Genomic DNA, 144,179 nt, shown 5'->3' on the forward strand with positions numbered 1-144,179 from the left:
CAGCCGAAGTTGGTTGCACTCTTCAACCCAGGCCAGTTCCAATCTCTAAATCCCCGTCCGCGCGCCCCGCTGAAGTTGCCTTAGACACAGCTTCCCAGGCAACCCCCTGGGGCAATTCCAGGCCCCCTGCCGAGAACTGGGGGCGGAGTCAGAATCGCTGCTTCCTTCTCTGGGTCCGGTTGGCGCGCATGCGCGGGGGCTTGCCTGCCGGGTGCTCTGAGACCGAGCCCACTGGAGTGAGGAAAACCGGGTCCCTCTATGGCTCATCACCCGAAACACGAACTCACAGGCTAATATCCCAGTTTTTAGTTCTCTGCCTTCCCTCTCAAGTTCCAGCCAGCCAGGGGCGCGGATGCCCGGTGTCCGCGTGGCCCTTTCAGGGTCCCCAGCCGCCCGGGAGCTACAATGGCGGCAGGCGCGCCACCACTCTGAAGTCCTGCCTCCAGGAACCAGCACAAAGAAGCAGTCTGTGCGCTCAGCCCCCTCCAGGACCAGTTGGCGCGAGGGGACCTGGTGTGCAGGTATTTGGCAAGTACGGTCTTTCTAACGGAGGTTTTTCTCCCCCGTGCGGAGGTTTTTCTGTTTCGGACTCTCTCCTTTTCCCCTCTCACTCCCCGTAGAGGGTAGAGGGGGATCGCCTCCCACCCTGGAGTCTCCGATCTCGGCCGGATTTTATCTTCCCCGTTTCGCACTCACGTTAGAAGGCTCTCTCAGTGGATTCTGTGTCTTTTTTCTCCCAATCTCTCAGGTTTTGTAAGGTTTCCAATGGCTTCAGATCTTTTCTGTGTGATGTATGGGCGCGAGTGCAAGTACGGAGCTCCTTACTTCTCCGCCATCTTGCCCCGGACCTATCTCGATCCAGATGTTTCTTACTATTTTGAGTGAATAGTTATTTTTAAAGACTTTCCAAGTAGCTACTTATAGGAAGGAATAATAGAAGCTTCCCAAATAGGGTGAAGGATGAGAAAATTAGATAAGAGGAGGAAGGAAAACAGCACCAAATGGCTCAGTTGTAGATGAATATATGTGCACTGGACTAGACTTGGTGTCAGAAGTTTGGGATGAGTCTCAGCTCAGTTGTCATGTTCTAGATGATGTTATCTTGGTATACCTTTCAGAATCTTAGTTTCTTCAAGATTATGGATTTTAAAATAAATTTGCATGTACTGTGCTTATAAACATAAAGTTATTATTATTTTTTTAATTTCCTAAAGAATCTTTGTTATTTTCTTCTTTTTCTTTTTTTGTTTGTTGCCCCTTGGATACAAAAACCTGTGAGGAGATAGTCTAAAATCTTGGTGGTATTATTTAGTTTAATGAAATTGAAATCTAAAAAACAGGACCACTTTAATTTATTTATAGGAATCATAGTTGTTCTTGAAAAGCAAATGAATCACTTTCTTCTTTGGTTCCCGGTTAAAACTCCAGAAGATCATTATTTTTAATCAACACATTTCTATACTTGGCAACGCAAAAGATCATAAAAAGTTAAGCAAGGCAGGTTCTACTCAGTTCCTTAAATGTCTGTAGTCATTTTGGTATCCTATTTGCCATCACGTTTCAGTTAAATGCCCCATGCTAATATAGGAATCAACTGACTTTTCCTTTTAGTTTTCTATATTACCTGCAACAAGCACTGAGTAAGTTAGTAATACTTTGGTTCTCTTTGGTTTATTCTGTTGGGTATTTGTTTAACATGCATACTGATCAAAGATGATATATTCAAAATAATTTTATCAACATTTAATATGTATATAGATTCAGATATATAATTATTATTGTAGTATAGCATTCTGAAAACAAAGAACTGTTTTGTTTCCTGTTTATTCTATGAGTCATCCAAAATATACCCCCTTCTATCTCTCTTGTTATCTCTTATGAAGTTCAGGAGTCTCCAAGACGACCCTCATTTCTGAAATCACCTGTGAGTTGGGCATCCCAAGACAGCGCTAAGGTTTGCTAATTTGTTAGAAGAACTAGTAGAACTCAGCAAAGACATTTTACTCATGGTTACAGTTTATTACAGTAAAAAAAAAAAAGATTAAGATTAACCATGGAAAAGGTACATAAGGCAGAGTCCAAGACAATTCCAAGAACAGAGCTATCCATTGTCTTCTCCCAGTGGGGTTGTGCAGACATCATTTACTTCTTCTAGTAATGACGCAGGACAACTTGCATAGATGATTGTCAACTATGGAAGGTCATCAAGCTTTGGTATTCAAAATTTTTACGGGGACTCATTCACATGCACATGGCTGACCCTGGTGTCTGGCCCTTCCAGAGGCCAAATTGATATCATGGCCTAAGGCTCCCAGGTAAACAAAAACATTCTTATCAGACAGGACATTCTAATGCCTAAGAGTCAGGCAATGGTAAAGGCCAGCTCTTTCTTTGGACATCGTTTATTCTTAACTGTACAACTGCCAAGTCTGTGTACTCATCACTTTGCTTCTAGACTACTGCAAAAACCAAAAGTCTCCCTGTTTTCCTTGTACTCCCTAGAACCCATTTTCCATCAAGAAACCCAAAATATTTTTAAAACTTAAAGCAAGTTCGTTTGTTTAAAATGCTCTGTTAACTTTTTATTGTACTAAGAGTAAGTTCCAAACTCCTTTCCATGGCTTACAAATTGACCTTGATCATTCAGAGGGTGCCTCTGCACCCACAGATGCTGCATTTTTTCCAGCTCCTTGGATGGTTAACTGTTTAAAAATGCATCAGATCTTATCTTGAATACTGTGTCTTCATGGTGGTCTTTCTCTCATTGTGTCTATAGTTTTCTTCGCTTGTCACTCTTGAACACATTAACACCTTCTTTTATTTTCCTTACACTCATTTTGAACTGATACTGTTCTGTTTACTTTTTTAGTGTCTGTCTTTCTCTACTAGAATTAAGTGTCCTGAGAGCAGTTACATTGTCTTTTTCTCTGGCACATTAGAACAGCAGTTGGCACATAGCATTGACTCAGTAAATATTTGTTAAATGCCTGGCTTGCTGACTGGTTCTTATCCATTGGTTTCTTGGCATTGATCTAGTTGTTTTCCCTTATATAGCGTTTCACAAAGACGATGTTTTAAACTACATCTTACCATTCAGGTTACCTTTTAGTGATACATTTGATTCTGCCAGATTATATTTCTCAAAAGTTTAAAGGCTGTATTCATTTATAGTCATTCTTTTTTTTTTTTTTTTAATATTTTTACTTATTTCTAGGAGAGAGAGAGAGAGAGACAGCGTGAGCAGGGGAGGGTCAGAGAGAGAGGGAGATACAGACTCTGAAATAGGCTCNTTACTTATTTCTAGGAGAGAGAGAGAGAGAGACAGCGTGAGCAGGGGAGGGTCAGAGAGAGAGGGAGATACAGACTCTGAAATAGGCTCCAAGCTCTGAGCTGGCAGTCAGCACAGAGCCTGATGCGGGGCTCGAACCCACGAACTGCGAGATCATGACCTAAGCGAAAGTCGGACGCTCAACCGACTAAGCCACCCAGGCGCCCCCATTTATAGTCATTCTTATGAGTGGAAATACTCATATTCCACATTCACTGAATTTGTGAAATCTAAATATCTAGACTGGCAATTAAGGCTTCCTTGGAGTTCAAAACACTAAAATAAAGCATTGCTACAAAGAAAGGATCATAATACTGATTTTCAAACAGCATAGTTTCTTAATAAGTTTTCAAGATTTATTAAGAATTTTGTTTTGCTTCAGCTTTGTTATTTCCTTGGATACTGTCTGCTTAGCTGCAGACAGATACGTTTTCTCTCAGTATATTTAAAGGGACATCTTTGATAGCTGTCACAGGGCCACTCAATGCAGGAGAGAAGAGTGCCATATTCTTTAGCTTGGTCCCTGGATGAGGTGTTTCATAGCAGGCATGCTTCTTATCAAATGTCAAGGCGTGCATATTGAACTGCATTTTACCTTTTATGACAGTTGTAACACATCTCATCTGTCTTTATAAGGTTTTTTTTTTAAATTAACTGTCAGTGAATTGAATGTAATAGATTTCCCCTACAAATATTATTCATAAGCAATACTTCACTGTAGTTTTTTTTTAAAGTTTATTTATCTATCTATTTACTTATTTAGAGAACAAGCAGGGGAGGGGCAGAGAGAGAAGGGAACAGAGGATCCAAAGTGGGCTCTGTACTGATAACAAAAAACTTGATTGATAAAAGGCTCAAACTCACAAACCATGAGATCATGACCTGAGCCAAAGTTGGACACTTAACTGACTGAGAAACCCAGGCTCCCCATTTCACTGTAGTTTAAGTCAACAGCCCAAGAGCTCATTTTGAAAATCAACAACAGTATTTTAAAAATTCAGTGAGTTTTGAGAATTCAGTTACCAAAATACATTTTATGAGTTCATCACTGGTCTTGTGGATTCTATCATCTATCTATCTATCTATCTATCTATCTATCTATCATCTATCTATCTATCTATCTATCATCTATCTATCTTCTATATATCTATATTTTTAGAGACAAAAAGAGAACACACACAAGTAGCGGAGGCATAGAGGGAGAAGTGGGGAGAGAGAGATATTTAAGGAGTCTCTGTACTCAGCATGGAGCCCAATACTGGCTCAGTCATGACTGTGGGATCAGGACCTGAGCCAAAGTCAAGAGTTGGATGCTTAACTGACTATAACTTCTATAATTGATAATTTAAAATATATGAAGATGGCTTATATGTACTTTTATCATTCTTATTAATGTAAAGAATTTGGGAGTCTTTAAACAAGTATATAGATAGGTTAAAATTTACACTATGTTTTTTTATCATATTGTTCACAACTGCTTTATTTTTGAAGTTTTAATTTTGAGTATTTTGTGAATTGAGGTTCACAACTCCAGAATCATTAATTTAAAACTCATAATTGTTTTGTTGCTCTTAATGACTTAAAAACTTGCTTTTCTGCTAGATTCACAAATCCATAATTTCACTTTTGCTATTTCACTTAAATTTTAGCTATATTTTTACAACAAACTATAGGCCTCTGAAAATTAGATTCCCCTCACTCTCTACCATGCAACACCTTCCAAATATTATTTTGTCTTATTTCTCTCTATATTGGCTCTGCTACAATAATTTCTTTTCTGCAAGTGATTTCATTATTGTTCCAGGTTTTAACTTAAATATGTACTTTTCCTCTTCACTTCGTGTTTTTCTCCTCCTAAGCTAAGAAGTCTTATTAGATCTTCTCCATGTCTTAAGTTTTTCCTTTACTTTCCAATCTCCTGCTGCTTATGACAATAAAGACCTAAATTATCTTATAAACCTCCCACACTGGCTTCCCAGTTTATTGCTTGAATAGACATAACATGTCATTGAACATATAAAACCTTACTCTTTTGCTCAAATATCTACCACTTAATCTGTTCCCATTTATCTTTAGTTATTTTACTTTATCCATTTCTTTTTTTAAGTAGATTCTATATCCAACTTGGGGCTCTAACTCATTGCCCCAAGATTGAGAGTTGCCTGCTCTACCAACAGAGCCAGCCAGGTGCCCCAACTTCTTTTTATATACCCAACATGGGGCTTGAATTCACAACTCCCAAATCAAGAGTTGCATATTCCACCAACTGAACCAGCCAGGCACCCCTTATCCATTTCTAATATGAGTTCTCTACCCCAGTTCAATTTGTGATCCTTACTATCATCCTTTACCCTCTCTCTTCTTATCAAGAGTTCTTATATGCAACTCTTGATTTTGGGGTTGTGAATTCTTATAGTTACCTCTCTACTAGGAGTCAGTGTGCCTGCTGCCAAAGGAATAAGTAGCCACAGATCCTGCTAGGTCCCTAAGGGGACAGGACCACCTCCAGGACCATGGTTGAGCAGGGTGGAAGTGTAGTTATGGAACCACTTCTGCATCTCCAGATGTTAGACCTGGTACCTGGGATGCATATAAATTTGGCTCCTGCCACATCCCTGAATACACTCCTGCCAGGGCCCATGGATGGGTTCCTGGGTCAGAAGAGCTGCCTCTGGATCATGGTAGAGTGAGCCTGGAGCTAGGTCACAGAGCTGCCTCAGGGCCAACAGACATTGGGCCTGTTACCAGAGGCACCAATAGGCATGGGTTTTCCTGTGTCCTTTGCTGGAGAAGACTGTGGATCAAAAGGGGTGGAGCCGAGTTCACAGGGTGGGCAAGGATGTTTCCAGTTCCATGGCTGGGACCACATAACTGCCAACCGATGTGCCACCTGGGCTGGGACTGCCTCCTCAGTCTTGCGTTCCACGGGAGTTTCACAACCTCCTACCTGGATCCCAAGGTCCTGAGAAAGGCACTTTTGTTTATGGATGGCTGCCAGATTGTTGTTTCTATGAGGGGATTGTTGTTTCTATGTGCTGGGGACGTCCTATTCTACCATCTTGCTGATATCAATTCATATGTAGAATTTCAAATATGGCAGCATACTAATTTTAACTTGTAAAATTTTTATGGGGAGAATTACATTTTCAAAAGAATTGGCTACTTAACTGTAGTTTAAACTCTTCCAAAGTATCAATAGAAAGGATAAATGTTTCCTTAAGTTTGGAAGCTGGACATTTGCTTTCCTTCTCCCACTTTGAAAATGTATACATACTTGCCATTCTGCCTCCTCTTTCTACTTTGTAGTCTCTTGGTTTCCTGTGAATGGAATAGAAGGAAGGCAACCACTTGTCTGAATTGGAGAGTCTGTGTTGCATGGCTTAAGATTAGATTCCCCTTTACTTGGCTCTGTCACTCATCATCTGTGTCATGCTAGGGGATTTCCTTTTTTTTAAAAAAATGTTTTATTATTTATTTTTGAGAGAGAGAGATAGAGAGGGCATGATTGCGAGAGGTGCAGAGAGAGAGAGGGAAACAGAGGATCCAAAATGGACTCTGTGCTGACAACACAGAGCTCCATGTGGGGCTTGAACTCACAAACCATGAGATCATGACTTAAGCTGAAGTCAGATGCTCAACTGACTAAGCCATCCAGGTGCCCCTACTAGGGGGCTTTCTAACTTGAATTGAAGGTCATATGTTCCTTCTGTTATGCTAAGTATAATACAGTCTTCATAGCAGGATTGTAGTGGGAACTAGAATAAGGGCACATAGAAGTAGGAATGCCCAAGTTTTCTAGTTATAACTATAATAATAGTAATAATTGTTATGTAGCCTGGATTATAAAAATCTAGACTGAATTAGGAAAAGTTGAGGATTGTGACTTTTTCATATTGTGCTTATATCTTTATTCAAGAAGAGAAGTGATGAGTTCCAGTGTCACACAGGCTGTCATCAGGATTTGGAATACAGGACAATATAGAATTTAATCGACGCTAAAGCCCTTCCATCTCCTCTCCTGAACCTTCTCTTCCTCTTGTTCTTCTGACTTGCTTCACATATACTCACTACTCTCATATTCCTCTTTAACTAACTTCAGTTCATATCCCCTTTGAGACCTGCTGTATTATTTCATTCTCCAAATTTATCCCGTCTCTACCTAAATTAGAATTCTCTTTTCCTGAATAGTATTGTATGGCAATATACCACTGAGGTAAGAAATAATTAAGATAAAGGGTAAAGAGAAACTTCTTCCCCCTTTCTATATGGGAGAAGTGTATTTTAAAAGTGGACCTTGATAATTTAGATAAATTACTAATTGGTATATAAGTTTTAGAAAGAAGAGTGTCAGACTTTTAAAAATCTCTTCTAGATTCATTGCTCCTTTTCCTCTGTTTCAATTGATTTATTATTTAAAAAAATAAATTCATCTATTATTAAAAAATTTTTTTAATGTTTTATTTATTTCTGAGAAAGAGAGAGAGACAGTGTGAGCAGGGGAGGGTCAGAGAGAGAGGGAGATACAGAATCTGAAACAGGCTTCAGGCTCTGAGCTGGCTGTCAGCACAGAGCCCGGCATGGGGCTTGAACCCACAAACCATGAGATCATGACCTGACCCGAAGTCAGACACTTAACTGACTGAGCTACCTGGGTGCCCAATTTACGTCTCTATTATTTTTTAAATGTTTTTTATTTATTTCTGAGAGAGAGAGAGAGAGAGAGAGAGAGAGAAACAGCATGAGCAGGGGATGGTCAGAGAGAGAGGGAGACACAGAATCCGAAACAGGCTACAGGCTTCGAGCTGGCTGTCTGCACAGAGCCCGACACGGGGCTCGATCCCACAAACTGAAATCATGACCTGAGCCGAAGTCGGACGCTTAACCGACTGAGCCACCCAGGCCCCCCTTTATGTCTCTATTATTAAAACAAACAAACAACAAAAAAAAAACCCTACAGCCTATAATTATATTGGCAATTTTTGTCTGCTTTTCACGTTATTTTCAAGGCTTTCTTCTTGGTTCGGATCCTGTGTTTCATAGAGCTTGATCATTTTTATAACAGGCAGTGATTTTTCTCCTATTCTCTAATTCATTATAAAAATTCACTATGATGCTGTAAAAGTTCATATTGCCTTGAAAAAATTCCTCCTTCCTTGAATTCCAATGTTTTTAAAAAATATATAGTTCCTATTTCACCTGTCCAATTTTTAAATGTATGGGGTATGATAATTGTTAGGTGCAGAGCTTTTCTTATGACTAGATATTTTAAAATAAGCTGTGATCTTTTAAAATTAAAGGAGTAGGAGCTGTGAAGAATAAAACAAATTCCAAAGCTCAGAACTTCAGACTTTAAAATACTGTATTAGTAAAATGACGTTTCTTCTTTTTCACAAAATTATGTATTACTAAGATGAATAAAATGATGCCTTCCCAAAGAATATATCTTTTTCAACAGGTGATCAAGTCATATGGATTGGATACTATGGCTTAGTGTATAACCTGGTGAAAATGTCATGGGAACTTCAGGGAGATGATGGGCAGGATGGATTTAGAAACAAAATATGGCAAACACTGCAGAAAACAAAGGAGCATGAGAAAGACAGTCGAATCCATAATGCAGTTACCATCGCTCAGGTAAGATAAAAGCCAAGGCAGTACATTGGTACCTCCATTGTCAAGAAGCATTTGTCCTTTCTCTCTAAGGAAAAGAAAATGTCCATTCCCAGTAAGTGTGAGTGACTCTCAGCTGGGAAAACCATTTTTAAAATTGAATACTGATCTATGTTTAGTTAAAGATAGGAGTGTTGGTATTCTCCTGACTAAGAAGCTTGAAGAGAGGAGGTGATTTAGGGGAAAAGTAACTGTTCTGCCTTGGGTTTGTGTTTGTGAGACATTTTAAGTACACTGACCATGCATTCCGGTTTGCCCAGGTTAGCCTGGCCTATGCCCAATTTTCTAGCTTTCTTATTACTAGTGAATGAATTCACTCTCAAAAGTGTCTCAGTTTGGATAATAAGTTATTTTTAGTTATCTTCTTTGTAAGTTTTTCTTTCCAGCTTAGATAATATAAATTGCAAATCTGGATTCACTAACACTAGTCTTTTTTTAAAGTTAAAAATGTATTTTACAAATTCTTGGATTTTCTAGTTCTATTTGAGTGACTACATAATTTTTTTTCACATTCAAAGAAAATCATTATGAAATTAGCTATCCATTCTTCATGAAATGCAAATGTGATTTTCCAGTGATGCTTTATCCATATGGTATCCTATGATATTTTTAAACTTCCACCAGTTTTTCATTTTCTATGTCTTATTTTGAGCTAGGTTAATTTGTTTATTATCCTAAAGTATACTTACCCCCCCTCCCCCCATCATCGAAAGTTTCTGATTCTTTCTAGGTTTTACAGATGCAATTATCTAAACACTCTTAATATCTTGTTTTCTAATAATAATTTGGGATGTGAATTAATGTTAACAAATTAGAAGAAAAAATAATGAATTCACTCTGCCTAATTGTCAAAGTGTATGGGTGGTCATTATTGCAACACAGAGTATCTGCCCTCTAGATTCTTAGTAGAAAACAAAACTCCTTGCTTTTTAAACATAAATGTGATTTGGAGTAAGAATCTTTATGGAGGACTATCTAAAAATATGCATTCCTTTTCTCTAGATTTCTAATATTTTTTCATATAGAAAGACAGTCAAGAACTGCCCACTAGAAGAACTACATTGTTTAGGATCCCATGGGCTTGCTTTTATGCAACCATGCTTCAGTTTTATCCTTGATTGTGGACAGAACTTAGAAAGAAAAATTTAAAAATAATCACTATTGGATGTATTATAGTGACAACCACTGTATCATCCAGTATCCTCATTGCTGAGATTTACGGAATAAATACTCCTTTGTTTCTTGTGCTGTCTGAACTTTATTACTATTTTGTATAAGCTGCTCAATAGAGTTTAAAAAAATGAGAGTCAAATTTGGGCTAGTTTCAAAATAGAAATAGAGGGCAACATGTAGTCATCTCACCCAGTCTTATTATTTTGTCTTTGTTTTTTCATTTTCCATGAATTTTCAATTATTCATATTATTCTGGGGTTTTGTATCTATTTTTATATGCCACTTCACATCTCAAATGGATTCTTTTTTTAATGTCTTTCTTTAATTTATTTCTGAGAGAGAGAGAGAGAGAGACAGCATGAACAGGGAAGGGTCAGAGAGATAGGGAGATACAGAATCTGAAACAGACTCCAGGCTCTGAGCTAGCTGTCAGCACAGAGCCCGATGTGGGGCTCGAACTCATGAACCGTGAGATCATGACCTGAGCTGAAGTTGGATGCTTAACCAACTGAGGCACCCAGGTGTTCCAAATGGATTCTATATTGTAACCAAAAAAGCCAATTCAAATTTGTCATTTCTATAATTAGAATTCTATTTACATGCCTGCTAATAGGGCCAATCATTTGGTATAGCATAGTCTTTCATCTTCAAAATTTTACTAAATATCTATGGATAATTGCATTTGACATTCATAAGTCGGTTAATCGGACATAGCAAATATTTTTTATTCGCTAGGTTTGAGGAAAGATGTTTACTCAAGCAGTCAGCTCTGAGAATAAAAGAACAAACAAAAGCATAACTGCTAGATGTGCTAATTAGTTTTTAATGTTTAGTGAGCAGACTTCTAAGGGATACTTTCATTCATTTTAAATAGTAAATGTGTGGGAAAGCAAGTTTTCTTCAGGGGAAAAGCTAAATTAGAAATTTCTAAAGGCAATTATATTAATTTAGGTATAGTACATATTTAGCATAAGAAATACATTTAATTTGCAATATATAGATTAACTAAAATGTACAATTCCCTCTAGATCTATATTATGTAAAAGTTAGGTAGAGAGAGAGACATGTGGATTATTGAATAACAACATATATGATTTATGGTTATAAATACTAGAGTGTCTACTCAGTGTCTTTGAAATATCAATTTAGTTTGAATTCCCTTATTTAATATTAAGATACTACAAGTATATACACTAATAAATTTATATAAAAATTTTTTACCAAATTCAGTAAAAATACAAAATAAATATGTACATATTGGGTCCTAAATTTATTTTGTCATGCTGAATTCTATGGAAGACACAAGGAAGTCCAAAAACTTACCTTTATATAATAATTTTTACTGTCTTATTCAGAAGACAGAAGATTCCAAATATGGAATATTATACGTACGGCTAGTCCCATCAAAGTTCATGGTACACAAGGGAGTTCAGATGTTTGGTTTCTAATTTTTTTCTTATATTAATAAGGAATGCGTTATGGTCACCTTTAAGTAGTACTTGAGCTGGAAACTTAAATGATGAGCTACTTTAAATGACTCAGGGGAGCATCATCAAAGAATGAAAATCTTTTAGATAAGGAAATGTCATGAGCCAAGAGGAAACAAGAACACCATGTAAGAAAAAGCCATTGGTTTACTTGCCTAGTTGGAGAAAAAGTTTTGGATTGGGCAGTAGTAGGCACTGTATTTGAAAGGTATGTTTGGGTTACCAAGCTAAAGTCTTAGAGACTTAGAAATGGTTTCATAAAAATAGGAATGCTAAGTAAAACAATTAGTTTTGGGAGAAAATTGTTCCTACTTAATTTTAATAGGTGAGTAATTTATGTTGGGTAAAATAATGTATACAATTTCTTATATCTTTTTAAAATGATGAATTCTTGCTTAGAACTTTTGGGACATTGTTAGAGTAATTGTCCTCAATTTATTCAAGACTACTTACATTTACATCCTTGACACGATTCCTTCTATACTCAAAGTTTTGGCTTGACCACATGACTTGATTTAGAAAATAAGGCAATACCAATGTTAGACAAATGGAAATTTCATTTATTTATTAAATTTTTTTTCAATGTTTATTTATTTTTGAGAGACAGAGACAGAGTGTGAGCAGGGGAGGGACAGAGAGAGAGAGAGAGAGAGAGAGAGAATCCAAAGCAGGCTCTAGGCTCTGTGAACCCATGAACCGTGAGCTCATGATCTGAGCCTAAGTCAGATGCTTAACCAACTAAGCCACCCAGGTGCCCCCAAATGGAAATTTTAAAAAACACTTATGTACTGGGGCCTGCCCTCTCGTTCTCTTAGAATGCTGTAACTGCCATGTGAGTAAACCCAGGTTACCCATTTGGAAAATGAGAGACAGCATGGTACAGAGATTAGTCATCCTAACTGATCCAGTGCCCCCTCCCAAGACTAGCCAGTTCCTAACTGACCAAACAGCTGACTACAGACACATGAATGAGTCCAGCTAAGACCAGAAGAACAATTCTTCTATCTCCACCTTAATTTGTTGACCTGTGGAACCGGGGGCTAAATAAATAGCTATGCTAAACCTCAAAGTTTTGGTGTGATTTTTTTGCATAGTAAGAGCTTTCTGAGAGTTGCATAAATGTGATTTTAGTCTGCTAAATTGTTCAATGTAAATTTTGCTTTTTTCTTTCATATTTATAAGTTTTTAAAGGCACTGATAATAGATTTGTTGTTTTAAAAGGCACATGTTAATAGGCATGTACTGTGTGCCATGTGCCAAGCACTTTACATTCATTAATTATGTAATCCTCATACAAACCACATGATATTTGTATTTTCATGCTCTTAATTTTACACATGAGGAAATTGACACTTTAAGGAGGTTAAAACTTTTTGAGAGGTGAAGTAACTTGCTCATGGATACTGTGGTAAATTACATTGCTTGGCCTTTCTAATGTTGAAGAGTCATTGCATTCCTGGAATAAAAACACTTGATTTAATAACCTTTTTAATATTATTCTATTTGCTTTGATAATATTTTGCTTAACATTTTGCATCCATGTTAATAGGTGCCAACTATTCTATAATTTTATTCCTTCAATGCTTTCTTATAAGGTTTTGTATCAAAGTTATACTGGATTTATAGAATGAATTGGGAAGTGTTTATCTTTTTTTTCCAATCTTCTGGAAGGATTTTGTAATATGTCATTTCTTCCTTAAAAATTCTGTAATATTTAGAATGAAGCCATTTCATCATGGATATTCACAGAAAGGTTTTAATTGTAGAATAATTTTTTATAGTTTTATACCTTCCTATACTTTAATTTTTCTTGCATCAGTTTTTTTTTTAGGAAAAAAATTTCATCTGCATTTTAAAAGATTTCTAAAGGTTTTCACATTATCTTTCTGTGATATCTTAAGGTCATTAGGATATGACATGATATTCTCTCCTTCATTCTTTATCCTTGTTATTTTTGCTTTTGTTCTCTTTTTAATCTATCATGCAAAGGGTTTAATCAACTTCTTTGTCTTTTAAAAAGCAACTTTTGATTTCTTGATATTGATGCTCTATATTATGTTTTCTCTAATTTCTTTAATATCTGATATTAGATATATATTTTCTTCTGCTAATTTCCTTGCATTTAATGTGTTGCTCCTTTTCCAAGATTATTGAACTGTATTTGCCACTGACTTGCATTTTTCAAATATATGATTGTAATACTATTAGTTTCCCTCTTCATGTTAATTTAGATGTATCCTGAAAGTTGTGATAAATAATATTTTAATTATCATCCAATTAAAAAGAGTTTCTAATTTCTACTATTATTTCTGTTGAGAGCCATAGATTATTCAGGTTCATCACTTAATTTTCACATGTAGAGAGATTTTGCTGTTATGCTTAGGATTTTGATTTTTGTTGAATTCTATTATACCCAGCGACAATGCTCTTATTATTATAAATTGTTCTTTATAATGAACCTTCTTTTTGGTTATAAAAATAATCATAATGGCTTTCTTTTATCAGGGGTCTTTTGATTAGTTTTTACATATCTATTTTCATCTTTTTGTTTCAAGCTCTCTGAATCCTTATATCTTTAGCACTTTGGAAGAGCAGTATATATCTATATATTTAACCTGAAGATTATGGTTTTTACATTTGAGCCTTATTCTATTTACATTTAATATTATTACATTACAATATAGCTATGTTTATTACGGCATATTGTTATTTGCCATTCTATTTGTACTTCCTTTCTTTTTTTAGATCCCATTTTGTGCCTTTTTGGGGACGATTTTTTAATGTATTACTTCATCCTACCCCCTTCATTTCTCTGGTGGGGTTATACCTTTTACTTGTTACCCAAGATGTGACAAAGTGAATCCTTGTGTTATTGAAGTCTAATATAAAAAATTTAATATGTTCCTAGACCTTAAAACAGCCTTAAAATATTTTAACTCCATTTATTTCTCTTTACTTATATATATCTTGCTGTTGAACATTTTCTTTGTGTGTGTGTGTGGGAGGGGTGTCGTTTGTGTGTATATATGTGTAGGTTTATAGATATCTATATATTATTAATATTTTTTATAATCAGTATTCTTTAGATTTACCCACGTATTTAGATGTTTCTTTTCTTACTCTTCCTTCTTGAATTTCTGGCCTTCTCAACAGGATTGTTTTTCTTCTGCCCAAAGAAAATCGTTTCATATTCTTTTAATAAGTGTCTCTTATTGGCTAATTCTGTCAGTTTTTCTTTACTTAAAAAGGTTTTTATTGAATTTAATTTTGAAGGATAGTTTTATTGGCTAAGAATTCTAGGTTGGTATTAGGTATGACATAAAGTTAAGTGTCTAATCAACTGCTCTGTTTATTTTCCCAGGCAGTGGTTTTCCTTGCATCAGTTTTATGACTTTGGTCATAAAGGTTTTTTTTTTTCTTTTTCAGTTTATTATTAGCTGGTATTTTTCTAAAGTCATATTGTATATTACCATGTCTCTAGTAGGTTTCAAGAACAATAATATCTAAACTAACTCCTTTAAATTCCCCACAAGTAATTATGACCAAGTAAAAGTGATTAGCATCTGTGCAGTTCTCAGTTTTTCTCTCCGCAGTCTCTGTGTTCTGTTCTTGAGTTACTCCTGTGTGATCTTATCTCCTAAATTCCACAACTGATATCCCTGCCCTTTTATACTTAATTTTTCTGAAAAAAAATTCATATTTATTTCAGATTTTAAAAACTGCCTTCTTAAGGAAGTTAATTGTGATACTGTAAAATAAGTTAAAAAACTCAACTTCTCATATCTGAATAAGACAAAAAGAAAATGATTTCAAAAGAGTGCACACATTGGGTCTATAGGTGTAATGTGTTACAGCAGATAGCTTGAATTTATTAATATTGTGCTTTCTTGTCTGGAATAATCTGAATACTTTCTATATAACTTATTTTTGCAAGTGTGTTTAATTTTACAGAAGATGAACATGGTAAAATCACGGTTTCCTTTTCTTTCTTTTTTGACACTGCATTGGGAACACTTATTTACAGTAATAAAACTACAAAGGTTATTAATGACTGAACACTTTTAGTTTTCCTTAATAGCTTACTAATTCCCCAATTCCACTGAACCACTTACATTATTAGCCTGTGACTCCTTTTTGGGTAAAAAGTTCTATGGTATAAAATGGGCAGAAACTTTCTTTTACAAGTCATAAAAAAACTGTCAGTTTTTAGGTTCTCCCTCACTGCTCAATGTGGATAGAGAACATATTTTTAAAAACACCTATGAAGGCTTGTGTTTCAGATGCTTCTTTTTAAAACAAATTTTTAAAATGTTTATTTATTTTTGAGAGAGAGAGACAGAGACAGAGCATGAGCAGGGGACGGTGGAGAGAGAGGGAGACATAGAATCTGAAACAGGCTCCAGGCTCTGAGCTACCAGCACAGAGCATGATGCAGGGCTCGAACCCACGAACTGCAAGATAATGACCTAAGCGAAGTGAGACGCTTAACTGACTGAGCCATCGAGTTGCCCCTCAGATACTTCTATCTAAAATAAAATATGTTTTCCACTTTTATATCAGTTAATGCAAATAACTACGTTTATAGCACAACCTTTGTTTATTCTTTCCTTCCTAACACCTTGTTGCCAGAATCTTTCCTCATGTAAGGTAATCATTGTATTACCTACACAGAGTGAAACATAGCCGTAATTATAAACTATCATTCATTATAGTCAGAAAGATTTATTTTCAGAAGGATTGAATATGCCTCAATGTTAGTGGAATTAAGTAGAAATTTTCTCATTTTATACTTTAAAAATAAATATGCAATTTATATGACATACTATTGAAGTTAATGAATAAAATTTTGTACTTAATACCTCAACTTATCTGCATCCCTGGTAAACCTTTTACTAACTATATTATGTACTCTCATGTCTTACATGTTTTTAAATCCATAATAGCATTCTAACATCTATATTCTTGTTCTATCTATTCATGAAATCTGATGCTTAATGGAGGTTAGAGGAGAGGTGAAATATTTAATAGCATATTTGAAATGAAAAATGATTCTAAATAGATCCTTAAACATGAGCCCTTCATCTGACAAATTCAGTATAAACCCAACTGTTGCCTGAGTATTTGGAAAGAAATAAAAAACTGCCATATACTCACAGCGGCATAATAAACAAATGTTAATTGATGTGCTTTGTTTGAAATACTTCCAGGGAGACTTGCAATGAGCAAGACTCTTCTGTATAGGCAATTCGACAGCATATGCTGGCACATGTAGGAAAAGTCATCATGTATAAATGGTTTCTGCCATCTGGTATATGACCTAAAATATCAAAAAGAAATATGTACAGCTAAAATGAATATGTGACTTTATTAAGAGGACCTTTGACTCATCAGGTAACATATTTTGTGGTTAATATTTCATGGTGAGGTCTTTAAACTAAAATTGATTTTTATTCTTAATGATATTCCCATACTCCTAATGTACTCAACAAAGCAGCAAAATAGAACAAACAACACTATTAGTCTCTTCTCTCTCAGTACCTACCTCTCTCCTCCTCCACATATGGCTCTTCTTTTGACATAAATAGGAAGTCTGAGTGTGGAAAGGGAGATGTATTTTTAGAAGAGTACAGTCTCTTTAAATACTTATCATTAGAATTTTAATGTAACAGATACATTGTTTTAAGAGAAAAAAAATATTTGTAGAACTTACAGTTAACCAAACACTGTGCTAAGTATCTTATACATATTAACTAGTCTACACCCCATAACTCTCCCACCACCACAATGATCCACCCAGATGGGAGCATCTGAATCTAAACATGATTAAAATAAGTGGCTGGTGGTGGATGCTTCTATGAGTCAACTTAATCCCAAGCCTCTGCTTTTTCCACTCTGTTGTGTCCTGTGTCTCCAAAATTAAATATAAACAAGGCACTAAATAAAATGAAGAATTTTTTTTACATCAGACACTGCTAGTAAATGTATTCAATTTTTGTGTTTCCACTTTATAATAACACTGTAAAGGGAGTAGTATCATCTTCCCATTTTAGAAACAAGGAAGCCATCTCAGAGACAGTTTGTGCAAGATCCCACAACTGGAAAGAGGGATATTCCCATCTTCATTCTTTTCTTTACTACATCATCCCTTCTCAGACTTCAAGATATATAGGAGGAGAACCTGACATTCTGTACCTATAACATGCTCCCAGGCAGTGACGGATAATGATGGTCCAAGGACCACCATTTTAATATGTTATGACTACTAATAGTAGTCACTCATGCCCTTCTCCCTTGTGAGATTTTATAACTTCCGTAGGAAATAATCTTTTGAAACTACCAATGAGTCATTTCTTTTTTTTTTTTATTTTTTTTTAATGTTTTATTTATTTCTAGGAGAGAGAGAGAGAGACAGCGTGAGCAGGGGAGGGTCAGAGAGAGAGGGAGTCACAGACTGAAACAGGCACCAGGCTCTGAGCTGGCAGTCAGCACAGAGCCCGACGCGGGGCCTGAACCCACGAACCGCGAGATCATGACCTAGGCGAAAGTCGGACGCTTAACCGACTAAGCCACCCAGGTGCCCCACCAATGAGTCATTTCTATTTAAAATTTGAAATTTGAAGAAAAAACTGCCATTTTTTCCTGCAAATTAGTTAAATATTTCCATATTACTTAAGGACACATGGAGACACAAAAGAGAGAGACAGCAATAGAACAGGATTTGCTATAAACTCTAATGCAATGGCTAACATCCTATTTCTTTCTCTTTTATTCTCTCATGTCAAGCAGAATGTAAGCTAGCTTACTTTTTGATGTGTTTGTTACATTTCCCTAATCATGGATAGAAAATGAAGAACTCTGGAGAGGCTTGCTTATCTATCTATCTATCTATCTATCTATCTATCTATCTTTCTATTTATTTTGCATTGCTACTACATCATGATTACTTAGATTACAAATTTCCCTTTGTGCTGATTTGTCTATCTTCTTGGATGATTTGTTTGTTTGTTTTTACCATGATTTGTTTGTTTGTTTGTTTGTTTTTACCACCATTATGACCAATACAAGACAAAATGGTAGGCATCTGCCCCTACACATGGCTAGAACATGTGTGTGAAAGAAATACTCTTCAAGTACATCATCTTTCCAATTTTAATACTAGATCAGTAAAATTAACATAGATATTCCAAAATTGCCATTTGTTTGTTAGTAAAAAATTTCATTTCAACAATACAACAAAGAAAATCCTGAATTTTAAAGCCTACGTGGACATTGCTAAAAAGTACAGACATTTGATAAAAATGTATGTAATGTATAAATGATGTTAACAGATGGAGTTTGAGGTAATGTTTGCTGGTAGGTAAGTAGTAGTAAATTGCAAGTTTGGAATCTATTGTAAGGAATGGTCATTAATATTTTGTGTTAGCCTACTTCTAAGAAGTATAGGTATGTATTTCTGCATAGCTGGCATTTAAGTTTCTGGATTACAACATTAGAATAATGGCTTTAAGGGAAGGAAGACTCTTAAAAAGAGATAACAATGGTAGTAAAACCATGATTCTATTTCACAGATTTGCTAATGTAAAAGTGACAATATAATAAAATTGTTTTCAGCCTGGCAGAGATTGTATCAAATCTTCTCTGGGGTGAAGTGCAAAGGCTGGCGGTTTAGTGCTCTGTCCCTGGGAATTCTAAAAGAAACAAATACTTGTTGAATTTCCCACTGCCTACTAAGTTAGCCCTCACAAAACTCAGAGAGTAGTTACTATTATCTCCATATCACATATGAAAAACAAGTCAGAACTAAACACAGAGTCCTAGAGGGGTAACATTTCCCAACATTTGCATTCTTTAACAAGTGGAAAAGTCAGGCCTGACTTCAGATCTAATTGCGAAGCCCCTATTATTTCCTGGTACTTCCTGCAGGAAAAGAAACAATCTTTTTAAAGATAAAGCAAATAGACATTTGACTGATATTTGAGACTATATTTTCATTAGTTGAATGCCTTGAACGTCAGTGGGGGAGAGAAGTTTACCTAGGCTTTCAATCAGTGAACCATATGAGAGATGTGGACATGACTTCATTTTGCTTCATGAAAGCACAACATCTGGATCTACAAGTGACCTGTTCTGGGAGGGGAGAAATCAAGGAGTAGTCAAATGAGACATGATAGAAAAATAACATCAACATTCCGTAATGCAGGATAATGTTATATCTGGAAACAATGTGTTTTACCAGAAAAATACTAAAAATTATTTTTGTTGGTTCATTCATTTACTCACACATTTATTTATCCATCCCTCTTAGTAATGGAAAAGCTCATAGTAATATAGTTACACAATACTACTTATTATTATTGATTTCGATGTTACTTTTCTTATAAAAAAAATTGAGCCAGGGAGATTAAGCAGAATACAATGAATTGTAACTGACCGCCTTGCCTGAGCCCACCCCAGCTGGAGGTTCTCATGCGCCTGGTATCCGATGAGGCGTGCAGCACGTGGTGTAAGAGGGGAACCTGGGAAGAGCTTTGGTAGCCAGGCTCAAACTGGGGCTGCTGTTTCTGGCGCTGCTCCCACCCATGCAGATTTATTCGCAGCAAGCAGCTGTTGTAATGCTTTTGTGTAACTCCTCCCAGAATAACCTGGCTGCCTCAAATCTAGCTAATTCCACCACCAAGATAAGTAGCAATGCTCTGCGGGCAACAGTTAGTCCCTTAATTAAGTGCTCTGCACGCAGTAGCCAGTCTCTTCATGATTTCGTTCTCCTATCTACTCGTAGGAGACTCAAGCCAAGAAACATTTATACTGTAGTCCTCCTTTATCAGCAGTTTTGCTTTCAAAGGTTTTAGTTACCTGTGGTCAGCCATGGTCAGGAAGCAGACGATCCATCTGACCAAGTGTCCAAAGATCTAGTAGTAAACTTAATGCTAAGTCACAACGCCTGCATCATTCATGTCCCATCTCATCACACAGGCATTTTAACATGTTATATCATCATAGGAAGAAGGGTGAGTACAAGATAATACGATACTTGGAAGACAGAGACCACATTAACTTACCTTTTATTATAGATTGTTGTCATAAGTGTCCTATTTTATTGTTGTTAATCTCTTGATGTGCCTAATTTATAAATTAATCTTTAGTGTAAGTATGTATGTATAGGGAAAAACTCAGTATACATAGGATTTAGTACTATCATGGTTTCAGGGATCCGCCGAAGGTTTTGGAACGCTTTCCTGATTGATAAAGGAGGTCTTCTGTGCTTCCCCATTTTCTAGATCCAACCCAGATAAAAACAGGTCTTCAACGAATCTGCTAATTCCATATCTTATTTTAGTGACACAGAAAACGTTAACGATCCCAAAATTGAATGGTTGGAAGAGTATGTCAAGCGTTTGACTAAATGATGAATCCCAGTATTAAATTTGCTGGATGTCAAGCATAAGATGAAAGGAAACAGCATTCTAAATTAGTGAAGAGATGATTTTCTTAAATGTTGTTTAAGAAGTATCGACACACTGGGGTGTCTGGGTGGCTCAGTTGGTTAAGTGCCAGACACTTGCTTTCTTTTCAGGTCATGTTCTCATGGTTTGGTTCATAAGTTCCAGACAGTGTGGAGCCTGCTTGAGGCTCTCTCTCTCTCTCTCTCTCTCTCTCTCAAAATAAACTTTTTGTTTAAATATAGATACATAAAGACCTACCTAAGAAAATGAGAATAGATTTTATCTTACCTAGAGATAAAGCATGAGATGTGGAAAAGAGATTTCAGGTTTCATTTGATTCATTGAGGCCATAAAATAGGTAATACAAAAAGCTACTATGATTCTCTTTATATGTATATTGGAAGATACTTCCAGGTGTTACTGTAATTCCTTAATATGTGTCAGGTGTTCTAATTTAAGGCCAGTGTGCTCTAGATAAAGCTTACATTGTTAAACTATCACTGTTCACTTGAGAACTGAACACTTTGTTTTGAGGCTTTGGATTTGACATTGCATTTGACTTTTTAGTACAGTAATTGACACGTACCAGGGCAATGATGGATTGAATCTACCCCAAGTCCAAGCATAAGGAGTAATTTTTGCTTGTATATTTATTTATCACCTGTTCCTATTCAACAAAAGTGCCAGGTGCATTTACTCAAATGATTCCAAAAAGTACATTGACCTCAACTAATTTCAAATTTCTTTTTCTTTCTGCATATGTTGAATACTTTTTACAATAAAAAATATGATCTGTTTTGAAGGTAAAATTGACAAGTCTTGAAGTTAAAAAGGTAAAGATGTGAAGGAACCAAAACTGTAAATCAAGTATTTGGAAAGTGAAGACTGGAAACTTACTTACAGTAAATTCATAAGAATTTTTGTACTCTTAGTACATACTTGTAAAAGAAACTCTATGAACCAGCCTCATTTGGACCACTTCGTGTTATCAGTCAATATTTTTAGATAGTTAAAACCTGGTCCTGAGCCTAAAGCGGGCTGAATTGTGGAAAGTAAATCTTTCACAGCTGCCTCAAGGCACAGAAACCTTTTTAAAAATAGATATTCCTTAAAGTCTTTTGCTCACATGGTCACACACTAATGCTTACATGTTCCGATATCTAATAGCTCCACAGTAGTCTTGATAGCTAAAGTCAATTTTTTTTAATCTTGAGAAATCTACCCTGGAACCCTATATTCAACAGAGCTCAAGCTACTGAGTGTGTGACCGAACATTACATTTTGTTTCATACCTGATTGCTGTGTTTATGTACTTAGGCTTTTATTCATGATTACTTCTCATGTTATGGAATTGATTTGTATTGGACACAAACTGTAAATAAAAGGAAATAGCTCAAAAAATGTGGTATTATAGTTGGCTTTTAACAGATGAACCTGTCGTCTTTGAGACATTAATTTCCTCAAAGTCAGAAAGCTATGAAGTGTCCTAGACACAGTGTCACTTCTTGTTTCAAACTGATGCTCCTTCTACGATTTCAGCCTAGTTAATAATCAAGATCTACAACAACTGAGAGTAGTATGAATATAATTATTTGTTCACCCTGGATACTATAAACATATGTCTTTTGATTTTTACTCTTTACCATTCTCCAGAGCTTTTACAGGAATCCCTATTTATTTCTTGCCTTTTGCTATTTTCTTCACTGCTTTAACCCTTTGTTTTTCAGTTTTACCATGAGATTGTTCTCATTTTTCCCCCACTATAATTTTGTCTAAGTAATGCAATAGGCAGTCTTCAAACAGTAATGTGATTGAGCCAAACTGATCTTGGAATCTTAGGGTTAAAGTTAGATGTTCATATGCAGAAAAATATTTTCTGTTCCTTAATTTTCTAACAGTACCAATAGCCATGTAAAATGAATCCTGAGTGACTGGTAGTAAACTGCCTGAAGATGGATAATATGGAATAAAAAACATAAAAATTTTAATGAAAGGAGGTGACATCCAATTTATTTGTAAGAAAGAATTCCTAACATGAACATATTGTGAACATTAAAAAAAAGTAACACATGAGATTTTGAAAGTTACATCTTCATTTATTATTACTAATTCTAGCTAAGGAAAATATGCCTCTAGCCATTTCAAGAGATGTTGTAATAAAAGTCAGTCACAGACAGTATTGAACATAAATTGGAAATTTGAGCAAATAGTTCTTTCATGACTAAAAATTGCTTAAATATTGTGGAATTTTTGTGTTAGATCTTTTTTAAATATTAGAACTTACTAAACTTAATTTAAATCTAAATCCTTGAACATCTTCAAAATGAGCTAAATACAAAGACCTTTTGTTTGTAACACAAATTTTGTTCAATAAACATTTTCTGTTAGTTTCAAAGAAAGTTTAGATTATGTACAAATGAAATTCTGATTTAATAAAACTTCAACTGCTTACCTTAAAAAAATGTTTAGTTATTTTGAGAGCAGGGCAGGGGCAGAGAAAGAGGGGGAGAGAGAGAATCCCAAGTAGGTTCCACCCTGTCAGCACAGAGCCTGATGTGGGATTCAAACTCCCCAACCATGAGATCATGACCTGAGCTGAAATCCAGTTAGTTGCTTAACCATCTGAGACACTCAGTCACCCTAGATTGCTTAATTTCTTCTTTTTTTTAAAAAATTTAAAAAAATATTTTATTTATTTCTGAGAGACAGCATGAACAGGGCAGGGTCAGAGAGAGAGGGAGACACAGAATCCGAAACAGGCTCCAGGCTCTGAGCTAGCTATAAGCACAGATTCCCATGCGGGGCTCGAACCCATGAACCGTGAGATCATGACCTGAGCTGAGGTCGGACGCTTAACCGACTGAGCCACCCAGGCACCCCGCTTAATTTCTTAATAAATATTATAAATGTGAAACTCTTGTGTGGGAAATGTACAAGTTGAAAATACAATTATATCATTCAAGTTTTGAAACTTTAAGACTGGTTTTGTTCATGCTTAATTGATTTCACTAAAAGCTGTTATAATTTTAAAAACCTTTTGAGAATCTGCTTTTATTCTTATAAAGGCTATTTTTATTTAATAGGAAGAATGTGACATTAGTCAAAGAAAATAAACATATACGCATCTTTTATTTAATAATACATCATTTTTCCTCTCATTTAATTCTATTTCAACAGATTGCTTTTTCTTTTCTTTCCACAGGCTGAGTTAAATGACCCAACTGATCCCTTCACTAATTATAGTGCAAAAGTCTCATCAAATGTAGGGGATGAAATTTTCTCCAAATACATAGGATGGAGAATTGCCACTGCACTTTCCAAACTATTCTTCCCCTCCACTGATGCCTATGTCCTTCCTTTGAAAAAACCACTGAAAAAACAGGATCAAATGAAATATCTGAACAAAAAGGATTCCATGAAGAGAAGAGTTGTACGTGTTACTCTAAGGTAAAGTAAAGCACTATTCAAAATAGTCCTGTTTTTCTGATATACTGTACTTCAAAGTCATATAGATTATACATAATCATGTGCCACATTATTTAATTCCACTTCTCTCTTTTTCTGGGCTCCAACAACTTCTAGGTATTCTGGCATATGCAAGTACTCTCTTCTTAGGAACTATTTCCTCATGTTTAAAATAGCTATTATTACATAAGTCAGTGTTTTAATACAGTGAAACCTCCCTCCCACTACTGATCTTCATTTGCCTCATTTACCCCTATCTCTCCCTATAGTTAATTGCTTGTGTATCCTTCAAAGATCTATAAAATAAAACAAAATAATTTACTTAAAATTTTCTCTGCATTGTTAAAAGAAAGCATACTAAATATACCATTTGGCATTTTTTTATTTAATTTCATTTCTTAGGGATTTTTTTTTCCTTCCAGTACATAGGGAAATTTCTCAATACATATATTTTTTTAATCTGTTACCATGTTTTCCTTAGTATGGATGTCCTTCAGTTTATTTAATCAATTTCCTGTTGGCATCTGGGTAGTTTTATATTTTATGCCACTATAGACTACCACAGAATTGAAACTTCCACATATGTCTTTTTATGAACATCGATAAATTCTAGGAGGTGTGATTTCTGAGTCAGAGGGTATATGCCTTTATAATTTTGGTAGATATCTCCTAATTGCCTTCTGGAGGAATTGTACAAATTTATATCCCCATCAGCAATATATGAGAGTACTCGTTTCTCTGGAGTCTTTCCAACAGAGGGTTTGACAAACACTTGGGTTTTGATAATCTGAAAAGTGAAATATGATTTCTAAATAAGTTTTTTTTTTGGTGTTTATATTTATTCCATGTGTACAAGGCTGGTTCAACATTTTTAGATTGTGTAATACACTGCATCAATAAACTAAAGATGATGTTATATGTTTACACAAGTAGAGCAGAACAGTTTAAGACTAATGCAAGTAGAAAATAACAAAGTCAAAATGAAAATAGAACAATAGCATTAAATTATGGTTTGACAAAATCCAACACGAATTCAGGATAAAACAGGAAACCACAAGTGTATGGGAGCCACTACAACACTATAAAGAAGATACATAAAAACCGATAGCTAGCAACAGACTTCATAAGAAACTTAATGCTTTTTTTTCAATTTATATAATTTAATTTATTTTTAAGTTATTTTTTAATTTTTTGATTTAACTTTAATTTTTTAATTTAAATACTGTTTTCGTAAGCTGAGTGATTTTAATAACTTTCATATTTCATATTTTGTTTCTTTAAATGGGAATTAACTATTTCTTTTGTCCATTTTCCACCGAGTTTCTATCTTTTTCACTTTGTTTCACAAGAACTATTTGTTAATTCATGTGTCCCTTTGTCTATGGTAAGAGCTACAAATGTTTATTTTTCCCTACAGTTTTTATTTATTTTAAAATTTTTCTCAGAGTAATTTTTTGCCATTGTCATTTTTCTATGTAATACAATTTATCAATTTTTCATTGTATATCTATTTAGGAATGCTTTTTTCATTTTAAGATGAAATGTTATCACATTGTTTTCTGGTACTTTTACAGATGTTTTTGGACATTTTTTTAAATGACTCTTTTCTTAGAATTTTTTCAAGATTATTTTTCTCTGAAAAAAAAAAATAGAGAGGAAGAGGGACAGAGAGAAAGGGAGAGAGAGAATTCCAAGCAGGCTCCATGCTATCAGCACAGAGCCCGACATGAGGCTTGAACTCACAAACCATGAGATCATGACCTGAGCTGAAATCAAGACTTAGACACTTAACTGACTGAGACACCCATGCACCCCTGTTTTGAACATTTTAATTGTTGATCCATTTGAAAATTTTGTTTGTGAGTTGTCAATCCATATGGCTACTCTGTAGTCTCAGCAATATTTATTGAGTCATCTATTTCCTTTCAACATTTATTCTGATTTTAAATGTTATGCTTATTAAATACTAAATTCTTTATTTTTCTATTTTTAAAGATTTTCAGCTAATTTGGAATTAGCTACTCTTGCAAGGTTTTGTTGAATTCCTTCTTCAGTATCTTAGGCCTCTTCTAACAGTAGATTTTGGTCAAAGTTTTCTATTTTATAGGTCTCTTGGCAAAGTTGATTCAGCCACATGTACAGGTACAGCTAAATTCAGTTCTTAATATTTGAGATCCATGCCATAAAGTATCTGAAGGATCAGTCCTGAATTTCAGTCTCTTTAGATCTTTCTTCTTTAGTCAATGTTAGCAGATTATTCTTCGTTCAAATACTATGTATTTAATCCTGTTTTTCAGAATTTATTTGGCCACATTTGACCAAAGGTGTGTATTAAGATTCCTGCTTCTGTGGTTATTTTATCCCTTAACCAATTCTCATTTTGTGTATTTGTGTTTTGTCCCTTTTGGTCTTCTTAATTTAGTGTTATGTTCTTTTTATATTATTTTTCTAGTGAGCCAGCTTTTAAATTCTAACTCACACACTTTTGTTCTTATGTCTATGAATCTGTTACTTTCCTTTGATCTGTTTTGTGGTTCATTTTTTAATTTCTTGAAGAAGGTGCTAAGTAATGTGGGTGATTTTCTTCCTTAGCCTTGTGTGAATCATTATTTGTGTTCCAAAATTATGAGGCTGTTGCTGCCCAAAGACAGACGTTATTGGAGGTATAATAATTGGGCCGAATAAGGCCAGCAAATAGGCTTTATTTTTGTGTATGCAAAAAGTCCACAGGAAAATAGACAAATGTTTAAGAAGAATTTTGAATTATCTTTGAACATTTTTTAAAAGAATATAAAATCAATGAGGAAGACCTGTACATTTGAATTTAAGGATCACACAGCCTGGATGTTAGTAATTCAGAAGAAATAAATATTACAATAATATTCCTTAGCAAATATTATAAATATTTGTAAGGTTGCAATATATCAAAGTACAATGAAAATGCTGGCTTTAAATATCAAGGGGATTGAGATTTACTTTAGAATCCGCAACTGTATTTTGTGTATTCTCAAGGACCAAAGGCATGGAAGAAAAAAATCAATCTGGGACCACAGGACATTGAACACGTGTACTTTGGTTTCTCATTATGGTCAGTTAAAGGAAAGGAGAAAGAAAACTAGAAAAATAGAAGAAACTGGATTTTGATAAGAGGAGATGAAGGAAATAAATAGGGGAAAGGGTCACTAGATGGTTAAAGGCAGATGGCAATGAATGGTGCCTGCTGGGACACAGAAAGGAAAAACAGGTAGAGAAGAGGAGACACATTAGCAATGCTTAAAATAGCAGAAAAGAGAGATAAATGTATGAGTGAGAGGAAAGGTTAAAGAGAACAACTGAGAAGATCTAGAGTGCTAGTGAAAGGTACACATGGATAGGTGTGCACAAGCTTTGGGGACAGGGGAAGAGAATATGCAAAGTCAGAGGGAAATGAGACAAAAGAGTAGCGGGGTGGGGTTATGACTCAAAAAGTCCACTAGGTTTTGAAGGATTAATAAATTAAACTTTTCATCAGTGTCTATAGTTCATTACACAATGACATTCATCATTGATCTTTCAAAAAATGTTGTCTCCTTATCCATTTTTCACAGCTCATTACAGGCTGTAGCAAGTTTGCTTACCTTGTCTCTGGCCTGAATGAGAGAACCCAGCAGCCCAAGCATCCCTCTGGCAGGAGAACCTCACGTGGCACAGCTTTCACATCACACCATTCATGCTGTAGTGTGTGTGAACAGTACCCCCTGGAATTGTGCACATTGCTGACTTTCTTTAGGGCTAGACGAATCTCTGGGTGCAGCAGAGGTGAATGGTGTAGGGCTGTAGCTCAGTGGCATGAAGACAAAGATTAAGTCAGGTCTGGCTGAATAGTCTCTACTGCCCATTAGGGGTATGGGAAATCCCTGGTTTATTTTCTTTTTCATTTTTTAAAAACGTTTATTTTTGTGAGAGACAAATGAAGCATGAGTGGAGGAAGGTCAGATACAGAATCTGAAGCAGGCTCCAGGCTCCATGCTGTCAGCACAGAGCCCGATGTAGGGATTGAACTCACAAACCAGGAAATCATGACCTGAGCTGAAGTTGGTCACTTAACCAACTGAGCCACACAGACACCCCCAGGAAATCCCGCTTTTTAAAACATAGTTGAAAAGCAAATTTCATTCTAAGCTATGCATTGGCAAAATGTCTCTGGCTCACTAAACATTAAGTGCGGGAAGTGTTGGCTCTTCCGTTTGCTCAATTCTGCATCCATTTGGCAGTGTCACAGCTAGCTCCTTTCGTTGCTTCTCCACCACCTTCTGCTTTCCAGGTCCACAAGTTGGAATTAGTGCAGTTAATGAATATCTGAGCATGTTGAAGTTTTGTAGCTAAAGCACAAGACATAATTCAAAGCCCACTAGGTGCTTAGCTCTTTTTCACCTCTGGAAGGTCTTTGGGTACAGTGTCATATCACCAGTCCCTCTTTGAGTACTCCTAGAAGCATCCGTTGTGTGCTTTCCACAAGTAGCAATGTGAAAGACAGTAAGAAGGCCAAACTTTAAGGACTCCTACAGAAGATGGGACACATTGAAGAGATGGGAGCAAAGGATATTTAAGAGAATATGTTTCTTCATTGCCTTGGAGCACTAAATCATACTTATTTCGATGTGAAAATCTGAAAATTTTCTAGTAAGGAGAAAACAGAGCTTCCTTATTGATGAAGCATCTGCTACATCTTATGACCTATAATTCTTTCCAAAAATACTTTGCTTGTGTTTTTAGCCTCTAAAATTCACTAAAAGCAGGAATTCTGTCTTTTGTATGTTTATAAACATAATTTACTCTGAATGATTTACAGATTTGACTTCTTTCTTTTATGAAAATTTTCAAAAGAAAATTTATTCTTTTGCTTCTGTATATTGATTTTTCTTTTTTGGTTGTACTTTAAGTTAGTGGGACATGCTACTGAATGCATGATCTTTTTGCCCCTCAGCATTTTTTTTAATAAAAAAATCTTTATGGTTCTTTACTGTATCATAAAACTGCAGCCAAAAACCTAGGCATATGATACTTGTACTTCAAAGCATAGTATTTTCCTTTTCTCTCTTTGTCAGTAAAAATATCATAAATTTACCTTAAGGCTGAGGATTGAGAACTCTGAAGACCAAATTTTCAAAAACCAGTTCCCACATCTATGGTTTTGCTTCTGAAGTTTCTTGAAAGTGTATTTTCTAAGCTTATGCCTTGAATCTCTACAAACTTACAGACAACTAATTTTTTCCATATAGGTAAAGACTCAGAGAATCCTAACTTAAAACTTGATCTCTGACTTAGTTGGCTCTCAGGTTTCATGTTAAAAGACTTCATTAGACCAGCACATGGAATAGAGTCCAGGTGAAACTAGCAAGGATGGGCTGAGAATACCTGTAGTCATTTAGGTATGAAATTTTACATGGCTGACTTCATAAAAGAGTGGTTGTACCCAAGGCTACTATTGCACCTTCTCTACAGCTTCCTTTATAAATGGAGCGAACTCTAAAGTAATAGAATGAGGAGTACAACATTTACTGAATGACAACAAGTTAGGAAAAGGTAAATACCACAATAGAAGAGACGCTATTGGAGGGACCAGTGGTCACAGGAGGCACATGGTTTTTATTATCCCATTGAGAGGTGTGCTGGAGTTGGGGAAGCAATTGGACATTCACTAGGTTTGTGTTTTAAGGGAAGAGACCCTGCCTGACTGCTACTCTCCCTTCTAATAATGAAAGTGTGAAAAATACCTTCTCAAGGAAGAAATAAACATTTTGTGCTCAGTTGTCACACCATCTGAGATTGGGTACCAGCTGGATAGGGGATGCTAGAAATGCCAGCTATCCAGAACCTGAAGCTCCTGGGAAGTTTTCTTAATGGATGTGAAATACATTGGGCTCCTTGTGAAGTTGGGCTTAGGAGAAATTCTACCAAATGAAGGATTTTTAGGATCCCGAGTTCTAGCCAGCAAGTTGCCAGGCAATTCAAGATGAATCTCTGAGATTCTAGTTGAACAAGTCTTTTTGCTACCCTTCTGAGTGCCTTTTATGAACAAGGCACTGTGCTCAGCAGTCAGATGTAAGACCCTTAGATGCAGATAGATATGATTATTTTATTCATTTTAGAGATTTAACATACCTATTAAAATCTTCATTTTGTACGTGGAATCTCAGAGGTTAAGTAATTTTCCCAAGGGTTCATAATCATTAAGTGTGGGAGTTGGAACTTAAATGCATTCTGACTTCTGAGTCTACTGTGCTGATTTCTTTCCCATCCTGTGAAATTCATCTGAAGGCAAAGCCTTGAGCAGTTTGTTAAAAACAAAAAACAAAAAACTTCAAATCATTAGAAAAAGGTTTTGATTCTTTTTTTTTTTTTCCAATTTCTATCTCTTGATTTTTCAGAACTTGATTTTGATTGAGGGACATTTGTTTCTGGGCTCTGCATCTCTCTAATTAATATTCAGAAATCTGTGCCAAGGTGGAAGCACTTTCAGTAAGTCAATGTGATATTTTCCCCCTCCCTTGGCTTTAGGGAAAATCGTACTTACTAGAAAGTGCCTCCTCCTTTATGTGCAGTGCATATAGATGAAGTGAAGGAGAGAGAGAGAAGGGAGGGAGAGAAAAAGAAAAAAAAAAAAAAAAGAGCTGCAAAGGATTCTTAAATGCCTTAAACAAATTTTTCTAGTTCTTTGATGAACGGGAAAAAAATCTGTGCCTTCTTCACAAAATATCAAATGTTTATTTATAGTTTCTTTTTGATTGGTTTAGATTAATTTAACTTCTCTGAGATTTAGGCTTCTAATCTTTGAAAAATGTAAAAGCTGTACATCCTCTCAGCTTGTCCTAAAGATAGAAGGAAAAACTGTAGCTAAAGAGCCTGAATATGTTAGTTCCTTTTTTCCTTTGTTCTATAATTTAGTATATTTTCTAAAATATTTTTTTCTGTAGAATATAATATTTAATAACTATAGTAAATAATGATAAAAAGTGGAAGATTTACATTTTTGTTCCTATACATATATTTAAGCTGTGAGTTTCTGTTAGCAACTTTTCAAAGAGAGCATACAGTTTCATGATGGATTTCCTTTTTGGTTGTTTTGTTTTCCTTCTTGTTTCTAGTGTTAGGATGAAAACACAATTCAGAACTGGTTCTATGTCATATATGCTTTCTGAGGGTATGATATCAAGATGCATTATGGAAGGGTAGAGTTTGGAATGTTAATAGCTAGTATGGCTGATCGTAATTTTCTGCTGAAGAGAGATAAAGACCATGCATGGGTTTTCAGAGATGAGCTCCTATTTTCTTTTTCTTTTTTTTTTTTTTTTAGTTTTGTATTCTTTCTTTTATTTATTTATTTATTTATTTATTTATTTATTTATTTATTTTACAAATAGTTTATTGTCAAATTAGTTTCCACATAACACCCAGTGCTCATCCCCACAAGTGCCCTCCTCCATGCCCATCCCCCCTCCCCCCCACATCCATCAGTCCTCAGTTTTTGTCAGCATTCAAGAGTCTCTCATGGTTTGCCTCTCTCCCTTTCCCCCAACATTTCCCCCCTTCTTCTCCCCCTTGTTCCTCCATCAAGTTCCTCCTAATCCTCCTATACGTGCAAACATATGATATTTGTCCTTCTCTGCCTGACTTATCTCGCTCAGCATAACACCCTCAAGGTCCATCCATGTTGCTACACATGGCCAGATTTCATTGTTTCTCATTGCCATGTAGTATTCCATCGTATAGATAAACCACATCTTCTTGATCCATTCGTCCGTTGATGGACACTTAGGATGAGCTCCTATTTTCTGAGCCTTTGTGATTTGATTATTACAAATCAATATTGGTTAGATCATCAGCTCAGATCATTTAAGTGTGAACTTCTAGAAATTGAAGTGGTATTAGTGAAGTCCAACTGCCAGTGACAGAGCCGTACTTCACACATCCATTTGCAGTACGTGGCTCAGTTTACCTGCAGCCTTGCCTGAGAGATAAATCAATCGCCATCTACCTTCTGTCCTTTCCTTTCTTGCCTTTCCACCGGATCTTTGGTCTGCACAGGAATTCTAGATGTCCTCAATGGAGCCATAGCTTTAGCTGACAATTTGACTGCAGTGGCTTTGAGCTTCTATAACAGGTGTCTAGCTTCAATATGGACATCAACCCCACGTTTCCATCCACAGTAACAGGATTGAATGTAGAATCTTAAAAATGGCAAAGGTATTAAAATGAAGTGGGTGAAATGTAAAAAATTCTATGTTTCAAATACAGGTCATCTAGAATCAAAATGGTAGCCCTATGGCAGGACAAAAGTTGTACAAAAGAAAACAAAATCTATTTTTTCTTTTGCATTTTGTTTGGTTTATCATGTGAACTTTGCTCTTCATTTTTTAAAATTTTAAAAATATTTTTAAAGTTGATTTTTTGAGAGGGAGAGAGAGGGGAGGAGGGGCATAGAGAGATGGAGAGAGAATTCCAAGCAGGTTCTGCACTGTTAGCACAGAGCCCAACATATGGCTCAAACCACAAACTGGGAGATCAGGATCTGAGCCAAAATCAATAGTCAGACACTTAACCGATTGAGCAACCCAAGCACCCCTATATACCACCTCTTCTTTATCCATTCATCTGTTGATGGACATTTGGGCTCTTTCTATATTTTGGCTTTTGCCATTAGTACTGCTATAAACATTGGGGTACATGTGCCCCTTTGAAACATCACCCCTATATCCTTTGGATAAATACCTAGTAGTACAATTGCTGGGTTGTATGGTGGTTCTATTTTTAATATTTTGAGGAACCTTCATATTGTTTTGCAGAGTGGCTGTACCAGTTTGCATTCCCACTAGCAGGAGGGGGATTGGTGTTCTTCAAATGTTGGGTAGAATTCTTTAGTAAAGCTATCTGGTCCTGGAGTTTTTGGTGTTGGGAGTTTTTTGATTACTATTAACTCTTTACTTTGTTGTTGATGTATTCAGATTTTCTTTTTCTTCCTAATTCCATCTTGGTAGGTTGTGTGACTATAGAAATGTATCTAATTCTTGTAGATTATGTAATTTGTTGGCATATAATTGTACATGGTGTAGTCTCTTATGCTCCCATGTATTTTTGTAACGTCAGTTGTAGTGTTTTACATTTCTAATTTTATTTGTGTCCTATCCCCTCCATCCCCTTTTAGGTTAGTCTAGATAAGGTTAGTTAGTTTTGTTCATCTTTTTTTGAAAACCAGTTCTTAGCTTTGCTTATCTTTTCGTGTGTGTGTGTGTGTGTGTGTGTGTGTGTGTGTGTTTCATTTACTTCTGCAATAATCCTTATTATTTAATTTTCTTTGGTAAGTTTGGGCTTGCTTTGCTCTTTGTACAGTTTCTCGTGTAAAGTTAGGTTGTTTATTTGACATCCTTTTTTTTAAAATTTTTTTTAAATGTTTTATTCATTTCTAGGAGAGAAAGAGAGAGACAGCATGAGCAGGGGAGGGTCAGAGAGAGAGGGAATCACAGACTCTGAAATAGGCTCCAGGCTCTGAGCTGGCAGTCAGCACAGAGCCCCACGCGGGGCTCGAACCCACGAACCGCGAGATCATGACCTAAGTGAAAGTCGGACGCTTAACTGACTAAGCCACCCAGGCGCCTCATTGACATCCTTATTTCTTAATATGTGTTATTACCATTAACTTTCAGAACTGTTTTTTCCAATATTTGTTATGTTGTGTTTTCATTTATTTTTAGATAATTTTTTGTTTTGCTGTTGACTTATTATTTGACCTAATGGTTGTTTATAAATGTGTTGATTAGGAGGCACCTGGGTGGCTCAGTAGGTTATGTGTCTGACATCAGCTCAGGTCATAATCTCGTGGTGTGGTAGTTTAATCCCTGCGTTGGGCTCTGTGCTGATAGTTCAGAGCCCAGAGCCTGCTTCAGATTCTGTGTCTCCCCATCTCTCTGCACCTTTCCTACTCTCCCTCTGTCTCTCAAAAATAAACATTAAAAAATGTATTCTTGGGGCGCCTGGGTGGCTTAGTCGGTTGAGCGTCCGACTTTCGCTTAGGTCATGATCTCGCGGTTCGTGGGTTCGAGCCCCGCGTCAGGGTCTGTGCTGACTGCCAGCTCAGAGCCTGGAGCCTATTTCAGAGTCTGTATCTCCCTCTCTCTCTGACCCTCCCCTGCTCACACTGTCTCTCTCTCCTAGAAATAAGTAAAAATATTTTAAAAAATGTATTCTTTAGTTTTCACATATTTTTAGATCTTAATGATTTCTAGTTTGATACCATTGTATTCAGAGAAGATGGTATGAGTTCAGTCTTCTTAAATTTGCTAATGTTTATTTTGTAGCCTTCATATGGTCTGTCCTGGAGAGTGTTTCATGTCCACTTGAGAAGAATGTGTATTCTGCTGCTGTTGGATGGAATGTTTTTATATGTCTATTAAGTCCATTTGTTCTGAAGTATGATTGAATTCCAACATTTTATTACTGATTATTTGTGTGTGTGTGGTCTGGTTGATCTATCCATTGCTGATAATGGGGTATTGAAGTCCCCTACAATTATTGTATTGTTGTCTATTTCATCCTTCAGATCTATTATTAATTGCTTAATATATTTTGGTGCTTGGGTGTTGGGAGCGTATATGTTTATTATACATGTTGTTGATGTGTTGACCCATTTATCATTATAGATGACTTTTTTTTTGTTTCCTGTTTCCTTTTTTGGCTTCAAGTCTATTTTCACTGATAAGAGTATCAGATTTTTTTTTGTTTTGTTTTTGTTTTCTGTTTGCTTGGAATATCATCTACCATCCTTTCATTTTGAGCCTGTTTGTTTGGAATATCATCTACCATCTTTTCATTTAGAGCTGAAACAAGTCTCTTGCAGGCAGCATATAGTTGGATTTGTCTTAAAACCCATGTAGCCACTCAGTGCTTTTTGATTGGTGAGTTCAATCTATATGTAGGGTGACTACTGATATGTGAGGGTTTACTATTGCCATTTTGTCTTTTTCCTTATGATTATTTTGTTTTTCCACTGTTTCTTTTTCCTTCTCTTTCCCCATTTTTAACATGGCAGTTATCTGTTATGTGGTGTGGTGATTTGCTCAGTATCTCCTCCTGCTTTTTTTATGTTTCATATATCTGTTACCATGAGGTTTATACAAAACATCTCAGATAAAATGGCCCTGTTTCTGCTGATAACCATTTATCTTCATTAATGAATAAAAGGTCCATCTTTTTCTCTTCCCCTTTTATATTTTTGGTGTAACAAATTATCTTTTTCTGCTGTGATTACCAAGTTGTAGTAACTAAAGTTATTTTTAATGCTCTTTTCCTTTAACCTGTATGCAATAGTTAAGCGTTTTAATAGAGTATTTAAAAAAGAGTTTCAATATTCTAATTCTGTTTATCGCATTAATCAGAGTTTTTCATACTTTGATCCTTTTGTTTCTGCTTGAAGAGCTTCTTTCAATATGTCTTGTAAGGCAGGTCTAAATGGTAGTAAACTCCCTCAGCTTTCCTTGTCTGGAAAAATCTTTCTTCTTTATATCTGAAGGATAACTGCTGGTAGAATATTCTTGGCTGGTAGTTTTTATCTTCAATATATTGAATATGTCATTCCACGCTCATTCTGTAGAGTTTCTGCTGAGAGATCTGGTGATAGCTTAATGGGGGTATCTTTGTATATTATGGTCTTTTTTTCTTGATTATCTCTAAAATTCTTTTTTGAATCATTAGCTTTTGATGGTTTCAATAAAATGTTTCTTGGAAAAGGTCTTTTGTGTTGACATAAGATGTTCTATTGGCTTCATGGACTTGTATATATAGTTGCTTCCTCAGGTTTGGGAAGTTCTCCCCTATTATTTCTTTAAATATTCTCTCTACTCCTTTCTTCTTCTCTCCTTCTTCTGGTATACCCATTATTCTTATGTTGACTTTTCTAATGGAGTCAGATAGTTTTTGTAGGGTTCACTTTTTAAAAATCTTCTCTTTTCCTCTTCCACTGGAACCATCTCTGTATTTCTATCCCTATCCTCGAGGTTGCTAATTCTCTCTTTCATATGGTCTGATCTATTCCCAGTGAACTTTAATGCATTCTTCATTTCACTTACAAAGTTCTTCAGTTTGAGAATTTCTGCTTGGTTCTTTTTTAGATTTTCAATTTCTTTGGTTAAGTACTCCTTCTGTTTGTTAATTTCATTCCTGAGATCATTGTGTTGCCTTTCTGAGTTTTCTTAGAGCTTGTTGAATTTCTTCAGAACAGCTGTTTTAAATTCTTTATCAGATAGATTGCAATATTCCAAGCATTTTGGGGTTCAGTTGCTGGAAAATAGTCATTTTCTTTCTGTGATACCATGTCACTGTGATTTTTCCTGGTGTTTGATGAGAAGTGCCTCTGTCCTTGAATTTGAAATAGTGAACACCTTTCTTAATTAATCAAGGTTTTGTTTACTTTGATTTTAATAGTTTAACAGGTTGGTAGTCATGAGCCTGCCTTTTGTTTTCCAGAAGATGGTGCTATAGCACAAGTTTTTGGTTTCTCTTACTAGCTAAGATTGGGAGCATACACATGGAAAAAAAAAACCTAAAAACAACAACAACAACAACAACAACAACAACAAACCCAAAAAACAAAACAAAAGGGTGGCAGGATCTAGGAGGAAGTTACACTTACCACTTGGGCCTGTGGGTTTGCCCACAGTCTGGTAGGGCGATCCTCAATTGAAGGGGTTCCTAAGGTTGGTGGATACACTTCTTGCCTCCCAGAGAAGACAGCAGAAGATGCTTTCCTTCAGTTATCTTTGTTTGCCTACTTCCCTTTCCTTTCCCTCCCTCTAGTCAATGCGTCTCTCTTAAAGATAGCAACCAGTCCCTCCAAGTGCAGTGTCTTTCAGCTAGGCAGACTCCCACTCACCACTTCCACCTGTCACCTCCTCTGTTAGGCAAGTCGAGTTGCCTCACTCCTGGGCCTCCACTGTTTTCTTTGCTATCACTGCCTCTGCTGTTGTGGGCAACCCTGCCACTTCCCTTACTCGGCTACCTCCTCCATGGTCCAGTCCACATTCTTTTGGGTTCACAATGGATGGATCTCTTAGGTGTCCTGGTAGGTTGCCAGAGGCACTCCCCCCACCCCAGATATGGATGTCTAATTAGTCATAAATCAAAAGGGAGAGAAAAGAGAACTCAGAGCACTTAACTCTTTTAAAGAAAAGGATAATTTTCAACTTGTGATGAAATGCATTTGTAGTGGTTGACAAATGTGTATTATCTCCTTAATTAGAATGTAAACTTGGATGTGACATTACTAAGATCAGGATAATATCCCTACTTTCTAATTGGGTTTTGTACTCAAAAAATTTTCTATTCATATATATATATATATATGTGTATATATATATATGAATACATTTATTCAATAATATTTATTGAGTGCCTAGTATCGGTCAAATACTATGAAAGAAAGTGTCTCAGACAAAAAAATAAGTCAAAATGGTTACAGTTCTTCCCAGTGGAACTTAAAAGCGTAAGAGACGTTAACTAAAATCACACATATGTGTGCTAAATCTCTATAATGGTAAGTACTGTGAGTACATGTTATAAATAACGAGCACCTTGAGGTAGAAGTACATGGTATTATGAAGACATGAAGTTGGAAGGGAAGGTCAGGGAAGGGAGGTGTTAGGGCAAACAATCACAAGATGCGGGAAGTGAAATGGGTTATCAAGCATCTAAAGAGCTAAGAGAACAGTAGTGTGGCTGGGTCACTGAGACCATGGAAGGCTGAGGCTGGAGAGGTCAGAGTTTTTAGTTTTATCTTAGAAGCCAAAGAAGTCATTAAATATGTTTTTGTGATGGGGTGAGTAATAGATGGTATAAGGGCATTTTTGTGTGTATATGCGTATGTATTTGAGTTATGGCATGATCATAGGTGTGAAGTACTATAGCTAAGTGACCTTGGGCAAGTCATTTAACTTGTTTAAACCTGAATATCTTTCTCTACAATGCAGGGTAATGATAGTACATTTCTCATTGGGTACTATGAGAAAGTCTATTTATTTATTTATTTATTTATTTAAAGTTTAAAAAAATTTTCTTATAGTTTGTTTATTTTTGAGACGGAGAGAGACAGAGCACGAGTGGGAGAGGGGCAGAGAGAGAGGGAGACCCAGAATCCAAAACAGGCTTCAGGCTCTGAGCTGTTATCACAGAGCCTGACACAGGGCTTGAACCCATGAATAGTGAGATCATGACCTGAGCCAAAGTCAGGCGCCCCTAGCAAGTCAATTTAAAGTGCTCATTAAAGTTCCTGGCACAAAGTAAGCACAAAAATGTTCACTATTATAGTATTAATAACTATATGAAAGTATAATTATAAATACAACATAATAAATATATATTATTGACCAATATGATTATATTTATTATATTATGATGTATATTACATACATCATACCCATTTTCCCTATTGCTGTTGATGAGTTCATTATGTGTGGAAAATGCATATGATGCTGTTGTATATAATATGCACTACTTTGGTGGCAATACAAACAGATATGAGGTAGATCGATCTGTGTATTTGGAAGAAAAAGCAGCAGAATTTGAGGATGACTAGAGATGAGAAAGTGACAGGAGACAAGAAAATGTCTTTTATAAAAGGCTGAGCAATTAGTCCAGTAATGGTGTCATTCACTAAAAGAAGGAATGATTGGGGAGAGCAAGGTGTAACTGAGGGTAGAGGAAGATTGTGGTTTGGTTCGGACATGTTGAATTTGAAATAATGCTTTTGAGTTCTTCAGGTAGAGATGTCAAGTAGACTGTGAATGTCACTTCTATAATTCAGAGAAATCTGAGGTGAGTCCTAGAATGAATGTGTTGACTGAGTTGTGGGCACAAACAACACTGCCTTGGTAAAAAAAAATATATATATATATATATATATATTTTTAAATTTATTTCTAGGAGAGAGAGAGAGAGAGAACGTGAACAGGGGAGGGTTAGAGAGAGAGAGGGAGACACAGACTCTGAAATAGGCTCCAGGCTCTGAGCTGGCAGTCAGCACAGAGCCCGACGCGGGGCTCGAACCCATGAACCGCGAGATCATGACCTAAGCAAAAGTCGGCCGCTTAACCGACTAAGCCACCCAGGTGCCCCTGCCTTGGTAAAATATATTTAATGAGAGGGGAGGCAAGGCTAGGGTGGAATTTTGAATATTTGAGAAAAATTTATGGATGGTTGTGATACCCATCAGTTATGCTTTTTGAAACTTTTAGGTGTATGGAGATGTTGATATCAAGGACAGATAAGGGATGGTTTCTTAAATCCTCTACTGAAATAGTGATAGAATCTCCTTCTTTGAGTATCTTTGAGCAGCACTTTCTGCTCACTGCCCAAAAAATATAAATGCAAAAAAATGCTAATATGAAGCATACTCTAAAAGTACTTGCAGTACCCATCTAATGAAAACAAATTAATTGCCTAACCAGTGTGTGAAGCTTTCCAAGTTTGTAGAAAAGATCCATTAGTCAGAAAGGGCAGTAATAGGCTATAATATTCATAAATATGTATATGTATGTGCACACAGCAGTAACAAATTTCTACTCTCTAATGAAATGTGCATGTATCAAGAAATAGCAATATTGGCACCAAAGTAAGAAGAAATTATTGAGATAGATTGTCACATACAAGCAAAACTTAATGGCCTTTCTGATTATTTCTCAGGCTTTTAGGCTTTTTAAGATTGTTACTAGTATTTCCAGTTATTTTAAAGATAAGATTTGTTAATGATATATTTATATCATTAACAATGACACAGCATGTCTCTTCTATCATTTTACCTAGTAAACAAGACAGAGAGACATGTATATAGGGCATTAATTTCTCCCCCTAAGTACTTTAGAATCAGTACTTCATGTCCTCTGTTTTCATTGGAGAAAGTAAAACTTTCTCAGCCCTCACAAGGTAACCAGACTGTGTAAAAATGTTTGTGGCAAGAACAGTGAAATGAGAAGTCTCAGAGCTGGTTCAAAACATCCTCCAAACAGGCTTCAGGTGTTCTGCATTGTGGAGCCCAGTGGAGAGTAGCAATGCCGAAGAAGAGAGTGATGGATGATACCAATCAGGAAAATGGGAAACGGTACTGTGAATGTATGAAAATTGCATGACTGTTGTTTCATGTGTATCTTCATTATCTCCAAACTATTCTCCTGCTGCATTGCTAGAATTTCTGCATTTGTTTATAAGTTTGTTGTGCGCTTCTGATAGAGCTTTCTTCCCCTTTTCATTTTTTTCTTTCATCTTCTACCTCCTTAAAAGGGTAGACCTACATCCAACACTAATCATGCTTTATATCTTTAATAAGTTGTCACATCCATTTATCATTCTGAATAGCTTCCACTTTCAGCGCCAACTCTGTCACTGCAATATAAGATCAGTAATTGCTAAGCATCCATCATATCTGAAGTGATATGTCACTAAATTCTTGGCTGTTCACAATAGTTCACTAACCTGAGCCTTGTCAAGCTAGAACTAATGTTGAGCAGTCCCCTTTCTGTTCTTTTCCCCTACATACAGCTCTTCAAAGAAAAAGCCCGTCTTGAGCATTATAATTTTACTAAACCATTTACACAAGCAAACCAGTATTGTCACACAGAAGTCTAAACACAGCTGGCTGACAAATCAACCACCTATTAGCATACTGATATCATGCAAGGAGAACTTGTGAAAAGTGAATTTTACCAACAAGAGTCCCATCTAATAATGGCACTCGATTTTTTTCTTGCTGAGCTATGAATAGCATGTATGGCAGCCAGCAGTGATTTTCAGGACTGTGTCTCTAAAGGCTAAGCATTAAAAAAGAATCTAACATACACCTCCTCACAAATTCCAAATGCTTATGGATCTTATTTCTATAATATTCACCTTCTGTCCATGGATAAGATATAGGAAGAAGGACAGTAAATGGTGAATTCTGTTTGGCACTCAGGACAACTTCCCTGACAGGCCATGTCTGGCTGGGGAGGGGAATCTGGAGGGGACACAGCCTGTGGGCTGAGACAGGGCAGTTAACCCCCGCCCCCCCAGCCCCGGGGCCAGCACCTCTTTGCCACTAGTCTGCATGTCAAGTATGAATTGGATTAGCCCAGACTGAAAGCTTGGCAAGTATGCTCAGCATATCAGTGTGTCACAGTAGTGTTGATGAAGGTGGAGGAGGTGAAGGAGCAGTGGAAGTGGCAAAAGCAGGGACAGAACAGTCAGCCAAGAGCCATGGCTCCCTAAATCCACCCACAAGTCCCTTTGCTTCATTTGGGAAGAGTTTCCATCATCTCTATATTCATCCCAATTGTCCTCAATCATCACACAGCACTTGCTGCCACAGAGTCCTAAACACAGCTGGCCAGAGAATCAAAGACATATTAAACATACTGATACCAAGCAGGGAGAGGTTATGGCAAGTGAATTTATATAAAAGAAAAAGTCATAAAAATAACTCACAAGCTCCCTTTCCCCCTGTCTTGTTCAATTCCTTATTCTACTCTATTAATCCCAATGTTATGAAATTCTCTAAATTCTGGATGCTAGAATATCCCAACTATCCACTGATACTGCAAATGAGTCCAGGTAGGTAATATTACTATAAATCCTCCCACTCCTGGCTCAGGAAGCAGTCATTTTAGCCTCGTGTTTCAAAGTTTTATTGCCAGTAGGTCACATATGTTGAGGAGTATGATAAAGTGATAGGCCCAAGGTGTTGGTAATTTGGCTGGAAATTATGAAAAAGAAAAATATAATTGTGTTTTGGGATGATATATATACAGAACACTATATATTTAGGAAGGAATGTACTTAAATAAATGGAAGCACTAACGTTCCTAGGAAAGCATTCTCTCCCTTTTCTTCCCATATTCAGGGATACATTCTAATCCAACCATAACTCAGTGGGGTTTCCAGTCATCAGAATTGGAAATTATCCAGTGTTCATATGCTCTGTTGCTGAGCAAGGCTCATTGTCAGAAAGCCATTCCATATCGTTCACCTTTAATTGTGGCTATATATTACTGCATGACTGAGAATGGGACAGGAGAGCAGTTAATTTGATTGATGTAAACGGCCAAAGTGGATATTTCAGACCTTTGAAATTTGCTTTAGGACTTCAATGATCCTTTTTGGCTGTCTGGGCACATCACAGCAGTGGGGTAATTGCCATATTTTCCCTCTGTTTTGTGTACAACCACCTCTGTTTTCTCAGCCTACTTGCATTTAGATTATTGGAGACTAAAATGATGAGGGGTAAAATCGACCATAATATATAGTATTATGTTTAAGTTTAAGTGAATTTAGAAAAATAACTAGCTTTAATCTCAAGGGAAACAGGCTTGCACCAAACAAACAAACAAAGCCACAAAAAACCATAAGCACAGAAGCAAACAAACAAACAAAAAACGAAAAACAACCCACCACCACAACAATGTAAAGTTGGTGGGGAAAAAAAAAACAACTAGATAAATTTAACACCCACTAGCATCTGTAAGGTGTGATAAAAGGTAAACTTCTAGTCTTTTTATATAGCTGGGACTGCAAAAGATTACTGTGGTTGGTACTGCCTTGATAAAAACGCGTACTATTACAAGAAAATTGTTGACTATACTAGAATTAAAAACAAAACCCCCAGGTTACTATTATGAAGTCATGGAGGGTGTGAAAGTAAGCCAAAACAGTAAACACTCTGTTTTAATGATAAGTAAATTCAAGGAATTAGATTTGCAAGTCTGACTTGGGCATGCAAGTGGGCAGTGCTGTGGCACCAACCAGGCCCCTCCCTATCCCAATCATTTTTCCTTCATTACTACTCTTCTTCCCTGGGTCAAGATACTTGAGTGAAATAACAACAAAAACAAATGCAGAAGATATTAAGAAAGGAGAATAATTATCTACAATTATGGGAATCTAAGCATGCCTGTTTGAGAACATCCAAAGGTACTGCAGACCTATTTCTTTCACCTACACTCAGTGTAAATAATTCAGGTTAGCAAGTCATGTAGTTTGGCCTCCTCTACTGGGCCATGATGACCACTGCAAGGATTTGTTTTAGGCTAGGAACTGGGCAGCTCACTTTTACCTTTGAAGAGACCAACCAGCCAAAGCTGTCATTGGTTTCAAGAGTCATTCCATGCGGTGCCTGGGTGGCTCAGTACATTAAGCATCTGACTCTTAATTTGGCTCAGGTCATGATCTACAGTTGGTGAGATTGAGCCCCACATGTGGCCCTGCACTAACAGAACGGAGATGCTTGGGATTCTGTCTCTCTCTCTGCCCCTTCCCCACTTGTGCACATGCATTCTCACAGTCTCTCTCAAAATAAGTAAAATTTAAAAAAAAGCGATTCCCATGGAAGAACCATATAAGTCATTTGATCCGGTGTTCTTCCTGTATTTGAGGCAACTAAGTTCACAAAGTTAACTGAATTTCCCAAAGTCACTCAGAAGATAAGGAACAAGGGAGCCGACTTGGGATAAGAACCCAAGATATCCTCTTTCCCAGTATGGATCTGGAAAACTCCCATAATTTTCATAGAGATTTAGCAACACTCTAATAGTTGAAAAGACCTTCTTCAAAGGGCATACGGATTGAATCAACTAAAATTTTGTTAACTTTCTTGAACTAAAATCTAGGAATTGTATGAAAATAAATGCCTAGTCATACTCGATGTGGCAATATTTATATTATCTTTGAGCTACAGCTATGCTCTCCTCTACCCCAGCACCAGCATCTCACGTTGAAAGCCCATCATTTAAAAGTTTCAAGGAACTACTTTGCTCAAGCAACTATATTAAAATATCTTCCATATTTTTTTTCTGATTCGTATTCTTTAAGCTATATATCTCAAAGGAGAGTTTTAGTAGAGGATAGAAAATATCTAAATTATAAGATGAAGACTAGTGCCAAAACTTAAAATAATTAAAATGACACTCTGACTGTTAAAACTAAAGATAGACAAATAACTGTTTTCATTTATAGCTGCACCTATACATCTTATTTAATGCTTATAAATGCCTGATTGATTTAGGTTTATAAGCTGCAAGATATTCAAAGGAATACATTGTATGGCTTCCAAACAACAAACAGGGAGAAGAAAGCAAAACAAAAATCAATTTCCAATGTTCTTATACAATTTTAAGACTCCTTTAGTATAGAAGTCAAGGGCATCACTTTCCTCTAAAATAAGAAAAAAGTCTCACAGCTCCATTTAATGCTTGGTCATTTGACAACCACACAGGTTAGTATTTTGAACGTAGAAGATGAGGTGAAGGAGAAACATTTGCTGTGGACTCAGTGGCAAAATTTAAGGTGTGCTTTGTATTTTTGTATGGAGCTAGAAGGAGGAGCTTAGAAGAACAAAGATCTTGGCCAAATTTATCCCGTAGAATTTCAACCTAAGCAAACTTGAATAAACAAGGATCTGGGTGCATGTAGCAGACACATCTGGATGAAAAGTGAAATCATTCAGTTAAGTTCATGAAGTTCAAAATGATGAGCAATTTTAATGTTAACCTTTTGGTCCCTTAGCTTGATTTTTCCCTTGTATTCTGTACTCAGGTATATAGTCACCGACATTTCTTTTCATTTAGATGGTCTTTTAAGCATCTCACAATTAACATGCCAAACTTGTACTCTTCCCTTTCTGACCCAAATCTGCCCATTCCTTTATTTTCTTAGTAAATGGAAAACTCATCCTTCTGTTAATTGAGACCTTGCAATCATCTTTGGCTTTTGATTCACTCACATTGTATGCTGTTTATCAGACAACCCTGTAGTATCTACCTTCAAAATATTTCCAAGATCTTTCACTACTTCCGCTGTTTCCACCTGATTCAAGAAAGAAGAAAACAAACTGACATTTTGAGACAGGCCAGTCTCACTGTCAAAGGGACTTTAGTTAAACCTTACAATCTAGGTGAAAATAGTAGGAAGCTGAACAGAGCTGAAATATTTTTAATAGACAAGTCACAGTGCTAAGCAATGGAGGTACAGTGGCAATCTTGACAAATAGGCCTTTCAGTTTCATGTAGTTTATAACCTAAGATAGTGGACCGATAAGTCAATAAACAAATGAGATAATTACAGATTATTTTAAGTCCTATGGGTGAAATTAACTAGGTGATAAGATCAGAAGAACTAGAGGACTAGGAAAATCTCTATGAGCAGAGATTTTTATGTTTCTTTTTGTTTTGGGTAGAGACCTGCTGGAAGAGAATGAGCATGCCTTGTAAGAGAGAGTGTAGGGAGAGGGAATATAGTGAGGGTGAATTGGAGGGACAGGCAAGGACTTACACAAGTGGTAACTGAAAAGGTGGTCAGTGTGGTTGCAGGGTAATGAGTGAGGGGAACAGGTGAAATTGTCACTGCAGCCAGATCTTACAAGCTGTCAGTCCAGACAAGGAATTCTGGTCTCATTCCAGTGTAAAAGGAAGTCACTAGAAGGTTTTAACCAGAGGCGTAACAGAGCCAATTTACCTTTTAAAGAGAACAGATTGTGGTCTGAAGGTGAAGGCTGAATTAAATTGACATTGTTCTTACTTCTTTTATCCTCTTTTCAAGATTTAAAGCTTGACTTGAAAATGACCTAGGTTTAAGCTAAATGTCTGTTGAAAATTTCTTTGATAGGACTCATCCTTCCCAATCACCGACTGAAATTTCCATTTGCATCTACAGCTGTATCAACCAGTCATAGTTTCAGCTCCTGGAAACCGCAGTAATTCGCTGGTAAACCATTGCTGGCCTGATGAGGGCAACATTTGATCAACTCATTCAATGGGATCAGCCTAATAAGAATAGAATAGTATTTATGAAATGATACTCCTATTTTTTAATTATGATAATCTTAAAGGTCAGGTCAGACTTTGAAGTTGGTCTTTAATTTTAGGTGTTTTGCTTTAATGTAGATATTTGCATGTACTTTATTTAAAAATCATACACCTACATACACACATACATACTTAGGGAGTTTATAGCAAAAACAAAACATACACACTCACAAATTTAGAAAGGAATTATGTGCTAGTAACCATTTATTTTTTTATACTCAAGATATTTGCTGGCCCAACAATGACAGTAACAGCATGCATTTCTCTGGTAGTCATCTCTTTTCCTGTTATCACAAAATTTCAAGCAGTAAACAAGGAGAGTTGCCATTTTGACAGTGATTTCAATTCTGAAGTTTGTTTCATACACTTTTTACACTGTAGGCCCTGAGATTATTCTACTAGCTATAGAATAATTCATTACAACCCTATAAAAAAACTAAACAAAACTTCCCTGTAATATATTCTCAGTATAGATTCAGCCTATGCAAATGAGCTAAATGTGCCAGAACTCTTCCTACTTCTTGACTGTGCTTGTTTTCCACAAATGCCTCTTGTGTACTTTGTTAGCTTCAGCCAATGAGTTTTGAGATGTTAGTTTACAGTGTCTTAAGGGGTTTTTCTTCCAACGCTTATTGAAAATTTCATAGAGATCTCTTGAAGGCCTGAAAGCCACTGACCCTACAGAATGAATTTTTAACGGGGGAAGTTTCAGGAACATAACCAAATCATGTGGGGGCTATTTGGGATCTGGAAGCCTTTCTTTCCTTAAATTACATCTACCATAAGGACCCTTAAGATGGTCACGTATGCGGCACTCATCTGAAGACTACACCTGCCTGAGATAAACTGGTCTCATGAAAAGCTATTCTCTAACTTTGTAATGTAGGCACTCAAAAGTTTTTGTCCTTGATTATACTTAAAATGTAATCATAACGTCCTCTTAAGGGTTATATAACATTGTCATGAGGATTAAGAAGTATAATGATTAATTATAGTAAGACTAATTAGTATTTACATTCTACTTTCCTCTTGCAATTCCTATATAAACAGAAGCTAATTAATAGATTAGATGCCAATATTTTGTCTTCAAAGAGTTTAATGCTTTAGATTATGATTTATCTTTAGCTCAAGTGCTCCTTCAGCATTTTTATTTGATGCAGTATAGTACAACAGAAGGCAGATACTTTTCTTCTCTCTTCCACTGTAAGCAGGTTAAAGGTGTTCAGACCACTTATTGACACCCATTTGTGCTTGCAAGAGCCCTAGAAACAATGAGAAGAAAGTCACTTTCTTCGGAGAAAAGATTAGTGGAATATAATGCATAACTTTATTCCAGAAATAAAATGCATATTGTTATAAAGTAGAGGAAGAATGATTTGCAAACAAGCCCACACCATTCAATTCTTGTTTTTTGTTTAATATAATTTATTGTCAAATTGGCTTGCATACAACCCAGTGCTCATCTCAACAAGTGCCCTTCTCAATGCCCATCACCCATTTTCCCTCTTTCCCACACCCCTCCCCCATCCACCCTCACTTTGTTATCCGTATTTACGAGTCTCTTGTGGTTTTCCTCCCTCCCTCTCTGCTGTATCTATTCCCCCTCCCCTTCCTCCATGGTCTTCTGTTAAGTTTCAATTCTTGTATTTTAACCAGTTTATAAGACTTTAGAAAAGTGGTCAGAATTCTTTGCATATTTAAAGAACTACTTAAATGTCTAGAAGGTCTTGTGATTTCAGAACACAATGTATGTGGAGATTTCATCTCCCTAAGTGTCCTTTTCAGCCCCACGATGCAGTAGTGAGTCTGCTGGCCCTTACGTGTAGGTTGTTCCCTTGCCTAGCCTTTATCCTTCAAAGCATTTCTGTCACTATTCAGTATCATTATCCCATAGAGTTTTGGTTTTGTTTTTCTTACATGATTGTCTATTTCCTTATTTATTTTTCCTTCTATTTACTTTGGCTATACATTGTCTCTTTTTTTAGCTTTTTAAATTAGAAGCCTAGGCATTCATTTAAAAATTCTTATTTTTTCTAAGGTATCTTCAAAGCCATGAATTTCCCTCTAAACTCTGCTTTGAGATGTATTTTCATTTTAACTCAGTGCAAAATAATTTCTTCTTGTTCTTGTGATTTGTTCTTTGAATCATGGCTATTTAGAATTATTTTTTAATTTCAAAGTATGTAGGAGTTTATAGATATCATATTTATTCATATACAATTTTGTTCCGTTGTTATCAGAGGTCATACTTAATGAAAGTTCAATTTTTAAAAATTTGATGAGATTTTTTTTACGCTCAAACATGTGATCTGTATTATTGAATGCGCCAGGTGCATTCTTGAAAATACTTGAAAATAGTATGCATTCTTCAGTTGTGTGTAATGTTCTATAAATGTCAGATCAGCTCCAAGTGGCTGATAGTACAATTAAAATCTCCTCTATTTTTACTAGTTTTTTTTACTATTTTTTATACCTGTATCTATTGGAGAGTAGTGTAAAAAATCTGCAATTATGACTATATCACATCTTTATCCTTTGGAGTTTGCTTTGTTTTTGTTGAATCTCTTCTATTAAGTACCCATACATTTATCATTTCAATGGTTCCTGAGGAATTGATCGAATGTCTCTCTTAACTTCTGGTTAATCTGCCTTGTTTGAAAATCTACATGATCTAGTATTAATATTTCCCACAGTTTTTTTAATGCTTGCCTTTTTATGATATGTATTTCTATATTTTTTCCACTCATTTTCTTTCACCTTATCTGTGTTTTTAAATTTAAAATCCCTATCTTGAAGACAGCATATGATTAGATTTTTAAATCTAGTTTGACATTTTTTGTCTTTTAATTGGAATCTTTAGTCCATTCAAATTTTTTAATTTTTTTAGTTTCCAGTTAATTTTTTTTCTTTCATTACAATATAAAAGATTTTTGTTTGAAATTTTATTTTGATTCCTGTATAGTTAACATACAGTGTTATATTGGCTTCAGTTATACAATATAGTGATTCAACAATTCCATACATCTCCCAATGCTCATCACACAAATGCACTCCTTAATCCCCAAGGCCTATTTCACCCATCCCCCCACCCAGCTCCCCTCTGGTAACCATTAGTTTGTTTTCTATAGTTGAGTCTGTTTCTTGTTTTGTCTCCCCCTGTCTCTCTCTGTTTCTATCTCTTTTTTTTCCCCTTTGCTCCTGTAAATTTAAAGTAAAGATTGCTATGGCTGGATTTACTTTTACCAATTTTTCTGTTTATTTCCCATATGTTTTATCTTTTCCTCCCTCTCTGTTCTTCCTTTCCTGCTGTGGAATATGTTTTACTATTCCATTTATGTAATCTATTGGCCTTTTTGGTCATACTTTTATGTTATTTGATGGTTGTTTAAGGTATTGTATTATGAATCCTTAACATATCAAAATCTTCTTAGTGTTGTACCATTTCATAAAATGTAAGAACATTGTAGAGACTCTGGATTCTGTTAACTTCCTGCGAAGAGTTTTGATTTTTGTTGGTGTTAGCAATTTAATTGTTGGCTGATCACACTGAACTTGTAGAGCTTTGGTTTTCACTTTATTAGGAGGGTCTGTTATAATGTAGCCCTTAGTCTAAGATGATATTCCTTAGTCCTGAAATGTTTTTACTCCTGAGGTATGGCCTTTCTGAAGTTTCATGGCCAGTTAACAGTTTTTGCCAACCTCTTCAGACTTAGCAGTATGTAAATTTCAAACTCTTTTCTGCAATGAGCCACTTATATTTCTGCTTAGCTTGTCAGTCTTCAGCTGCTACTTATCATTCTGCTCTTTAGAATCTCTTCCATATGTCTACAGTAAATGGTTTATCCAAGAATTGGAGGAGGTTTGCACACAGATTTTCAGGCTTCCATCCTTTACAGTGCCCTGCTTTCTGGGATTTCCTCTGTTAATTTATAGCCACAATGGCAGCCTCAACCTCCATCCTCTCACATCTAATGCAATACACCTGAAGATTTTGCTTAAGTATTAGCTATCTGAATTTCGAAAGACTTCAGTATGCCCTTAAGAGAAGTTACATAAATGTTCATATCACCCAGTTGCATTTTCTTACTTTCAAGAGTTCATCTCTCTTCTGTTTGCCCACTTTTGGTTGCTCTCCAATGCCTTTAAATAGTTGGTATTTATACATTATCCAGAGTTAATGATTGTCATTTCTGAGAGGGTAATTCAAATTAAACGACTTTGTTATGCCAAGAACTGGAATTGGAAAAATGATTTTTTTTTAAATTTCAAGGTTCCCTTATGAAAACAGCTGAGGAAGATTTCTGAGCCATACAGGGTTTAGCAAGTCATGTGATCTAGATATGTATAAACTGTGTACAGTGAGATTATCAATCCATTAGTTTTTTTTAAAGTCACTTCTGTCATTGGCTTCTTCATTCTTATATTGAATCAAATGATGCAGTTATAGGGACGTGGTTTATTGACAAAAACAGACATTATTGTTTTCTTTAATATAATATAAAATTCATTTTATTAGATTATGGAACATAAAACCTCTAAATTTGGTGATACCTTATTTTATATATATACTCTATATAATTTACGATACTTATTTCAAAAGTCTTTAACTTAGGTTTTATAAAATAGATGCATTTAAATTGTTATCAGACACTGAAAACACCCACTCTCTTTTCTAACTCTCCTCTCTTCTCATTCTCTTTACCTTGGTTTATGTGACTTTATATTCAGGGGTTGCATACTCAACAAATTAATGCCTGTAGGCCTAGCAAATAACATAAATATGTAAAGCAGGCTAGCATGGGGGAAATACTAGAGAGTTCTGGAATACAAGGCTGATTGGAAAAAACATGCATCATATAAAATTTAAACCTCACCAACTTTGGCATATAGGGATCTATGGGCCCATTTTGCCAGATATTCCACTTCTAAGAGAAGCTGAAAATAGAGATTTCTATGTGAAGTATCCCATTTATTAAAATGCCCTTCAGATGAGATCAAATATATTCGATTAATGTCTTATTCTATCTGGGCTGCTATAATAGAATACCATAGACTTGGTGGCTTAAACAACAAACATTTCTTTCTCATAGTTCTGGAATCTGGGAAGTTCAGATCAAGGTGCTGGCAGATTTGATATCTAGTGAATGCCTGTTTCCTGGTTAATAGCCAGACAGGTTCTTCAGGGCAAGGTTGTTCGCTGGGATATCTTTTATAAGGGCATGAATCTCATTCGTGAGAGCTTTGCTCTTATTACCTTCTCATGTCCCAAAGGTCCCATCTCCAAGTACCATAACATTGGGGATTAGATTTCAGTATGCGAATTTTGAAGGGAATACAAATATTCATTTTATAGCAGTTAGTGTACAGAACCCTTGTCTCTATTGTTTGTTTCCACTGTTGCCTTGTCTTCCTTTTGTTTATTCTCCCTTATTCATTTGGAATGCCCCCCCCATGCAAATCTACCTAAATCCTATTTTTCATGCTCCGTTCAAGTTTCACATCCTCATAAAGCTGCTCAGAGTCTTCCAGTCTTCATGTTCATTTTCTCCTTCTGTGAAATCTATAATATTTATAGTCTTAGAAAACATTTTATGACTTAATTTTACTGCCTTTGTACGCTGAATTGTGCTTCAGTTCCTAGCGTCTTTATTTTTCCCATTGGTTTTCAATTTTCTTTTATTAATTTATGGTTAATGTTGATACATAAAACTTTTTTAAAGTGTGAAGGAAGGTGAAACTGCAGAAGGATTATTGATTTGGAAATCATAGATACATTGACTCCAAACCTTTTATTTGACAAATGAGGAAACTAAGGCCTAGTAAGTTACATGATTTACCAATGAGCAATCAGAAAATTGATGGCCAGATCTCAGGACTCCAAACCTCCTGTTGGTTTTCCACCAAAGACACAGCACTCAGTATATTTAGCAGAAGGTATTTTATATTCAGGATCAAAAGATAGATTTATTCTGTTTCTTCTTGTATGTTCTTTATTCTTTGAAGGGTAGCTGAGTGACATAGAATCAGATCAGAGTCTTTAGAGCCAAAGAGATAAAGTAAAACATCTTTCCTGTGAAACTGAGAATATCTGACAGCCACATCCAATCACTTAAATTTGGTAATGGGGAAGATTATAGATCAGCCTTAATCTGTTGTTTATAAGATTTTGATTTTATAGTATCTATTTCTCCTTATGAGCCTGGTTGAGAAAGAACAGAATTTGTCCTCTAATCTAAACTACCTTTTCTCTCATAAATTATTTTTAAAAAAATTTTTAAAAATGTTTTTTACTTATTTCTGAGAGAGAGAGACAGTGTGAGCAGGCGAGGGTCAGAGAGAGAGGGAGACACAGAACCCGAAGCAGGCTCCAGGCTCTGAGCGGGCTGTCAGCACAGAGCCCGACGGGAGGCTTGAACCCACGAACCATGAGATCACGACTTGAGCCAAAGCCGGGCACTCAACCACCTGAGCCACCCAGGTGCCCTAGTCTCTCATAAATTCTTAAGTAGAATTAAATTTTATTAAGAAAAATGTAGCACTGTTATAATAGAACTATATTCTACTCATGTATGCATTTGCTTTTTGAACATAGTTATTAAACCACATGATGGCATCCTAAATCAATTTCTATAAATGCACCACCAAAGTCAAAATATAAGGCTTTGCATATATGAAACTTATGCTTTCTTAATCCAAAAATCTAGATGAATAACATTATTCGTGAGCTTCAATTCATTAAAATTATTTGCAGCTTCTTTATTCAGCTTGATATGAAAAAAGTAGCAATTGTTATTATGAAATAATACTGCATTCACTATCATTTTGAATTGTTAAAGAGCTTAAATATTCTACACTACAAGTAAATTTAATAAACTCACCTAATTTTTAGCATACAGAAAATTAAATTCTTCCTATAATAACTACAGAATGGAACTATCAAAATGACTGTAGAAGTTTTAAATAGACCCTCTAAATTTTCAATAGTAATTTGTAAGTAGAATTCTTTTTGTCATAATTTTGTACTTTGAATACAATTATACTAAGAAATCACAGTATTAAATTCCAAATAACCATATCTAACTTGAAAAATAATGCAGACAGGATAGTCTCCTTTTCATGAAATGTTTAAGTTCCGTACAGTCTTTACTGGTAATACACTTACAGCTCAGTGGTTCTTAACTGGCAAAGGGAGCATGCATTTGTTCTTGTTTTTATTTAACAAATATTTATTCCCTTCCACTGATACTTAGTAATTGAGTTATTACTCTTCCAAAAAGACCAGATCACTTTCATTTTGGTTCTAGCAAATATACAGGTTACAAATGTGGCATTAAGTTAATGACATCCATTCTAGAAGCTCAGCAATATCTATATTTATTTCCTAGAGCTATGTGGACTATTCAATTTTGTTTTACATTTATTACTAAGATATTTATACTAATATGTATTCTTGCCTCTATCTAGATTTTTGGATTAGAAAATTATGATTTTCATATCTTGTGCTTTTATTATTTAGCCTGATATTTTTATTCCATCATTACTTCATACAGGTTAGACATTTGACCTACATGGAAGTTTTTTTATTTAGACAGTATGTTCACTTTCATTTTGTTCTTTCAACCAAGTGAGATAGTCTCTGTGACATTGTTATTTGATGTATCATACTCTGTTACATACAGAATTGCCTGAGAGAATCTTTAAAAATCCTATGTCAAGACCCTGTCTCAGCCCAATGAAGTCAAACTCCCTAGAGGTGGAATCCAGATATCATTATTTAAAAAAAAAATCCTTTAGGTGATTCCAATACACATCCAAGTTTGAGAACCACTGGAATAGATGGTATGAGAATGTTGACGTTACATAAGGACAAAACTTCTCTAGTTTAAATCATAGATCTTTTACTTTGACAATGATCTTCTGTTTTACTTAACTTTTCTAAGCTTCAATTTATTGTATGCAATATTTGATATATGAAAAAAATATATGCAATTTTAAATATGTTACGAAGTTTAACTTAAATAATAAATACCCATGAACCTACCATATAACTAAAGTATTAAAAATTATAATGTGTGCCTCTGGAGCACCTTGGTAGCTCAGTGGGTTAAGTGTCCAACACTTGATCTTGGTTCAGGTCATGATCTCAGGGTTCTGCTGGATTGAGCCCTGTCACATTGAGCTCTCTGCTCAGTGTAGAGTCTGCTTGGGATTCTCTCTTTCCCTCTCTCTCTCCCCCTCCCCAGGTTTCTCTCTCTCTCTCTCTGTCACTCTCAAAATAAATAAACATAAAAAAGAATTAATTAAAAATTATAATGTGTTTCTTATTCAGTTTCATCTACATGCTTGACATCATAGATAGCCATTATCCTGAATTTTGTGTTTATCTTTCATTTGTTTTTGTGAAAGTGTTTATAACATGTGTATGTTTCTCTAACTAGTTTATTATCTAGTTGAGCTTGATTTTTAAGCTTTATAAAAAAATCCTTAATATATGTGACATTTAGGACTACTTACTGTTTTTGTTCAATTTACGTTATGGTTCAGAGACCCTCACTTGTTTTATGTAACTGCAGTAATTATTTTCACAGAGGTAAAATATTTCATTGTGGGAATGTGCAGTAATCTCTTTTTCAGTGCTTCTGTGAATGGACATTCAGAACAATTTCTAAATTTTAGATATTGCAAACAAGCTGCTATGAACATTTTTATACAGACTCCTGGTGTACCTATGGTACCGTTTTTCTAGGATATACATAGGACTGGGATTACTGGGTCATAAGATATGTTGATATATGGATAAAGCATTAAAGATACATATAGCATTAAAGATAATACTGGTTCTCTCTCTGCCCTGTGAGTTGGTAGTGTTAGTTTATACTCTCACCAGCAGTTTTAAGACTTTCCACTGCTGCACATTCTTATCAATACCTAATACTCTCAGACTTCTTTATTTTGGGAAATCTAGTGGGTAAACAATAGTTTGCCGTAGTGATTTATAATAGGTTGAATTTACTTTTATATATTTATTTCCCTATTGAGTATCTTCTTCTGAAATAGTTCTTAATCTCAGTGAGGTTGAATTTATTACTTATTTGAGTACTTCTGTCCAGTTTAAAAAATCCTTCCCCCTACCTGTATCATAAAAAACATTCTCCCAAAGTTGTAAAGTTTGCCTCTCAAATTTAAGTCATTAAAGAATTTGTGGTTATGGTGTAGGGTAGGAAACTAAGGGGTTTTCCCAAGATGGATAGCCAATAGTCATATACTATTTATTGAAAATAGCTTTGTTCACACTATCACCTATACTATATATGTTATATATCAATTTCCTACGTAGATAATGGACTTAATCTGGGCTTTCTGATATATTCCAATTATGAATTTATTCATCCTTCTGTGATACTTCATCATCCTTCATGATACTTTAGTTATTTCCTACAAATTCATAGCAAGTCGTCACATTTTGTGAGAGTATTTCTTCCACTTTATACTCCTTCAGCAATATTTTTACTGTTGGGCCTGTAGTCCTCTGTATAAATTTCAGAATCAGATTGGTATGTTTTTTGAAAAAGATTTTTTGTGGATTTTGCCTAAAATCACACTGTTTATCAAACAGTTTAGGGAAATTTACTCCTTTATGATGCTAGGTTTGTACTCTATGAACACAAAACTTTTCATTTAATTAGTGACTTTAAAATAATTTTTAACAAGTTTTAAGTTTCTTGTTAGATTTCCTAAAAGATTAGGAAATCATGTTTAGTTGGATTTACTTTTGGATTTATTTTTGCTATTATGATTGCTCTTTTTCAGACTTTCATTACAAAAAATTTAAAATATGTAGAAAAGTAGAGTAGTATAATTAACCTCTTTTTACACAACCTCTAGCTACAACAATGATGATTTATGTATCCTACCATCCATTCTCTCCCTCCAACCCCCGATTATTTTAAGGGAAATCCTTGACATTATATCATTTCATTTATAACTAGTAAATGGTGGTTTTAAAAAATTTTTAAGAAAAAGTGTGTCTCCTAATAGTTGCATATAAAGGAGTAAATGTTTTTCTATCATTATCTTGTATGTAGCCAATTTTCTAATATCTCTCAGTAAAATCTCTCTCTAGAGTATTCTCTGTAAAATTTGTGTCTAATGAGATTTTTTATAAATCTTCCTTTCAGATCCTTAGAGCTTTAATTTGTTTTTCTTGACTCATTGCACTTTTGAGTGCTACATTAGTTTTGAATAGAAGGAATATTAGTTGTCTTGTTCACAAATTTAATGGAAATGTTTCAATATTTGACATTGATATTTTCTGTACATTTTTGGTAGATACAATTTATTGGATTATGAGGTAATATTTAATTCATAGTTATGACCTCCTATCATAAATATTCAATTTTATCAAATTATTTTCTACACTATTAAGAAATAGTAACTTTTTTCTGTTTTGATTTGTTATATAATATTAAACTGTACTAACATTCCTGGGAAAAGTCCAATTTGGTCATGATATACTTTTCTAAATGTGCCCGTATTCAGTTTACTTATGTTTTCCTGGATTTGGTTTGCTAGTATTTTGCTTGGAATACTACATTATGAGGGATATTGGTCTGTCATTTTTTTTCTCTTAGAATGAGGAGGGAAGTGTTCGCCTCTATTTCTTTTTAAAATTTTTTAAATGTTTATTTATTTTTGAAAGAGAGAGTGTGTATGAGCAGGAGAGGGGCAGAGACAGAGAGACGCAGAATTTGAAGCAGGCTCTAGGCTATGGGCTGTCAGCACAGAGTCAAATGCGGGGCTTGAACTCATGTACTGCAAGATCATGACCTGAGCCAAAATCATATGCTTAACTGACTGAGCCACCCAGGTACGCGCCCCCTCTATTTCTTGTAAGAGTATGAAATATTGATATCATTTCTTCTTTAAATACCTAGTGGAATTCACCAGTAAAGCCATCTTGTGTCGGGTTTTTGTTTAGGAGATTTTGTTGCTGTTGTTTTTATTAATTCAATCTCTGTTTGTTAAGAGTGTTTTCAGATTTTCTATTTCTTCTTGAGTCCTTTCCAGTAGTTTGTGGTTTCTAGGTTTTTGTCAATTTCAACCATGTTATCTAATTTGTTAGCACATTATTGTTCACAGTGTTCCTCTGTAAATTTTTTAAAAACTTTTTGTGAGGTCAGTAGTAATGTTTCCTTTTTCATCTTGATTTTAGAACTTTCTTTACTCAAAGAACCAACTTTTGGTTCTGCCAATTCTCTCTTTTGTTTTTCCATTGTGTATTTCATTTATTTCCACTCTAATGTTACTTCCTTCATTTTGCTAGCTTTATGATTTTTTTCTCTACTTCTTCCATTTTTATATAATATGGAAGGTTATTGATTTGAGACCTGCCTTCTTTTTAAAATTTTTGGTATGTTGTGTTTTTTAAATTATCTCAAAGTATTTTCCATTTTTCTTTGTTATTTTATTTTTTGGCCCAAATGCTTATTTAGGAATATGATGTTTAATTCTATATACATGTGATTTTCCCAAATTTCTTCCTTTTACTGATATCTAATTTTATTCTGTTGTATGTGGAGAAGATACTTTGTTTGATTTTAGTCCTTTATGATGTCTTGAGACCTGTAGTATTATGGTCTACCATATGATTTATCTTGGACAACATTATATGTGCTCTTGAGAAAAAATGTGTATCTTGCTGTTCTTGATGTTATTATGACTATTTGGTTTAGTATCATTCAAGTCTTCTATTCCTTATTGATGTTTTGTCTAGTTGTTTTATGATATAGAAAGTAAGGTATTGAAGTTTCCTCTATTATTGCTGAATTACCTATTACTCCGTAAATTCTATCCATTTTTTCTTCATGCATTTTGAAACTCTGTTGTTAGGTTTATACATATTTGTAACTGTTCTATCTTCTTGATGAATTCACCCTTTTATGATTATTTTATTTTTTATTTTCATTTTAAGTAGGCTCCACACCCAGTGTGGGGCTTGAACTCATGATGCATACATGCTCCACCTACTGAACCAGCCAGCCAGCCCTGGCATTTTTATGATTATAGTGTCCTTTTTTCCCTCTCGAGTAAAAATTTTTGTTTTAAAATCTATTTGTTTCATGTTAGGATATTTTCATTACTGTTTGCACGATATATACTTTCACTTTAAACATATATTTGTCTTTGAATCTAAAGTGACTTACTGATAACAGATCAAAATTTTTAAAAAATGTTCTCCCAGTCTCTGACTTTAATTGGAGTGGTTAATCCATTTATATCTAATATAGTTACTGATATGGGAAGACTTAAATCTGTCATTCTTCAATTTTTTATTTGTTGTCTCTTTTTTTTAGTTCCTCTATTCCTGTCTTATTTTCATTAAATATTTTTCTAGTGAATTGTTTTAGTTCCCTTTTCATTTCTTTTTTTTTTTTTTTTAACAAATAGTTTATTGTCAAGTTGGTTTCCATATAACACCCAGTGCTCATCCCCGCAAGTGCCCTCCTCCATGCCCATCTCCCCTTTTCCCCCCACACCCATCAGTCCTCAGTTTGTTCTCGGCATTCAAGAGTCTCTCATGGTTTGCCTCTCTCCCTCTCCCTCACTATTTCCCCACTTCTTCTCCCCTGCGGTCCTCTGTTAAGTTCCTCCTAATCCTCCCAATAGTTTATTTTTGTTCTTGATTCCCTTGCTTTTGGGGATGTGTCAAGTAAGAAGTTGCTGCGGTGGAGGTCAAGGAGGCTGTTTCCTGCTTTCTCCTCTAGGGTATTGATAGTTTCCTGTCTCACGTTCAGGTCCTTTATCCATTTTGAGTTTATTTTTGTGCATGGTGTGAGAAAATGATCTAGTTTCATTCTTCTGCATGGTGCTGTCCAGTTCTCCCAACACCATCTGTTAAAAAAGCTGTCTTTTTTCCATTGGATATTCTTTCCTGCTTCGTCAAAGATCAGTTGGCTGTATACTTTTGGGTCCACTTCTGAGTTCTCAATTCTGTTCCATTGGTCTATGTGTCTGTTTTTGTGCCAATACCATACTGTCTTGATGATGACAGCTTTGTAGTAGAGGCTAAAGTCTGGGATGGTGATACCTCCCGTTTTGGTTTTATTCTTTAGTATTACTTTGGCTATTCGGGGTCTTTTGTGGTTCCATACAAATTTTAGGATAGTTTGTTCTAGTTTTGAGAAGTATGCTGGTGCAGTTTTGATTGGGATTGCATTGAATGTGTAGATTGCTTTGGGTAGTAATGACATCTTAACTATATTTGTTCTTCCTATCCATGACCAGAATTAATCAGGTCAGTGCTCCGATTAAAAAAAAAGGGGGTGGGAGGGGAGGAGGACAGCTCTCTGGCAGTGATGGGCATGGTTTGATCCAATGCAGCAGGCCAGGTGGGAGCTCTGCCTTGGCGGTTGTGGGGAGAAGAGTGACGGTGCTCCAGTCCCTTCTTGAACCAAGCACTGCACCTCACTTTTTTGGGTGTGTAAACTCCCCGCGCCAGGGGTGCAGCCAATGTGGCTCGCGCTTTATATCCCAGGCCAGGCCTCCTTTCCAAATCCCAGTCCCCGTGCCCCACTGAGATTGCCATAGACACAAACTCGCAGGCAACCCCTCAGGGCAGTTCCAAGCCTCTTGCCTAGCCCTGGAGATTGAGCCAGAATTGCTGCTCCCGTCTCCTCCAGGTCAGGTTGGCAAGCAAGGACAGGGGTTCTCCTGGGGGTGCCTCGGGTCCGCTGTAGAGCGGGAAACCGGGTCCCTCTGTGTCTCATCACCTGAAACACGAACTCGCTGGCAAATCTCCCAGTTTTAAGCCCTTCACCTCCCCTCTAGGGATCCAGCGGAGCCAGAAGCACAAAGGGGTGGTCGGCGCATGGCCCCTCCAGGACAGGTTGGCGCACAGGGATTTGGCGCGTAGGGATTCGGTGCGCACGCATATGTTTTCCCAGGGATTGTTTGAGTCAGCTGGAGACCTGGAGACCGGGTCCCTCTGTGCCCGGAGTGGAGGTTTTTCTGTTCCCCAGCGACAGGGACCGTGTCTTGAGCAGTTTTGGCCTCTCTTTTTCCCGTCTCACTCCCCGCAGAGGGGGATCGCCCCCCGTCCCTCTGCGTCTCTGGTCCCGGCCCGATTTTATCTTCCCCAGTTTGCACTCACGTTAGAAGCTTTTCTCAGTGGACTCTGTCTCCTGTTCCTCCCAATCTCCTGGATTCTGAAAGGGTTCCTATGGCTTCAGATCTTCTCTGCGCAAGATATGGGGGTGAGTGCAATGTACAGAGCTCTCTACTTCTCCGCCATCTTGCCCCCTCCTCCTCTTTTCATTTCTTTTACTATTTAATTAAGTTTGTTTTCTTTTGGGGTTGCCTGGGGATTATATTTAATATCACAATTTATGAAAATTTAGTTCATGTTGCTACCAACTTAATTTCAACAGTATAGAAACTTTGCCCCTCTAACTTCATTCTTTCCTCCCTTTTTGTGCTACTATTGTCATGCATTTGGATGTAAGAGACCAAGGGATCCCAGAGATGATTGCTTTAAAGTCCATTCTTCATATACACCAACTACAAATGCTATTTCCATATTCTGATAAAAGTATGCTGCTATAATTTGGAACTGTATTTTTCTACAATGTAATAACATTTACTTTCCATGGTTCAGAGATTGGTCAAAATGTGCCCCATCCTTGTTTTTGAGCTCTAATAGCACTTATTTCGTGTGTGTGTTTGTGTGTGTGTGTGTGTGTGTGTGTGTGTTGGGGTAGTGTTACATATTTTCAGGGATTTGGCAAGGCAAAACTGGGGTGGAGAGTGTTCCAAGTCTATTATGATGATCCAGTGGTCAGTCACTTCATTTTAAATATAAAATCTAGATCCCAATTGCAAGTTTTTTGTCTAAAGATATTCAACTCTTTGTCAGCAGGTCTAAGAATGGAAGTCGGTTTCTTGACTTGTGTTGATTTTCCCTCTATCATATTTGCTTTATCAATGAAATAATAGTCTGAAGTGTAATTGGATCATCCATACATAAAATAATGTAATTTAAAATTGAAAAACTTAGGGTACCTGGTGGCTTGGTCAGTTAAGTGTCCAACCCTTGGTTTCAGCTCAGGTCATAATTTCACGGTGCATGAGTTCAAGCCCTGCATCAGGCTCTGTGCTGACAGCATGGAGCCTGCTTGGGATTCTCTTTTCCCTCTCTTTTCTCTGCCTCTCTCCCGCTCACTCACTCTCTCTCAAAATAAATAAATAAACTTAAGTAAAATTGAAAAGGTTATGTTTTAAGTGAAATTAGAGACTCTTAATGAGTTTTAGAAACAGTAACATTATTTGTGAAAACTATCATTGAAGTTATATGAAAGAAGATTGCATAGAAATAAAGGTCTAAGATTCCATATTAACAACACTTCATTTGATTCTCAAGTGCCAACTTAGAACACATATTTTTATGAAATACTTTTGAGTTATTTATTGGTAACTAAAAGATAACAAATATCAACTGCATATTATTTATATAAGAAAAAATGATATACAGTAATCATCTAATTTAAAGTATAAAACAAGTATAAATTGAGAAGCGGACATTTGGATTCAAAATAAGCCATTCATTCACATGCTGATACTGACCAGTCTTCGGTACTGAAGGGAACACAATTATTAGTTTATATGCTGTTGTGAAATAGACTTATATTTATTTTTATTTTACAAAAACAATAGGAAATGGAATATTTTATTTCAATAGACACATTTTTAGATGATGATGAAGAGTTGACCTTCTTTACCCTTACTCTCCACATCTATTTCTTACATAGAACAAGAACTCTTTTTACGGTTCTCTGCCATTTTCTTTTTATCTTGTATCATGCTCCAGAGAGCCACTTCTAATAGAGTCTCCATCAATATCAAAGGAAATGAATGAGGAACAACTCCCATTATAATTAAAGTATTACAGGTTTTGGGGAAAAATGGTCATCCAGAAGAATCATTTCCCCTGTCTTCTCTTAGAAAACAGGTGAAAAACAATAACAAAAAAACTCCTCATATTTTCTACTTAGGTATGTGGCTTAATATGAACTCTCTAACTGTTCATCCTTTTTATTATCTCTCCCTTACTTCTTTGGAGGATAAATATCTCTAAATTCTCCTTCATACTGGTAGGTTGAGTTGCTCAGAGGCTAGCATTTGGATATAAATAAAGAATGATGAAAATACACTGTTAGACTATTCTAGTAAGAGCTGAGTGTAAAAAAGGAAATGGTAATTCATTTTTTAATCTCTGGAGATGATTTCTTTCATGTAGAATATAGAGGTTTTCCTTTTCTTCCATTGTTATTTATTTAAGGAACACTGAAGTAGACTGTGCTTACTTAACTTTAACTTCCAATTTTTATTTCTATAGGATGTAAAACAAGTTGTAAATGTCATTGAGAGCTAAAAGAAAAGAATATGGAAATAATGAATAGCTATTTTAACGATGAATGATTAAAGTAATATATGAAAAGGAACTAGTTTATTAATTGAACATATTAAAAGAAAGAAAAATTAGAATTATATATTTTTCCTCATGGTTGAAAAAAATCATACATTTTAAATATGTTGAATTTAATACATATATAATACATGCTTCATACATGTGGTTATGAATTTAAGGGAATCCTTTTTCAATAAAGAATTCGATTTTGAGGTAGAGCCCTTGACTATACACAAAAAGTAAACTGTATTCAGTAGTGCTTTGGCAGATACTGACTATAGCAACAGTATTTTGAAATGATATATTTAATGAACAACTATCACCAGAGACTATTAAAGGTAAAGACTAGTGGACAAATGGAAAAATCCAAATATGCACAGACAGTAGATCAGACAAATAAGCTGTAGTATAGTCATCAAATGTTACATAATGAAAATGAATGGACTATATTTATATGCAAAATAAGGATGAGCTAAAGAATCAAGATACAGGATTGTGTACTTTATAATGACACATAAAACTTAAAAAGAACCACAACTAATATATACTGTTACAATCTAGGATATTATGTTTGGGAAGGGACCAGTCACTTTAAGGAGGACATGAAAGGCCTTCTGTTACTTTAGTAATGTTTTACTTCTTGATATGGGTGTTGTTTAGTATAATGCATTAACTTAGTAACAATTCATAAAGTTGTATAATTATGCATCATTTTCTTTTTACTTCTTTTTTTTTCTTTCATGGTTTATTGTCACTTTGGTTTCCATATAACACCCAGATTATGCATCATTTTCTATATATGCTATAATTTAATTGGGTCTACATAGAGAAAAGTATCTAGGATATATGGTTAAAGGGATCTTTCTATCTCCAATTATGGTTTATATCTAAATGGTTTTTGAAAGAAGCAGCTGCACATACAGACATACAGACATACATAAACAAATACATAAGTGAAATTAATTCTCCAGGCCTTTAAGACATTAATTGCTGTGACTCCTGAGTTCTTTTTGAATATTTTGGGAGAAAAAGGAAGCAACAAAACTATATAGACTGGCCATGGTATATTACAACCAGCCAATAGCTTTTAAAAGAATTTCTAGTTTGATCATGATCATTTAAGCCTAACCATAAATTCATTGACACTTGAAGTCTCAACCAAGGATACCAATCCATGGCTTTTTACTACCTTATTCTTAAACCACATAGAAGGAGCCAAAAAAAATCGATGTCTCCATCTGCTCTTAATCAAAATACTACTTCTTCTATAACAATACATAGATGAAACACTGCTTAGCATTTAATTAGCTAGCTGAATTGTAATTGCAGCAGTGGTCTAACACAAACAAAGCAACTTTGGAACCTAAAAGCTCAATAAACTCAAAACATTGCCTTATGATATCAACATCTTGAAAATTGTGTTAATTCCCTTTGCTGTGCATACAGACGTTCAACATCGATGTCCACAAATGAATTTTCATAGTTTCTTATTTCATCTTCTATTTAACATATTTAACACTCTGAAGCTTATTTTGTATAATTTACCCTGTACATCCCTCTATATATACACATGCAAAATGTGGTAGAAAACTGAAGTCATTTCCTGGATAACCCAAGCCAAAAAATGGCCCCAAATGCTTAGATATTTCAGATGAAGTTGTGTTTCTCTTAGTCTGAGTTATAAGGATAATTATTGCAATTCTATATTTTACATGCATAGGCAAATCCTTAGAATTCAGAGTGTGGAAAAGTGCTGAGGGTAGTGATTTCAAAATGAAAGGAAGAAATCTATTTAAAGTATAGTGAGAATTTGAAGTTATCCTTTTTATTTTGACTCAATGCTAGAAAACTTGCTCTTTTTAATTATTTCATTAACATTTTAGTAATCAGATTGACTTTCATAGTATAAATTAAAGTGGGCACCAAACTGCACCAAAATTGGGTTGATGTTGATGATGGACACAGGAAAAAATCATAGTATGGGATATAGTCAGCTTTGGTGTGAATACATAAGAATAAAAGACGCCATGCTTGCTAGGAGATTCTTATGGCTGAGATATGTCACATGGTAATGCTATTCAGAATGTAATAATGAATGCCTTTCCACTATAATAACACCTATTCTAATCCTCTTATTCTAAACTGAACATAAATATAAAAGATATTAAGAATATTTGAGATGTCAATGAAATAAAATGTTGTTACAGGATAATGGTCTCCTGCTGCTTCATAAAATACCAAGCCAAAGGCAAGACTTACATTTTCAGAGTAGAAGACATTAATCCCATGACAGTGTTTTATTGCAGTGATTGTATTTCTGTTACACAAGATGAACATGTAGATTTCATCAATTCCTTTGATGTATGTTGATGTAGTAAATTGACAGTGGTTTATCATCATTATGAAATTGTCTTGTAGGAAATTTATTAAAGTAAATACAGAGATGTTTTAGGAAATTTTCTTTCAAGTTGAGAAATAGAGGTTTCTGACTAGCTGGAGGTTGATTTTCCTTAAGAAAGTAATGGTTAATAGAACAATTGAGGGACAGTATGATTGACATACTCAAAAAAGTTTATGTAATAGTCTTGTTAATACTAATAATATGTAATAGTCACAGTTCAGCTTCCATATTTCAACTTGCTGACAGGCAAAACATAATTAAATATAATTATTTTTTTAATGTTTTTATTTATTTCTGAGAGAGAGAGAGACAGCATGAGCAGGGGAGGGTCAGAGAGAGAGGGAGTCACAGACTCTGAAACAGGCTCCAGGCTCTGAGCTGACAGTCAGCACAGAGCCCGACGCGGGGCTCGAACCCACGAACTGGGAGATCATGACCTAAGCGAAAGTCGGACGCTTAACCGACTAAGCCACCCAGGCGCCCCTAATTAAATATAATTATTAAATAAAAAACCACAATGACACAAAGTTGAACTCCTCAGAGTGCTCTACTAAGGCATTTTCAAAACTAGTTTTGTTACTTTGAGTGATTGCTAAATAATAGTTTATGTCATTAGACTATAGCATCGTTCCATATTTCTAAATACTACTATAATTTAAAAATATGAAAAACTACAAAAAATAAATACAAAGACCCATTGTGCAAGATAGCTTTTTACTTCTAGTGGAAGCTCAACCATTTAAGCCAAACCAACCATTATTTATAATGGAAAATGGAGAATCTCTTGCTTTCGTTTTTAGAAAAGAAATTGTAAAAGTATTGTAGAAATACCTTAATGCCAAAATAGTTGGATGTAGTTCATTGAATGGGTTTAGAATATTATGTTTCATTTGTAAATACTTATTCTTTAACATTTGAAACAGGCCTAAGATTTGCTTTAAGAAGCTTTTGCAATTTTTAAGTGGAGCCCAACTAGTACAAAGGCAGGTCTGACCTCCCATACCTTTCTGTCCTGTTTGTTGACTAAAAATGTGAATTTTGTTTTTCTAAGGCTATCTATGTTATCATCCTTCATCTCTCGTTGCTATAAAGCTAAAAATCTGAAAATTAAAAGCTCAGTCTTCAAAATACAAAAGTAAGGTAACTGAAAAGCTACATTTTTTTAAAAAAATGCAAATCATCAAGCATATATATTCTTCAGGCCATTTGGGGGAAAAAATGAATGGCCACAAGTGCAGTAAGAATGACATCTGGAAAATGCTGGCAGAGCTGAGATAGTCTTTCATTACACTTGTCATACTCTTGCCATTAGGTTTAATTACAACCTGGGAAAAATCAATTTTTATGGTAATTTTGTTATGACTTTTTTTTATGATCACGTATTGTATTAGTTTGATGTGGCTTCCATAACAAAATACCACTGACTGGAGCACTTTCAGAGGCTAAAAGTATAAGAGCAGAGTATGGTTTCTCCTGAAATATCTGGTTTTGGCTTGTAGGTGGTTGCCTTCTCTTTGGGACTTACTTTTTCTTTGGGACCTCTCTGTGCTTGTACATTCCTGATGTCTTTTTGTAAATTTCAATTTCCTTTTTTAAATAAGGATACTGGTCATTATCAGATTAGGGCTTACCTATATGACCTCTTTTAAACTTAATTATCCATTTAAAGCCCTGATCTCCCAATTACAGTCACATTCTGAGGTACCAGGGGTTAAGACGTCAACATATGAATTTGGGGACACAGTTCAGCTTCTAATATTTTCCATTAAAGACAATGAGTGAAAATAGGTTGCCAACATCAGATAGAAAGTTAGCAAGAAAGCCATAATAATATATGGTCTTCAAAAAAACATAAAACAAAGATTCATTGTTGAAAGGACTATTTGTCATTTTTATTCTTACAGACTTTTGACCACAACCCCAATTATATCATTGTGCTATAATCTTACATTGATAAAGTATTTCTCTGTGTGTTGAATTCCTTCTATTCTATGTATTATTTTTCCTATAAGGAATAAGTTCTTTGAGATAAAAGACCATGATTTATATAAATATGTAATGCACCCACTTCATATCTAGCATAAGGCCTCACTCTATAAATATTAGGGAAATGGATAATTGGATGGATGGATATATGGATGAAAGGATGAATTAATTTGCAAGTCACTTATTAATTTAGAGCTGTAATTTAGATATTTTATACCTGAGCTTATTGCTGATGAGAAAAACTCTCAATTATTACAGAAGATATCTTAGGAATATCATCCTTTAGTAGCTCTTAAAACTAGCTCTTAAAATATGACCACCAAACAGATTTAAGAAAGATTTTATTGCATGGCTACCAGCCAAAAACATTGAGCAGAAAATAGAAAGGAAATAAAATTATACTGTCTTGAAATCCACGTAGGATTTTGTGCATACGTCCTTATTAAACATCCATCTAGTTTCCAGTCTGAGTTTCAGAGGCAAAGGTAGAGCTATGAACGTTTGACATACATATTTTCAATCAGACTGAAAATACAAGGTAGTTTGGGGGGCAAGCTAGGAAATGTGTTTACATTATTCATTTTCTGCATCATTGTTCTCTGAGCACAAATCTGTATTCAATATTTAGAGATTTTTTTTCCCATCACCAGAAAATACCTATATTTTAAACTTAACAAGAAAATTTTTAAAAAACATTTAAGTAGGGGCACCGTGGTGCTCAGCTGGTTGAGCATCTGACTTTGGCTCGGGTCATGAGGCTTGCTGCTGTCAGCCTGTCACCTCCAAGCCTGCTTCGATCCTCTGTCTTCCTCTTTCTGCCCCTCCTCACTCTCCCAAAAAAATAAAAGGTGAAGTCATATATGTGTGTTGTGGAAAAAGGAGAAAATAAAAATAAGAAGACACAAGAAAAGAAAGCAACAGTCATTATAATTCTAATTCTAGCGATAACTACTGATAACATTTGTTAAATAAACATTCCTAATGTTTATGTATCCTTAAATATGTGTATGTATATTAAATCTATATAAATGAGGAAATGAGTTTATTTCTGTTTCACATGGATCAAGGCACCAGAAGGATGCACAATGACAGCAAGCAGCCACATGCTAAAGTGAACTGCTTGGTTACCTATACAGGACTTCTTGAGGAATAGCTGAAGAACTGGTTTGATTAGGACTGTTGCCACCAATCATTGTTACTAAGGATGCATCATATAAGAGTGTTCCTTTCTGAAGAGTCCAAGGGAGAGAATTCTTTTGGAGTAGGTTGAGTTCTGTGTCTGCCTTCTCAGGAGAAGTCTTCTTCACATCTAGCCAAGGAAGATGCCATGTGTAGAAATCTGGCCTATGAGCTGCGTGTCCTAGGGAAATGGCTCTTTTGAAATACTCTGCACTCTTTGTCAGGCCAAAAGAGTATATGGGTGTTTTTTTCATGGTCAAGATATGAGCTCACTGGCAGTGAGAAACATTGGTAGCAAACAGAATGAAGGGGACTGCAGGAAATCAATAGCTGAGGGGAGCAGTGAGTGCCTGGATAGAAAAACATAGGTCACATTCCTGCTAGGGAAGCATATGTAAGGCTTGTGTACCAGAGAATGGTAATGCCATATCATTATAGTGCTAGGCAGTGGAAACCATTTCTGCCCTAAACATCTCCTCACTTCAACTTCCTTCTCTTGGTCCCCTGGCAAGATCAGAAGTCAGGGCTAGCAGGTGGAAGAGCTTTTAGAGTGAAAAGAAGTCACTCATGTTGTCTGTTGACAGCACTGTTTCGATACTGGAGGAGGATAGAAACATTAATCTAAAATGAAGTTTGTCCATTACCTATGACTGGTTTTAAGTATTGAAATTAAATTATAACAAAAGTAACTAAAGGAGTTTTTTTCTAAGTGATCATAAACTAGATCTGGCCTGATCTAGATTTTATCCAAGATATATGAAAAACTGGCTTTAGCTAAAAAGCAATTGGAAAAAGGCAGGCCAGGGGAGATTAAAGAGGTATTTGCCTGTACACTATACAATTCTGTTATTTCAACAGTATAACAGACATAAGCCATATATATATGAGACATGTATTAAACATATACAATTATACACATCATAAATCTGTATAATCCATACATATAGAAAATGGGACTGTATTCAGAATACTGTTTTAGAGTTTTGCAACTTGTTTTTCTCCTACTGATCTATAATATTTTTTTGCAGCACCATTTTTATTTCAAAGTATTCTATTGAATAGTTACCCACATTATTTCCCTGTTGTTGGACATTTATATTATTTTTAATTTATGTATGTTTAAACTAGCGTTGGCTGAAGTTAATACCCTTACAATGAATAGTTAGCCAACATCCTTCCTTATTACTTAATGTATAAGCATGAATGGGTAGAGCCAGAAGGTACAAATATTTTAATGGCTGCTGGTAAGTACTTCCAAACCGCCATTAAGAAGTCTTTACCAATTTATACTTCCCCCCAGTAATGAATTAGGTGCCCTTTCCCACATTCTCTGCAATTTTTAACTGTTTTTTCTTTATTATTTTATTTTAATTCCAGTGTAGTTAACATATGGTATTATATTTATTTCAGGTGTACCATATAATGATTTAACAATTCCATATATTACTCAGTGTCCATCAAGATTACTGCACTTTTTAAAGTTTATTTATTTACTTTGAGAGAGAAAGAGGGAAAGCTTGTGTGAGCATGTGGGAGGGACAGAGAGAGAGAGGGGAAATTCCCAAGCAGGCTCCATGCTATCAGCACATATCCTGATATGGGGCCCAAACTCATGAACTGTGAGATGATGACCTGAGCTGAAATCAAGAGTCAGACTCTCAACTGACTGAGCCCCAGATGCCCCAAGATATGTGTACTCTAAATCCCCTTCACCTATTTCACCCATTCCCTATCCACCTTCTCTCTGATAACAAGTTGTTTGTTCTTTCTAGTTAAGAGTCTGTCTTTTGGTTTGCCCCTTATGTTTTTCCTCTTTGTTCATTTGTTTTGTTTCTTAAATTCCAAATATGAGTTACGTCTTATGGTATTTACCTTTCTCTGACTGGCTTATTTCACTTAGCATTATACTCTCTAGGAATAGCAAGACTTCATTTTTTTGTGACTGAATAATATTCCATTGTGTGTGTATATGTACACCACACCTTCTTTATCCATTCATCTATTGATGGACACTTAGTTTGCTTCCATAATTTGGCTATTGTAAATAATTCCATAATAAAAATAGAGGAGCATGTTATAAGTTTGAATTAGTGTTTTTATATTCTTTGGGTAATTACCCAGTAGTGCCATTACTGAATCATAGGGTAGTTCTATTTTTAATTTTTTGAGGAACCTTCATACTGTCTTCCACAGTGGCTGGACACGTTTGTATTCCCATCAACAGTACAGGAGGGATCCTATTTCTCCACATCCTTGCCAACACGTCTTGCTCTTTTAGCCATTCTGACAGGTGTGAAGTGATATCTTGTATGGTTTTGACTTGCATTTCTCTGACAGTGATGTTGAGCATCTTTTCATGGATCTGATGACCATCTGTAGGTCATCTTTGGAGAAATGTCTGTTTATGTCTTCTGCCCATTTTCTCACTGGATTATTTGATTTTGGGGTGTTGAGTTGTATAAATTTTTTATATATTTTAGATACTAAATCTTTATTGCATATCTTTTCTCATTTAGCAATTTGCCTTTTAGTTTTGTTGACTGTTTCCTTTGCAATGCAAAAGCTTTTTATTTTGATGTAGTCCCAATAGTTTATTTTTGCTTTTGTTTCCCTTGCCTTGGGAGACATATCTTGCAGAAATGTTGCTATGGCCAATGTCAGAGAAATGGCTGCCTGTGCTCTCTTCTAGGATTTTTATGAACTCAGGTCTCACATTTAGGTCCTTAATCCATTTTGAGTTTATTTTGTGTAATAAAGTCGTCCAGTTTCTTTCTTTTACATATTGCTGTGCAGTTTTCCTGACACCATTTATTGAAGAGACTTTTCCTCATTATATATTCTTGCCTTCTTTGTCAAAGATTATTTGACCATATAATTGTGGGTTTATTTCTGTGCTCTCTGTTCTCTTTCACTTAACTGTGTGTCTGTGTTTGTGCCAGTACCATACTGTTTTGATTACTACAGCTTTGCAATATAACTTGAAGCCTGGAACTGTAACTCCACCAGTTTTGTTTTTCTTTGTCAAGATTGCTTTGGTTATTCACAGTCTTTTGTGGTTCCATACAAGTTGTATTATTAACTTTTAATGCATATGTTAATTTTTTGGGGTTTTTTCCAAAGTGAAAAATAATACATAATGTTAATTATAAATTGTTGTAATTTTCATGCCTCTGGTTACTGTTGAGTTGCAGGTGCAATGTTTTACTAATTTTATTAGTAAACATTTTCTAATTTTCTTGTACACAGCTTCCTTCTTTTGCCCATTTAAAAAAAATGCCTATATTTTTTCTCATTGAGTCACAACTCTTTTGATATATTAAGAATTTTAATACTTTGTCCTATATGCTGGTATTATATTCTCCTGATGATCATTTACCTTTAAATTTCTTTTGTTTTAACCATGGAAACATTTTATCTAATTTTCAGTTTTTCTCTAGTCAACTGAGTCAGTATTATCTTGTATGTTTTTCTGTCTTCGGTTTCAGAATTAGAATGGCCTTCTTACCTTCATATGGCTTATATTTTATACTTGTCTTATGTTTAAATATAATTGAAAATATAACAATTATCAAACATGACCCAAATAACAAAAATAATGGAACATACCTGGGTTTAAGAGAGGTGAGCTCTTTCCATATTTCCTTCACATTGCTCATATTCTTTTTCTCTGTTTTTTGATAGAACAATTATAGTTGCAAATACATTTTCACACCTCTTCCCATGTATCTTCATTCTCTTTTTGGAAGTAATCACTATTCTAAGACTTCAGGGTGTCATTTGTGTCCAGGTGCTGGCACATATTCTCGATATATCAGTAAGCAGTTGACTGGATTTTTTGTCAGTGTATACTAAAATTTTTCTAATATGTCTTTTATTTGCATGCCTTTTTACTCAAAATTGCATTTCTGAAGTTCACTAATGTGTCAATTTTTTCCCCACAACGATAAATATTTTAGAACTACCTATGCTGATAGTTGTATGTAATTCACTACTGTCTAGTATAGAAATGTAAGATTAAACCTCAGACCACCTATTCTGCTACAAATGGATAAATAGGTAATTCCAACTTTTTAAATTTTTCATTTAGAGTGTTAGAATGAATATTCTAGCTCATGTTTCCTTGGGAACATGAATAAGAGCTTCCAAGAGATTCATAGCCAGAAAAGGAATTGATGAGTCACACAAGTGTGCATATTAAACTTTGCTAGCTATTGTCAAATTGTTCTCCGAATGATTGTATAATTTACAGAGCTACGTGTAAGAATTCCTGATAATCCAAAATACTGCCAAAACTTAAAAAGATTCAAATTTCTTTATCAGTGTGTGAAATGGTGTCCCATTGTTGCTTTGATTTGCATTCTCTTCTCCTGCGGTTGTCCATCTCTTAATAATGTTGACTGGCTATTTTAAAATACCTGATCATACCCTGTGCCATTTTTTCCCCCACTACTGTATGAATTGTTCTCATTAATTTGATTTTTTAAATTTAAGTGTTCTTTAAACAAATTTTTTAAAAAATAGAGGTTTTGTTTTCATTTTCTTTAAATGTATTTTGATGTATGAAAATTGCTTAGTGTGTTCAATTTACAATTTCCTTTAAGTATTTTGCATTTTTGTATCTTATTAAAAAAATTCTTCCCTATCTTGATATATTAAAACTATTCTCCCTTATTTTCTTGAGAAACTTCTACCATTTTGTTTTTCTCAGTTTGTTCTTTAACCCACCTGGAATATTTTATTTTTGTTCATAGTAAAAGGTAGGGCTCTATTATTATCATTTTCCCTTCTGGAACACAAATTGTCTTGATGTCCTTTTGCTGAATAGTCCATTATTTGCAAGGTATTTGTAATGCTATGTCATATACCATACATATATAGTCTGTTTTCCTATTTGGTCCTTTGTCTTTCTGTTTCTGTCCCAATTGGTCACTGCTTTAATGAATTACAGCTTTACAATGAGACTTTGAGTGTAACAGGGCATATCTTCTTTTCTAGTTTTTATGTATGACATGGTTTTATCTATTCTTCTTCTTTTTTTTTTTTATAGATTATAGGTTGAATTTGGCCAATACTATATATAGCCTTGTTAAATTTTTATTTTAATTGTAATGGGTTTATAGATCAATTGAGAATATTGGTGATCTCCATGATAAGTTTCCATTTTATTTAGACCTGAAATTATGCAAATTTCTTGAAAAACTTCTCAGTGATACTGCATAAACTATTGATGATTCTACATGTTACTATACTTGCTAGTGTGTGGATTCACTTGCATTTCTATATATACATATCACATGCAAATATTATTATTACATGCTTTTTAAAAAGTTCCTTCTAGACAAGGATATCCGTGTAATCTTGAAAAGAAGTGATAATGAGCATCTTTACATTTTTCTCTGTATCAGGAAGAGATTTAGCTAAAATCTTAAGTGTACTTTTCTGCTGCAAGTTTTGGACAGGTATGTTTTTCTAAGTGAGAGAAGCACTCCCCTCAATTCACTGATTAGAGTTTTAAAATGCATTAATCTTGGAACTGAATAATTTGGTTTTCTTCATCTATTGTTACAAATTACATAGATAATATTTTTAAGTTTTTTTTTTGAGAGAGACAGACAGAGAGTGAGAGCGAGCGAGTGAGTGAGAATCCCAAGCAGACTCTACACTGTCAGCACAGAGCCTGTGATGTGGGACTCGAACTCACAAACCATGAGATCATGACCTGTGCTAAAACCAAGAGTCAGATGCTTAACAGACTGAGCCACCCATGGGCCCCTACATAGATAATTTTTTAATGTCAAACTATTCTTGCATTACTGGTATATTCTACCTCATTTTTGATCAATACTACCAACAGTACTTTTTAAATTATATACTGACATTTTTAGTGTAATTTTTACCTACTATTTTCTCAATATCTTTGTATTATTTTCTTTTTCAGTATGCCTAAATAAAACAGTCTGTTTTGGGATTTTATTTTATATTTTTCCAATGTTAGCATCTATTGCTTTTTAGTGTAAGTGAATATGTTCCCTTTCTCATTACTTACTTTTTGGAAACCATGGTTAAAAGCATGCTGTGATTTCTTTTAAGTTTTTAATATTCAAAATATTTTTTCTTTTTTGAACCTATTTAAAATTAGAGGTTTTTATTGCCAAGAGGATTAAATATTGAGAATAGTTTCTGCCCAACAATAAATGTTCAGTAAATGACAGCTATTTTAGATATCTATTACTTCTTCTATTTGCCTTTATATACATTTAAAAAATTAAATTCTTTTACTATTTTTCATCTTGAAACATTATTCTCCATAATTTTTTGAGTATAATCTGGGTGTTTAGATTCAGGGTCATGTTATTCATTTTTTTTTGAAATACACTTTTCTTAGAACAGTTTTAAATTCACAGCAAAATTGAGCAGAAATGTTAATTTTTTCTACATTATTTTTAACATTTTTGTATTGAGTTTTACAAATACATTAAAATTATTTAAAATTAACTCTAGGCTTTATGAACTTTATGTTTCACATTATTTCAGTTTGAAGGTGGGTGTTGCTCCTGGCCCAGTCTTTTCTCCAAATTTTTACATGGAAGTGATGTTCCAAATCATCACTTTTCTGTACCAGAGCTTCCTTAGCTACAAAATACTTAAAATTTTGTCTCTAGTTGCAATGCTAATAGAAACCAACTGTATTCTTGCCTCAGTTGTCCAAATGGAAGAACAATGAATAGAAAACCAATGGAAGATCTTTGCTACCTGGAGTTAACAAAGTTCTTTGCATTTCTCAAAGGGTAGAACTCAGTAAGGTACATTAATTTTCCTCTTCAGCTCTACTGCTCAGCACTATATTCCATTCACTACTACTCTTGAGAGGTCTGTTGACAAAAATATAATCGAATACACCGATGTCTCTCCTCTCCACTGTTAACCCCCAAGTCCAAGCCCCCATCATCTTTACCGTGATAATTATAGTAACCTCAATGCAATTTCTCCACTTCTAGTTTTGACCCTCTTGAAACTAGTCTGTACTTTCCTGTTGGACTAATATTTTACCTCACTGAATGAATGATTTACCTATGAGGTGCTCCTTCGATCTGAGTAGAGAAGTAGATGGGATCTTGACATATGATCGATCTCTAAGGGGATAATAAGAATCACTCCACCCAAGGATAAAATTGCCCTCATTTACCTTGTCTCCTAACTAATATCCGCTTCAGTAGTAATTTTTGGAGTTTGTGAAGTGTTCCTGTATATCCCAGCCCACATTATTTTCCCAACTCAGAAGCCTTACAGCACTTAGAGCATGCCCCAAAGTTTAGACCTAAAATTGTTATTTTACATGATTTGTATACTGATAATTTTATTACTGTATGTTTATTATCACTTCCCATTGTTTAAGGTTACTTTTCCTTCATTTTATCCTTACTCTTTAATTTAGTGTTTGCCTTTAGGTTATTTCCAACACTAGATTGTAAACCTCTTGAGAATTAGGATAATATATTTTATTCCTGTGTTTTCTGCATTGATCTGATAATAAATGTTCAACAAGTATTCTGATTTATTGATAAGGTTAAAGTGGAACTCCTAGATTAGATGAAATAATTCCTTTAAGGATATAAGTAATTATAATTTGAAGTACCTTATATTATTTTGAAAAGTAGAGGACATAGCACATTGGAGCAAATATGTTTGAAATAGTGAGCCACTGAATCATGATTTGAGTCTTTACAAGAATGAAAAATGTTTTCCCCAATGCTTTTGATTAAATTTAATGGATGGTATCAGAGCAACTCAATTAGGTTAACATGTCTGGAAAAATAAAATAGTCAATTTGATAGTTAAATATAGATCCTGGTTCTGACATTAAAATCAATACTAAATAAGGCAACATTTTTCACATTACTCTCTTTCAAACTTAAAGAGATTATAGTTTTAAAAATAATTTTCACTTTAAGGGTCAATTATTCAGGTTAAATTTATTAGTAACACATATTATGAGGTAGCTGTGACACAGCATTCTGAGACTTTAATTGTTATTGAAAAACTTTAGTTCCAGTTTTAGTTCAAACACTTGCTATGTGAATTGAAGCAGTGGATCTGTCAGAGCCTCAGTTTCTAAATATGAGATTGGAATAATTCTATCTTCCTCATGAATTTCATGTTATAGGGAGTAAATGAAATAATGCCTATGGAAAGTATTTCTGTACTTGACAGCACTTCTAGAGAAAAATAATTCTTTATCTCAAGAGATAAATTCATTTTAATAATTTCAAATTCTTATTTAGGCCATGAAAAAGGTCATGTCCTGATATGTATTTTCTAAATAAAAACACTTTTATGCTAACTAAGAAACTTGCTTTCCTGTATCCTTTGATCTGCTAACTAGGCCTTCTGCTGTTCAATAAGATAAAGTTATTTAATTACAACAACAGCTGTGACAATAACATCTCTCTTTGCTCCAGGTAAGGCTGTGAAAGAGCTTATGTTAGATTTTCTACATAGATTATATATAACCTGGTAAAAGTCAGTATCCTATTATATTTGGATAATTGTTTTTGCATAGCGTGGATTGAGTGCAGCCAGACTAGGTGTGATATGGAGACAGCGGCCTCTTGAACTTCTGTTCTAAGCCCCTGCCCCTCAGTGGTGAAAACTTTTTTTAAACAAGGGCCCTAATATAACGTTTGTTACAGCAAAAGAAACACAATAATTGCTTGCTGTAGTTCCAGTGAGGAAGACAGGAAAAGGAAGGAGAGAATGTGTAGTTGATGGGCTCACTTCACATCTGTCACCCTGTCTCACACTGGCCTCTGTCTAGATCACTCCCGATCATTGTGGCTTTCTGTGGCTTCTCCCACAAATGGCCATTTTTATGGCTACCATATCATTCTTTTAACGTTAGCTTGTTGTATTATTAGTGTTAGCATGGAATATGGTTTTCTGTTCTACATTTAACCTACTTGTGGTTAGGAGTGTGTTTCTTGTAGGCAGCTTTTTCTTCAGTATTCTTTAGCTAATCTGTCAATATTTACCATTGAATTGGGGTATTCAGACCATATGCGTTAAATGTAATTATCAAATGGGGCACACTGATTTTTCAGTTGGGTAAGTGTCTGACTCTTGATTTCAGCTCAGGTCATGATCTCACAATTTGTGAGATCAAGCCCTGCATGGGGCTCTGTGCTGATAGTGAGGAGCCTGGTTGGCATTCTCTCTCGCCCTGTCTGTCTACCCCTCCCCTGCTCACTCTCTCTTTCAAAATAAATAAATAAGCATTAAAAATAATAAATATAATTATTAATATGATTGGATTTAAGTATGGTATCTTTCTGTTTGTTTTCTATTTATCCTGCCTATTCTGTGCTGTCTTTTTGTTCTTTTTTGTGCTTAGTTTTGAATTAATTGGGAGTTAATTGAGCATTTTATGATTCATTTTATCTCCTTTGTTGGCTTATTAATTATAACCCTTTGTTATTTATGTAGTTGCTCATATGGGGCATGGTATACATCTTTAGCTTATCAGAGTCAGCTTCCTAGTGCTATTTAGAATACTTCACCTATCAACACTATACTTTTATTTCTTCCCTCCTGGCCTCTGTGTTATTCTTGTCATGACTTTTACTTCTGCACCGGTTGCAAATCATGCAATAGATACTATAATTTTTACTGGAAACAATAAGTACAGTAAAAGATAGAAATAGAATAACCATTTTCTGCAATTCCAGCCACTAAGGTGGGATACTGAAGGGAAGGAGAAAAAGTGATTGGAAATGGACTATTTCTGGTCCTATATGAGCACCAAGGACTGTTTTCTCTTTTGCAATTTTTCTAGTCCCTGGTGGTTCCCTCACATGCATAGGTTGACCACCACTCAGCTGAGTGTGGTCTTCCAGAGTTCTCGATTAAGCTCCTCTCGGGCATGTTGCCTTGAAAACTCTGGCTGTTTTGGCTTCCTTGTCCAATCAGCTCCATCTCTTCAATTCAGGAAACCACTGAGTTCTGCCTGGATTCTCGCGCTCTACACCATGCTTTGATGATTTTGCCTGGGCAGTATGTTAGGAAGATGGGACCTCATCTGTTGAGGATTGTTGTCTATCATTGTTTGATGTCCAGTGTTGACAATAGGTTTTAAATTTGAAAAGTAAATTTAAACATTTTACTTTTTTTAAAAAGCAATTTTTCAAACAGGAGCATACATAAAATTCCATTCCTTCCTTTTGCCTGGAAGCTGTCATTCATATTAAAAACTACAATCCATAAGGGAAGGAATTTTATATATGGTATCATAGATATAAAAATGTTTCTTCTCTTTGGATATCCAATGGATCTAGCACCAGTTACTGAAAAAGAGAAAAAGTCTTTCCTCACTGCATTGCAGGAATACCTTAGTCATAAAGCAAATAACTGTACGTGAGTGGTCTTTTCCTAGACTGTGTTTTGTGCCACTGGTCTACTTCCATATCCTTAACTAATATCATCTTCTGAATTTCTGTGACTGTATAATCTTTCTTTTAATATAATCTTTAAAAATTTTTTAAGTTTATTTATTTTTTTGAGAGACAGAAAGAGAGCGTGAGCAGGTGAGGGGCACAGAGAGAGGGAAATACAGAATCTGAGAGGCAGGTTCTAGTTTCCAAGCTGTCAGCACAGAGCCTGATGCAGGGCTTGAATCCATCAATTGTGAGATCATGACCTGAGCTGAAGTCAGATGCTTAACCAACTGAGCCACACAGGCATCACCTGTATAATAAATCTCGATTAAAATATTTGTTCTTCTACTTGAGGGTTGCTCTAAGACTCTTCAGGCCCTTTTAGTTTTCACATAGACTTTAGCAGTAGCTAATGAATGTTGCATATAGAAATTAATCTGGGGGAAAACACTATCTTTAGAGTATTGAGCCTTTCAGTTCATAATCATTGTGTATTCCTAAATTTACTGAGCTATTCTTTAATTTCTGATGACATTCAGCATATGTCTTAAATATTTTTGTTAGCACTGTTTCTAGATATTTGACTTTTTGATGTTATATAAATAGTGTGTTAAAATTTTTACTTACTATTTATTTGTTATAAAGAAATGGCAGTGCTTTTGTGCATTTTGTATATAGTAGCCTTGTTAAATAGACATTGTCTAAAAATTTATCTATGGATATCTTTATCTTCTATGTACAACAGTCACTGAGGATAATAATACAGTTTTATTCTTTTCTTTTCTCCATCCCAACACTTACGTGTTTTGTATACTTAACTCTCCTCACTATACTGGCTTTCAATTTATAGTTGAATAGAAGTGATAACAATGTGCATTTCCTGAATAATTCTTAGTCTCATGGATAAAAGTTTCAATGAATCACCAGTGACTGTAGTATTAGCTGTGGATTTAAAAAAATCATCTTTATCAAGTTAATAAGTAATTCCTATTCCCATTTTACTAAGATATTTTTTATTATGGAAGAATCTTGGATTTTATCAAATATATTCATGCATCTCTTAAAATGATCATGTTTTTTTTTTTATTCTGTTAAACTGATAAATTACATCACTTGATTTTTGATTGATAAACTGAACTTGTATTCCTGGAATTATACCCATATGATCATGATATATTACGGCTTTTATATACCACTCAAATAGATTTGCTAATGTTTCATTTGCATTATCACATTGCTGTTCACAAGGAATATCATTGATTATTAGTCTTTTCTACATTTATATTTAAAGTTATGCATTTATTTAAAGCAATAATTTATTATGGCTTCAAACGGTGTTGCCCCAAAATTATTACATTGAAGTCCTAACTCTCAGTACCTTAAAATGTGACCTTATTTAAAAATAGAGATATTGCATATGAAATTAGTTGAGATGAGGTCATACTGGAGTGGAGTGGACCCCTGATTCAGTATGACTAATGTTCTTATGAAAAGGGAGAATCTGGACACAGATACACATACAGGAAAAACGCCATGTGAAGATAAAGGCCGATATCAGGGTGATGTAGTCAAATCCAAGGAATGCCAAGATTGTCAGAAAACCACCAGAAGCATAGATAGAAACATGAAACATATTTCTCCCTCACAGTCCTCCAAGGAAAACAGCCTTGCCGACACCTTGATCTTGTTGTCTAATAGCCTCCAAAACAGTGAGACAATAAAAATCTATTGTTGAAGCCCCTTAGTTTGTGACCCCCTTTTTTTTTATTTGACAACAGCCCTAGGAAGCTAATACAGATCTCATTGGAAGATTTTTATATTTTGTTTTCAGTAGTTTTAAATATACCTAGGTGTTATTTTCTTTGTATTTACATTATTTTTTAGTTGGAAACGTTTTGAAATATTTCATGAGTTTTGGAGCTGATAGCTCCCATAGTTTGGAAACTATGTTGCAAATGCTCCTTTGATTTTCAGAGGTGTTCTGCTAGTGTGTTAGTGCATAGTTTTAGAATTTGGCAATACTTGTAAAGAAAAACTGGCAGGATTTTGAAGCATATCAATTATTCAGTTTTATCTCTCCAGCCTTAGAAGACCACCAGAAATTCTCCTCGTTTTACGTCCCCCACCAGTATGCCTCTACCAAGGCAAACCCCAGATTTTTTAGTGTCTTACTCTGCACTCACAGTTGACAAGTTACATGGAGAAATAGTATCTAGGAGGGATTTGCTGATCTCTTTGGTTGTCTTCCCTTGAAAACCTTTCTTATTTGGTCTTCAGTGTTTCAGCAGCACTATGCCTTTAGCAAAGTGAATGACTTAAGCTTGTTTTCCTCATTTTCTTGGAAGGAGTATTGGTCTGTCACCATTTTCTTTAATTGCTTCTCTGGTTATAAACATACATATTTTTCATTAAAAAATGAGAAAAAGAAATAAGCCCTCACATCGCTTTTCCTATCAACTTCAGGTAATCATCATTACTATTTCAATGTGTTCCCTTCCAGATCTACTTTTTGGAGGTGACTTACCAAGTAAGCGCGCACGGGCACACGCGCATGCGCACACACACACACACACACACACACACAGAGTACATATTTTGGCTAACCACTGATATCACTGTGGCCTATGAACTTCAAAACCTAAAAATAAGTACACACTAATGGATAAGGGGAGAGAATATACTTACCAAAAGATCCTCATTCAATCAAGTAACTTTATTCTTTTGAGTGAATAAACTCATCTAAAGAAAGAATGGGTAAATTTGGGAGGCTTGTCAGCAGTGGAAGCAGAGAAAAGTGAGCATCGTAGAAAGCAACCCTAATCTATCTAATTTCCTTTGCTCTGATCTTTTGCTCAATATGCAAACTTAAAAAACCCCACAAAATTGCTTTCCTGTGTGGAATTGACTATAGGGAGAGATTATGCTGCTAAATTAGTTCTTTTTGGAAATCAATATCTGGCATTCTGTTTTTGTGAATCTAGTTGTTAAAATTTAGTTTATATGAATGTCATTAGAGAGTGATCTACTTTCCTGCATAGATATAACTTGCACCTGTCTCAGAAGTACTGAGGTAATAAAATGGTGGGGATCTGTCACCAGTAACTATTCACTATTCTCAGGCAACACCCAATTTCTCCACAGATGTCTTTCTAATCAAATAGCAGTATTCACTTAATAATAAGTAGCTTATTTATTTTGCATAATTGTGAGTATTTTGTATATAGAATTTTGTAATCTATTTTCAGTTATTCTTAGAATGTGAAGGTTTTTCCAACCCATTAAATCTCTCTAGAATGAAAATGTCATGAGGGATTTTTCTGTCTTGTTCACTGCTGTATCTTATTGCTAACATAGAAGCTGATACATGTGGTAGATACTCAGTAAATATTTGGAGAATCAATCAATAAACTATTATTTTCTAGCCAATTAGTAGTATTAGTACCATATTGCCAGTAGGAGTTTTTAGTTAAAAGAGAATATAATTTATTGTTGCATTTTGTTTGTAATACATATGCCTAGAAGACTGTTAGGAGAAAATAGAGAATTTTGATAATGTTGAATTTAGGGGAGCCAAAGAAATCACAAGGATTTGTTGGCTAATCTTTTTCCCTTTCAGAAAGTTGCTATTAGTCATTAGAAATAGAAGCTGTTTCAGATTGGAAGTGGTGCCATCCCACTAAAGTTTGGCTCTGTAAGAGCCTATTGCATTCTCCTGCCCCCTGCCAGTTCTGCTTGAGAAATAATTGTAGGTCTCAAAGTACAACACAGTGGTTTGATTTACATATTTGGTGACACGATTACCACAATAGAGGTTCAATTAACAGCCATCTTCTCATATAGAGAAAGTAAAAAGAAAGGAGAAGAGAAGAAAGAAAAAAATTTCTCCTTGTGATCAGAACTCTTAGGGATATTTTCCCAGCGACTTTCCTGTTTCATATAGCGGTGTTAACTATAGTCATCATGTTGTACATTACTTCCTATCTTACTTTTACCAATGATGTACTGATGAGTGAATATGTAGATAAATGGTTGGGCACATTTTATTATTTATTTAGCTTAAGTTACTAAATTAGTAGTTGTGCATACGTGTTGGATTTGTGGAATTGCTGGATTGTTAAAGCAACCTTTAAAATGTTTATTAATACACCAAAATGCTGATAAGGCAGTTGACTTAAATAGCAAATTGAAATGGAAATTTTCTTTAAACAAGAGGTACTCTAAGGAGAATAAGAAAGTAATATTCTGGTACATTCAGGTCCCTTTACTGAAATTGGACCAGATAAAATACTAGGCAGCCTAACTTGAGGTCTGGTTAAGGGTCTGGGCTCTAGACTACCCTTTCATGGACACTGCCTTGTCATATGATGTTAACTACCAATCATAGATGACACTGATGGAATGGCTTAAGAAGTTGAATATGACAGCTTTGTCAGGTAGAGGACCCAGTGACAAATAGAGAGCTAGACATAACCACAGCTCTAAGGAACTTTCAGTTTGATGCCTCACTGATATAATATTTTATCAAGACAGCTTTCCAACCAGGCTGATCTTCTTGACCTGAATTTCCTTGTCTTTGTCTATCAGCATATTCATTTGACAGTGTGCTAATGCGGTGTTAGAAAGTAAAGACAGATTTTCCACTCTGTATCTACCTTGAAAATCTTTGCCTTTTGGTAGTGCTTTTCTTGGTGTGATTTGTTAGTTTTCTTCAGGAAAATTGTCTTCTGATAAGGATGGTACTGACTTAGGGAAGCCTGTCCCAACTTTGGCTGATTTCCTCTGAAAGTATTATCAGGACAGGCACTAGCATGTTTTGCTTTTAATTTTCTGCCTCAGAGTCCTTGGAAAACACTTGGAGCTAGTGAATTGAAAGCATGGACTTTTATAGTACTTTGACAATATATAATATACACTAGTTTCATGGTACATATAAGTTTAGCTCTCAGGTCTTTCCAAATGCTATGGTAAATCATTTTATCACAGTTATGTCTCTTGTTCAAAATGTAAAGTTCCTCTTCATTTATATTCTATATGGAATGATTTCTCTTGTTACATAAAGATGTTTTTGAATATGAGACCTGTATATCCTCTGACATGCTGTGTGGTACACCTGAATAAATATGAACTTAAAGGTCATACCATACGTCAGCAGGGCTGGACTCCTAGGTATCATTTACATATATGCCATTCTTCCAGGTGCAACCACCTACCCATTAATGGCATTTTCAGAAGACTGGCAGCACAAATCTAGATCCCAGACTAAATCTGGCCCCATGATGGCTTATCAAGCCTTGCAGTTTTTCCCCTTGTTCTCCGCCCAGATTTTCTCCTCTTCAGCCTCCATCAACATAGTCCCAAGTTGCTGACTCAGGCATTGAGCAGTGAAATATTTCTGTCCTGTAGCAATAACATTACAAGTCAGTATTTCTTGTGTAGCTTTTGTCCATTTTCAGTCATTTGATATTTATCGAGCATCAACAATTTACCAGGTACTCTACGCTGCTGATAAAAGACTGAAGAGGCGATTTTCTCCTCTATGGCTCTTTTAATGTGGAATAAAAATAACTATATTAAAAAGTAACTATTATCATAAGTTCAGTGTGTGGGAAAGTTCAAGTAATGGAATGAAAAATTAGGCAGAATATGGCTTCTTTATACAAGATAGTCAGGAAGTTTCTCTAAGAAGAGGTGACATTTGAGCAAAGACCTGGATGATGAAAAGATAGTCATGTGAATCCCTGGAGAATGAGTATGTCAGAGGCAAAGGCTTTCGGATGAGAACTGTCAGGCTGGCCTGTGGCAGGGGCAGAAGGAAGGCCAGTGTGATGGAGAACACAGAGGCCAGAGGAGCTACAGGGACCTCAAATGGGAGGGGGGGGGTACTGGAGGGCAGATGAGATACAGTCGTCTATAGTAGGGAAGAAATGGTGGAGTCAGAGAAGGGTGTTTAAAGGTAGACCTAACGGTAAATACTAATGAATTGGAGATGGAGAAGAGGAGGGGCAATGAGGTCTTGGGAATAAAACCCATGTGTTTGAACTTAGCAAGAGGGAGGGTTTTGCCATTTAACTGAAATAAGAATGGCCTGGAATGAGATCAAGGGAAAGGACAGGACTAAATGGGCAAAAATAACATGTTTGGGACATATAAAGTTTAAGATATCTAATAAACCTCTAACTATGATATATATAGTAGCATTTGTGTGTGTATGTATTTGTGTGTGAGAAGTAGCAAAGTATCCTTACAGATGACTTAAAAATTTTTTAATGTTTTATTTATTTCAGAGAGAGAGAGAGAGAGAGAGAGCACGAGCGCGAGCGAGCAGGGGAGGGTCAGAGAGAGAGGGAGACACAGAATCTGAAGCAGGTTCCAAGCTTGCTGTCAGCACAAAGCCTGACACGGGGCTCAAACCCAGAAACCGTGAGATCACGACCTGAGCTGAAGTCGGATGCTTGACTGAGCCCCCCAGATTTCCCCTTACAGATGATTTTTTAAAAAGTACTTCAAAAATGATTTGACTAAAATAATATTTGTAATATTTGGGGAATGAATGTTTAGCATTCTAATGCAAATATTTAGGGGGATAGATTTTTATTGATACAATATCAAACAAAAGAAAATTTGCAAGAGAAGTACAAAGGGTATCCATATGTATTTTTTACTAGAATCATAGATTGTTAGCATTTTGCTGCATTTACTTTATCATGCAATGCCTATTATCTGTCCATACATCTATTCACACAGACACATAAACATATATATGATGTACGTATGTCATACACACACATACATTTTAACCAAACCATTTGAAAGTAAATTGCAGACAGGATGCCCCTTTATCCCTAAATATTAGAGTGTATTTCCCCAGAACCAAGGACATTGTCTTGTATAAACACAGAACAATTATCAAAATGAGGATATTAAAATTGATACAGTACTAACCCATAATTCCCAGTCCATAATCAAATGTTTCCAATTTTTTTGAAAGTTCTTTTGTAGCTACTTTTTTCACTAGCTCTAGGATGTAGTCCAGAATTACACATTGCATTTGACTGTCATGTCTCTCTTAGTCTGGAACTGTTCGTCAACCTTTCTTTATGTTTTGTTTTTTTTAATCTTGACATTTTTACAGATGACAGAAAACTACATTGTAGAACAAAAAGTGATATGAGTTAAATTTTTCTTCATAATTAGATTCAGGTTATCCATCTGCAGCAACAAAAGCACAGAAAGGATATGTCCTTCTCAGTGTATCATATCAAGGATATTAGTCCATTTGATTATTGGTGATTTTAATTTTCATCTCTTGGTTAAGGTGGTATCTAATAGATTTTTCCACCATAGGCTTACTCTATATTCTATCAGTAATTTATAAGAAACTATTTTGATACTACCTTAATATCTTGTTTCCGATTAAACCTTTACCTACTAGTTTCAGTATTCATTGATATTTTTTGTTTGATATTTGCACAGCAATCATAGTTGCAAAATGTTCTATCTCTATTGTTTCTACTGCATTTAGGAGTCAGCTTTCTTCCAAAAGAGCTTTCCCTTTCTCCTTCTTTACTTATTTATACAATTATTTAGTTGCTCATTTACTTATTTATAACCCTATCATTTTATTGATCCTTGTTTTTCTCAATGAGTTTTAATCTTTTATTCTCATTTACTTGGTCTTGTATAATGCCTAAGGGATCCCTTCAGTCAGGTTCCTGTGTCATTTTGAAATGTCTCAGTCTTTTTTTAAAAGTGATTCCAGACCTTTTAGGACAAGATATGTTTTACCTTCTTTCCCGCCCAGTTCTGAAGTTAGCCATTTCTTCAAGGAGCCTTGGTTCCCTTTAGTGGGGAATGGTATTTAGAAACCATTAAGAAACCAAGTCTGTTGTTGTCTCACCAAGGCAAATACCTTGAAGAATATTTGGAAGTCTTATTTCACAGCTGCTTATTTGTAATGTCAATGGCCAGTAAGGCATGAACTGGTAATATTTTTAATTCACTAGCATAAGGGGAAAGGCAGGACTTATTCCTAAGATTAAAAAAAAACAAACCCTTTGATTTTGTATTTTTAATATCAAACTCAGTGCTATGTGTCTTTGAAGATTTGTGCATCTTTTGACATTAAGAGAAATCAACCTGCTAATGGATCAGAGAATAAAAGCTTTAGTGCAAATAAGAGTTGGACCTTTCAGTCTAAAGGGAGTTCTACTTTGCCTAGCATCAGGAGACAAGGAATGCTACTGATAGAGTTGAGAATAACAGCAAGTTGGAGTTTCCAAGGCAATAGCATAAAATGTGATTCTTAATATCTATATTTGCTGCAGGGACGTATGTAAACAAAATAATAAGGCTGAAAAAGAAATGTGGTTAGGTCAATTTCTACATATGCCATCAAATGGTCTTGTGTCCTCAAAGATGCCTGATAATCATCCCAAAGGATTAATTCCTATTAACCTCAAAGAGAGGTTCATTTTGATTTGATATAATACACAATGCTGGAAGTAAAGGGAAAAAATAATTCAGTATAACATACCTACAATATTTCATATTAGGTGAAATTTATATAAGGCACTTTAGCAAATATTCGGAGTGTTTCACATACAAGACTTCTAACCAAGCTAGCACAGCAAGTACGTACTTGAAGCCCCAGAGCATTTCATCCCTTCTAACTGTTCCAAACACATAGGGGGCATATAAAAATGGTTTTAAAAGTAAAAATCCATGGTCATACAAAAAATTGGGAAAACACATCCTTATATAAAGAACATAAAAGAAATGGAGAGTAGTAAGTCGGGCTCAGCATGGTGGCCCAAAGCTGGTAGAGACTTCTTTGGATTCCATTGCTATGGGGTATCAGGCAATAAAAGCACCCCAACAGAAGATGGGGAGCTATAGACAGGCTTACTACTATAATTTCAGTCTGCTCCCTTCTCTCTTGAAAGGGGCCAACAATAGTTGCTATTAATCCTGCCTGAGCCTACAGCTTTTATCAGGCTGCATTCCCAGGAAATTAGGAGGACACAGTTAAAACCTCTAAACTAGGAACAGACCTAAGACTCTGTTGGCTCAATGATTTACAATATCTTCCTATCACTAGAGAAGGAAAGCTTCACAAAGGCAACATGTGACCTTATTTTGTATTAGAGGGCCAGAACACAGGGACAACCTGAAGAAAATGGTTGTAAAGCTAAGACACAGGAAAGATTTAGCAAAGAAAGAAGGAAGACGAGTGAGGGGTGAAGAAGAGATAAATTAAAACAACAATTTAAAATTAGCGTATAGCCAGCCAAAATTCCTACAAATGAATACTACCAAGACAACTAGGTAAAGAAAATCAATAGTTGAAAGATGAATTAAGATGAAACCTAAATAACAAAAACATTAAAAACAATTATAATAAACATACATAGAATTTTTAAGATATAACTGATGGGAGAACTTTATTTATAAGAAGTTATGATAAACAATGGGAGGAAAACACAATTCCCATCTTCAAGGAGTTTATGATAAAGATTCTGTCTCTGGATAGATGACAGATAAGGATATACTACCTTTATCATCATAAGCTGTGTGTGTGTGTGTGTGTGTGTGTGTGTGTGTGTACTGACTGCTTTGCCACCACGTCTATGTATTTTGATTGTATGTATGTGTGTGTATATATACATGCATACAAGCATATACATATATATACACACGTATATATACACACGTGTGTATATATATGTATATGTTTGTCCTTTGCAAATATGTGCAAAATACATAAAAATTTTAGAATGCATTATAATATTATTATCTAACTGTGGCATTTGTAGTTTTTTCCTTCTTAAGCAAAATGGTAATCGTGCTGATTGATTTTTCAGTGTTGAAATGGCATTCCTGAAATAAAACATACTGGCTCATCATATATTATCTTTTTTATATATTGATTTGCCAAACTTGATTTGCTAACATTTTGTTAAAAATTTTATGTCTATGTTCATGAAAAACATTTATCCACTGATTTTTGTTCTTGTAACACATTTTCTGCTTTTAGTATCACAGCAGTGCTGCCTCCTAATATGAATTAGAAAGTGTTAACTTCATGAAGAGTTATTGTAGAATAGATATGATTTCTTCCTTAAAGTTTCAGGAGAAATAATGAATCTAGTGGGCTCAGTATTTTCTTTCATTTAAGAGTTTTAACTATGAATTCAATTCCTTTGTATATATGAGAGTAGTAATGTTAAATTGGTTTCTTCTTGAATGAACTTTGATAGTTTTGCCTTCCAAGGAATTTGCCCATTGCATCTAAGCTACTGAATTTATGGAAATTAAATAGTTTGTAATATTATCATTACAGTGTCTACAGGATCTATAATAATGTTTCCTTTTTAATTTGATATTGGTAATCTGTAGTTCCATTTCTGTGTTCTTTTGCATGGTAAGTCTGGCTAGAGGTTTATAATTTTTATTGATCTTTGCAAGGAACAAGCATTTGATTTCCCTTTGCTCTATTGGTTTTTCCACTTTCAATTTCATTGATTATTGCACCCATATTTATTTATACTTTCTTCTACTTAGAGTTTAATTTGGTGTTCTTTTCCCAGTTTCTTAAAGTACAAGCTTAGATCACCAGTTTGGGGCCTTTTTCCCCCTGAGGTAAACAGTTACCTTCAAACATTGTTTTAAATGCATTTTATAAATTAAAAATTTTTTGTTTCTTTCAATTTAAAATATTTTCTCATGACTTCCTCTTTGACTCACGGGTCAAAGTTCCAAGTATTTGGGGATTTTTCAGATACCTTTCTGTTAATGTTTTCTAACTTAAGTTTTTTAATAGTCTTAGAATAGACTTGTGATTTTTATTAAATGTATTTATTATGGTTTGATTTATGGCTCAGAATATTGTGTCTTGGTGACTCTTCCATGCATACATGAAGATATATTCTGCTGTTTAGTTGGAATGTTCTATAATGTTAATTACATAAAGTTAGTTGATAGTGTTGTTTCAGGTTTTAATATCCTTATTGATGTTCTGTCTACTTGTTATATTAATTGCTGTGAGAGAATTGTTGAAGTATCCAAGTATTATGGATACTTGAAATCCAAAGTATGGATTTGTCTATCTGTTTTCACTTTATTTGCTTCATGTATTCATAAGCACAACTTTTAGGCCCATGCACATTTTGGATTGTTTTTTATTCTTAGTGAATTGATTAGCACTCCCTCCTCCCCACTCATCATTTCATAATGTCCTTTTTTTTTTTTTTTGCTCTGGTAATGTTTTTTGTTCTGAAGTCTAGTTACTGCTTAAGGTGTTTGTTTTATAAATTTGCCTTTATTTCTTGCCTTATGGTATTAAAACTGAGTCTTGGTTGTTATAAAATGAAACAGTGAAAGAACTAAACAGGTTGACTAAGGCTCAGGGGGTTCAGACAAGGTAATAGGGGCTCAAATGAGAGGATGAGATGAGGAGATTCAAGTGCTGAGAGGCCGACGGCTGTGTTACACCCAGCTATTTCATTGCAGAGCCAGGGCTAAGATCCTTAAACTGGGTGATCTATGGTTTCACCCAAACTAAACCATGTTTGCCAATGAATTTGCTCTTAGGGAACACCTTATTATCCAATAGTTCTAAAGATAAACAACAGAGATTTAACATCAAGTATCTTCTACCTGGGGTTCTCAGAATGGGGACTCTACTCTGGGAATAAACTGAAACAGCTCATTGTGCTACAGGGAAGTACACCAAAAGAAACTGTAAAGTCATTTCTACTTTGCATATTCTGATCTCATGACATCAGTGATACAATCTGTGTGTGATAGCAAGGTGACCCTCAAATAAAATCAGCTCCAGTTTTTGGTGCAGAGGCTATATGAATTAGCTACTAGCTTCTTTGTAAAGCACATGGAAGACCAAAGTGTCTGTTAAGCACCTTATACATGGGAAAAGAATATATGCATGCATATGCAGTGTTTTCTGTTGTATTTGGAACTGTCCTTTAGCACTTTTGCAGGAGAAATTTATAATTGACAAGTGCAGTTGGTCTAAAATCATTAGTAGACTGCTTTCTTATTTTTTTGTCCAATGGTGTCTTCCTCCTAAACTGATTAAATAGAAAATAAAATCAGGGGCACCTGGGTGGCTCAGTCGCTTGAGTGTCTGACTTTGACTCAGGTCGTGAGCTCATGGTTTGTGGGTTGGCATTGGGCTCTGTCCTGACAGCTAGCTCAGAGCCTGGAGCCTGCTTCAGATTCTGTGTCTCCCTCTTTCTCTGACCCTCCCCTGCTCAAACTCTCTCTCTCTCTCTCTCAGAAATAAATAAAACATTAAAAAAATTTAAAAAAAAAGAAAAAAATCACCAGGTTTATATTGGGAAAATTTTTTGTTGAAATCTTTTTATTTCCTGCCCTGTCTTCCATGTGCTCTTGTTCAAATTGCTACAGTAATCTTGGAATTTTTATAGCTGTCCCTTTTAAGATACATTTTCAGAATCTGCTCAGAGAAGACATGATGGAATCTATTTTCAGTCTCAGTAGGAGAATCCTAATTTGCATCTCCTCATGGGTCGCTGTGGCCTAAATTGATCTATGCTGACCTGGTTCATTTTAAATCAATTCAAAGTTATGTGTGTGTGTGCGCGTGCACACAGAACCAACTACTACCTGTACTTAGAGGCTGCAAAAATCAATCCCAAGGAAATTTAAGCGGTCTGGATGGGTCCTTCAAATAAAAATGTACTGTGTTACACTGTTAAGAATTGAGAAGGGCACTGAGGTGAAACTAAGATTCTAGGAGTTTAATCAACCAACTAGTCAAAATTTTATCAGTTGTCTGATAAAAAATATATTTTGTTCCTCCTAGTGTCTAATTATTTATCATCTGACATGATTGCTATAAAATCAATTCACATACCATGTAATTATATTTAAGTATACTTAATATTTTTGTGGCAAGAGGGACAACTATTATTCTCCCTGAGTTGTAAAGATTGTACTAGGTTATTTCCTTAAGCCAAGATTCTATAGCTACTTTAGAAGTGAGAGGTTAAAAAAAATCTAAACAGAACAAAGGATCTTTGGTAGTTTACTTTGTTAGAATATGCTGTGCTATTGAGCCAGAGTAAACAAAAAATAATCGTTGGAACGTCTTTCAGTATTTTAGCACCTGCTTGTAACAAATTTTCTCTTAAGTAAGCTTCTGAACTTTAAGGAGATAACAATTTTAATTCTTGTTTTTAGAAAAGGATCTCATACTGGAAATATATCACACTATTGAGCTTTAAAAATACCAAGTGTGCAATAAATGCTATTTTAAATGCACATAATATTAAGTATGAATAATAAGTGCTATAAGGAAGGTAGGGCTATAGAAATTCCTGGAAGGAAATAGGAAATGTTTAATTGATAAGTTACTGCCACAATTTACTTGCACTTTTGCTAAACCTGGAAGAGTGAGGGTGAATCCAAGAGTTATGTACTTTAGCAATATTGAATGGGCAATAGATAAGATGAATCAAAAGTACAGAGATTTGGAGGTAATAAGATAATTTACAAGGCTATTTCAAAAATACAGGTGAGGCTTGTGAAATATGAATAGAGAGTAGCCAGTAGTGATGAAGACCATGTAGAAAAATGAGCACATAACTTAGGCCACTATTTGGATTTGAAAAACAGGAGAGGGAGAAGAGTAAACTGACCAACTGACTGACTAGCTTAATTAACTACTAACTTACTAAAGCAAGCCAGAGATGTTGAGCCTGGATAGTTCAGAGGTTGATAGTCCTTTTTTACCAAAATCGAGAAGAAGAAAGAGGGCCAGATTTTAGAAGGCTGTATTAAATTCTTAGCCTTTTGAAGTCAAGAATTTACTTTGTAGTCCCCAAATTTGATGCCCCAATAGTTGTTCTATAGTCATTTAATTAATGAGGAATGACACTAAATGACTTCAGTTTTAGATACACTGTACTGAGTGAGTTTTTGATGTCACTAAGATGTTCAAGTAGAAGTGCCCACCAAGTAGTTGCAAAGGCAGAGGCAGGGTAAGGAGGTAATAAAAACTTCCTGGGGAGAGACAGTAGTTATATCCACATGATTATAAGGAAAGATGTGACAGCAAGGAGAGAAATCTTTGGAATAATCCCTATAGTTAGAGGGAAGAAAATCCAGAGAAGACACAACCACAAGTGGAAAAGGAAAACTAGAAAAAATATCTTATAAAATTGCTTCTCTGTTTTTTAAGGGGATAGTTAGGTATATTCAGTAATATGGATATAATATGTTGAGAATGAAGATGAAAGGTTAAAATTGATTACATGTATTTTATTTTGTCGAAGGTTTTCTGTCTTTGATTCACTTTTTTTCCTTTCTAAATGTTTATGGGCATGAATATATAACACTATGTATCATGAAAGAGCAAATTAAGATCATACCTCCTTGAGATAATTGCTGTTTAATTTGGCATATCTCCTTTCAGTAATTTTCAGTGTATATGCATGGTCAATGGATAATGCATTAGTTGTCAAATGTGCCATTGTCAGTTTAACATTATGGTCTTTGAACTGTTTAATGATTTCTGCCTAAAATTCAATTTTGTCTGGAAATAGTGTTACAATGCTTGATATTTTAATGTTTGATTTTTTAAAAAATTTTTATAATTAAAAAAATTATTTCTGAGACAGAGTGACACAGTGTGAGCATGGGAGACTCAGAGAGAGAGGGAGATACAGAATCTGAAGCAGGCTCCAGGCTCTGAGCTAGCTGTCAGCACAGAGCCCAATGTGGGGCTCGAACCCACGAACTGTGAGATCATGACCTGAGCTGAAGTTGGGCACTCGACTGACTGAGCCACCCAGGCGCCGCTGTTTGATTTTTTTTTTAAACAAGTCATTTTAATTCCTTTTCTTTTTTAAATTTAATCTAATTTTAACAGTTTCTTCTAAGTTACACTTTAATTTTTCCTTTGGCTACTATGGAATTAATAGCATTTACTTTTATTGTTATAATTTATATGGCTTGCCCTCTTTTTGCTTTATCTGCTATGTTTTGTAGGATTTCTTGTTTTTAATGTGTATTTTCTCCTTAGAATTTGTTATTCCTATTTTGATTTACCCCCATGATTAGGCAGGCATGTGTTCATTCTATTTTTCTTTTCATGATTACATTTACATTTCTCAAAGAATTCTATGTATCAAAAATTATTAGGGTAAAAAAAATTTACATCCTATTCTCCTTTCGATTCTTTCCCCACTCTGTTTAAGAGACATATCTGCAATATAACACATTTTTACTTCTCCATTTTCTTAGATGTTAAAACCATATTATCTATTTTAGGAGTCACATCAGTATTATTTAAACTTATTAAATTATACTTTATGCAACACTATTTTTATTCAATTTTGCAACAAATTTAAAACAATTAGACTGAAATATATGTTTCATTTGATTCAGTGTTCACTGCTAGTGTTTGCAGAACTATTTGTTGGATGATAGTTTCTGGAACTACATAACAGAACATTGAACATAGAGTCTAATGGCTTTCTCTCAATGTAACTATTCCTTCTTGTTCTCTATTTTGGTTGAAAGCACTCTGGAGCTTAATTCCTAATCTCTTAATTTAAGTGCTTTATAGAAAGTATAGAAGTTTTCCAGGGAAAATGATGGAGTAGAAGGACCCTAGCCTTACCTCATCCCAAGGAAACAACTATATAACAGACACATCAGTTTAAATAACTCAGCAAATGGCCCCAAAACTGGTAGAACAGATGCTTCACAGCTAAATGTAGATAAGAGTCCACATCAAATAGGGTAGGAAGGACGGAGACCAGGTCCGGAGCTAAGCACACCTGAGGGACTGTTCTTAAGAACACCAATTACCAGCAATGGACTTCAATCAGTAACCAAAAACCTCCCACCAAACCAAAGTCCGGCACCAGACAGCTTCAGAGGTAAAGTCTAGCAAACATTTATAGAAGAATTAATATCTATTCTTCTCAAACTATTCCAAAAATTAGAAGATAAAGGAAAGCTTCTAAATTCATTCTATGATGCCAGCATTATTCTCAGACCAAAACCAGATAAAGACACTACCAAAAAAAGAGAGTATCAGAGGGCAATATACCTGATGACTTTAGGTGCAAAAACCTTAATAAAATATTACCAACCTGAATTCATAATATAGCAAAAGAAATCATTCACCATGATCAAATGGGATTTATTTCTGGAACACAAAGGTGTTTCAATATTTACAAATCAATAATGTGACACATCATATCAACAAGTAAAGGATAAAAACCATATGATCATTTCAAAAGCTGGAGAAAAAGCATTTGACAAAGTATCACATCCATTCATGAAAAAACTTTCAACACGGTAGGCAAAGGGAACATGTCCCAACATAATAAAGGCCATAGATGAAAAACCCACAGACAATTCAATGCTGGAAAACTCAATGGAATACACTGCATTTCAATACATTAATAATGAAGTAACAGAAAGAGAAATTAAGAAAATGATCACCTTTACAATTGCACCAAAATAACAAAAATACTTAGGACTAAACTTCACCAAGAAGGTAAAAGAAAAGTGTACTCTAAAAACTACAAAATAGTAGTGCACTTGTCACGAGCACCAGGTATCGAAGTGTTGAACCACCATATTGTATACCTGAGGGTAACATTATACTGTATGTTAACTAATTGGAATTTAAATAAAAACTTCATGTTTTTAACATTTAAAGAAATAAGTTAAAAATACAAAACTACAAAAAATAAAGTACTATTATGAAAAAAAAGATGAAAGAAATTGAAGATGACACAAAGAAATGTAAAGACCTGAAAAAGCACATATTCTTAAAATGTTCATACTACCAAAAGCAATCTAAAGATTTGATGCAACCTCTATAAAAATACCAGAAACATTTTTCACAGAACTGGTACTAAATCCTGAAGTTTGTATCAAATCTCAAAGGACCCTGAATGGTCAAAGCAAACTTGAAAAGAACAAAATCCTAAAATTTGTATGACACCACAAAAGATTCTGAATAGCTAAAGCAAACCTGAAAAGGAAGAACAAACGTGGAGGTGTCAAAATCCCAGATTCAAGATATACTATGAAGCTGCAGTAATCAAAACATTATAGTATTGACACAAACATAGACACAGAGATCAATGGAACAGAATAGAGAACACCCCTCCTCAAAATAATAGAAAGCCCAGAAATAAAGCCACTATTATGTGGTCAATCTCTCAAAAAAGAGGCAAGAATATGCAATGAGAAAAAGACAGTCTCTTCAACAAATAGTGTTGGTGACACTGGACCACTTTCTTTCATATAAAAAATAAACTTAAAGTAAACTAAAGACTTAAATATGAGATGTGAAACCTTGAAAATCCTGGAAGAGAGCACAGGCAGTAATTTCTCTGACAAAAGCCATAGCAACATTTTAATAGATCTATCTCCTGAGGTAAGGGAAATAAAAACAAAAATAAACTTTTGGGACTACATCAAAATAAAAGGCTTCTGTATAGAAAGGGAACAATCAAAACTAAAAGGCAACCTTCTGAATGGGAGAAGATATTGGCAAATGACATCCAACTGAGGGTTAGTATCCAAAATGTATGAAGAACTTCTACAACTCAACATCAAGAAAACAATCCAATTAAAATTGTTCAGAAGACATGAACAGACATTCCTCCAAAGAAGACATACATACGATAAATACACATGAAAAGACCCTAAATATCACTCATTATCAGGGAAATGCAGAACAAAACCACAATGAGATATCACCTCACACTTGTTAGAATCAAAAACACAAGAAACAACAAGTGTCAGTGAGCATGTGAAGAAAAAACAACCCTTGTGCATGGTTGATGGGAATGCAAACTGGTGCAGCCACTATGGAAGATACTATGGAGGTTCCTCAAAAAATGAAAAATACAACTACAGTATATTCCAGTATTCCACTCCTGGGTATTTGCCCAAAGAATATGAAAACACTAATTTGAAAAGATACACACACCTCTATGTTTATAGCAGCATTACTTAAAATAACCAAGTTATGGAAGCATCCCAAATGTCCATCAGTAGGTAAATAAGGAATAGTAAGAGTATGTATGAATATTACTCAGCCATAAAAAAGAATGAAATCTCGCTATTTCCAATGACAAAGATGGGTCTAAATGATATAATGGTGGGTGAAAGAAGTCTGAGAAAGACAAATACCATATGATTTCAGAATTTAAGAAACACAGCCAACAACGAAAAGAAAGACAAACCAAAAAACACTCAACTATAGGGAACTAACTGACGGTTACCAGAGGGGCAGTTGGTGGGGGAATGGGTGAAATAGGTCAAGGAAATTAAGGGTAGACTTATCAGAATGAGCACTGAATAATGTATATAATTGTTGAATCACTGTATTGTACACCTGAAACTAATATAACACTATGTTACGTATGCTGGAATTAACATAAAAATGCAATTGGACAACATTTTAGAATAAATTAAAAATACAATATATATAACAGGGAAAAAAGCATATATGAAAAACTTATTCTAAGTACTCGAAAATCTAAAAATTCTAAAAAAGGAAAAAAAGTGGTTCTTTTGTCATTGGATATGGCAGCAGTGGAATCTAAGGCTGATTTTACTTAAGTTTATTCCTCTCAATTTTGCTTTTATCCACATAGTTTCTTTTTTTGTGGGTCACTGTTTTATGACCTGTTATAGAAAGTCATTTAAATAAACATACTTAGGTCTGTTTCAGCTCTGTAAGTTTTCTGTGGTCATAAAAAATGATAATTCTTGGGTTATAGAACATTTTATTTGTTCCATTTTAGTTATTCTCCCTTTATTTGAACTTTATTTTCCTCTTATCCCTGGAAATCTTCGTGAATTGGTAATCCTTAATACTGGTTTGTTTTTCATAACATCTGCTCTGTTTTCTTAAAACTCTTTCCTATGTCTTGGTCTTGTACTTTATCTTTTGGCACTTTTGGCACCATCTACTTGGCACTTTATCTTTTCATACCATCCTTTATCATCTCACATTTTTTCCATCTTTTCTATTCTTAGTACTATCACTTCCTGTTTTACAGATATTATATCTTTTTCCCTTACTGAGTGGTTCAGTAGTTTTCTGTAACTTCTTCCAGATTCCTTCTGTAAATAATTGTTGAAAAGTTTATTTTCTTCTGGATATGTAGGATGATGCACATTCTATTTGACTTTGAGTTAGAGATTATATTGGAAGTTATCTTCTACTTGCCATTTAGTGAAGAGAGGTCTAGATAGGACTGGTGTTTGCCAGCAGAAAGGATTTACAAATTGCCTTTTGTCCCTTGCTACACATTTGCATGCTAGTGGATGCCCAAGTTAGATCTGTGGCTGGATAATCTGGTTCCCAGTCTTTCTGGTAGGTTTTTGTCTAATATGACTATGCTGGAATGTGAGGAGATTTTTTTCCCTATCCATTCCACCCGGATCTCAGATTGCTGAACAGTGCTATTATCCTCAGTCTGTTTGGAAAACAGGGCCCTTCCTATCTCTCCACGTTTCTGCTTGCCCCCAGGAGAAATTCATTTGTGGTAAGTAATATTTCTAGGATATAATTAATCTCTGCCCATCAATTTTCATCTATTTGATTTTTAAAATTAATTTTATGGCCTGGAGAAGGTAACTATATATATAGGGGAGCAGATATGGGGAGGGGAAAAGTAAGCATTTAGGTGCTGCATTATTGGTTAGTTAAGAACTTGTAAGCAAACGGTTACAGAGCAAGGACTCCCTGCTTTCATGTGAGCATTTTTCCCCCTCTTTCAACAGTGCTGGTAGGTCCTCATTTCCATTTTGAAATCCAATTCCTCTATTACTAAAGATTGCACATAGTAAATATAGATTCTGGAGTATATTTTTTGTGAGCATGTTCCATTGATCAATTCCCTATCAAGAACATATTATAATGGAATAGCAGTGTTACTATAAGGATACTGCAAACATAGTATAGTATATTTTTAAAGTGTGAATAATTTCAAGAATTTTTTCCTTAGCTATTATTAATAATAAATTATTTGTAATATATCTCACAATTATGGAAACAAGCCAGCAGGTCAACAAATCATAACTGAGAACTTATAGAATAAAACTCTGGTGGAATATTAATATTAGGCATTCTTAGTTGTTTAGCTTCAAGCCTAAAATCTTACACTATTATGTTTCCAAGCCAGCAATAGTTGAGTCCTTCAGAGGCAGGAAAGAGAGGAAAAAACATGATCTCTTATATTTCCCCCTTAGCCCACCCCAAATCTGTTGTTGCTATGGCAATTAATTGCTCCTCTGGTAAGACACTCTCCCAATCTTTCATACTCTGCCACCATTCTGTTTCAATAACCCCTGAAGTGGTCCCACATCTTTAAGTATTTCTCGTTCAATCTGCACGACTGTCAGAGTAAGCATTTTGAAACACAATTCTGATCATACTATTTTACTGCTTAAAAGCCTTCTAAGATTACAAGGGTGTTGTTCTGAATGAAGGCAAAATCTTCATACAGAACAGATTCAGAGCCCATAGTTTCCATCTCTATCATTTCTACTTTCCCCCCTTCCCTCCTCTTCTTGGGGACTAGAATGATATACCCCATATTAGACTGTTTGATGCCTCTGTCTGGCATATAGAAAAAGCCTATAAATCCTGATATTTCTGGGTTCTTCGAGAAAAGGCCTCACTCCTGTGCTACGCAGCCCCTAAAATGGCCTCCATTCATTTCTGCTTCTTGATACTCATGCCCTGATGTAAGCCCTTCTCTTCTAGTATGGGCTGGATTTAGTGATTTACGTCTAATGACAGGAATGTGGCAAAAGGGAGAAGATGTCACTTCTAAGGGTAGGATACAAAAAAGAAACAAAAAATCAAACACCCGCAAAAGCTTCTGTCCTGGGAACTCTCACTCAGTCACTCACTGACTCTGATGGAAATTTAACTACCTTGAGGCAGGTGGGGTTGAGTGGCAAGAAACTGATGTGTCTGACCAGTAGCCAGTAAGGGCGTGCCAACAGTCATATGAATAAGCTTGAAACTGAATTGTCCCCCTATGTGCTTTATGCCTGCAACCTCTGCCAACACCTTGATTTCAGCTCTGAGAGAGACCCTGAACAAAAGACCATGTCCAAATTCCTGACCCGGAAAAAGTGTGAGATGATTAACCTCTTCTGCTTTAAAGATATATGAAGATTGCTAATTGAGGAGTAATTTGTTATGCAGTAATATGTAACTAATCACACCATGATGAGAGCCATTATTCAACAAGCTCCAGCAACCCACCCAGAGCTTCTCATTCCCTTTTTACTATTTTGCTTTTAAACACAAATAATTGAGAAAAGGGCATGAGGAAAACTTGGGAAATGATGGTTATGTTCATTTACTTGAATATGACAATGTTTCCATGGGCATATATGTATTGTCAAAATGTTTGAAATTATATATTTTAAGCATGCACAACTTACTATGTGCTAATTATACCTCAATAAAGCTGTCAAAATGTGAAGAGAGATGTATGGTTCACCAAATATTTGTAAAAAGACTCTAACATAATAGACAGGGACCCAAATACACAAAATGTAAAGTCATCCAGGAAAGTAAAACTGTGCAGGACAGAAGAAAACTTCAAAAAGAAACCATATCTTCTGAGAGAAAAATGAAAAATTTCTCATCCATGAAAAAGGAAGGCTATAAAAAAAAGAATAGTAGAAGAAAGAATTCTTAGAAATTAAAAATGTTAATAGTGGAAGTTAAAAAATCAACAGAAGGTTTGGATGATAAAAATGAACAGATCTCTCAGAAAGTAAAATAAAGATAGAAGAGGAAAATGGAAACAAGGAGATAAGAAATAGGAGGCACAGTTCCAGAAGTCTAACATTAGAATAAAGGGAATTCCAGGGGGCGGAGGGAGGAACAAAGAAGACTATGGGAAGTTATTTATGAATGAGAGGCTTATTGGTGTTTTTTATTTTTTAATTTGAAGAACTAAAGACAAATTTATACATTTAAGGGGCCCAAGTAGTGCTCAAATAATAAGTTTTAAGGCACTTTGTATTATCCATTGTTGTTTGTTAAAAAAAAATTACCAAAAGGTGTAGCAACTAAAAACCACACACATTTATCATCTCACAGTTGAATCGAGTCAGGAATCCACACATAGTTTATCTACGTTCACTGTCTGACGAGCTTTCACAAGCTGCAATCAAGGTGTTGGCCAAAACTAGGGTCTCATCTGAAAGCAAACCTGGGAAGACTCTACTTCCAAGATCACTCATAAATTATTGGCAGGATTTATTTCCACACTTGCTCTTAGCCAAAGGCCGAGAAGTGATAGCAGGATTTAATTCCTTGTGGGTTGTTAGACTGAGAATCTAAACATCTTGCTGGCTGATACCCATAGACCATTTTTGTTACTTGCCTTGTAGGCCTCTCCAATATAGGAACTTGATTTACCAATGCATAAATGCCAAGAAGGCAAAAGAGTTTGCTAACAAGACAGAAGTCACACCTAATTATGGAAGTGATGTCCCATTACATTAATTAAATTTTATTGGTTAGAGCAAGTCATTGGGTAAGCCCATACATACTGCAGGAGAATCACACAGGGCATGAGTACTAGCAGAGGGGGATTATTGGGATGATTTTGGAAATCTGCCTACCGTACACTTCATTGTGAAAATTGAAAAACTAAGTAAAAAGTAAACTTAAAACTTCCTGTAACAGAAACGATTAGCAATCGTAAAACATATCATGTGTTTTTTTGTTTTTCCAGATTTCCTTGCAGTTAGATTAGAGTGGTAGCTCTCAGTCAGGGGTAATTTTGGCTTCCAGGAGACCCTGGCAACATTCATAGACATTTTTGGTTGTCACAAGTCAGGGTTGTTACTCATGTGGAAACCTGATATGTTGCTAAATGTCCTACAATGCACAGGATAACCACCCCCTCCACCCAGTATAGCAATATCTAAATGTCAACAGGTCAGGTTTAGAAACCCTGCATTAGAATCATGTATTTTTTTGCTAAATACTATGAGCTGAAATGACATGATGCTTCTGTGCCAGAACAATTAGACCTAGTATCTCTCCTCCCAATCTTTATTCCTTTGTCAAGGGGAACTTGAAAGCCACATATCAAGATGGTGGCATTATAAGATGAAAGAACTTGGATGCCTGGGTCACTAGATGGAGGAGAGCTCCTAATGAACCGCATCAGACTTTATGTGAACAAGAAATAAGCTTTGTTTTCTTGAGATTTTAGTGTTTGTCTATTGAGAAAATTAGCAATAAATATCTTATAATTTACCCCAGAATAACCAAACAGGCTACTACAAATGCCTGGGAATCAGGATGTCATCATATGCCACAATATCAGCATCAGAAGCAACAAAACGGTGGAGCAATTACCTCACTGCACTAAAGGACAAAAATATCTACTCTAGAATCATAAATATCCCTTGGCATTTAATTATATTTGGTTCATAATGTTTGTAAAATAGGTAACAAGCTTTAATATAAAAATTTATCTGAGTTCATTCTGTTTTTTAATTTGGGTAAAGTCCAGATAACAAATTACAGCTGAGTATTTTCCTGCCTCAGGTTATTACACGTGAGGATAAAAATAAAGACATTTCAAATGATTTGCTTTCTACTCACCATGTCTTTGGAAGCTTCTTGAGAATGCAACCCCCTAAATGAGGGAATAAATCAAGAAACAGGAACACAGTGGGTTCAGGAAATAATGACCCCAACAGAGAACAGAGGCAAGGGGGTATTCCCAGAATTACAGTGATACAGCAGACCTAGAGAGCAACCAGTTCCAAGTGGTGTAAGAAGATATTTAAACTCAACAAGTTCAAACCTGAAATTATCACTTGTTCTCCATGCACTCTGTGTCCCTCAGGGAACTCTCTGATGCATGTACACAGTTAAGTTTTATATGTACCTTTATTTTCACTAACACTATATTAACTCCTACTCACTCTTGAGATTTGTTTCAGAGGCGTTCCTAGAGCCATACCTCTGCCTGGGGGCAGATTATATTTTTCCTGCTTTGTGAAAGCATCTACATAAGCTTCTTATAAGCTGCCCTGAGAAAAATTAAGATCTTTTTAAAAATTAGCATCCTTTTACTATGTCTTTTAGCATCTTTCATCCAATCACATCATAATCTTGTGATAACCACACAAATTAGTATCTAAAATGAGAATGATGAAATGGCCCCAGACTTTAATGGCTAAATTGATTTAGAGGATTGTAGAAAAACTAAAAAGTAGAGGATGAATCTGCAATGCCCAGGTGGCAGAGGACCGTCCCTGGCTCAAGACTGCAAAATTTTGTTTCTGGAAATTCAAGAATAATTGTTTTGGGGGAACAGGTCCATTGGAAATTTTGAATTAGTCAATTTTGACTTGACTTAATAGATGAAAAGATGTTAAAATTCAAAAGCCTTGACTTTGACTTCCATAGTTTCTCTAGTCAATGTGAAAGTGACACCTGAAACTTTCTGGCAGGCACTTTATATGGAAACCACCAGATCAATAGTCTGACTGGCAAGGGAAAGGAAGACTGAAACTATAGAAATTGATGCCTGAGACAGAGCCCATGGGATGGGATCTTTGGGAATGGAAGAAGTCCAAGGACCCTGGAGTCTCCCTTCACTGGCAATTCTCATGCAGGGCAGAAATGGGATCATTGTTCAGCCTGAAGATGTGAGAGGGGAGAGCAAAACAATTTTTTAACTGTCACTGAGCAGACTGAATTTATAATGCATTTTAAAAATGTTTTAAAATGCAGGAACCACAAAACCGTAGCAATTGAATAGGTTTCAGATATTTTTACATTGGAATCAAGTAGTGATAGTATTTGTTAAGTTGAGAACAATTTTTTTCTTTACTAGCCTACTTTTACTAGCCTACTTTGGAGAGCTTTCTCTTAAAGATCTGTGCTTTAAATCTTGTCCCTTATAGGAAGCTGTAATCTTGAGGCCCTCTGATTTGGGCAACCTAAGTGTGGTGAAAGAAAATAAAAATAATGTTTAGATATGATATGCTACTTGAACCAATAACCCTTCCCAAATGGAAAATCAACATTATGTATTTGAGATAAAAATCTTCCATTCATGTGCCCAGAAAATAATTTTTTAACCTTTTTAAAAAAAGATGTATGAAAGATTAAGTTTGAATGGATGGGGTTCTGAGTGTGTAAGTTATGGTTAAATATATCTCTAAGAACTTGAAACTTTTAGTTTCCTGAATATTCCACTTGTTCCTAAGACTACTGAATTGAAATGGAATTGGGAAAGATGCTACTGCAGTAATAACAGACATTTCTACTTAAGATATAATTTTGTATGTAATCAAAATTGTTATTAGGTTAAAATAGACTATCATGTCAATAGGATGTTTTATACAAGCCTCATGGTAACCACAAAGCAAGAAGTTATAGTAGATACACCAAAGGTAAAGAGAAGTAAATCAAAGCATATTGATATGGAAAAACATCAGTTTACAAAGGAAGTCAGCAAAAGTGGAAGAAACAAAGGAAGTATAAAATAGTCCCAAAGAACAATAATATGACATTAATTCATCCTTGCAGATCAATAATTACTTTAAATATAAATGTACTAAATTTTTTAGCTGAAAGCTATAGAGTGAATGAATGGATACAAAACAAGATGCTGCCTACAATAGTCTCACTTCCATTCTAAAGACATGCACAGACTGAAAGAGATGGAAAAGATAGTCCATGCAAACGAATTTTTAAAAAAGGTAGCTATCTTATATTGGAAAAAATAGACTTTAAGTCAAAAACTGTAACAAGAAAAAAAAAAACTAATGAGAGAAAGAAGGTCATAACATAATGAAAAAGGGGTCAGTTAATCAAGAGGATATAACAACTGTAAGTATGTACACATTCAACATTGGGGCACCCAAATATATTAAGCATATACTAATAGATCTGAAGGGAGAAAGAGATAACTATACAGTAATAGTAGGAGACTTTAATATTCCATTTTCAAAAATGTATAGAACATTCAGAAAAATAAAAAGAACACATTAGATTTACACTTTAGACCAAATGGACATAACAGACATTTACATATCATTCCACCCAACAGCATCATATTCTTCTCAAGTGCACATGGAACATTCTCCAGGAGAGATCATGTTAGGCCATAAAACATGTATTTAGCAAATTTAAGAGGACTGGAATCATACTAAGTAGTTTTCCCAACTACAGTGTTCTAAAACTATAAAAACCACTAACAGGAGAGTAAGTGGAAAATTTACAAATATGTGGAAATTAAACAACATACTCCTGAACAACCAATGGATCACAGAAGAAATCAAATGTGAAATCAAAAAATATCTTGAAACAAATGAAAATGGAAATACAACATAGCAAAATGTATGGATGCAGCAAAAGCAGTTCTGAGGGAAGTTTATAGTGGTAAATACTTAAGAAAAAAGAAAGATCTCAAACAACCTACTAACTTTATACCTCAAGGAACTAAATAAAGAACAAAATAGCTTAAAGTTAGCAGAAGTAAAGAAATAATAGATCAGAGAAGAAATGAAGGAAATACTAGAGACAAAAAACACTAGAAAAGATTAATGAAACTAAAAGCTATTTCTCTGAAAAAATAATCAAAATTTATAAACCTTCATCTACACTCCCCTCATCCCTGAGAGAAGACTCAAATAAATAAAATTTTAAAAATATGGCATTGTAACAGATACTACAGAAATACAAACGATTATAAAAGATTACCACAAATAATGACATTCCAACCAATTGGATAAACTAGAAAAAAATGGATAAATTCCTAGAACCATAAAACCTACCAAGAATTAATCATGAAGAGACAGAAAAGCTGAACAGACAATAACAAGTTGTTTGAATCAGTAATCGAAAAATAAAAATACCTCTCAACAAAGAAAATCCCAGACCAAACGACTTCACCGGTTTGGTTAATTCTACCAAACATTTAAAGAAGAATTAACATTAGTCCTTTTAAAACTCTTCTAAAAAAACTAAAGAGGAGAGAACACTCTCAAACTCACTTTATAAGGCCAGCATTATCCTGATAACAAAGCCAGATAAGGATACTACAAGAAAAGAAAAGTACAGGTCATTTACCCTGATGAATACAGATGCAAAAATTCTCAACAACATACCAGCAAACCAAATTCAACAGCATATTAAAAGGACCATACCTCATCATCAAACAAGAGTTATCCCTGGATGCAGGGATGTTCCAACATGTGTAAATCAATAAGTGTGATATAACACATTAATAGAAGATATAAAAGATAAAAATCATATGATTGTCTCAATGGATGCAGAAAAAGCATTTGACAAAATTCCCATTTTTATTTCATGGTAAAAATGTTTAATAAATTGGGTATAGGAGGAATATACCTCAACATAATAAAGCTCATAAATGACAAGCCCACAGCTAACATTGTACTCAACGGTGGAGCATACTACTAGAAGTCCTAGCTACAGCAATTAAGCAAGAAAAAGAAATTAAAGACATCCAAGTCAGAAAGGAAGCACTTAAACTGTCTCTGTTTTGCAGATGACATAATTTTATATATAGGAAAACAAAAAGGATCCATGAAAAACGATTAGATTAATAAATGAATTTACTAAAGTTGCAAGATACAAAATCCACATACTAAATCAGTTGCTTTTCTACATACTAACAATGAAGTGTCTAAAAATAATCGCTTCTACAAAAGTATCAAAAACAGTAAAATATTTAGGAATAAATTTAATCAAAGAGGTGAAAGTTCTATACACTGATAGCTTTAAGGCATTGATGAGAAAAACTGAAGAAGACACAAGTAAATGGGAAGATATTCCATGCTTATATATTGGAAGATTTTAACATTGTTAAAATGTCCATACTATCCAAAGCAATTTATACATACAGTGTAAGCCATATCAAATTTCAATGGATTTTTTTTACAGAAGTAGAAGAAAAACAAATCCTCTAATTTGTATAAATTTACAAAGGGCTTCCATTAGGCAAAGCAATCCTGAGAGCAAAGTTAGAGGCATTACACTTCCCAGTTTCAAAATATAGTACAAAGCTATAGTTATCAAAATGGTATGATAAAATCAGAAACTGGCATAAACTCAGAAACACAGACCAATGGAACAGAATGAAGAGCCCAGAAACAAACCCACGCATATTCAGTGAACTAATGTTTGATAAGGCACCCAAGAATATTCAATGGAAAAAGGACAGTTTCTTCAGTAATTGGTGGTAGGAAACTGGGGGTCATATACAAGAGAATGTATTCAGATCCCACCCATACCACTCACAAAATTTATGTGAAATGGATTAAAGACTTAAATATAAGAACTGGAATTGTTAAACTCCTAGAAGAGAACATAAGAAAAAAGTACCTTGACAATGGTCTTGGCAACAATTTTTTGGATCTTACCTGAAAAGCAAAGGAAACAAAAGCAAAAATAAGCAAGTAGAACTACATCAAATTAAAAAGCCTCTACAAAGAAAAGGAAAAAAAATCAAAGCATAAAATGATAGCCTATAGAATGGGAGAAAATATCTCCAAAACATCTATGTAAAAAAGGACATATACTAGACAAAATACCAGCCAGTGAGTCTGCATGCCCAGTTTCTCTCCAATCAATCAATCAATCAATCAATCAATCAGTGTGGGATAAAGGTATAAGTCATTCAATTGCTAAACAAAGATGTAGTTCTGTGGGTTGTTTAAAAATACAGTTTCTTTCCCTCACTGGGTAATTCCATAGGTTTATTTTAGTCTGTCTGAGATAAAAGCAATATTTTACCTGCTAAGTTGATGCTTCAACACTGAATCCTAGGTCACGGTGTGAAATGCAGTATTAAAGAGGCCTGAGCCATGGGCATGCCACATGTTTCTGGGGAATACCTCCTGTGTTATGGGATGCTCACTCCATACTTGTATATCCTCGGAAGATCTTGGGAACCTGAAAAACCAAAATTCTGTATAAAGAACTGTGGTATCCCTTAATTTTGTTTTTGTTTATATTTGGTAAATATCTCTGAATATTTCGTCCTTGATATATTAAACTGAACATGTCTTAAAAGTATCTTTTTCTCAATCCCTAATCATCCTAGGGGAAAACCATGTATAACTCATTGAGGAAATTTTCTCTTACCTCCTACCTCTGTCCTCTACCAAACCCTATTTTACTATTTGATAGAAGTTTTTTTTTCAGTGTCCTATAGATATTCGTTTATATGTCTACAACCCATGTGAACTTCAAATTTCTACAGCATGGAATACAAGCTTTAAAAAAATGTGTTTTCTTCCAGTCTTTACAATAACTTCCTTCTCACAGTAAATGTTGAACATATGAATGACTGAGTGAATAAATGAGTCACCCACTCTTCCCTTAAATGTATTCTACATTCTATCCTTCTGAGTCCATGTACTTCTCATATGACTCCTTTCTTTCATCCCTGTCTGTTTCTGCTTTGTTACCTGTAGTGGGTTGAATTGTGTCCTCCAAAAGATACATCTAAGTTCTAAGCCTCCATACTTGTCAATGTGACTTTATTTGGGTAACTAAGGTAAAGATCTCAAGATGAGGTCACCTTGAATTAGGGTATATCAAAGAAAAACTGCACTGGAAATTAAACAGACTAAGAAGACTTTATTCAAGTCTTGCAATATAGAAGAGAGATTCGATTAGACTCCCTTGAAACAAAAGACAGGAGGATTTTTAAGTACTGAGGTGAGGTAGTGGAAAAGTACTGGAGGATGTTAGAGGAGAAGGGGGGGTCAATGTGATAAGGTCATCTGTGCTTGCTAATTGTCAATTTTTAAGTTAAGCTCCTACCCTACCACAGATACTGGAGGATAGGGGCACTATCTTTCTTGATTGATTGTATTTTAAAGGGATGGTCAGGGGCCCAGGGTCAAGAAGAAGCCTTGTCTAAGGTTTAATCAAGGTGAAAGGAAAGTTAAGGCTGTCTTGGTCATGTGGGCCTTAAATCCAGTGACAATGCCCTTGTGTTCTTATGAGAGAGAGAGAGAGATGGAAAATAGAAGACATTCAGAGACACAGAAAGAGAAGGCCACGTGAAGATGGAGAAAAATCAGAGTGTTGTGTCTATAAACCAAGGAACGCTGAGGATTTCTGACACCCATAAGAGGCAAAGAGGGGCATGCAATATGTTTTGCCCAGAGCCTCCAGAGGAATCTTTGCCAACATCTTAGCATCTTTGGATCTTTCAGACTCAAGAACCGGGAGAGAATGGATTTCTGTTTTTTTACGCCTATCAATTTGTCGTAATTTGTTATGGCAGAACTAGGATTGTTATACAAGAGATTTCTGGGAAGGTTTCTCTCATTTTCCCATTTAACTCCAAAAGTCAAAATTGTACATCTCATTAATGACCTTAATTGTTTTTTTCCTCCATTCCTTTTTTTTTTTTTTTTTTTTTTTTTTTAGTATTAGCCAAAGCCATGGCTTCCTCCTCTGAATTCTTTTGATAATGCTGATGATAAGGATAATACAGCTAAAACTTGTTTAGTATTTGCTCCATCAAACATGTTTTATGTCTTTTCCTTTTTAATCCTCATAAAGACATAACAAGGCAGGTACTATTATATTTTTATATTAAAAATGAAGACACTGAGGAACAGAGGGATTAAATAGTACTAAGTGGCAGAATGAAAATTTGCTTCAAAATCTGACTACAGAGCCCTCATGCTTAACCATTTTACTATATTTTTCTGTTTTTATCATTGAATGTCTTTCTTATGTCTCATATTGTAATATGTAAGAGTAATCTATCATAGTAATCTATGCATTTTTCTTTTGTAGTGTACTCAACTGAGATAACTAAAAATCACAGATGCCTAAGCATATCCATTTAATCTTCCCATTTTAAAGGTTTTCTAATATTATTTCTATTGTGATGCATTTCTTTCAACTTTTATAATTCAAGAAGTAATTGAGGAAACTTGCTTGAATCCTGTTAACCTTTAAATAATTTTTTAATGTTTATTTTTGAGAGGGAGAGAGACACAGTGTGAGATGGGGAGGGGCAGAGAAAGAGGGAGAGACACAGAATCTAGGCTCTGAGCTCTCAGCACAGAGCCCTACACAGAGCTTGAACTCATGAACCATGAGACCATGACCTGAGCCAGTCAGATGCTTAACCAACTGAGCCACCCAGGCACCCAACCTTTAAATAATTTAAAAGTTCTGTCTTATTTATGTTCTTACAGCACTTAGCACAATTCTTTGAATATCAGAAATGCCCAGGGGTGCCTGGGTGGCACAGTCAGTTAAGCGTCTGACTTTGGCTCTGGTCATGATCTCATGGTTCTTGAGTTCAAGTCCCCTGTTGGGCTCTGTGCTGACAGCTGAGAGACTGGAGCCTGCTTTGGATTCTGTATCTCCCTCTCTCTCTGCCCCTCTGCTGCTCATGCTCATGCTCTGTCTCTCTCTCAAAAATAAATAAATATTAAAAAAAAAAAAGAATGCCCAAATTTTGTTGAATGAATACAGTTAACCCAAGTGTCAGCCCCTATATATCCTCAAATTCCTCAGTATTCTAGGATCATAATCTCCTTTAATATTTTAATAGAATGGCTCAGGCCCCTATTGGACATGCAGTGGGAAGCCCATTGCTCTTCTGCCCCATAATGCTTCTGAATCTTATGAGTTGGGAGAGGGGTCCATATATGTTCCCTGCTCATCAACCACTTGAATTGTTTTCCTCTGAACTCCTGCTATTTGTTTTATTCTGTGACTTATCTTCTGGGATTGCCATCCTCTTGCTGTCCTGGGTACTGTTCCACTGACATAAGAGTGCTATCTGGCAGACTCTTGCTGACGGCCTGGGATGTAAGGGTGATCAAAGCACATCACAGGTTTAATTTACTCATCCAAGAATTCAACAAACATACCAGCATTCATTTAGTGTCTAGTGGCCCTGTGCTGGGCACTGGGGAGACCAATAATACTAACAAAAGTCCTCACGTTCATGTTGCCCATACTCTGGTCAGGAAAACAAAACTCACATGGGCACCCAGATGAATGTAAAATAACAATGGAGGTAAGTGTGAAGAAAAGACCTCTGATGGACTGAGGGTTATGGTAGTGGGCTTGAACAGAGAGCAGAAGCATAAATGTGCATTAGCCAGCCCTGTGGCAGAGAGCAGGGGAGAAGGGCACTGGAGAAAGGGTGATAGCACATGGAAACCACAGTAGGATGGAGCAAGGTGCACTGCAGCAACTACAAAAAAGTCCATGTGCTGGGAATGCACAGATGCAGGCCAATAAGGAAGAGAAGTGAGTCTGGAGAAAACATGCAAAGGCACTCTGCCAAGAGCACAGTATACTTCAGCCTTTCTTTTTCTTTTTTTTTTTTTTTTTAATTTTTTAATGTTTTATTTATTTCTGAGAGAGAGACAGACAGACAGACAGACAGTGTGAACAGGGGAGGGTCAGAGAGGAAGACACAGAATCCGAAACAGTCTCTAAGCTCTGAGCTAGCTGTCAGCAAAGAGCCCGACGTGGGGCTCAAACCCATGAACCGTGAGATAATGACCTGAGCCGAAGTCAGACGCTTAACCAACGGAGCCACCCAGGCACTCCTAATTCGGGCTTTCTTAACAACAAATGTGATCTAAGTCTTAAAGTTAAGTGGGAGTTATTAAACAGTTTGAAGTAGGGAATTGACATGATATCCTTTGTATTTTGAAAAAAGTGCTGGCTACTGTATACAGATGAGACTGAAAAGGTGAGGCATGTTGGATGCAGGCATTCCAAAAAGGAAGTGTTGGTCCAGGTGAAAGATGATGGTTAGACTAGGGAAATGATGGTGGAAATGGAAGTAAATGGAAAAATTTCAGAAGCATTTAGTGCAGCGTAAGGCAAGAGGACCTAGTGATATGAAGGAAGCACAGGATATCAAAAGTACAAAGCTCACTAAAATGGTATAGATAGCAAATTGCAAAAAATATACTAGACACTGCTGTCTTGAAAAGTGATCACACTTTTCTGAATATGGAAAATTTTCATGAGCTATCCCTTCCTTAGCTTCTTGCCTAAGAGTTTTTCCTTTAAACCCACTTTCTCTCCTTTAAAACCATATTCTCTACAACCATTTTGTTGTTTTACATATTTCTGGATTCACAACCATTTCTTAATAATTATAACATAAAGCAACAATAATGTGTACAGTTTAACACTAAGTCTCCACTACTTTAGAGCCTAGGTTTGCATGGCCAACACTTCTGTTGAACTGTTGTTAAACTGTTTGACATAGTTTCATACCCTTAGTACTACAAAGGCCTTGGAAAGTACTGAAATCACAGCATTATTTTTAGTATATCTTAGATCAAATTCTTAGACTTTCACCAGAAATTCCAGGATCATGGAGTTATGTATGGTTATGGGCACTTTCATCTCCCCATTGGACAAAATTTATTTCATGCTTCCTTAAACCCTTCATTTTCTATCATCTCCTGTGCTAGTGACCAGCTATAGTATTTATACCTCCTAGGAGAAGATAACTTTTTTAAAAAAATTATTTATTTTTAGAGAGAGAGAGAGAGAGAGAGAGAATATGTGAGTATGAGCTGGGGAGGGGCAGAGAAAGAGAGGGAGAGAAAGAATCCCAAGCAGGCTCCACAGTGACCATGTGGGGCTTGAACTCATAAACCATGAGACTGTGACCTTAGCCGAAGCCAAGAGTCTGAATGAGTTACCCAAACACTCCAAAGATTACCTTTTTATTATTTTCTAGTTCTCATACTATATGTCATTTCTTATCTTCTAAAATGTCAGTTTAGGTAACCCAATGGGATTTACAGAAACTAAAAGCTATATATAGTAGTCTACAAAGAATAAGTACTTTATGTTAACAAGGTAGAATCAAAATGCTGAATAATGAATTATGACTTGAAAATCCATATATTCTTGGGAGGAGAATATCTATACCTAATATTGTTCTTGTGCTCTTTTGAAGGGAACATCCTTCTTTAACAGAACTTCCCCTGTTTCCTTATCCGGATTTCTTCACCAGAGCTGATGAAGAGTTGGCACAAATCATTGACCATCATGTAAGGCTGACTGACTTAAACTAGTAGCAAAACCTTTCTTCTTTAAATGCACTTTGAATTAGAAGGTGTAGTTCTGAGGCTGAAACATTAACACGTCGAACTTAAAAATGAAGCCATGATTGGGCATTGCCAAACTTAATGATATCTCACTGTGCTATATATATACTTCAGTGCCTTTATTGGGTTACAGATAATTTGGCTTTCTGTCATTTGTAAAGTACTAGCCTTATCCTGCTTCCTGAATTAGTACTGATTCTTGTCACAAGGATCTGATATTGAACACTGATTTCTTTTATAATGTGGTTTTAATAATGGAACAAAAATCTTTTGACTCAATTTTTGGTGATCATTCTTTACCCCTGAAATATTAGAAAGACTTTAATCACTTTTTTCTTGGTATGAGTTAAACAGTGGCAATTCAAGGCCATTCACTTAAGACACCTTAATCCACTGAGCTATATTTAGTTGATGATTCTGATGATTTCTTATGAAATAAATTTGCAACTTCTTTTTAAGAGTAGAGTTGGAATAGGAGAGAAAATACTTATTTTCTGTTTTTTTATTTTAATACAGTATGGACTCAATAGCATTAGAGGATGTTTAAATTAACTTTATCACCAGTAATTCAGTATTATGTATCATATTGCTTATATTTCCACGATTAATATTTTCATGTTACTTTAATTAGTGATCTTTTGGAAAAGAAAGGGATTATTTCAGTTACTGATTCCATTAAATAGTTATCACATAGCTAATATTTAAGCCACTAGCAAAAGTATTGGGATTTGGAGACTGAATGACGCCCTAGAATCTCAAAATGGGGACTGTGGTATCGTCCTTTTACTCACTAATGAAGTTTCTGCTAAGCCAATATATTACATATACAGAACATTATAAAAATTTTGTAATGGCTTACTAATTGCAGCATCTGTATTTTACTATTGACTTCAACTAAATTATCTAAGATAGATTACAAGGGATAGCAAACTGCCAATGTGTATATACACATACGTAGTGTACTTTTAATAAGAGAATTTTCAGTGACCAGTTTTTTACCCTTGAAAGACGGAGAAGACTTTAATAATTTTGTAATTAAACACATCTACCTAGGGCTAGTTCAAGAGACAGAGGACATCCTTTTGAATGGTAGAGAGGAGGCTTGGAAGTAGCTCCTAAAAACCTTCATCTTTTTCTCTTTCCAAGGATATAAGCATTATCTAAGTAATTGCTACCATGGATCTGTTTATAGTGTATCCACGGAAGTGTAAAGGAATTCTTTCTCAAAATATGTTTGAGAGTTAACAGAATCCAAATTGTTTGGTATGTGGCTAGCCTAATCCAATAGTTTGTAGTATTGATTTGAGAAGGTTTATGGAAGTTTCTCCTAATATCACATTAAAAAAATTCATGTATGTACCATTTCCTTTCAGATAGCTATAGCAGTAGTGCTCTGTACTTATATTTGCTTTTATATTAGCTAATAAGATCTTCACAACAAGCCTGTAACACATTTATCAAAAAGAATGGTAGTTTACAATGCAGTTATTTGCCTAAGGTTTTGAAGTTAGTAAATTACTAACGTTTTTTTGAGTCTACACACAAAACCAGGTTTCTAGGCTTCAAATCCATTTTTCTTCTCTGGTTTTCATAGTTGCTTAATTTCTTGGTTTATAATTCCTAACCTAAACAGGGTGGAAAAGTGGAATCTGTGGTATTGACAAGAAACAAAACATGCAACTACAAGTTGAGTTGTCCCATTAAGTCAATTGAATATTATTAAGTGGCCATATTAAGCAAATAATAAGGCACATACCTCTAATTATACAGCATATATTAAGGTGCCTTGTAAACTGATGGTATTCTATAGTATGGCGATTAAAATCCTGACTGAATGGGTTAAATAAAGCAGTAAATAGTGGTTCTATTTCCCAAGAACTTCAACCATATCAGCATCATCCTTCTTGCTGCCACAGTTGATGATAACAGTATCAGATAAAGTAAAGACAAGACAATGGTTTATCCAAATTGAATTTGTCATGGTCAAAAGAGACAAAATGGGGAAGAAAAGTTTACTTTTTTTTCTGGGACTAACAGAAAGAAAGATCTGAATGTTATGGTGAATTCCAACCATGCCAAGTTCTAACAAGAGGGTGAGCTAAGAGAGGAAGAGCTGCCTCCTGGACATGAGCAATATGATAGCCCATTGCTGCTTTTATTCATGCTGTTTGGGAAACCAATGGGTTCTATTTTGCTGAGCGTTCTTAAGAATTAATCTTCTGTTGAATTTTCACAAGGTAAAGATCAAGGTCATGATGCACATTGAAATCTCTCATGTAATGGAGATTAGTTGCCTTTGTTTATAGATACTGTCATTATTATACCTACTACCATTTTTATGCTATAACATAAATTTGGTAGTTTTGTCAAGCAATATTCTTATTTAGTTTGTAATATGACAAAAATTATATGTCACAGATGGTTATCATAGTTACCAAAGGAACTTTTGGATTTCCTATATCTTAAAATTTAACTGGGAGTAAAACAATGAATATTTTATTATGTTTTTTTCATTTAATATTTGAGTTTACATTTAAAAAAATGTGTTGCCTTTAGAAAGCTGAGAGATTTTTTTAAAAAATTCTGTGGTTTAGTCCTGCTTATTAGTATCTATATACCCCAAATAATAGTTATAATTCACAGAACTAGTATATAGTAATCTATAAGTTAATTGATAGGTCCTTAAGCATAGTCTGATTTTAAGTGTGGAGGGACTGAGGGTAACAAAATGAGCAAGGGTAGGAAGTGTCTTTAGAAACTTGCAACATTTCTGGGCACCTGGGTGGTTCAGTCGGTTAAGCGTCCAACTTCTGCTCAGGTCATGATCTCACATTTGGTGGGTTTCAGCCCCGCGTAGGGCTCTGTGCTGACAGCTAACTCAGAGCCCAGAACCTGCTTCGGATTCTGTATCTCCCCCTCTCTCTGACCCTCCCCTGCTCACACTGTCTCTCTCTCTCTCTCTTTCAGAAATAAAGTTTTAAAAAAATTAAAAAAAAAAAAGAAACTTGCAACATTTCATGCTAAGGGTTATTCTGCCCTGAACTCTTTACCCAGAGAGATTACCACCTCCTTCACTATTTCCTTCATTAAAGATAGTAGAAAGGAAAAAGGGTCCTTATGATGACGTTTGGTTGATTTGAAGTCCTTACTTCCAGCTAATGTTTCCTAGAACTTTTGCCTCCAGATAATGCTGTTATCATTGTAATGAATTAACATGCTCAATTGAAGTGAATCCTTTAGAAGTCTTTGTATTTGCTCCAGAATCAGCATTTGTCTGCCCATCAATTTCACTTCTTACTTCATATGTAATAGCATCACAATTTATACCTTTCAGGTTAATTTGGCTTTTCTTGTTTTGCTTTGGTTTTTTTATTTTCTGATTCTATGCTATCATGTAAATACCAATATTGATGAAAAATTGAAATTCCTTTGTAACGTAAAAATGTAAGCCTTATTTATTTTCTCTTATTTGAATGGTTTATTATTATTTAGAAAGTTCTAATAATATTATTATTACAAAAAGTACTGTTTTCTTTTTTCTCTCTTTTTTTTTGGGGGAGGGGGGACCAGAATTGTAAACTTACGAATAGATGACTTACGTATTTTTCCAGTTATGGTATGGTTTAAGTTCCTCAAGAATATCTGTGAGAAAACCTGAGAAGATAATTAGATAATAGAATCTGCATTTTATGAAGCTTAAGTGATATATTCTTTCATGGAAAATCATATGTAAATGATGCTTTCTCTCTGTTACAGTGGCAGGAAGAGCTAAAGATCCAACAGAAAGAAGATGAAATATGTGAGGCCCAAGAATGTAAAGACAAAGAGTTAGAGGAAAAAAAACACTTCAGAGAAATTATGAAGAGAAGAGAAGAGAAACTACACAAGCAAACTAAACCCTATGAGCTTCCTCCTAGGAATGAAATAATTTCATTAGAAATAAAATGACCTCCCTCGACCCCAAATTGAAGTCCAAAATGCCAGAAATTGATTGCATGAAAGAGACCAAGATAGCCAGATGTTAGGAAAAAATCCTTCTAAATAATCGGAAGCCATTTCTTAGGAGTCGTTAACCTGCTTCAGACTCTTTAATAGTTGTATCTTAGTCCTCAATTAGCAGCTCTTAATCACATTTGAGCGAAGTGATTTTACTAAACTTTTTCAAGAATACAGCTAGAGCTTTTCCTAACTTTTTTTTCTTGTGATCATACAGCATATTTAATCAATGATTCTCAGAGTATTGAGTTTTCAGAGGACAGTTAGACAGAAATGAATTACAAATTATTAATGGGTCACATTTAAGAATTATTTCTTGAAAATGGAATGCACACCAACTGATACTCCTATATTAACTATTATACAGATAAAAGAAGTAAGACTTGCTTGGATTTGTATTTCATGGTCAATCAATGCCACATCAAACTATATGTCAGAAACTTGAATTTGATAAACTACAGTAGATAAACACATCTGGAGGGGCCAGACATCTCAGAATGATTTGGTTTTTAGCACATACCAGAGGATACCCCTCACTGATAGTGGTTTTACTTTGCCAGATAAGTTTATGAGTTTGGATGTGGATATTCCTGGAAGGCACAGTAACACTTACCAGAGAGATTCATCCAATTAAAAGTCATTTTTTAAATGGCACTTCACTTCCTCTGACGCTCTCAATCTATGGGTAAGAGTACTGGGTTGGGATTCCTGTGATGGCTTACATTCCTTTTCTGGAAAATATAGATAATAATCACACCTCAATTTCACACAGGTGATTTGGTGATACTCAAGAGACAGTTTAGCTTATCATGGATATTGAACTCAAATGACTACCAGCTCCAGAAGGTAAAAAAAAATCAATGAAAGATGCTATCAAATAAAGTTCCTAGCACTCCTACACTCTGCAATGTATTGTCAGTAAGACAGGATCATATAGTATTTCAAGAAGTTCTCAAATAGAATTATTTTTTAAAATAAAAGTTGCTGAATTTTAAGATGGTGGCAACTAATTTTTTAAAAATCACATAGTTTGGGGTTAAATTTGACACATAAATTTGACACAAACTTGTGGCCCATATTATGTGAGTTTACAGTGTAATAATAACATATAGTAGAAAAATGGAAGGTGGGAAGGGTGTTTTTATTATGATTCCTTACAGGGCTGTTTCAAATCTATGTTGCTTTTTCCAAACCTTTTGTGTCATCCTGGCCTACTCTTACATAGAGTAAGTCAGTTCTCCGATATAATACCTCTCAATGCACCTTTCCAAATACCTTCATTTATCTGTGCTTTCTCTACATGTGCAAAGAAATCTCTCCTACAGTCTCCTTTCCCTGAATTTCACCCCCTTCAAAATCACCCCCTAGAGCTCCTATCACTCACTCCTACCCATGGAGGTCTCAATTTTCTATCGTACTTCTTACCAAATTACTCTCTCCTTATGTCCCAAGGTGAGAGCAGCCTTTCTAGACTGCCCTTTTAAGTCATAACTTGTCTGATGATTTGTGAGAGAGGGAACCACTCGGCTGTGAGTTGTGGGGAAGGGACTGTGGACATCTCAGTGCTACTTTGAAGAATTTCAGCAAATCCTACTGTTTCAGAACCACTTTCGTAGAAGCCTCGTGCTTCCAATTTCTGTACTGTTCCTACTCTGAGGCATGGACTAGTCTGCCTTATGGCCTCCGTGCTGTAGACTTGGGTTCATTTATTTTTCTACCCTGCTTAGTCTGTTCCCACTTGTTCACCTGCTTTCTAATTTCCACGTTTTTATTTTAGTCTTATCAAATGTGTTATCTTGTAACAGGTTTATACCTTTTTAAAAAGTAGTTATTTTTCTATCATAGCAGTAGAGATTTGTAAGGGAGCAAAAAAGAATACACACACACACACATATGTAGAGGGAAAGGGATGATTAATCAGAGTGTTTATACCTTTATTCTTAAATTATTCTCTGAACGCCTTTTTTCTTATACTTTAAAATTCATAGACTCTGGAAACACACATCTCTCTTGGTTTTCCTCCTATATCCTTAAATTTTAGCAAAGGCTGGGCCTTGTAGATCTGGGTTCACATTGTAGCTATACCTTTTTCTAGCTATGAAAACACTGAGTATGTCACTGACCCACTGGAGCTTCAAAAGACTCATCTATAGCACCCATCTCTACAAATTATGTAAAGAGTGGCATCAATCAAGAAAACAGAAATGTGTCAGTCATTTTAAGAGAGAATTTAACAAAAGGAATTGTCTCATTTATTTTTTAAATAAGTCTTTGGATATTTATTTATTATGAGAGAGAGGTGTGATAGATAGTGTGCCTGAGCAGGGGAGGGATGGGGGGGGAGAGGGAGGGAGGTAGGGAGGGAGGGGGAGAGAGAGAGAGAGAGAGAGAGAGAGAGAGAGAGAGAGAGAGAGCCCTAAGCAGGCTCTGCCCTGTCAGCACAGAGCCCAGTGTTGGGCTCGAACTCACAAACTGTGAGATGATGACCTGAGCTGAAATCAAGAGTTGGATGCTTAATCAACTGAGCCCCCCAGGTGCCCCAATGAAATGAAATTGTTTTAAAGGTGTTAGAGAACGGAGAAAATGAAAATGAATGAGAAATAACACTAACTGCAAGAAGCTGCTTCCACCTCTAGGACCAGGGTATCAGAGAGAAGTGGTCTGAATTATTAAAATCTAGAAGCATGGAGGAGGAGCCGCACACAGTGGGACTCCGCATTCTGTCAGGAAGGCACTGCCCTGCTGCTGCTGGGACCTCTAGCAGGGCACATTAAGGTGATGTGGGGGGCACATAGTAAAAAGGAAACCAGAATACACTGCCTATTGCGGAAACCATGCTACCAGGAAGAGCAAGAAAATGGAAAGAATACGTTTCTTCCTTTGCCATCGTGGAGCTCTTTCTCCAGGGCTCCTGTCCCCAGCGTCACAAAGCAGACAGAGGGTGGGTGTAGGACCGAAAGACACTAGTTAAGTAACTAGAAAAAACATGTTAACACAATACCTAGAACACATGAACCCAAAATGCAATACAAGTTAGTCCAACCTAACGTAAAGAAAGTTTACTCTAATTTATCTTTTTAACTAGCCCTTAATTGTTCCAGCAAGTAGTTAACCTAACACAAACTCAACTGGAACTCTTTATAATTTACCCTTCATATTAATTTTGCCTCAAAATGTGAAACATGTTCTCTGAGTTCCCAGGTGGGTTAGGCACCAGGTGGATTGTCTCAGCAACTCCTGTATATTTGGCTTATGGTTTCTGAGCCCTAGTTACTTATTTCCCCAGTCTTCTCATTTCCAGTTTGTGGTAGAAAGAAGGAGAATGAGAAACATACTCCATGTCTACTTATCCTCCACAGCTCTTACTCATCTTTAAATGCCTCTACTGCTTGGAAGTGTTAATTTCTCTCAGATCTAAATTCCTTTCTACCTACAACATATTTCCATGCTACTTTCACTCTAGGTTTACTTTTAATTTGAAAGAATAAACCTGGGTCTTCCTACATTCATTTATTATGAATTCTATATAGATTTCTCTTAGCAACTACCAAAGTAGCTTCTTCTTCACATAAATTACCTAATAAACCCTTTACACCCTTACTGACAATGAAATATTTATAGGACTTTTAGCCAGTTTTACTTGGGTATCATAAATTAAAAGACAAATATTAGGGGACAAAAGAGAGAAAAGATGAATAGTGAATAAATTCTGAGTAGCAGAAACATGAAAATAAGCCTTTCTGCTAGTGCAGTTTAATAAAGGTAAATCAAAAGATTCACCAAGGTTTGTGGGGCATGCCAAAGAAAATACCCAAAATAAATATCTGTACTCTGACATTACGGAGTGGGTGTTTAGGCCCATGGAGAGGTAGTACACAAGACAAACTCACAGCAAGAATTTTAGAAATAACTCTATTCTAATGTTTAGCAATTATAATTCAAATAATTGATTCTTCTGCTCTTACCAATTAAAGTAATCTCTGGGACATGTAACTGTAACTGCCTACTAGTTGATTTTGAGTGAACTTTCCCACTGTTTTTGAATTTTTTATGCCAATAAATCCAAAGAAATTTACAGCATATAACTAGTAAATACGGTTCCTTCTTCCCACATACCACCATACCCATCTTGCTATGTCCATACCACAGGGTTCGATAGCACAGTTTTGCAGAAGTGGCACTTTCAGCATTTTAAGTTGGGCTTTCTGAGAATTTTCAGCTATTTAGCAGCATCTTCAGTCTCTACCTGCAAGGTGACAATAGCAGCCCTGGTCCCCGCACCCGTCAGTCCTGACTACAAGTACCCTGGTTAGGGATGACTGGTCTATAGTTTCACTGACCTTGACTTCCACATTCCAAAGTTAACTTCTCAGTGATTGCTTTCTGGCTGCTTTCAAATTTTGTCAACTGCTTACACATGAAGCAGTTTTGCTTCACTTGTGGCCAGCTAGTGGCTCCCACTTAAAAATCACCATAGGCCACAGGAAGCCACTTCATTCCTCCTCATGTCTCCATTTGCTAAAGTGGGAACACGAATAAGAGCACACATATATGTTTTATATGTGATTACTGGTGATATCTATTGCCTTTCCTGTGGGCTAAACATAAAGGAAGACAGGAAGTCAGGAAAAGCTCCTTTGCCAATGTCTGTATAGAAAAGACATGTCTAGTAATAAATTCAGCCCACACTGTGCTTCCAGCCTTAGGCTGGCCACTGAAAGTATTTGTAAGCCTCCATGTCCTAATTCTAGCTATTTTCTCTGACATGCCGGATATGTTTGGAAATTTAGAGCAAATTTCATTTTAAATTATCTTCTATAACATAAATTCACATATTTATACAGTTTTGCAAATTTTGTTGATGATTTTGTTATATTTGAGCTACATGCATTTTTCATAGTGACAGAGATTTCAAGGATAATTTGGCTGTAATGTTATTCAAGCTCACTTTTTCCTCCGATCATTCTAGCTAAGGGACCTATTTACATAATACCTAGTGCCTTGTTATTTTTTTTATTCTTGCTTCATTGGAAAGCCAAAAGTAAACAAAAAGAAATGCATTTTAAAGCACTTTTTAGTTGGAAGACCTTTGTGGTATCCAACTTTCTAGTGAAATTTCCCCAGCAGACTCTATATTGGAAAAGGCAGTTTCTCTTTTATGAATTAATGAACATGGTAGAGGTTAAGCGTTTCAGAATCACCAGTTCAACGTTTTATATATAGTTAGACTACTGGCAGTACAGTGATGCCTTGACTATTTACTCTCAAGTTTCCTTTTAAGGGCATACACGGGGCACCTGGGTGGCTCAGCTGGTTAAGCATCTGATTTCGGCTCAGGTCATGATCTCTCAGTTTGTGAGTTTGAGCCCCACTTTGGGCTCTGTGCTGACAGCTCGGAGCCTGGAGCCTGTTTCAGATTCTGTGTCTCCCTCTCTCTCTGCCCCTCCTCTATTCACACTCTGTCTCTCTTTCTCAAAAATAAATAAACATTAAAAAAATTTACATTCACAGTTTGATTTTATTGGAAAGCTGAGTTTGACTATATGCAAAATTCTGATAAAGACTAAATATAGGTAGCTTCCTAGTAGGCCGAGGCAACCAAAGCCAAAGAGAAATATAATGGTGAGAAATCATCTTTTATTTAAGCTAACCATTAATCATTCCCCATACCTGGTTTAAGAAGAGTGAAAATAAGCCTAAGACATAGTTATTCTTTAATTATCAAATACATGTTTGAAGTCCCTTGAAGAAAAACTCTAGAAAAACCCAATTACAACTCTTGGGGCCAACACTCATAAGAATAGGGAGATGATAAAGGAGAAATGAAATAGCTTATAAGATGTTTGTGTTAGTGATTAGAATCAATAATCCAGTGCTTTCATTTTACAGATGAGAAAACTGAGCACTTGTAGCACACCAAGCAAAACATGAGCTATTCATTAGTTCACTGAATACAACAAAACTATGAAGCAGGTACAATTATGTCCATTGAATACTGAAGAAACAGAGGCTTTTAGAAGTAATGTGCTATAACATCACTTAGGTCTGTGAACTCTTAACAACCACACTACATTTCCTCAGAGATTTAGAGAAACAGCAACCCAGAATCTTATCCAAGACCCAATTCTGCTTATGATATCATTCTGAGGCTCTCTGTCCAAACATATCAGACCATTTATGAATACACACAAAACATAAATAAAAACACAAGTATATAAATTTGAATTGATAGTAAAGCTTTAGATGAACTCTCAAAGGAATTAGAAGTGTGACAATTCATGAAATGTCAAGTGAGTCATGATTATTTTTAGTAATCATTCAGGAGTGAATAATAAAATGCTATTCTGTATTCATCCTAATGTATAGTTAGTATGATCGTTTTGAAAAAATAAATAGTATCTGGGAAGCAAGGAGTAGATTTGGCTGTGCCATTTCTGTGTTCTTTGTAGAATCATTCAACTCAATAAAATGGAGGGGTTTTTTGTTTTTTGTTTTTGTTTCTTTAGCCTATTCCTTGACTCTACTTTATTATCATGTTGTATTGTCAATTAGGAATTGTTTGTACCTTGACGAAAATCAGTTTTTAAAAAGGATTTTTGACTTTTCTTTCACATCTTGCTCATCCATTCATCTGTCAATGGACACGTAGGTTGGTTCTGTACCTAAGCTATTGTAAATAATGCAGCAATAAACACAGGGATGCATATATCTTTTTGAATTAATGCTTTCATTCTCTTTGTGTAAATAGCCAGTAGTGGAATTATGGGATAATATGGTTATTTCTTTTGATTTTGTGAGGAACCTCAAGAGGGGAGGTGAGTGGAGGGATGGACAAAATGGGTAAAGGTGAGTGGGAGATACAAGCTTCCAGTTATGGAATGAAGAAGTCATGTGAATAAAAGGCACAACATAGGGGATATAGTTAGTGATATTGTAACAGTGTTGTATGGTGACAGATGGGAAGTACATTTGTGGTGAGCACAGCATAATGCACAGAAAAGTTGAATCACTATGTTGAATATCTGAAATTAATGTACCATTGTATGTCAACTATACTCAAAACAATTTGAAGAAAAGGATTTTGGTAATAGTTGCAACTAGACATAAGGCACAAATAATTCAAAAGACACACCTTTCATTTTAACTCTGATTTCCTAGCTCTTATTCTTGTATCTGTACCATTTCAACATCAATATAATGCAGGTAATTTTAAGTACCACCATATCTTACATGAACACTGATGGCTATATTTTAAATGTGTCTGTGAAAAGTGAAATGGAATATTAATCCAAGGTTGTAGATGCAGCAATGTCTGTTTCTCCCGGAACAGCAAAATAGCTTTTGGAAAGCAAAGTGGGTATTAAAACTTGGATTTACCCAGGTGGTCCTGTTATTTCTTTACCTTTCTCTATGATTCTAAAGCTTATATTGCCTGTTCACTTGCCTCCTTAAAGTTACTCTAGATAAACAAATACAATGGCAACAATTTAAAGGAAGGACAATAGGCAGGTAAGTGGGCGTGGGGATGGTGATGGTGATGAGGAAAATCATGAGGAGGAGGGGAAGGATGACAAAGTAAATGTGTACTGAATCCTTATGTTTTACTGTGGGCCAAATACTGTTAATGCTTCTCGTTTAATTATTATTTTGCACAACTCTAGACATATGTGCAATTATCTCTTCTTCTAGATGAGGAATTAAGACTTAGAGAGATTAGTTAACTTGTTCAAGGTTGCACAGCTAGTAAGTCAGCCTTTTGAACTTGACTGATCTGATTCCCAGGCTTTTGTTCTCAAGCAAATGTGCTGCAGTGACTCTGCAATTATATCAACGTGTTAAGATTGAAAATGGTAACAATCACAAGGAGAATGAAGAGAGTGAGAATAAACTACTTGAGAGCCAAGATTTTGTACTTTTACTCAATAATGTTATTGACTGACCAGAACTTACAACAGTTTCTAGTCCACAGCAAGTTATGAACACATTTTGGGAATAACTGAATGGATGAATGACATGACATGACATGACATGGAGAGGGTTTAAATTTTTTCTATTAAACTAAAACGTTCATTTTTAGAGAAGCTTGTTCATTTAAGAGCAGTGAGTATCCCTTCACATCATGCCGTGTTGTGCTGTGGGTGCAATGGATGGCCTACTCTCATGGAGCTTATTATCTGCTTGCTGGCTTCCATATCTATTATAAATCCAAAAGGTTTGTATATATACAGTATATAAAATACAATGTAGTTTAACCGCATTGTAACTGACATCAAAGCCAGTATTTATAATGCTGGGGTCAGAGCACAGTGGGGAAAATTTTGTAAGAAAGAAAAATCATACTAGTTATGTAGAAAATGCAATGCCCTTCCCAGGTTACCTGTCTCCAGGTTCATTACCAGAGTCTATTTTTGTGAGCACACTGAAGCCTTTAGAAAATTAATCTTTACAGGTACTACAAATACTGGCATGTTTTTTATATTGTACAAATATATTGATTCCTGTTTATCCTTAATGTCTGATTTGGCTTCTCAATCAAAAGCAATGATTTAAGTATAGCGTTCCTTCCATTCCACTTACCCTCTAACGTGATCACCTAAGAAGAGGAGAAAGACTGGTTTTGAGGAAGAGAGGTAAGTAGGGAGAGGTATGACATACAGCCATTTCCAAATACAAAGTCTGTTGTCTGGGTGAGATGAGAAGCCAGATATCTGGTGTTAGCACAAGAGGCCCAAATACTCAGAGAGGATCCTGCACATTGTTACAGAAGGTGTACCAGTCCACCCATTTTGCTGTAGAGGTCAGGCAGGATCTAGCAGAGAGAAGATTTAAGGACCCAATAGCTCCTCCACTGCCTTACAAAGGCCATACCTCTCCCCTATATATTCAAATGTCGGCTTAGAAAAGAGAATGAGAGACAGAGAATCTGAAAGGCAAAGCAGTTTTCCCAAAAGAAATAAGGTAACATGTAAACAATCTTTTGAGATAGAGGCGGGGGAGAAGGGCCCTAAGCGTACCTCATCCCACAGATACAACTAGGTAACACATCAGTATAAATAACTCAGAAAATGACCCAAAGACTGGCAGAACAAACTAGAAAACTAAATGTAGAGAAGAAGTCACATCAAAGAGGGTAGGAAAGGTGGAGAGTTTGTGGGGAACAAAAGAGACCCTAGGACTATCTTTGGGAGTGTGCTAAGAGGAAACAGCATGGAAGCCCACAGAGACAAAGCATAGGAGCAGCGGTTTGAAAATTGCCTGGCGGGATTTTCATGTAGGCGGGAGCGTTATTTACTAATCTCAAAGCATGTTCCTGAGGGAAAAGAACCTTGGGAGACTCCTCCAGGAACAAAGGAGCTGGCAGGCACCTTCCCCCCTTCCCCCAGCATAAGCAGCTGGAACCAGCTGTGAGAACCTGCAGGAACCAGTTCAGCACCAACATTCCCTACCTAACTTGCTTGCACCACAACCTGCCCAACAGCATTTCAGTGGATCTGCCTTCTCCAGCCGGGATGGCCTCAGTCCAGATGCTGCAGGCCCCTACCCCAGAAGACCAGCCCAAATCTTGCAAACACGAGGCACCTTGCCCACATGTTCTTTGTGGGTCTGCCCCATCCCACCCAGCCAGACTTGGTCCTAGCAGGAGCAGCAGGAGCAGCAGCAGCAGATCCCCTCTCACAGAGGACTAGTGCACAAACCTTGCTAAAACTGCATGCCCCACCCCCAAGCATGTTGGAGTCTACCCCCTCCAATACACTTTTGGCGGGAGCCCATCCAAACCAGGGCCACAAGCCTGGTAGTATGCAAACAACCCTGAAAGGAACCTGCACCACTACAAAGTAACTCCTGCCCTGGGAAGAGGGAAAGATAACCACATACACCAATCAGACTATGGCCCCAGCAGTGGCCTGGGGGAAAATAGCTGGTCTGATTGCAGGCCCTTCCCACCAACAAAACTTCTCAAGGAACAACACAGGGAAAACACCCTGCAGTTGGTGCTAGTGCATCTCTGGCAAACATGTGTTATGACTAAACTTAAGCCCAAGGTAGCCTCAGACTAGTCCACTAACACCACAGGGAACAAACATTGGCCATGACAGGCAAAGAGCCACTGCAGGTGCTTGGACTGAAGGCAAAAGTGGCTCAGCCACAACAACAGGGTACATGCAACACAGTAGGAGACACCCATGAAGTGCCAGGTTCTGGTAAAAAAAAAAAAAAAAGTTGGGGACTCTGCACTGCAACTGCTATAGGACCTCTTCTTCATAAGGCTACTATTTTCAAGAGCAGGTGATTTAGTTGACTTTCCAAACACATAGAAAAAGACACAGAGAGTGAGACAAAATGAAGAGTCAAAAGAATATGTCCCAAATGAAAGAACAGGACAAAACCGCAGTATAAGACCTAAGTGAAATGAAGGTAGGTAATATTGCCTGATTGAGAATGTAAAGTAATGATCATAAGGATACTTACTGGACTTGAGAAAATAGTGGAGGGCATCAGTAATGCCTTAACAAAAGAAATCAAAAAAAAAAAAACAAACAATCAAAGATGTAGAACACAATAAATGAAAGTGCAAATACACTAAATGGAATAAATAGAAGACTAGAAACAGCAAAAGAAACACATCAGTGACCTGGATGACAGACAGGTCATGACAGAGTAATGGAAAGCAATCAAGTTGTACATGAGAGGAAAAAAACTACACAAAATAAGAATAGACAAGAAACAGCAATACCACCAAGTGTAATAACATTCACATTATAGGGATTTTAGAAGGAGAAAATAGAGAAAGGGGGCAGAAAACGTACCTGGAGAAATAATAGCTGAAAGTGTCCTGCATCTGGGGAAAAACACAAATTCAAATCCAGGAGGCACAGGAATTCCATGAAAAATTAACCCAAGGAAACCCACACCAAGACACACAGTAATTAAAATGGCAAAGTGTAGTGATAAATAGGGAATTTTAAAAGCAGCAAGAGGGGGAAAAAGTTACAGAGAAGGGAACCCCATAAGCCTATCAGCTGAGTTTTCAGTAGAATTTTGCAGGCCAGAAGGTACTGGCATAATATGTTCAAAATGCTGAAAGGGAAAAATCTGCATCCAAGAATACTCTATCTAGCAAGGCTATCCTTTAGAATAGAAGGAGAGATAAAGAGTTTCCCAGACAAACAAAGGTCAAAGGAATTCACCACCACTACAAGAAATGTTAAAAGGACCTCTCTGAGTAGAAAGGAAACATTATAAATAACAGCAAGAAAAGCAGAAAGCATAAAAGCAGTAAAATTAAGTATATCTGTAAAAATAAGTCAAGGGACTCACAAAATAAAAGGATGTAAATTATGACATCATATATTTACAGTATAGAGGTGAGAGGACAGAGGAATAGGTTCAAACTTAGGTGATCATCAACTGAACACAGACTGCTATATGCAGAAGACATTACACACAACCTTAATGGTAACCACAAATCAAAAACCAGTGATAGGTATGCAAAAAATAAGGAGAATGGGATCTAAGTATATCACCAAAGAAAGACAACTTACCAAGAGAGAGGAGAACAGGGAAGAAAGAAACAGGGAAAAACTACAAAAATGACCACAAAACAAGTAATAAAATGGCAATAATACATATCTATCAATAATTACTTTGAATGTAAATGGACAAAATGCACCAATCAACAGATATAGGAACGGATAAAAAAGCAAGACCCAACTATATACTACCTATAAGAGATTCATTTCAGACTTAAAAATATATGCAGATTAAAAGTGAAAATTAATGTGAAAAGAAGGCTAGGGTAGCAATATTTACATTGGACAAAAAAGACTAAAACAAGGAGTAACAAGAGAAAAAGAAGAAGATATACTGCAGGTTAATATCTATGCACTCAACATGAAAGCACCCAAATACCTAAAACAATTAATAACAAACATAAAGGAAGTAATTGACAGTAATACCTGACTTTTATCAAAGGGAAGATTATCCACACAGAAAATCAACAAGAAAATAGTGGCTTTGAATGACATATTGGACTAGATGGATTTAAAGATATATTCAGAACATTCCATCCTAAGACAACAGAACACACATTTTACTCAAATGCACACTGAACATTCTCAGAATAGATCACGTTAGGCCACAAAACAAATCTGAGCAAATTCAAAGAGATCAAAGTCATACTATGTATATTTTCAACCATGACACTATGAAATTAGAAATGAACCACAAGAAAAAATCTGGAAAAAACACAAATACATGGACGTTAAATAGCATGCTACTAAACAGTGAATGGGCCAACCAAGAAATCAAAGAAGAAATAAACAATACATGGTAACAAATGAAAATGAAAACACAATGGTCCAAAATCTTTGGGATGTAGCAAAAGCAGTTTTAAAAAGAGATTTTATAGTAATACAGGCTTACCTCAAGAAGAAATAAAAATGCCAACCTAGCCTTACACCTAAAAGAGCTAGAAAAAGAACAAGTAAAACAGAAAAACAGTAGAAGGAAGGAAATAATAGAGTACAGCAGAAAAAAATGATATAGAAACTAAAAAACAAAAACAAAACAACAAAGTAATATAGAATAGATCAATGAAACCAGGAGCTAATTTTTTGAAAAGATCAATAAAGTTGATAAACCTTTAACCATATTCATTAAAGAAAAAAGGAGAGAGGGAGGGAGGGATGGAGGATAGGGAGAGGGAGACAGAGAGAGAAGGAGAACCCAAGTAAGCAAAACCAGAAATGAAAGAGGAGAAAAAACAACTGACACCAGAGAAATACAAAGGATTATAAGAGAATGTCATGATAAATTATATGCCAACAAATTGCCAACCAAGAAGAAATGGATAAATTCATAGAGACACATCACTCCTAAAATGGAATCAAGAAGAAATAGAAAATTTCTATTTGTGATTATCAGCAATGAAGCTGAATCAAAAAACTCTCAACAAACAAAATTCCAGGACCGGATGGCTTCACAGGTGAATTCTACCTAACATTTAAAGAAGAGTTCATACCTATTCTTCTTAAACTATTCCAAATGTAGAAAAGGAAAGAAAGATTCCAAACTCATTCTATTAGGCCAGCATTTCCCTGATACCAAAACCAGATAAAGATAATACAAAAAAGGGAAAGTACAGGCCACTATCTCTGATGAACACAGATGCAAAAATACTCGATAAATATTAGCAAACTAAATCCAACAATAGATTTAAAAAATCATTCACCATGATCAAATGCGATTTATTCCTGGATGCAAGGGTGGTTCAATGTTCACAAATGAATCAACATGATACATCACATCAAGAGAACAAAAGGTAAAAACCATATGATCCTTTTAATAGATGTAGACAAAGCATTTGACAAAGTACAACAGTAATTTATCATAAACATTCTCCACAAAATAGGTTTAGAGAAAACCTACCTCAAGATAATAAAGGCCATGTATGAAAACCCGACAGCTAACATCATCCTCAATGGTGAAACACTAAGAGCTTCTCCCCTAAGGTCAGGAACAAGACAATACTGGCCACTCTCACCACTTTTATTCAACATAGTACTGGAAGTCCTAGCCATAGCAATCAGACAAGAAAAAAGAGAAAGCATCTCAACTGGTAAGGAAGAAGTAAAGCTTTCATTATTTGCAGATGACAAAATACACTACATATAAAACCCTAAAGATCCCACCAAATATCTACTAAACCTGATAAATTAATTCAGTAAGGTCACAGGATACAAAATCAATATACACATATCTGTTGCATTTCTAATAATGAAGCAGCAGAAAGAGAAATTAAGAGAATAAACCCATTTACAATTGCACCAAAAATAACAAAATACCTAGGACTAAACTTAGCCAAGGAGGTGAAAGATCTGTATTCTGAAACTGTAAAACATTGGTGAAAGGAACGGAAGATGACACAAACAAATGGAAAAACATTCACGCCCATAGATTGAAAGAACAAAAATATTGTTAAAATGTCCCTACTACTTAAGAGAATCTAGAGATTTAATTAAATCCCTCTCAAAATACCAATATCACTTTTCACAGAACCAGTACTAAAAATCCTAAGATTTGTATGGACACTAAACAGCCAAAGCAATCCTTAAAAAAGGAATGTCACAATTCCAGATTTTAAGTTATATTAGAAAGCTGTAGTAATCAAAACAGTATGGTACTAGTACAGAAACAGACACATAGGTTACTAGAACAAAACAGAGAGCCCAGAAACAAATCCATGATTAAGTGGTCAATTAATCTTTGATAAAGGAGGCAAAAATATGCATTGGGAAAAAGACAGTCTCTTCAGGAAATGGTGTTGGGGAAACTGGAAAGCCATATACAAAAGAATGAAAATGGACTGCTTTCTTACACCATACACAAAAATAAACTCAAAATGAATTAAAGACCTAAATATGGGACCTGATACCATTAAAATCCTCAAAGAGAGCAGAGGCGGTAATTTCTCTGACATCAGCCAAAACAACGTTTTTTTAGATATGTCTCCTGAGGCAATAAATAAAATAAAAAATAAACTTTAAGTACTACATCAAAATAAAAATCTTCTAAACAGCAAACAACCAGAAAAACTAAAAGACAACCTACTGAATGAGAGAAGATATTTGTAAATGACATATCTGATACAGGGTTTGTATCCAAGATATATAAAGAATTTATGTAAAATGACACTGAGAATAAAATAAAATACCAAATTGAAAATGGGCAGAAGACATTAACAAACATTTCTCCAAAGAAGACATACAAATGGCTAATACACACATGAAAAGAGGCTCAACATCACTCATCATCAGGGAAATGCAAATCAAAACCACAATGAGATATCACCTCCTACCTGGCAGTATGGCTAAAATAAAAAACACAAAACAAAAGAAGTATTGGTGAAAATGTGGAGAAAAATGAACTTCATGCACTGTTGGTGGAAATTCAAACTGGTGTAGCCTCTGTGGAAAACAGTATGGAGGTTCCCCCAAAAATTAAAAATATAATTGTCACATGACTCAGTAAGTGCACTACTGGATCTTTACAAAGAAGAGAGCAACACTAATTCGAAAAGATATATGTAGCCCTCTGTTTAATGGAGCATTATTTATAATAGATAAATTATGGAAGCAGTCCAAGTGTCCAGTGATAGGTGGATGAAGCAGAAGCAGTGTATATTTACAATGGAATAATACTCAGCCACAAAAAGGAAGGAAATCTTGCCATTTGCAACAACGTGGGTAGAGTATAGAGAGTATAATGCTAAGTGAAATAAGCCAGTCAGATAAAGGCAAGTATCATATGATTTCACTCATATGTAGAATTTAAGAACCAAAACATGAACAAAGGAAAAAAACCCGACAACCCAAAAATCAGACTCAACTATAGAGAACAGTTACCAGAGGGAAGATGGGTAGAGATCCTTGAAATAAACGAAATAGACTGAGAATACTCTTACCATGATGAGCACTGTGTAAATCATGGAATTGTTAAATAACTGTATTGTATACCTGAAACTAATAAAACACTGTATGCTAACTACACTGAAATTAACATTTAAAGAAGAGAATGTATTGATTTCCTAGATTTGTATAATTTTAAAACATGCTGAGCTTCATTTTTGCCCTGCCCCAAGATAACTAGCAGAAAGAGTTTCTCAAAGAAGATCCAAGTGGTTTTATAAAATTTCAGAAAATTTTCTCTTTATATTTAAAATATATTATTAAACTAAATTTGCATTCTTGCAACATATATATGAAACCTACATATATAGATGGATATAGAGAGTCTAAACATGATGCACCAATCTGGTGTATGCATTCCTTTATTAATTCATTTAGCTAATATTTATTTGCTGTCTGCTGAATTCCAGATACTCTTAGGAATGGCGGATATAACAATGAATCAATTAATGTGAAAGAAAATATTGTATTTTATGTATTAAAAATATATATGTCTACATATATAAAACAAGTAATAAAAACATGATATAATTCCAGATAGGAATAAGTGAGGATAACAATAAAGCTGGTAGGGACAGAGTAATAAGGGAAAGTCTGTTTCAGATGGAGTCATCATGGATGAACTTTCTAAGGATGTTGGCAAAACTGAAACAAAGATCATTCATTTCATTCTAATTTCCTGAGAGAAGGGCACTGCAGTTTTAACAGCAAGTAAAAATGCCTGAGGTGGTCATTCACACTTTGCTAAATATTTCTTCTTTTCCTCCCTTCTAGGCACATGGTAGCCTTGTATTTTCTGGCACTTTTGGGTTATGATGGGTCATATAGCAAATTCTGGCCAACAAATTGTAGAAAGAAAGGAGTGTCATTTCTGGACTGAAGTATTTACTTGTTGGATTAATAACTTACAGTGTTTCATTTTTTTCCTTTTTAGAGTAATAATTAACAATGGTCAAGATATTGGGTCTTCTCTCACCTTCATTATCTTCTAATAAAAATGATGGACCTAATGTTTTAAGAGTTTTAGATTTTTGGAGTTACTACATTACTGCAGAATAACCCAACCTATCCCGATGGGATTGGAGTGAGTTAGTATGTTCAAAGAAAAGCAAGGAACCCGCTGAGGCTGGAGAAGAGTAGGTTCCAGAGACATGGGAAGGAGACGTAGTTAGAAGTAAATTTGGGCCATATCATGTAGAACTATGAAAGCCATGATTCTAGTTTTAGAATTTTTACTGAGTGGTGGGAAATTATTACAGGGAGATGATGAAGCAAACAACTTTAGTCTAATCTGTAATTAGATTAGACTGTGAAACTTATGTTAACAAATATAATAATTTCTTCTGTGAAGATGTTATTTAATTCACCAAAGGTTTAATACGCTTTGCTGAGAACTTACCAAATTATAAAATAGTGATTTAGGGGCTGAAAAGATTTCAACTTGAACCCAACATTTTGGATATGTTGTAACATAAAACAAGGATGAATCTAAGTATTTTTCCACTGGAAACATTTAGAAATTTATAAAATGTATGAAACTAACTTAATAAAAGTAAAACCAAACAACAAAACTTAAAATTGACTCAGGTGTCTTAAAACTTTGTTCAAAGTTATAAATAAAAAATATGCATAACCTTATGCTACAGAGTGATGCTGTTTGTATTACTGTTGCTGTATTCAAAAAAGAGTCTGACTACTTTATCTTTTCTTTTCAGTAAGAAAGGCATGTATTGATCATATCAATGGCTGTGATTTCTTCAACACAAGCAGAGAGGCATAATATGTAATAGGGGCACCATGAAGCTCATAATGTGTGCATGTACGTGCTTCAGTGGCTTTCAGTCACTTGATAGCTTCCATATCAATGGCAAGGAAAATAGGTTTGATTGGATTTGGCAGTAGCTTTCCTCTAACAATACTTTCAGGAGATGGGATTGCTTGGAGTTGAATTCTCAATCATTTCCTGGTATAAGAAGCAAGATAAAACAATGTCTCCACCATCAAATGTAGTTAGTTCTTCTATTCACTTGTATTTTTAATGTTAAAATCATAGATCTCTGTGCAAAGAATTGATAAATACTATTCTTTCTCACATACACACTAATATCCTTGAAAACTAAGTGAATTTGTTTGACAACTTATTTCTCTGTCTCTGAGATCAAAGCAGTAAGGTAATATTACAATTTGATAACAGGAATAATATTTTGAAATAATTATTACAGACTGTGGGTTTTATTCTTCCCTCCTTCTCCCATATCATGTTCCTTCACCATCATTTTAATATTATAGTACTCAGATGGATGGCACACTCCCATGTCCACATCAGCATTATTCACCATAGCCAAAAGACAGAAGCAACCCAAGTGTCCACTGATAGATGAATAAACAAACTGTGTTTTATACATAGAATGGAAGAGTATTCATCATTAGAAAGGAAGGTACCCTGAAATATGCTAAATTTCAGAGAGGAAGAGAAAGAATAGGTAGCAAGGGCTAACGGATACTCAACAGAGGCATGGGTGATACAGAAAGTTATCTCTAAGATATTCTCAAAATCAAACCTTTTGAAAACAATGAACCTCTTCCAGAAAGCTAAGTCCAGCTCGAGAAATAGCAACTCTGGCTGCAAATATAGTGACCAGGGATGTGCCATTTTCCACTGATGCCAAGAAACACTTTTATTTCACATCTTAACATCTCGAGATTGTAATGTTTCCTATAATTGATGGTGCACTACAATTGCTGTCAGCCAAACAACAGTTATGACACAGGTATAGTCCATTCCCAAACTTGATCACTACCAACCTTACTTCACTTGGTCTGTGTGCATTTTTGGTTCTGTACAAGTTGTGTTGCCTTGCTATCTAAAATGTCTTGTAAAAGATTAAACTATGGGGCACAGTTGGTTAAGCGTCTGACTTCAGCTCAGGTCATGATCTAATGGTCTGTGAATTGAAGCCCCACACCAGGTTCTGTACTGACAGCTCGGAGCCTGGAGTCTGCTTCAGATTCTGTGTCTCCCTCTCTCTCTGCCCCTCCCAGTTCGCTCTCTCTCTCTCTCTCTCTCTCTCCCTCTCTCTCTAATATAAAAAAAACATTAAAAATTTAAAAAATAGATTAGACTATGGTTTAGCACTGAAACAAAAGTTAGCTTGTGTTCAGGAAGACACAGAAACAGAACAGCAGAGTATAAAGTGGATGTTAGTGAAACAAATGTTTGTTATTGGAAGAATACCTACAACTCCATGTTTGTTTGCAAAACAACAACAAAGTGAATTAAGGACTTTAAAAGGAAGATACACATAAAAGAAGAAGCCATGTAACGTCTTGTCACTGAGTTTGTTTGTTAGCTATTGCAACAATAATGTCCCATAACAGCATCCCCAAACTCAGTGATTAAACAAAACTTATTATTATCATGCCTGTGTCTGAAGATCAGCTGAGGTTCAGCTGGCTTACATGGCAGTTACTTAGACGGCTCAGCTTTTCATGTTTCTGCTCTACATGTTGTATGGTTATAATGAAGTTTCTTTATCCATTCCCCTGTTCATCAATGCTTCCAATTTTAGTGATAGATACTCTCATACTAGACATTTTGTAAACAAATATTTTCATTTCTCCAGGTAGATAACCAAAAGTATAATGCTTAGGTCATAGATAATGAAAGTTGAACTACATAAGAACAACTCAAATGTGTTAGTTGGTGTATAACTTTAGTCACCCCAGCAATGTATGAGGGTTCTACTTGTTCAATATGTTCATCAATACTTGGAAGAATCAGTTATTCTGCCATCTTTTGGCTTGTTATCATCCTTACAGTTATTTCTTTTATATGTAATGTGTCTTTTTTTCCCCACTCTGGCTGTTTTAAAATTTTTTCCCTTCTTTTTGGCTTTTAGCAACTTTACTCTGTATCCCTCGGTGTGGTTTTCTTTATTCTACTTGAGTTTTGTTACTTGGGGTTTGTTAAGCTTTGCCATCTGTAGATTGATATCTTTTGTTAAACTTGAAAAAATTTTGGCCATTATTTGCAAAACATGTTTTCTGCCTCATTCTTTTTTTTCCCTCCTTCTAGGACTACAAGTGCACACATTTTAGATAGTTTATTAGTTTCAGAAGTTAAACATGCTCTGTTGATTTTTTCTACCTTTTCTTCTGTTATGAACTTCGGTTAGAAATTCTCTACTGAAGAGCTTTAGTAACAATATCCAATTTGCTTTAATACTCCTACAATGAAATTTTGTTTTGAGATATGATAAACTGCAATTTTAGAAATTGAATTTGATTCTTTATCTTAGAATTTCCATATCTCCCAAAATATTTCACCTCTTTAGCCATTTTGTTGATCTTTCCCCATAAATTCTTTAACTTGTTTTTTATAATTATGATAGGTTCTGGAGCTGCTAATTCTGGTACATGAAGCACCTCTGTTTACATTATTGACTTTTTTTCACTTAGTAATGAGACCTATTTTTTTGTTACATCACATATCACGTTATTACATTCTGAATAATGTGTGTAAAAAGCAATATAAACTTTTCAATTCAAATTTTGCTTCTTCGCCAGAGAATGCCAGCCAGTGACCTTCTTTGCCAGTTCAGGTGAGGGTACTGGTATTAAAAATCTTCATCGAGTCAAACTAAACTAGAAATCACAGCTTTAGTTACAGAGTTCACCTGTGATTAGCCCTGTACCAGTTCTACTGTATAGTCACTGCCTTTTTTTAGCTTGCCCATATTTCAACTGTGAAAAAGATGGGGTTCAGTTTAAGGCATTTTTGTTTGGATTCAACTTTGGCAGTGCTCCGGGACCCAAGACACAGAAGAATACATGAGCTCTTTCTGCTAATCAGCCCCTCCTCCATGGCTGAATTCTTAGTAACATTCAGAGAGGTAGACTTGTATGAATGAGCTAACTGTTCTTTGTTTGGACTCTTCCAGATATGAACATCTCCTGCCATCAGTATCATGTAAAACTTAGCTATTTTCTCTTTGCCCCAGCAGAGTCTCTTCACCTACTGCAGACCCGTATCTCCATTCACCCTTATCCAGACCAACAACTATCCCTCAGGTAGAGAAGCTGCTATGGGACTCTGTTCAACTAGGCAGCACTTGCTTGCTCTAGAATTCAGTTCATGAAGGCTTTATTATATCTTCTGTTCTTCATTATCCTCTTAGGAAATGATGTTTACTTAATCCGCCTTGTTGATATTGCTCTTACTATGTTTCAGAAAGATTCTCTGGTTATTTTTCACATGAACTACAAGTGGAAGATTATATTCACCTTTGAACTTATATTTGTATTCATAGTTTTATGCTATTTTTCACAAAAAGTTTCCCCAAAGTGAATAAGCTTTAGGGCTCAAATACCTACATCTCTCTTGAAGGAATTAAAACACTTCATTCAGGGACACATGAGGGCCTCCCATTGGTTAAGGAATCTGATGCTTGATTTCAAAATCAGGTCATGATCTCACAGTTCCTGAGTTTGAGCACTGCCTCAGGCTCTGCGCTGATAGCACCGAGCCTGCTTAGGATCCTCTCTCTGGGCGCCCCTGCCCCTCAAAACAAATAAACAAATTTTAAAAATTAAAAAAACACTTCATTCACAGTGCAATTAAAATTTTGTTAAAGTAATCTCTACCCCATTGTAGGGCTTGAACTGACATCCCCAAGATCAAGAGTTGCATGTTCTACTGACTGAGCCAGCCAGATGCCCTCACAGTGCAATTTTTTAAATCAAGGAGACATTAAAACAGACACAAAATAAATCCTAAATGACATCTGCATCAAACACTTTTTTTCTCCTGCTCCACCATCTTTCACCTTCTCTTCTGCCACTTTATGCCTCCCTTTTTTTACTCAAAATTCAGAAATAAAGATAAAGGTAAGAGCTCAAAACAAAGCAGAGTGGGATCAGAATGCAAAGGAGAAGCCATGTTGGAGGCAAAGAATCTGGGTAGATTTTAGAGAAAGATGAAGAATTTTGTGGTATACTTACAAGTTAAGCCTCTAGCAAATTTAGATGTTGAAATTAAATTCATATATTCCATGTTACTGCATTCCATTTTTGACACATAAAGGGGGCAAGATGGCAGAGGAGGGGGGTGGGTTCGCAGTCCACAGGGAGTGTGGCAGAAAGATGGGTAGAGAGGGAAAGGTAAGGTTGTTGTGGTCAAGAGGCAAATTGGAAGGAAGGTGAATGCATGGAAAAGTCCTACACCCAACCCACAAGCCTCATCAGTGTTTTGATTTTGTACATAATTCTTCCCTGCCTCTCCTATCTCCCAGCTTAGAGGTTTTGCTTAAAGTTACAGCCAAGCCCTGCTCAATACATTCTCCTCCCCCACACCTTCCTTCCTCACTCCCGGCCCGCACCACACACAGTGGGAAAGCAGTTTAGAGATCTCTCAGCTCTCCCTCACAGGCCCAAGCTGTACACTGATCACTTCCAGCTTACTACTTTTTAAAGAGTTTTGAATTATATTAAAAATAGGGGTTCATGCTAATATACTAAATTCAACTCAGTTTTGAGTTCATCAGCCCAAATCCCTATGTGTTTCTATTGTAATTCTTCCCTCCAGCATAAATAATTCCTCTTCTTTTAACAAATCTGTGCAGCCAGTCTGCAGCTCATAAGCTTTAGATATTCTTTGATATCATTTTTTAAATCTCCTGAGCCATGAATGGTCCCTGGCAGCTCTCTGCCAAGGAATTGTTTTAGTTTCTGACAATCTATGGATAGCTGAAACTACATGGATCAAAGAAAGAATATGGACATCCTCGGTTATCCCAGCAAATCCTGAGGGGAAACATGTGTTCTATCCTGAGTCACCACCATAGATTAGTAGGTTTTATCTAGCTGAGAGTGATGGTAAAGAGGACCATGCACATTGGGGGAAAACTCCAATACATTCTGACACTTAGCTCGATTCATCTGCCTTATGGTAGTTTAAGTAGACTTTCTAATTCTATGCACAGTACAAGACATTCATTACTTAAAATTTTCTCTGGATTCAAATACCAAGACTGAACCTTTTCTATTTATACAAGGAGCTTGGACCCTTTCTGTGAGGAGTCAGGTTCACAGCATATGATTTTATAACCATGAAAGGCAATCAGTAGAGAATGTGTCAAAAGCACCAAGTGAGTCATCTTATTTTTCTTTATATCAAAACGTCACAGATTTGAAGACATTAGAAGTCATCTGCTTGATTATGGTGAACAGATCCTGTAGTGGGCTGGAAATATTCATTTGCAGCTTAGGTCTGTGAGGGAGAGCTGAGAGATCTCTAAACTGCTTTCCCACTGTGTGTGGTGTGGGCTGGGAGTGAGGAGGGAAGGTGTGGGAGAGGGGAATATATTGAGTGGGGCTTGGCTGTAACTTTAAGCAAATCCTCTAAGCTGGGAGATAGGAGAGGCAGGGAAGAATTATGTACAAAATCAAAACACTGATGAGGCTTGTGGGTTGGGTGCAGGACTTTTCCATGCATTCACTTTCCTTCCTATTTTGCCTCTTGACCACAATAACCTTACCTTTCCCTCTCTACCCATCTTTCTGCCACACTCCCTGTGGACTGCGAACCCACCCCCCTCCTCTGCCATCTTGCCCCCTTTATGTGTCAAAAATGGAATGCAGTAACATGGAATATATGAATTTAATTTCAACATCTAAATTTGCTAGAGGCTTAACTTGTAAGTATACCACAAAATTCTTCATCTTTCTCTAAAATCTACCCAAATTCTTTGCCTCCAACATGGCTTCTCCTTTGCTTTCTGATCCCACTCTGCTTTGTTTTGAACTCTTACCCTTACCTTTATTTCTGATTCTTGAGTAAAAAGAGGGGGCATAAAGTGGCAGAAGAGAAGGTGAAAGATGGTGGAGCAGGAGAAAAAAGTGTTTGATGCAGGTGTCATTTAGGATTTATTTTGTGTCTGTTTTAATGTCTCCTTGATTTTAAAAACCGCACTGTGAATGATGTGTTTAATTATTTCAGGAGAAATGTAGGTATTTGATCCCTAAAGCTCAATTTGGGGGGAGTTTTTCTTAAAATAATATAAAACTATGAGTACAAATGTAAGTTCAGAATGTGTCAAGAGAACAAGGTGAGTCATCTCATATTTCTTTCTGTCAAAACAATGCAGAATTAAAAGACATCAGAAATCATCTGCTAGATGGTAGTGAACAGATACTATAGTAGGAATAAGCTGTATTCTGGCAACTATCCCCTTTTTCTTCTGGTCGTAGGTATCTAAATTTTCTTTTGCAAAATTACTTCTGCTTCATTGTCTGTAGCTTTGTTGAGACTATCAATCAAGGTATACTGCCTTCCTTCTTTTAGAAACAAGTGTCATTCACTCCAGACCATCTGGGTATCTGAACTTTGGGTCTTGAGTTAATGGATAGGAGAATAAAAACCAAAAAAACCTTTGGAGATGTTACTTGTCATCAGCAGTGTGTTAATAAAACTGTCCATGAGTTAATAAAACTGTCCATGAGTTAATAAAACTCACCATGGCCTTCCACCTTCTCTGAGGTGTATCTGTTTCCATCTTGCTGGGCCTGGTTCTCTTCAGTCCTCTGACTGTAGTTCCATCCCATATCCTTCTAATAAATTTCCTTTAATTAAACTAGCCAGGGTCATATTGTTTGCACCAGAGAAAACCACTCCTACAAATGTGACAAGTTAGTGAGATGGTAGATGATGTTAAGACTAATTAGCTACTCCATAATATGTCTCTGCTTTCCTAAGAGCACAAATATTTACTTTAGTATTTAGATACAATTTCTGAAAAAGCTATTTAAGTAGAAGTTGATACTTTGTGGGACTGCAACAAGATGTGAAAAATTTCATCAGGAAGCAATCTAAAGCAGCAACAGCAATCTTCTATGTGGAGAAAATGATGGATCAGTAAGGTAAGACAGTGTTTGTGTTCCTAAATCCAGAAGGGTTTAGAACTGGAATTGCAAACCAAAGTATCTTTAGGGAATGAGCAAGGTTGCAACTAAATGAGTCATCTGTGATACTCACTTCCACAAAGAAATAATACAGTCCACTTTTATTCTTCAGCTTCCTTACGTCTTTTCATTTTCTACCTCTGATGGAAGCGTGCCTAAGGACAGAGTGCTCGACTCTAAGGAGAACATCAATGCCAGTGCAATGGCAAATCACAACTGAAACTCACCCTCATTTTCAGAGAAACAATAGAATCGTAAGGATTCAGACACTGGAGAATATTGCCCTTCACAAGAGGCAACACTCCTCAGCTCTTTTTTTAAACATTTTTAATGTTTATTTATTTTTGAGAGAGAGAGAGCAAGCGAGTGTGAGCAGGGGAGGGGCGGAGAGAGAAAGAGAGAGGAGGGAGAGAGAGAGAGAAAGGGAGACACAGAATGAGAAGCAGGCCCCAGGCTCTGAGCTGTCAGCACAGAGCCCCACATGAAGCTCAAACTCACAGGCCGGGTGATCATGACCTGAGCTGAAGTTGGATGCTTAACTGACTGAGCCACCCAGGCGCCCCTCCTCAGCTCTTTTCATTGCTGCTTTTCAGGAGGGCTCGCTGAGTAGTGCTAGATATTCTGATATTTTTTTAAAAAAGTGGTCAAAAATATTGATGTATACTTGAAATATACAATTTTCTGTTTATTATATGTTGTTGACCAATATGATTTTTAAAATATGGGTGGATTCTATTCTTGACCTATACTAGAAGCTAGGCTATGATAATTTATATAGATTTGAGACATATAAAACACTTATGCAGACATTTTTGAGGAATGTGGCATAATAGAAGAACCCTAAGCTCACCTTATCCGATAGACACAACCAGTAACACCCATACCCATGTAAATAACCCAGAAAATGACCCAAAGACTGGCAAAACAGACTCTTCATAGCTACATATTGAAGAGGCTACATCAAAGAGGGTTGGAGGGGCAGAGACATGGTGAGAAATCAAACAGATCCATAGAACTGTTCACAGGAGGGGGGATGCCTTGAGCACAGAGAAATGAACCCTCACACCAAGCAGCCCAGGGACAGGAAAGCCACAGGGGAGAGGAATCCCTGTGACACTTGGCTCTGAAAACAAGAAGGACATAATTCTGCAAGTTCCTACAATCATCAGGGCTTAATACCTAGATCTTTAAAACGCAGTGGGTTTGGCTCTGGGAGAGCCGGGAGGGTGACAGGAAATGGAGTCTCTGTCCTTAAAGAGATAGCTTAACAAACAGCCTTGCTGAGACACAGCATAAAAGCAGCAGTTTGAAAAATGCCTGGAGAATATGGGAGGGAGATTTGTTTGCTAATCTCAGAGTGTGTGCTGGGGTGGCAGGGATCTTTGGGAAACTTCAGGAACAAAGGAACTGGCAGGCACCAATGCTCTAATTTGCCCCAGCCTAGGTATACAGACACCAGGAGCAACACTCTCCACCTAACTTGCTAACAGTGCACCACCGTGTTCTCCTGTGGACACACTCCTCCATCCAGACCTTCTGCTCCAGCTCTTCTCCCATAGCAGATTCGTGCAAACTGCAAACACTGTGTGCATCCCCACATGTCCCAATGCATATCCACACCCTCCAACCTGGCAAGACTCAACAGGAGTTTTGGAGTTTTGGAGGTTTCAGGTCCCCTCCAGCAGGGTCTTGCTGCACTGCATGCCTGCCCCCAAATTCTCCTTTGGACACCCCCCAACCCTGGGAGTTTTCTAAAGCAGTTGGCAGTTTTCTAAAGCAGTTTCAGGTCTCCTCCCACAGCAGATCTACTGAAATCTTGCTAACATCATGTCCCTTGGCCTCATGTTTTATTGTGGACCCGCCCTCTCCAATATGCCCTTGGTCAGAGTCCATCCAGAGAGGTGCCACAAGGGTGGAAGCAGCCTTTATAGAGACCAGCACCCAAAATGATTCCTATCCCAGGAAGAAGGAAAAATAACCACAAAAAACAGTCCAACTGTAGCCCCAGCAATGGGCTTTGGGCATACATTGGGTCTGACTGCAGGCCCTGCCCAACAACAAAAGCTTCTTAGGGGACAACACAGTGAAAACACCCTACAGTTTGACACTACCACATTTCTGGCAAATGCGTGGTCTGACTCAACTCAAGCCCAAAGCAACCCCAGACTGGCCTACTAACAACATGGAGATCAAATCATGCCCACAACAGGCAAAGAGAGCCATCACAGAGAACTGGATCAAAGGCAAAAGGAACTCAGCCCCCAAAGCAGGATGTATATAACACACAAAGAAGACATCCTTGAAGCTCCAGGTTCTGGGAAACAGGGGACATTGCACTGCAGGGCAATACAGGGCCTCTTCTTCATACAGGCACTACTTTCAAGAGAAGGAGATGTAAATGGCATTCCCAACACATAGAAACAGACACACAGAGTTAAAAAAGTGAGGATACAGAGGGATATGTCTCACATTAAAGAACAGGACAAAATCACATCAAGAGACCTAAACATGACAGAGTTAAGTAACATGCCTCTCAGAGAATCTAAAGTAATGATCATAAAGATATTCAATGGACTTGAAAGACCATAGGGGCTCAGTGAGACCCTCAACAAAGACATAAAAAATGTGAAAAAAAAATCAGAGCTGAATTCAATAAGTGAAATAAAAATACACTAGATGGAACAGTGGAAGGCTAGATGAAGCAAAA

General features: G+C 35.6%; 1 protein-coding gene across 2 annotated transcripts; it reads left to right on the top strand.

The window, feature by feature from the left end:
* The first annotated feature begins 8,789 nt into the window (after positions 1 to 8,789).
* On the top strand, positions 8,790 to 119,185 carry LOC120222485 (transmembrane protein 232-like). Of its 2 annotated transcripts, XM_039220330.1 has the most exons (7): positions 8,790 to 8,962; positions 24,304 to 24,548; positions 112,901 to 112,994; positions 116,808 to 116,975; positions 117,608 to 117,732; positions 117,820 to 117,893; positions 119,143 to 119,185. In XM_039220330.1, exons 1-5 carry the CDS (start codon positions 8,837 to 8,839, stop codon positions 117,617 to 117,619), a joined length of 645 nt encoding a protein of 214 aa, XP_039076261.1. In that variant the 5' UTR covers positions 8,790 to 8,836; the 3' UTR covers positions 117,620 to 117,732; positions 117,820 to 117,893; positions 119,143 to 119,185. The 2 variants fall into 2 exon arrangements, with proteins under 2 accessions (XP_039076261.1, XP_039076262.1); XM_039220331.1 differs by lacking the exon at positions 119,143 to 119,185 and having other exon boundaries at positions 117,820 to 117,904.
* Positions 119,186 to 144,179: the final 24,994 nt, after the last annotated feature.

Source organism: Hyaena hyaena, unplaced genomic scaffold (genome assembly GCF_003009895.1).
Source record: "Hyaena hyaena isolate Hyena2069 unplaced genomic scaffold, ASM300989v1 scaffold_877, whole genome shotgun sequence".
Lineage (NCBI taxonomy): Eukaryota > Metazoa > Chordata > Mammalia > Carnivora > Hyaenidae > Hyaena > Hyaena hyaena.

What these genes read in the sequence shown, in the direction of transcription:
- LOC120222485 (XM_039220330.1), top strand. Translation starts at nt 8,837, where the DNA reads ATGTCATGGGAACTTCAGGGAGATGATGGGCAGGATGGATTTAGAAAC. An exon ending in GTTGTACGTGTTACTCTAAG is followed by an intron (nt 24,549 to 112,900) that starts GTAAAGTAAAGC and finishes GCTCTTTTGAAG; the next exon opens with GGAACATCCTTCTTTAACAG. An exon ending in CACAAATCATTGACCATCAT is followed by an intron (nt 112,995 to 116,807) that starts GTAAGGCTGACT and finishes TCTCTGTTACAG; the next exon opens with TGGCAGGAAGAGCTAAAGAT.